Here is a 144179-nt window from a genome sequence, read left to right on the forward strand (position 1 = left end):
AATAGGTTTGTTTAGTGTTAATTTGCCAATTTTTCAAATATCAATCAAGTCTTGCCCATTAAGACAAAATGAAACATGGGATAGAGATTACAAATGGTGGGTTAAAAGGCCCAAACAACAATTAATATAGGCATTAGATGCTGAGATCACCACCTGGGAAATTTGATCAAGGACCACTCTCATCATCACATTTTCATCCTCTTTTTATTGTCTTCTCTTTTTTTTTCTTTCTTTTGATTTTTTAAGGCTTTCTTCATAGCCTATGGATGGAGATTGCTCTTTATATTCTTTATCAACATGAATCGTGCCTTCTTATTAATCAGGGAGGACTTTATTCTGTTATGAAATACGTGGGAAAGGTCAAGATCGACGAGTGGGTGTCATCATGAAAAATCCCATAGTGATAAAATCATCTTTACTACCCCAATTTCTTCTAACTATTTCTTGATTCTCCATTTGCCAAATCACTATTACATTGATCTTCATTGCCCAACCTTTCTTAATTATTTCATTCTCAATAAAGTTGTCAAAAGTCCATTCCATTTTCTTTTTTTCTCTTTTTTCTTCTATTTTTTTGCTCTTTCCTTGTTTCTCTTCCTTTCACTTTTATTTTTCTCCTTTTTCTCATTTTTTCTCCTTTTCTTTGAGCTCTTGCTTAATTACCCTAACTACATTCTGCTTGTTTTGACACCCACCACTAGGAAGTGTTTATTGTGAAGAAAATGTTGACAGAAAGGCTCAACGGGACAACTAAGGGATTTTATTTCATATTATTAAGATTAAATGCACAAGGTCAAGCAAGCAGCCATGGAAGACATCCCTTCATTTCACTATCGACTGTACATTGCATATTGAAGAAGCATACGTTGAGCATAGCCTATACCTGGTTTATTAACTCCTTACTCTAGATTCGGTTAAGATTCCTTTGGTGGATCAAGCTCACCCAGACACTCCCATTCTTCTCTCTTTTTTTCTTTTTTCTTTTTTCTTTTTTTCTTTTTTTTCCTTTTTCTCTTTTCCTTTTTTCCTTTTTTTCTTTTTTTTTCTCTTTTCTTCTTTTTTTATCTTTTCTTCTTTTTTCTTTTCTTTTTCATTTTTAGCCCTTTAATGATTCATGAGGTGCACCCCATGGATTTGGCTAATTCACCAAAAAAAATGTCTAATGCATGAGATCAACTGGCTAACAAGCGATTTTTGACAATTCATAAGGTTAGAAGGAATAAAAAATGGTCAAGGATAACCTCCAATCCTTTCCTTGATTAATCAATAAAGCACTAGGTTAGGATGGTGCCTTTGTTCAATGTCGGTTTAGGCATTATTCAAAGGGAATGTACTATGATTTGGCAACTACAATTCTACCACGGTTTGGACAAAAATGATGGATTTTTTATAGGTTGGGAGGTCAACAATAAGTTCAACTATAGAGCTATTGATCAATAATTAACTTCTCTTGGCATACTTTTGGGACTCTGAGAGGAGACAAACTCTACCTTCTTCTAGGGTAAACAACCCTGAACGGACTAATTACTCTCTTATAAGTAAGCATCTCAGGCACGGGAAAGAGAAAAGAAGGGAAAATAATATTTTATTTATGGAAGTTGTTGAACCCATGAGATGTGCTGCTCTAAGTACCCCTTTAAAAGGAATCAGGCCGAACATAGTTCAAAGTGTCTTGGAATGACAAGAAAGAAAGAAAGAAAGAGGATAACAAAAAAAACACATGCAACAGAAAGGACTCTCGATGATTGGAGTAGGGTAGAGAGCATTGACCCATTGCCTCAAGAACTACATTCAAATTTACACAGTTAGTTTGACACCATAGATGATATCCCAAAATTGACCAAGGAAGACATTTAAAATAAGTTGAAGTGATGAACGAATGGGATAGTTTAGAGATGGTTCTTGAGGCTCTGAAAATGCAAAGAGACCTTGGTCAATCAACTTCTGAACTACAATCTTAAGCTAATGAAAATTATCAGTAATATGCCCTAAGATTCTATGATAATCACAAATGTTTTGGTTTATGCATCGATAGAAGCCTCTCTTCAAGCAACTCCAGATATCCATCTTTAACCAAGGTAGGTAACAACTGAGAGTGTAGACAATGAAGTGGGGTCAACTCCTTTTCTATTTGGGGAGCTTGTTGTGCCCTTAGAGTGTGTTGCTATTGACGTGATTCTAGAGGCACTAAAGTAGGCACCCTAAAAAAGGATTAAATGGAATTGTGGTTGCAAAGCTGGATGGATGGCCAGATATAAAGTGTACTTCATTCCCTTCTTGATACTTGCTTCCAAACTTCTTTGGCTTAGAGGTGGTTGCCCCTACTCTAGTCATCAGTGGGTTAATCCGTCCATGCCTAAGAAATTCTTCAATTCTAGTAACCCCTTTCACTTCACTAATATCCTTAAGCGGTTGTGCAACCAACAAAGTATAGTAGGTATTTTTCAAAGTCTTGACAAAAAGCCTAACCATTTCTTCCTTGGGCATGGAATGACATAGTTTGGATGCCATTTCACACCAGCTATAGGCATAATCTAGGAAAGATTTACCTTTTCAAACTTCTTAAAAAAGTTATAAATTTCTCCCATGGTTTCATAAAAAAAAAAAAAAAAACTTTTCCATGGGATTCATCTTTTCAAATTTGTCAAAATAAATCACAAACCAGTTACATTTTAGTTTTCAAAGTCCCAAAATCTCATATTGTTTAAATAATCAAAAAGATTCCATCATCATAATTGGCTCATTAACAAGATCATCTAAATTTGATGAATCATCCACGTAATTAATTGTTTCATCATCATCACTTCCATTTGTTTCTTCATCCTCATATAGTTTTTGATCTTCATCAACTAACTCTATAACTTGCTTTTCTTTACCTATTATAAAAATAATAAAAAATAAAAAAATGAATACTATATTTTTTTTTTAAATAGTATATAAGAAAGTAATATTGATTATGGAGAAAGACTCACTTTTCTCTTTTGAATTTTTATTTGCATTTATCTTTCTCTTGGAGGGTGATTCATCTGCCCCCATCACCCCATCAATAAAATCTTGATCAATCCCATCATCATGAAGAAGTGATTCAAAAGCAAGAAGTTGTTCTTGGACATTTAATGCATTATTTTCAGTTATCCACTCATCATTAGATTCTATGTCATCTAGACAAAGTGAACCTCTATAGTTTTCTTCCTTACTTCTCTTTGTCTCAATTTGAGATTATACATGATATATACAAATAAGTTGAGTCTCTTTTGGTGTAGATGGGTCATTTTTTTAGTGTGGATCTTCTTTTTTTACAAGTCACAAAATAATAAATTAAAATTTATATAACTCATTAATATAGAATCAATCTTTAACATTTAAATGTTAAAAATAATTACCTAATTGAAAGAGCTCCAATTCTGCTCACAACTGGATGAACTACATGTGAGACTCAACACTCTCACAGCAAACTTTGTCAACTCTGGAGTTTCATCACCATATACTAATCACCAATCAAATGTGAAAAGAATTATTTAAGTTAGAAGATGTAATTTATATGAGAATAATGAATATAATGATTAAAACTCTTTAAACTTCAAGAATTATAACATACTAGATCCCTTTTCTTTCTTGTAGAAATTGCCATTTCCTTTCCGAAAATTCCAGATGCTATTCAGAATGCATCTAATTGAAGATTAGACTTGTCTCTTTCATTTGGATTTAGAATTAATTTCACCATGCAGCTTAACAAGCCAAGATTTATGTATGGGTGGTTCAAACAATCTAAATTATATTGGAAATGTTGATTAAGAAAATAAGCCCCAACATGTAAATGTCGACGCATTTGATAATCCCACCTCCTATCAATTATCTCCCAAATAGGATCATATTTTGTTGCTTCATTGTTCAAATTTTTAACAATTTCTTGTTTTGCCTTATCCATTGCATTATAAAGGAATCCCATGGGAGGTTTATCAGAATCAACCATCCTCAACACCAACACTAATGGTTTCATAGCCCTCAAAACAAGAGAAACAACTAACAAAAAATGCATGTCACTCAAAATGATTGATTTCACAAACCTTCAGGCTTGCATATGTTCTATGCTTCCACTTTGCCGATGTGAACATGGCTTGCAACTTGTCTTTTGCTTGCCACAAACTTTGTAATATAAAAAATGCAATTGCAAAGCATGTAACAATTGGCCGTACAAGATTATTTTTTAACATATTTCTCATCAAAGCCAACACCCAACCATGACCATAAATGAAATTCAGCACCCTTTTACCTTTCTTGAAAGCCAATGTAAGTGTAGGAAGCTCTAGGGTATCTTCCAACATAAGATCAATACAGTGTGCAGCACAAGGGGTCCAACACAAATGCTTCCTTTTTAGCATTAACATCTTACCAGCTGCAACATAGTTGGAGGCATGGTCTATAATAGCTTGCACCACATATTCTTCCCCAATTTCTTCAACAATTTCATCTAAAGCTGAAAGAGCTTGTTCTTATCCTAAACAATATGAGATACATCAACTGACTTTAGAAACCATGTCATCTTGGGACAATTGATAAGAAAATTAATCAATGAGCACCCGATGTATCCTTCCAACCATTTGACATTATAGAACATCCAATTTGTTGCCACACTGTCTTGAATTCATCCATCATACCATGAATTGTTTGAAGCTCTTCCTGCAAAATCAATGTTCTCATTTCATGCATGATTGGGATCTTTAACCCCCATCCATATGCATCAATTGTCTCTATTATTTTACGAAAAGAAGGATCATTACACACATCAAATGTTATTCCATTTTCAAAAAGAAATCTCCCAGTATTGGTACAGACCCTATTTCATTCTTCCTTCTTCCATGCAATGCTCAAAGTTGTTTGCTTTTCATATCCACTACCAGAAACCATGTATTGGTCCATTAGACCTCTAAGCCCTCTTGATTTTTCACTATTCATTTTCATGGGAGTAGGATTTGAGGCTCCTCCACTTTGGTACTTTGATGATGTACTATTATTCATTGATTTTTTAACATATGATACTATTTCACATACATCATCCACCTCTTCTTCCATCCTTCATTGTTTTTCTTTTGTCAATCTTAAATAATTCATCATTTCAACAATTATTTTTTCAGGAGCATTCCTACATAGTTCCACGTTACAATGAGTTTCAGAAAGATGATCTTTAATTCTTTTAACACCTCTAGTAATTTTTTTCCACAAAATTTGCAACTTAAAAATATATAATTTTTGCCTTACTTTTTTGGCTCTTCAATCTCAATGGCATATTTCCATGCTGGATCTTTATAATTTCCATCTGACTTTTTTCCTTCCATGCTTATAAAATTTCAATATCTAAATTCTCAAATATTCAGAGACACCAAAACAAACAATTTCATACAAGTCAAAAAACAAAAAAGAAAGAAATTAAAACAAATCATATAAAAGTATAAACAATTTAAAAACACATTACACATGACATGAATAGGCATCCAAAGTTCCAAAAACAAATAGTACACAAGAAACAAATAAAAGTAGTATCCAATATAAACATGATAAATTATTAATCTAAAGGTTTGTTTGGTTCACAATCGGAATTATCATTGGAATTAGAATGGTCTATTCCCATAGTTCGTTTGGTTCAAACTTCAAATAGGAATCGAAATGAGAATTGAAAGTAGATGGAATGGGATTTCATTCCCTCAAATGGAGGAATACCATTCCACCAGAATGGGAATAGGATTCTGATTCCAGACCACTATTCCCAACTTCCCTCAAACAAAATGGGGTTCTTCAAAAAAATACAAAATATAATCTTAGGTTTTCTTCAAGAAAAAAAGTAAAGATTCAAGAAGACAAGAATAAACTAATATAAATCAATACATTTTAAACAAATATTTATTTAATAATATATTATGAAAATGTCATTCCCATATTCCAATTCTTCAAACTTACAATTGTACAATATGTTTTCCTAAATCGTTCTTATAATACTCTTTAAAATGGAACACATAATATATATTTCTAAATCTATAAGGATTTTCTTTTGAAAAAAAAATTATAAGATTTTTTTGCATGAAATGGCACACTCTACAAAATGGCACACTAAATCTAATTTTTTTCCAAAAAATGACACACTCAATTCTATTTTCTAAGAATCAAATCAGCATATGGAATACAAAAGTACAAATTGGCACATTTCAAATAAAGAAATAAGAATAATAGATTTACAAAATAAAACTATAGAAGTTAGAAGGTTAGAAGTTAACATATTAAATATGTGCACTTGTAGATTCATTCCTCTCAAAAATGCATTAATATTTTGACATATCATACAAAGAAACATGAATCATTAAATTAGCAATATAAAATCAACGTAGATACTAAAAGAATAAAAGATAATACTATTTACATAAAACAACAAAAAACATGGTATAACTCGTTTTTAACTTGATTTCGTGGAGAAAAAATAAAATAAAAACAAAGTAATACTTGTTTTGCAAGATTTATGTTCTTCTAACACTTCAAAATATGTAGAACACCTCCAAATGTCGATTCTATGCAAAAAAAACATTAAAAATAAACAAAATCGGTTAGGGAAGTAAGAGTTGTGAAAATAGTATTTTTGTAAAATAAAAAAAGAAAAAAATATCAAACCTCAGCATATATCTTTGGTTGCCCAAGCACAAGGTATCTTTCAAAAAAAAGGCACTCAATTTGGTTTAGGATGAAGGGAGAACTAAAACTTCTTCTCAAGTATGATTTTGGTTGTTTTCCCCCTCATTTGGCATGTATTAATTACCATGTAATTACAAAAATACCCTTATAGCTTCTTTTCTCTTATTTGATCCATGTTTTAAACTTTACGTTTTAAATTTTGAAGTCCCAATTCGGACTCAGTTCACAAGGAAGTGAGGTGTATGCCTTTCTACACCTCATGCCTTGAGGCTTGAGGCGTACACCTCACTCTGACAAGGGCACAAGTGTCACTTTTTGAACCTGAGGCTTAATCCTTGAGGCATTATTTGAGCACCTTGTCTCAAGGCATACGCCTCATGCCTCAAGGCTTAAGCCTTTTAAAACCATGACAGCAAGGGAGGTTTTAAACAATTGTCAAAAAGCTTAAGGGTACTTTAAGACAATATGTAAATGGTAAGGTAGAGTTAGCCAATTTCCTAAAACATAGGAGTACTTTAAGAAATGTGCCATTGTTATTATTATTGTTATTATTGTTGTTGTTGTTATTGTTATTGTCGTTGTTGTTGTTATTGTTATTGTTGTTGTTGTTGTTATTGTTATTGTCGTTGTTGTTATTGTTGTCAACACCCAATTTTTTATTGGCCCCTTCATCCTACCTCTTCATGTCTTTCTTTTAGACCCAAAAACTTGGCATCACAACCAAATTAAATTGAAACTTTACAAAGCCAAAAATTCCTCTTTTGACACAATCCACATGACAAATAAAAACCCCAAGATCAGCATCAATGTCCAATCAAATATAGCCTACAGAACTAGGAAACTATAAATTAGTCACACATTCCCCGTTCATCACACCAACTTCCTTAATCATGGCCTTGATCCAACACATCCATCGCCTCAAGTCAATAGAATACAACCCCATTGTAAGTCTACAACAATTAATCTCAAAAGTGTCAAGATTTCATTCTGATGGTCTTACACGATTAGAATAGAAAACCTATATTAACAATTTCTTTCTCATATCAGAACCATCCACTTGACTCCTTACCTTAATCCATGCCTAACCACCAAATTTCATCACAAAATTCCCCCATTTGACCCACCATTAAACTTAGATCATATTTTAGCAAACCTTATCAATTAGAGCTTATCATCCATCATCCTAGCTTCATTTGACCGATCAAACCTCACCATTGTGTTCAAAATCCCAAGCACATCAAACTTCACGATCAAACTCCTTCATTTGACCGTAAAAAAGTGAGATTACATTCCATGTCGTCTTTTTAAATGATAAATCATTAACCTAAATTAAATTTGTCAATCTACGCCTCTAATCAAATATCCATCACTTCCATCAAATTCAAGATGTTCAAAAGTGCCTACCCACCAAATTTCATCCCAAAGTTTCCTATTTTAACCCTTCATCGAACAAATATTGTATTTTAATAAATCTCATTAATCTGAACTTGTCAACCGTATATCTCCATCATCTCAACCCTATTTGGCCAATCAAACCTCACCACTGACCCAAAAACCCCTAGCACATCAAATTTCATGACTTGATTCACCCATTTGACCATTAAACTAGGAAAATGTCATTTCAACGCGTCAGATTGAATCGCCACTTCATCTATCCCAATCTAAAACCTCAAAAGTGTAATGGCTGATGTCAAATCCATTCTTGACCTGTTCAAACACTTAGAGTAGTGAAATTGAGCCTAATAAGCCAAAATCCTAAAAAACCCAAAGATACCCCTACTTAAAACTAAGAAAAGACAAAACCACATTTACAACATCAAATTTATATTTTCTGCTACTAATAGCCCCAAATACGAGGCTGCCATGATAGGTATGCCCCAAGATCCCATTAAACTCACAAAACCTGAGAAAACCACCCCCAAGTCAAAGAAAATCAATTTGATTGTTGGGATATTATTGTCAAGGTTATGTACAAGAGGTAAGCCTCTCACCATATCTATAACTCGAGTTTGTGCTTTTTGTATTGCTTGAAGTTCTAAGACATTGGAGAATCATTGTTCTCAACTTCTTCTAGGCTGAGAAAAAAGGTAAAGAGGCGAGGTCTTAGGGAAGTTAGTACCTAAGACCCAATAACATCACCTCAAAATCAGTTTTTGAAGAAGTTGAGAGCATGTTTTTCCAGATTTCAGAAAATTCCAATAACTATTTCTATTGTTTTTCATGTGAATAGAGCCTAGACAACTCTCATATTGAGCTGCTATAGCAACTTAGAGAAAGGGGTGTCTAACACCTTCCCTCTCTCAATCCTTCCAGATTTAGAATCTCTTGGTTGTATGTCTTTTCTTGTGGAAAACAAAGTCACTATTAAAGACATAAATTGACTTTTCAAATTTAAAGGTGAGGGCTCATTTCCTCTAAAAAGTGAGTGGCAACTCCATTTCTCTAAGCTAATCATGAACTTCGTGGAACTCACAATTGTTGTTATTATTGTTGTTGTTGTTGTTGTTATTATAACATTTCTAAGTGCAACATTTCATTACACGTTCATGTTGATTAAGTCCATCTCAACTTTCATGGCATCTACCCACTTCAAGGAGTTTATGTCTAACATAGCTTTTATGTAAGTCATGGGATCTTCTTCACTATCCATGACCTCTACCAAGTAACTTTCTTGATCATAGTCGAAACGTATAAGAGGTTTAGATACTCAAATAGATCTTCTAGGTAGAGTATTAATATCTGAAACTTGTGGGTTATCTCCCACTATCCCTGAGCTCTCCTCATCAAGAATAACGTCATGATGATGATTGTTTAGGATGTAGTCCTTTCCAAAGAAGTGGGCATTATGACTAACAAATACCTTTTGGTCTCTTAGGTCATAGAAGAGATACCTAATGGAATCCTTAGGGTAGCCTAAATAGGCAGCAATTGGTTTCATATTCCAATTTGTCTGTACTTGTCTTTTTGACATATACTGGACAACTCCATACTTAAAGTGTCTGAAACTTGAATTCTTGTCAATTCAAAGCTCATATGGAGTCTTAGGAACTGACTTGGTAGGAACTCAATTTAGTATGTAAATCGCAGTCTCTAATGTGTATCTCCAAAATGATATGGATAGTTCTAAGTGGATAAAGAGTGATCAAAGTGGATCTAACAAAGTATGATTTCTTATTTTTGATACACCATTTAATTGTGGAGCAACAAGAAAAGACAGTTGTCATATAATGTCATTGTCCTTTAAATAGTCATTGAAATCATTACATAGATATTCATCTCATCGATCTGATAAAAGGATTTTGATTTATCTCCCTAACTATTTTTTTACTTCATGTCTAAATTATTGGAACTTTTCAAATGATTCAAACTTATGCCTCATTAGATATACATATCCATACCGAGAATAATCATCAATAAAAATCATAAAATATGAATGTTGGTTACGTGTCCTAACATTTAGAAGACCACATGCATCCATATGTATAAGATTAAATGTGCTTGTGCTTATTTTAGGCTTAATTGTAAATGGTCTTTTCGTCATCTTTCCTTAAAATCAACATTCACAATTTGTGACATCTTCTACTATGAAAAAATCTTGATGAGCATCATTCATCAATCTTGTGATTTGTTCTATATTTATGTGCCCAAGTCGATAATTCTATAGGCATGTGGGATAAACAATTTCTCATGTTCTTTTCATAGGGATGTATTTCAAAATTGTTTTAGTCACATTTGTTTATAAAAATGGTGGAGTATATAGAAACCATTCTCAAGTTCTCTATAAGCAAGGAACTTGTTATTCAATTTAATTATAATCTTATTTCTAAATAAAATGGAATCACCATCTTTACATAAGTTAAAAACCAAAATCAAAATTCTCCTAACTTATGAAACATGATGACAATCTTTTAGTTAATAATCCCTCTAAAAACTAAATCTAACAATGCTATAGCAATAATTGCAATAGTTGCCTATGTACACATGTAGAGCACGATTTCATCATTACTCAGCCTTTTCTTTTCCTTGAACCCCTACAAAGTGTTACATTATGAGTAAAAGCCCCATATTCAATACACCATATTGAAGCCCCAAGAGTGACCAACATATTGGTCTCTTTAACTTGATTTTCAAAAATATCTTCTTTTTTCTTCTTAAGGGAATCTAGATATCAATGACAATTCCTTTTCCAATGCCCAATCTGCTTGCAAAAACGACACTCATCTAATAACTTACCATTTTTTACTTATTCATTTTGCCAACCTTCTTCTAAAACATCTTTTTACCCTTACATTTCTTCTTGTCAAATCTGACTCTTTCAATAAGCATGGCCACTTACTTATCATTTCTGATCAGTTCCTCGTCACATTGCAACATATTACTAAGTTCTTGCAATCTAGCTTCTAGCTTGTTCATTTTCTAGTTGAGGATAAACCAATTGAAGGATGTAGGCAGGGAGTATATGATGGCATCTTTTTCTATTTCATCTTCTAATTTTAAGTCAAGAGCCTCTAGTTCATTTATGAACCTTATCATCATCATGGCATGGTAAAAAATAAGTTGTTTTTGTTACATCATCTAATTTGGAGTTAAGAGCCTCTAGTTCATTTATGAACCCTATAATCATCATGACATGGTCATAAACAAGCTAATTCTTGATCACCTTGGTGGTCATCAACATTTTGAAAACCTTTTGACAGGCATAACGATTATATTCCCCATACATGGTCTTAAGACTATCTAATATTTATATACAAAATGTTATCTTATCAAATTGTCGTTGCATAGAATTTTCCATTGAAGTGATGATATAACAGCAAGCAAGAGAGTTTTTCTCCTCTCATTCCTAATATTCATTCTTTCTAGTCTCTAAATCTTTTCTGTTGGGACATTCTAATGCTTTCTATTTGGCTATTTTGCCTCTAAAATTGTGGGAAATCACATAGGTGCATGGGACCAACTATTTCAACTACATAACCCCTTCACTTTCTGTGAAAGATCAAGAATTCACCTATATTTTATGAGCTTCCCCTTTGACCTCAAATAAACAATATTCATTTTAGGTTAAACCTTTTTAATCAATAAGTGTTGACTTGTCATATCGAAAGCCCCAAGGTACTATGAAAGAGTCTTCCATTTTATGATATGCCTCTCGCACTAGTCTATGACACCCATATCATCCAATAAAGTAATTCAACTAAATATCTTAGTGAAATAGATAACCCAATTTCATGGCACATATCTACTCACAGATTCAACTCGTTTCCATGCTAATGATGAAGGCTTTTATAGATGTCATCTTATGATTTTCCATATCATCTACCACTTATTTCATTGATGAGGGAATAATCATATCAGTCCCTAAGTCAGTTTTAGGTCATACCATAGTGGCTCCCACTGACTTTTATAAAGCCTTATTTAAATGAGCCCTAAATGGGATAGAGTTCCTATGGGATTCCCTCTTTGAAGAGGAAATAAGAGAAGGGCCCATTAGGTGGGAGGTCATTCAATGATCCATGGACATCATCGCAATGATGTGCATTCAGCTACGATGGACATAAAGCATCATATAAAGTATTCACATGGGTCACTTATGGCCCATGTACGAACCACATTCACATAGCACATCACACATAGTCAATTAAGAATTTAACTTAAATATTGTAAAACCTATATCCATTTAGATAAACACATTATTAGCCCATAAATGGACCCATTTATCCAATAAAATTTGACTTGGTATATAAACCCAACTACAAAAAGTAGTTTAGCCTATATAGCAATCCATGTTGAAATGGGCTTATCTTAATATAATATAAATCCAACTAGGTTTTACTAGTATGGCCCAAATTGGTCTATGTAATGGCCCATCAAACCCCTGGCCTAGGTCTTAGAATGAACACATAATCAGTTCTCTAAGAGGCTATTAACAATCCCCAAAATAACCTTAGGTTTGACCTATGTAAGGTGGGCCAAAGCTAGGTCAAATCATCCTAAGGTTTAGAGCCCAAAACATCCATCAATTCAAAAAAAATATGATTTGAAAATTCTCATGTATGATTCATAATCAAATCAGTAAGAAGATAATAGAATGAAATAACTACGGCTGATAGTGTGATGGTCCGAATCTGATCCAAAAAATTTGCAAGAATCCATCAAAACAAACATGTATTCCATTATCCTCTGTGATCTCCATCTTGTCTTCTACTATAAAGAAAATTAGAAAACCTTAATTTATAGTGCTTACATCAGTAATTATTAATAATAGACCGAATATGAATATAAAATTGCATGGTGTGCATTAAACTTACCACCACATGGAATTCGATCTCCATCAATGTAAAATAAAACAATTATATTTCAAATCATTAGCCCTGAATGAAGAACCAAATTCTCAATTCATATGTTAATTAGGCTAAATCAAATAGATAAGTTCATGTCGATTTGACATTTGTTTCAAATTTGATTTGGTTTAGTCTAAGAACTTAACCTAGTGATCTAATACCTCTATTAGAAGAGTTAGAAATCATGTTAAACATGGTTGAACTAGGTCTAGTGATTTTCCAAATTTTTAAAATTTTTCTAACCCGACCTAAGAATTGATTTCCTAGAGATTTAAAATTTTAAATTTTAGGATCGATCTTGCACTGAACTAGACTGGAATTAAAACCCAAGTTAAAACTAATTATATATATCTGCTACAAAAACCATGATGTGTAGCTCCTATAGCGGTAGTTCATGCCCAATATCATACTCAAAATTGGCCTTCAACTAAAGATGGCGTGGTTGTGTGTGCAAAGCCAATTCAACAACACCGTTTTAGCAAAACTTATTCCCAACTTACTTAGATCAATGTAGTTGTGTGAACATGGTATCCTCTAATGTTTTTCTTCTAAAACATATTAGGGAACTGACGGAAATCAATCCCTAACACAGGTGGGTAAACCATCACTCCCCTCTTAGTCCCTTATATAGAGCACTCTCTCGGTCCTATTAGGAGCTGATCCAAATTAGATTTTGATCAAGACTTTATCTTTAATTGATAAGCATTATTTTCTTAAGAGAATGGGTGTTGCATACCTAGATTTATACCCATTTTCAACCTAAATCACATGACAACTTAAGTTTTCATGCAATCTCTTAACTGATCATATTAGCAATGGGCCTTAGGCCCATTTTCTTTAATGGTTCACGTTCCAATGTGTTGCATAGCCACTTTGTGCCTAAACATTGTATGGAATGGGACCCATAAAGGTCTCACACAAGTCTATATGGGATCAACCTCACCTCTACAAAGGTTAGATCAAATTCACTACTCAAGGACAGTAAACCCCTGATCCAATCAGCTTGGGTTTAGATTGGGGTCCAACATTTACACATAAATGATCCTTGGATTTAGACACCCTATGAAGACCCAAGAACAATGAAATTATGTAATATAAAGTCCATCAGGTAATCAACCTTATAATAGTCTCTTACACTTAACCTTTTGGCCCATAATCATCAAAACACCGCCCACAAGGAATGACCACTTCACTGACTGCAAAATGTAATGTCACACTCTTTACTTAAATGGATCCTAGGATTAAAACATTTTGCAAACATTTTTCAGAAAATAGTAATATAACACATAAATATATTTTGTAAATTAAATTTCAAATACAATTGAAATCCACTATTGGTAGTTTAGCTTTTCATCAAAGAGAGTGTTAAGCCTAATATTCACCTTGTTTAACAAATGGGTCGATCCTATCACTATGATCACCACTCAGGTAATTTTCTAAACTACCCCAACATACCTAGATAGTTGACCCTTGATGGATCTCATTGGTGGCATATCAAAGATATTCAGTCCAAAACCTAGTGCAATATCATAATCAAGTTTGGGTTTAAGTGTAACTTTTTAGTTTTGTCCATCTATCTTTAAGGTCCAAGGCATAATTTGAAATTGGTCCGAGTTTAGTGTTTCTTCCAAACACCCATTGATTGTGCTTAAGGTCTAACCCTAGAAGTTGAAACAAGCTACTCCACCAATTCGACAACACACCAATGTCAACCTTGTTAAGATAAACTCTCCAAGTCTATCCAATGGTTAAGAGCATTCTAAACTAACATGAGTCTCATGAGTATTCAGTTTAAAGAGTAATTAACGAAAATACACCAATTTAAATATAAAACAATAATATACTTTATCCATTTACTAAAAAATGTTTATGTATATCAATCTGGTTGGAGCTAAGGGCATACACTGTCTAACATGGTTGGCTTATGTACTCTTATTTAACTTATTAGTAGCAATCTAAGTTTTACACCCATCACATGATCTAAGTAATAGTAGTAATGCTAATCTTCAAGACCATAATAATCAATTATAACTACACACGAGATCAATAGAAATAAATTTCTAAGAGTGGACTTCAAGAGGATGGGCTAAAGCATATTATTATATCTAATTAGCATGTATGACAAATTTGCATGAGTAATGGATTTACATAGTGGAAATTTAGGGGGAATACTGAATAAAGGTATCCTACTGCTAGCAAATTCTTAAAAAAGTTGACTTAAGATATATAATTAATTATATTATAGTTAATTATAACTAATAAAGATTAAGTCATTAACTACCTATTGAGGTAAAGCTCCACTCGTATTTGTAAGGTCGCCAATAATCTGATGAAGGAGACAATAGCCATCAATTAGGATGAACTCTAGCAAGAACTTTATCTTCGTACAAAGGAAGGCAATAGCAGATAAACTCTAAAAAAAAACCCATCAACATGCAAAGGACTGTTACTGAGACAAAAAGGAAGTTGGTAGTCCAATGAACGACATAATAGATAAACTCTAAAAAAAACTCCATCATCATGCAAATGGTTATGACTTAGAAGAAGAGGGAAGAGGGGGTATTGGAGTAAAACAAAACCTTTAGATTTTGGGAGAAAAGAGAACTCCTTTCTAATGACTGAGGAGAAGAGGGAAGAGTATTCAAATAGGGTTTCTAAGGGCAGTAGGGTTTGGGGGAAAATAAAACTCCCTTCCCATGACTAAGAAGAAGAGGGAAGGGAGGTACTCGAATAAAGTTTCTAAGGGTTTTGAAGGGCACCTCCTCTAGTCAGAAAAAAGAAAAGGATGGGGTGAAGATAAGAAGAGAGAGAGAGAGAGAGAGAGAGAGAGAGAGAGAGAGAGAGAGAGAGAATGAGAGTGAGTGAGAGGGAAAGAAAAAGGACCTGGTTTCTAAGGGTTTTGAAGGGGACCACTTCCAATAAAAGAAAAAAAATGGAGGGGTAAGGACAGGAACAAACAGATAGGGAAAAGGAAAAGGGTCCAGTGAGTTAGTTTTCTGCTAAGAGACAAGAAGAGGGAAGAAGGGAATGAAGAGGAAAGGTAGTGAGGAAGAGGGAAGGAGCAAGAAGACAAGAAGATGGTGAATTAGTTTCCATAGAGACAAGAAGAGGGAAGTCATGGTGAAGACTAAAGAGATAAGGGGGGGGGAGAGAGAGAGAGAGCAAAAGAAAAGGGGAGTCAGTGAAGAGGCGAGTTGGGAGTAGAAACTCAATTAACATAAAGTTAGAGGAGGTAGAAACTGCGACCACAGGTTTGGAGTACCTAATACATATAAATTGGAGCTTGGACCTTGCATACTCATTTTATCCATTCATGGGGATTCCATTTACTAGAGGTTGTGGGTGTCCATGAATCACCATTTCATATTTAATTCGTTAAAATGGGCCTTTGTGATGGAGATCTATGGTTGACAATGTTCAATAAATAAGAATTATTAAAATAGAATCTTTGTTTGATGGTGGGTTCCAAGAGGGAGTCTTGATATGAAATTTGGTGGATAAGTATTTTTCAATGCCTAGAATCTTATGGAATAGGACCAAGGAATTTATGCATGGGATTAGATGGGTAGATCATTTTTAAGGTTTCTAGACTTGGTGGAAGGGATCATAGTTTTCATGGTGTCTAAGGGATTATGGACGACATTAGGGCACCTAGTCGCCTAGGCAATAAAAATTTTGTAATATATTAAACTAACTTTTGGATAGCCCCCTAGTTGTATATCCCACTTATCATATATATTAATTGAAAACTAGCAATTCTCTTTAATAAGAGGTATAAGCCTCCTTAAAAGAAGGGGGATGAGAAGGAAGAAGAGGAAGAAAAATCTCATTTTTCTTTATTTTTAATAAAAATACTCATTTTTCTTTTTCTCTTTTTTCTTCTATTTCTTTCTTTTTCTTCCGCTTCCCTTTCTTTTATTTTCCTTTCCTTTCCTTTTTTTTCCTATCTTTTTACATGATGTGTGCATGAGGCACATGGGATGCACACCTCTAGCATGCGGCATGCCTTATGAAAAAAGCATACAAGGCGTATAACTCTTGCTCCCGAGGCATCCACCTCATAGGTGTTAGCACCTTTGGCATATGCATCAAGGCATTTTGGGGGCACCTTGCCTGGAGGCGTGCCTCCAAGAGTACACCTCCTATGCCCTTTAAAACATTGATACTTCTATAATAAGTATTTAACAGAGCAATTTCATATCAATTAGCAACTAAAGAAGGTTATTAACTTTATATGATAAATATTCAAGATGGAAAGTAAAATAGAAAAAATGAGGATGGAGTTTCTATCTTATTTAATTAGAGAGGGTGAATAGAAAAAATAACCTCTTTATGATTTTATTCTTTCTTTCCTCTGTCTTTTTTTCTTTTTCTCTCCTCAAAACCCTTTGATTTTTTCAGTAGTAAAACATTAAAGAAAAGTATAATTGATATATGTAGCATACAATAAAATCTTTTAACACATACATTAATAAGACACAACAATATAAATTATATTATAAAAGGCACCTGCCTTGTCATTTTTGTCGCCTAGGTGGGCACTTAGTTGCCTAGGCAGTGTTTAGTTGCTAAAATTCATGGTATTTGGGTGAGTCGCCTAGGCGATGCCTAAGCAACACCTTGACAACTATGGGAGAGATTTGGTTATTTAAAGCAGTGTTTTAAAAACCAAACAAGAGGTCGAAACTATTTTTTCCTCCAACTAGCAGGTCATCAGTTTGACTGATCGGGCTTAACTATGCCGCGACAGCCATATGGAAATTCAAATATATATGTGTGTAGGTAGGTATGTATAAACATGCATTTTATCCATAAATAATGTATAATTATGTATTACATGTAATATATGAAATATTTTATATTTAATTTATGTTTTTAATTCAATTTTAAAATCTTTATTTGTAAAAAAAATAAAAATTGCAATTTGAGGCCAAAAAGGGGGTTTTGGAAAAGATAACGGGGCAAAGCCCTTATGGCCCTTGGAACGCATAGATCTCAAAAAGTTACCCAAAATCAAAAACAAAATCACCTCATCGGACATTGGAGTACAAAGTTATGGCCTCCTAAAGTTTTCTTACACAGTTAGTATGCAACCTACAACCTAGTCACCGGGTCGAATGGGTCAATGGTCCAACCGTTCGATCAGACAGTTTTTTGACCAAGTCAATGGTTTTATTTACCTTCTCTAGATTTTACTCAAATTGGACCTAGAATCTTGATCGGGTGATGGTTTGAATGGTTCAACTGGCCGGGTCAACAACAGGTTGAAAGCATTGATTTAAACTACAGATTTTGATGTGATTTAAGCGTAAATGACAAATTAGAATCTTTGGTGATGAATAATATAGAAGGTTCAGATTTGGCAGAGAATTTATTGTTCTTGGTTGTTCTAGTTGTGTTCATCCAAGGTTGTTAAAATGGTTTCTTGACAACTTTTATGGTTATTTGGAGTTTTGAGACAAGATTTGGTAGATGATTGCATCTTAGGTGGTGTTTCGAATGGCTTCCGTTTATTTGATAAATGGTGTTATGTCATCGTCAAATCAGCATTTGTTCCATCATGATATTTTGTTTGCATATTTATTGATAAATTCTTGTTTTGATCTATGTACAAACCAACCGTTAGGGAAAGTTTCATTTTAACACTTCCCCCAATGCAAAAGCATTTATTTACTGTTCTACTAATGTGGCACCTAATAGTGCCTAGTGGCATCTAGTTGTTAAAAAATCCTAAAAAAATGTTTATCAACCACTTTTTCTCAGCTTTGAAGACAAATCAAGTACAGACATTTATTTTATAAATGGAAGCTACATCAAATATATACTTGGTGTTTTTGAAGTAGTGTATGTGTTGGATCTAATTTTTGTGACATCGAGGTTTGAGTATTGCATTGATTGATACCATTAACAAGAATGTTCATATGATGAGCAATAGATCTTTGGAGGTTGGTTGTGAAATTTAACATGCAACTAGGTTTTATTTTCCTAAGTCTGAGAATTGTGTCTGATTTGGATATAAATGCTCGCATAGTGTCAATTGTTGATCTCATTGTTGATATTATTATTAATTGAGACCATTGAAGCTTATTGTAGCATTCATTGGAATTGTCCATTCAAGGAAGTTACATTTTCTTGCTTTTGGTTGATTTCCTTGCACAATAAATCAATATGAATTAACTTATGTGAATATGGCTCATAACATACTTTTTTAATAGGCTCAATTACTTGCCACATTGTTGGGAAAAGCATAGAACAACTTGTGTGGGTTAGACCTAGCCTTGGAAACTTGAATAACATATTTCTTAGAACAAATACATTTTTTATAGGAAAATTCATCTTAGGACATTCTCCACTATATCTATAACTCATCTCCTTGTAGGGATGCAAATTGAAATGACCCAATCTAAGCCTGGACTAACCCAACCTATAATTTTATATGGGTTAGACTTGGATTTTTTTGTCCTTGGGTTGGGCTTGAGCCCAAAAGATCGAGCTTCTTTATTTTATGTACACATATATTTATATCTAAGATTAGCTTGAACCTAGCTTGGCCCGATAATATACATCCATAAATGCATATTTTTGGTAAACCATACATGTACACATACATCTATATCTATTTTATTGTGGGCTAACTTAAAAAAAAAAAACTTTAGGCTTAACCTTGGGCTCAGTCTGAGTACGGTCTTTAGGCCTAATTCTTAGGGTTGAGTTAAAAAGCTAGCCTAGCCCTCTTGACTTGCACCCGTATCTCCTTGTAAAACCAACAAAGATATCACCAAAATAGCATTTTTCAAATAGGGAAGAAATAATATAGGGAAAAGAAAACAATTGTTCTCTTTCTTTTTCTTGATAACAAGACTTTTCTTTTGAAAACCCTAACCATCAATTCCACAAAGACTCCTACCTTGCCTATTAAGAGTATAAACCATGACCATCGCTATAACAATTTTACGATGAGCTTTCTTAGTGTAGGTTGCAACATTGTGGATCACATTCTCAAGGAAGATTTTGGAAACTACTTTGGTCACATTGTAGATCAAACTGCTAATTTGCTATACTCCTCATTTGGTTTCCCTGACAATGCCATGAAAGAGGAGGAGGAACTTAATCCTCTTCTTTTGGATTGGAAAACTTAACCATGTTGTTTCTTCTTCTTGTTTTTTTTTTTTGTTTTAAAAATACAAAAAAAATCATTGTTAATAGGTTTCCCTCAAGTTAAAGAAGAGGGATAGGATCAATAGGTTTTCTTTATATTCATTTTCCCTCTCTTTTCTTTCATTGCTTAAACTTCTATTAGTTTTTCAATTTTATTTACCCACACCTCCACCTATGATTGAATACCTATGAATTTTGATTCATTCTAGTCGGTGTGAGCATCAAAAAATGGCTCACTTGGGCTGATTTGGAGACGCCACCAATCAGTTGTGGAAATGGAGGTAATGGGACCTTCGAGAATGGCATCAAAATCATTTATCATTTTATGGTGACTCCAAGACCCAAGGCATTGATTACACCAATTCGGGTAAGACTCGGATGGGAGAGGGAAAGGGTTAGGCACCCCCTCTTGTGTCCATTAAGTGGGGTCCACATGGAATTCCCAAACAAGCGTAAGCACAAAGAGTAACTAATAAAGCAAAAGAATAACAAAGGAAGAAAATCATAACACAATTGTCTTGTGGTGGAGGTGGTGTTGTGTAGACATGGAGAAGGGGCAGTGTTACATTGACACATGGGATGAGTTCAAGTGGGACATCAAGCATCAATTCTATCTAGAGAGTGTAGAGTACTTGGCATGACGTGACCTAAGGAAGTTTAAGCATATTGGGTTGATTATGGATTATGTGTGGGAGTTTTCCACACTCATGCTTGAGATACCCAACATGGTTGGCAAGGAGTTTTTGTTCAACTTCATGGGTGGGCTCCAATCATGGATGGAAATGGAGATACAACGCAGGGGCATGCAAGACCTAGCCACTGCCATGGCCGAGGTGGAGAAGTTGGGGGAGAGCAACATGGGTAGCTCAATGGATCCCAAGTTTATAAGGGGTGACCATGGTATAGGTGGGGGAGATCACTACAACCATAGGGACAATCAGGAAAAACAAAGTGATAACTAGGGCAAGAGGGCCTAGACCAATGCTCGGGATGGCAAGACCACTCAACTTAAGTCAAAGGACAAGGGCAAGGCAAAACTAAGTTGCTTCATTTGTAAATGGAGCCACTATGTTTGTGACTATCCACAATGAAGAACGCTTACTGCACTAGTAGTACAGATGGGGCAAAAAGAAGATGACCATAAGGAGGCCAAGATTGGGTCACTGCAATTACTTTGCAGTGTTAAGAAGCTAGAGGGGCCAGTTAAGGAGGCAACCAAGACCATGACTGGGTCAAGGCTTGATGTATGTGGAGGCATTGATCAATGGTGAGAAAACCCAAGCCATGATCGAAACAGGGGTGACTTACAACTGTCTCAAATAGGGAGGCAAAGCACTTAGGCTTAAAGATTACAAAGGACATGCCATGCTCAAGGCAGTCAATTCCCAAGCACATGAGACTGAGGGGAAGGAATCCCCCCTCCATCCCCATCCCTAATCCCCGGCGGGGAAAGGAATCCCCCCTCCATCCCTGACCCCGACATGGATGAATTCCCTGTCGGAGACCTAAATCCCTGACGAACTGGAGTGTATCAGTGTAAGCTTGGGTGAGTATGTAATAAAGGTAACAAAGAGATTGAGACAGAGAGAGAGAGAGAGGACCATTGCGAGAGTTGAGGTCGGCGACGAGAGAGAGAGTCCGACGGGCGACAGTGACGCCGGTCGGCGATGGTAGATGAAGGTTGAAGGACTGAAATTCTTCTTTGAGTATCTCTTCTCTATCACTCGAGAAGGCATGAATCTAGGGTTCTGACGATGATGGTGGTTGGCGAATCGACAATTCAGCGATGAAGACGAAGGCACGCACGAAGCTAGGGTTCAGCTGTTCTAGAGACAGAGTTGAGAGTTCTCTCTTCTCTTTGTCAAAGACTTGAAGTTGAATTGTCGAGGGTTTTGTGATTTACACTTTTACTATTTTTTAAGTTTTAATATTTTAAAAAATGAATAATATTATATATAGTTATATATATGTGTCTGTATATATATATATATATATATATATATTAATCGGGGCCAGGTTGGGGTGGGGACTACATTCCCCATCCCCGTCCCCGAACTTGATCGGGGATTCAGGGATCGCCCCATCCATGACCCCGACCCCACCAAAGTACCCCCTGACAGGGTCGGGGAGCCCGGGTACCCGTCGGGGATGGGTAAAATTGCCACCTCTAACAAGCAACGAAGGGCGGTACAACACGACAACCAGGTCCAAAGCAAGGACAAAGTCATGTATGTAGGCATAGACCAAGGCAAGGATATTGGCATTGGCTAAGCAATTAATCAAGATTGGAGCAAATTGGCGACTATAGCAACAATGCAAGCCATGGGCTAAGCAATTGATCAAGATTGAAGCAAATTGGCGACTATAGCAACAATGCAAGCCACATATCTTAAGGGTAGGGAATATGAGGAGATTAGTGCAGAAACCATGGCCACCTTTCTTGGGGCAACTCCATGGGTGGAGTACGTAGTCAAGTAGAAGGGTTTGCCTGTGTCAAAAGCATCATATGTATGAGCAAACGAGTTGATGACGACAAGCCACGAGGACTTGATCGGGCAATGGATACACATTCCAACCGAGTAGGAGTGAGCAAAAAAATCGAAAAACCAAACCGACTAAAACCGAACAAAAAAATCGATGTTTAACTGAACCAACCAGTATACACATATTTCTATATATTTATGTATATTATATATGTTTTATATATATACTAGTAAACATGTACGTGCATTTGCACGTGAGTATCTTCAAGACAAAAATATTTACAATTCATAAATAGTTTTTGAATAGTTATAAGTGGGCAGTTTTTGAAGTGAGAGTAAAGAACATATATGCCCTTTTTTATGCCAGTTGTATGTTGCTTAGATAAGGGGTAAAAATGTCTAATAAAAAGTCTAGAAAATGGGGCTATTCGCTCCTTTATTAGTAGTATAGATATATTTTATATATTATAAATTAATAAATATGCACTATATATAAATATATATTTATAATATATGATATGTTATTTATTATTTAAAATATAATATTTTATATATATATATTGTTGCCATCACCCGATTTTTTCTTAGTCTACCACATGAACACTCAATTCACCTTGAACATCCGATCAGACCCTCCTAATCTCCTTAAAACACCCAAAAACCCAGAAAACCCAACTTTTAGCCCTAAAGCCCTCAAATCCACCGTTGGACCTACCCGATACCTATTTGATAGCCCCGATCGACCCCCACTTATACCTTAACCATTAGATCATACACAACCATCAGACCCAAGACCTCCCAAAACACCTACCCGTAAAATTTTAATGCAAGATTCCCCTGTTTACCCTTTCATCAAACAAAGATTCCATTTTGACCTCTCTTGTTAGCCTAAACACTCAGAACCCAAATTCCCTTCATCTTAACACATCCTAACCATTCAAACCACACCATTAAACTATGGAGACATAACACCTGCCCATAAAGTTTTAACCCCGGATTCCCCCATTTGCCCTTTCATCAAACCAAGATTCCATTCTAAAACATCCTGTTAACTTAAATTCCTATGATCTTGACCCTCTAAGACTGATTAGACCCCATCACCAGATCCTGAACACCCCCAAATATCCACCTGTGAAATCTCAGCCCAAAATACCTCTATTTACCCTTAAACCGCACCAATATTCTATTTTAAGGCTTTAGATTTACCGAATGCCAAGTCCTTCCAATCTGAGCCCATTTGACCAAGTCTGACCTTACCAATCACCTCGGACTACCCAAAAACCCTACTTTGAGAAGTTTCATCCAAAGCAGACCCTGTTTACCCCTTGATCACACATAGATTCTGTTTTGAGGCTTCATATTAACCAAATCGAGCCTTTTCTAGATCTTCTCGATTTGAGCCTAGTTGGGCCAATTTGAACCCACCGATCGAACCCCAAAACCCACTTTACCAAAATTCAGCTAAAAATCCCCCAATTTGCTTCAGTTTTACAAAAAGATTCCATTTTGGCCAATCTCATTGGCCCATACTTGTAAACCCCCCTCTTTGTGATAAACTCCACCTTCCACTCCCAGAAATGTCCATATTAAAAACCCTCCTTGAACCCCCTGGACCGATTTTGACCCAATCCTACAAATTTCAGTTTTATCCCAATTCTTTGTAAACTCACAAAAAGTCCCCTGGTGTTCTTAACAGGAGCCGAATGTTTCATTTTCGCCCCAAGCAGAGAGGGGAGATAATCGACCGTTCATCGTCTTCCCCCATTCGAATGCAAACAGAGCGGCGGCGGCTCAGCGGCAAAAACCTCTCGATCCCGGTGGCAGCGTCTTCTTCTCTTCCCACTCTCCGGTCAGTTCCAACTTTAGCGTGACGTCCCTTCTCTGTGAAACCAGAGCCGGACTCGAAGGAAGGTCACTGTCCATCATCCCCAACCTCCGAACAGAGCAAGAGAAACGGCGAACGGAACCCCTCCCTTCACTGATTTTTATTTCTTTTTCTTTCTCTCTCTTTCTCCCTCTCTTCTCCGTTCTTTTTTTTTTTTTTTTTTTTCATTTTCACATCCCATACACCGCTGTGTGTCTTTCGTTCGTCATTCACGCCGGCTGAGAGTAGAAGAAACGCTGGTGTGTCGTGTTAGCTCCAACGTACATTCTGCTCATCAACTCTGAAAATCTGTATCTCTTATCAACTGAATTCTGTATCTCTCATCTCTGTCTCGCTACGATTGCTCTTATTCTTATTCTTATTTTTCTAGCGGCACATATGTTGGTTCAGAAGGCAAAAAATTTTAAATGATGTTTGTATACCGTGGCTTGATCCGCCTGACTGGTTAGCCCCTTCTGTGTATAATTTGTTCTGATCAATGAAAGTTTTGTTTATCCAAAAAATAATCCCAAATTTTCCAAGGATTTAAAAAAGAAACATGTTTTATGGAAAGAAGAGTAACGGAAGACGAGTAAACAAAAGGAAAAGAAGAGTAAGAAAAGCAAACCAGATTCGCACTATTGCAAGGAACCGGGCCGTCGTGGGAGATGGCACTGAGTTTTCTGATGGGTTCTCTTCCCTTGAGCCAAAACCTTGAATTCTTGACGACAAAAGAACCGAATGAGGCAATTGGCGAGGGCGTTGAAGAAATCCTGAACATAGCCTCCATTGTTGAAGGTTGATAACGTGTTCTAATTGCTCTGGATATAGTTTCTGTGAACGGCAAAACAAGGGTGAAAAATGAATTGAAAATCCATTCCGAAGAGCTTTGAATGTAATGAGAGGGTCATTCACCCTACATATACATCCAAATTGTCAAAGACATAATGTGGTTTAGTGAAAGTAGACTTGTTGTATGAGGGCAATTACCCAATGTTGGTCCTAACTATTTGGGGTTTTGGAAGGGGTGAACTGGATGTGGTCCTAACCTTTGGCATTCTTTGCACAAAGTGGATGGTTTTGTTGGCCGACTGCCCAAGATTTTATCATGGCACCTAGTGGTGCCCCTAAAGTAGCATGCGCATATGTCTATATATATTTATATACTTTAGCATGCTTGTATCTGTATGTCAAGTGGCATGTTTAGTTTCTAATCTTCTATTCATATAGGTAGTTAACAATATTGTGACTATTGTTTTGGGAGTTTAAAATAACAATGTTTTAATCAATTGTGCTAATACACTTCTTGAAACATTTCATTTCTTTTAAAATCTAGATGTGCATATTCTTATGTTTTAATATATATATATATATATATATATTAATTTGTTCAAATATTAAAATACCGCTCTCATGAATGAAATTTATTTGCACTTGTCTTATACTCTTTGTGTGCGTTTTCAGGGCTTATACTAGATGGCTTGGTTTTTGATTGCCATGTTAATGATTTTACTTTGGGTAGTTTCTCTGTGCAAAGTTCTTCATGCATCTTCTTCTGCATCCAAGGTTGCAAGCTTTTTGGATGGTAAGTTAGTGTTATATGTGATTTTGAACCATTTGATGCTTTCGGTGTCCTTGGCATTTGTTGATTAGGTGTGGTACCATGTCAAAAGCAGGTGGATTTACTCAGAAGAAAAATATCTTGCTGGTTATTGCCCACCCAGATGATGAGTCTATGTAAGTTTCTTTTCTTAAGTTTTCATGTATTACTCAACATGCAATCTTTTATTATAATAATCTTCTCGGTTCTCTTTCTTTAGTTGAGCCTATAAGGTTTGGACAATCCTCCTGAAACTACAAGTGCTTGTCAACATCAATGTTTGCCAAGTGAGTGAACTTGTGTCTCTTGGTTCATGGAATGTGAGCCAAATGCACAGTACACTTTATAAATGTAGGAATAGCTCGTTCAAGTCAAAGTCTGCTTGACCAGGTTCACATAAATTTTGTACCTGATTTTTGATAAGTAAAACTAAAATTCATTAAAAGGAAAAAAGTGATACAACCTAGCCCAGTGTAGGGCCTGTAGGCAACACCTACATTCAAGCTCAAGCATTACAATTCACCCAAAGGTAAAACAAAATAATTGTCCAAATTACAAATTAAGCCCCAGACTTCCAAAAGATGACCCCATCGATCCTCTTGATTAATTGTCAGGCTTTCCTAATCGACCAAGAAGACTTGCAACCAATTCAACCTTCTTCATCTTTCCTCCCTTCCTTCCCCTTCCTTCCATATCTCACCCCTTCCTCAACTGTTTTCTTTTTGTTATATTCTTCCTTTCCACTTCTTTCAAGTTGTTCAATTGCCTTCCTCAACCCCCTTCCCCCAGCGGCCAAGAGACTTCCCAATCACCACCTGTCTGTCAACTAGTTGATCAATACCCACCTTCCCCTTCTTAGTGTTCTCTTCCCCTGTAACCTGTATAGCTTCAGTCCCCACAGTCTCCTCACCCCTCCCTCTCTTCTTTTTCGTCCTCCTGTCTTCCTTTTGTACCGGATTAGATGTGTCAAACCGAGGTGGTATTCAGATAGTGCATGAAAAAGTGTTCTTTTTTTTGTGCAAATGGAAACAAGTTGTTCTGAACCACAAAATGCAGGAAAAAGTGTTATATGAACTTGGCTTCTCTTTGCTGAACAATGAAATGAATTTTGGAATTGCCTATTTTACTTCCAAGTCACATGGTGAAAATTGATTGTGTATGAAGTAACATGTACCAAAAGTAGTGAGATTTTGATCTAATGTTGACCCATTTGCTTACGTTCTCAGTTTGTTTACTCCAATATCATTATATGGGCTTGAGATTTTAATTTATAATCAGATAGCTGGGCTTGGGCCTTTTACCATGTAAAGAAGCATGCCTGAGATTGGGTTTGTTGTGGATGTGGTGTTTTATGTGCCCAACCTGCCACACGTTGGTTGAGCTGGTATGTGGTGTAAACCTGGGCTCCCAGCACTTTCAGTGCATGAGCTTTACACTAAATAACTCATATGTCATACAAATATTAGAAGAGTATAGATTACATTATGTAGTGTTCAAAAGGGGGGGGGGGTAACTTTGGTTCCAAAGTATCACTGTTTGTGATCCTTGAGCTGGTATGTGGATGTGGTGCTTTATGTGCCCAACCTGCCACACGTTGGTTGAGCTGGTATGTGGTGTAAACCTGGGCTCCCAGCACTTTCAGTGCATGAGCTTTACACTAAATAACTCATATGTCATACAAATATTAGAAGAGTATAGATTACATTATGTAGTGTTCAAAAGGGGGGGGGGGTAACTTTGGTTCCAAAGTATCACTGTTTGTGATCCTTGAACCACTAACAATACCATCTAAATGCAAAAAGATGGTTTTAACCCTCGACCATGCAAAACAAATACTTGTGGACATAAATATGGTTTTGACTCATCAAAAAAAAAAAAAAAGAAAAAGAAAATACATAAATATGGTTTTAATTGTTAAGAGCCTTAGACGTAGCAAGGATGAATAATGTAGGAACAACATGCAAGAGAAAAGAAAGATAGCTAGGATTGAGGAGGCTAACTTTTAGGAACTCTGCTCTGTTTTTTCGAAAGTAAATGAAGAATAAAATTTATTGAAGAAAAAGGAGAAAGAGAAATACATGTGGACATAAATATGGTTTTGACTCATCAAAAAAAAAAAAAAAAAAGAAAAAGAAAAAACATAAGTATGGTTTTAATTGTTAAGAGCCTTAGACGTAGCAAGGATGAATAATGTAGGAACAACATGCAAGAGAAATGAAAGATAGCTAGGATTGAGGAGGCTGACTTTTAGGAACTCTGCTCTGTTTTTTCGAAAGTAAATGAAGAATAAAATTTATTGAAGAAAAAGGAGAAAGAGAATACAATAAGGTGATAAGGAATACCCAAGAAAACAAAACCTCCATTCCAAACCTTTCCTCAAAATTTCTAACAAACCTTCCAGAACCCAAAAGAAACAACACAAAGAACCCCTAACCCATCATTAAAACTAGAGACCTGAACATTATTTCACAATGAAACTAACCCCCCAAATTCACAATATAGACTACCAAGCCACCCTAACCCTCCCAGATCTTGCCTCAAACCGTTGAGTATAATCCTAATTTCTACATCAATATGAAGCCCTACACCCAATAATACGACTCCATGAAGAAGTGTATATGTCTCTTCCTCTAGGTATGTATGGTAAGTAGTTAGTAGGGAAGGTTTGTTGATCTCTATGGGCTCAGGTAGTGATTTAAAAGGCGTGCCTAGGCGCACATGCGAGGCGCATTTTAGGGTATGCGCCTCACCCAGGTCCTAAGGCGCATCTGATGCACCTTGCGCCTCATCCTAGGTGTGTGCCTTTTTAAAATTCTACGCTTTTTGCTTTTCTTTTTTGAGCCTAACGGTTGGGCTGGGGCTAATGTTGTTCATTCATTCATTTCAATAAAATATCTTCTTAAAAGGCAATTAAAGTTACAAAATCATTATTTTTTATGTGAGAAATAAGAATTTAAGACCCTAACATGGACTTGTTCGGGCTTGCCTTGAGGGGCTTGGTACAAAGGCGACTCATAGAATCAAGAATACAATATGTTTTACATCAAATTAGCCACTTGAAGTAATGCAATTGAGGAAAAAAAGAGATTGTGGATTTTACATGCTTGAAAATGCTTTATATGTTTGCTTTTATTTTTAAATTTTCATTTGAATACACTTTACATGTTATGTTTATGTGTTTTAATTTTAGATAATAGGTTTTTTAAAAAAATTATTTTAAAATTTAAGTTTATATTTTTTATTACCATTATGCTTAATATTTATTTTTGAAATTTTGTTGCATTTTTTTTTAATTTTTGGCATTTTTTTGAAATTTTGACATATTTTTAGTTTTTAGCATTCTTTTTTTGGTAATATGCGCCTTGCTTCAAAAAGGCACGCACCTTGTGCCTCAGGCGCAAATTGGTCCTTGTGCTTTTTTTGCGCCTTGCGCTTTTAAAACACTGGGCTCATGTAACCTCCACGAGTTTGATTTGAAAGATTCCGTGTTGTTGTTGGTGTTGGCTATGTGCAGACTTAATTTGACCACACCCTCTTTGTAAAGAGGGGAGATGCAATAGTTACTATTCTTATTGTTTATGTTGATGATATTGTTGTTATTAGGGATGATGTGGAGGAGATTGGGAATCTTAAGCGTTTTTCTCAGTATAGAATTTGAAATTAAGGATCTTGGTGAGTTGTGATATTTTTTGGGTGTTGAAGTGGCAATTGGCAAGGCCCAAAGATGACATTTTATTTCACAGAGGAAATATGTGATTGACTTGTTAAGTGGAACTACTAAATTTGGTGCCAAACCTAACCTGTTTCTACACCTATTGATGTAAATCATAAGTTGTCTGCCACAAAAGGGGAGTTGTTGGCTGATAGGGGAGTGTTTTAGAGACTTGTTGGGAAGTTATTCTACCTATGTATGATGCAGCCTGATTATCTTTTGTGGTGAGTACGATAAGCCAGTTTATGCACGCCCTTAGAGACACTCATTTGACTTCTGCTGAAAGAACATTATGCTACTTTAAGGGATCTCCGTGAAGAGGTCTCTTGTTTGCTAACCATAGACATAGGAGGATAGAGGCGTTTGCAATTGCAGATTGGGCAGGTAGTATTGATGTCAAGAGGTCTATGTATGGATACTGTATCTTGGTTGCTAGTAGTCTTGTTTCTTGGAGAAGTAAGAGGTAGAATGTTGTGGCAAGATCTTCAATAGAAGTGGAATATAAAGCAATGGCTCATTGGTTGTTGGAATTAGTATGTTTTAGATCTCTTCTAGAGGGGTTGGGTATTAGCTATGACAAACCAGTGGTACTGTATTGTAACAATCAAGCCTCTACCAATATAGCTCATGACCTCAACCAGCATGATAGGACGAAACATATTTATGTAGATAGACATTTGATACGGTAGAGAACGGTATCTAGCGATACCTGTCTATCGTTTGTTGCTTCAAAGGGGTAGTTGTCAGATATTCTCACTAAGGGAGTTCCCAAGGCCAAGTTGCAAAATTATATAAGCAAGCTGGGCATGATTGATATCTATGCTCAGTTTGAGGGGGAGTGTTGAGGTATTGGGCCAAGCAGCTCTAGTTGTACCTTCTTTGTATTATTTTTTTTTATCAGTAACAAGAAACTTTATCAATGATATGAAACTATGTGAAACTTTAGGTACAAAGGGGGGAGGTAAATTGTCTCAACTCCCCACCAACAAAATACATTGGAAGAAAGTCAAAAGTTAGCCCAAAATATAAATTCCCTATTCACCCCTTGTTGGCTAATCCATCAGCAACTGAGTTAGCAGTCCTCTTCACCCAGCTGTAACGCAACACAATATCCCTACTCAGCCATTTGAATTTTTTCTTGTCATTGTTGCAACTCCACAAACTGCTGTCTTCTTCCTTTAGCCACCTAATCACCACCTCCGAGCCACCTTCAAGGACCAAACATCTGATGTTCAAATCTCTTGCTCTTTGGTACTTTAGAGGGCTGCAAAAATCTCAGCCCTAAGAGAGTCTCCTTCTCCAACTGGGCCTAAGAACATGGCAGTGATAACCCCATCCTCATTCCTGAAAACTCCCCCAATCCCAGAAGGCCTAGGATTCCTTAAACAACTACCATCAAAATTCAGTTTTATAAACCCAGGGGGAGGAGGGGACCAAGAAGGACTACGAGTCCTCTTACATAGGGCAGAGGAAGCTCTCTTTCCAATTTCTTACCAAATCAGCCACAGAATAACTGGAGAACAGCTCCATAGTTTTCAAGCTAGTGGACTACCCTTACAAGTATTAGATCTAACAAGTCTTCCAAGGATCTTTCCTTGTCTGAAAATATTCGTGAGTTTCATTCTTCCCATAGGGGCCAATTGCTGCCCTAATGCTTCTCCACATAATCTTCCCTCTCTTCTTCGGCCATCTGAAAAATGAAGAAGAGAACAAGCTTTGGACACTCCCAGGGGGAGTTCAAATACACCCAAAGAGGGAAAACCCCACTCCCATATTGTTTTAGCGATCGAACAAGTAACCATAAGGTGGTAACCAGTTTCCCCATAAGCTTTACAAAGAGTACACCTATTAGGAAGTAAACAAGAATTGGGTCTCTTTTTTTGAAGTAGGTCAGTTGTGTTAATTCTTTCCAAGAAAGTTTCCCAACAAAAACTACAAACCCGAGGAGGAATGGGCTTGCTCCAAATTTCTTTAACCGGGAAGGACAACCCAATAGGATCAGAAGGCTGAGTTAATGTCTCAAAAAACGAAGCACAAGAGCCAGAATCTGGTCTTTAGTTGTCATGGGCCTAAGGCCTCTTTTTATTGTTTATTCGTGCAGACTCCCTATTAGGGGCAACCTTAAAATTTTCCTGTCAATTATGCTTGGAACTAATAAAACACAATTAGTGGCCTGGGAGACAACCACATTTCTTTTTTCCAAAACTCTCTCTTCTTCTTCTCTCCTATTGTTCTAGATCCTTTTCTTTTGATTTCTTTGGTCAAATACACAACTTCATTACAGCCTTGGTCGACAACTTTGTCTAAATTTAGCAACTCCCTGAAGGGACAAGCCTATGCCTGATACTATAATCTTAAGCCAGGAATAGTTAAAACATGGGAAGAAATGGCTACATTCAGTAACTGTTTTTAAGGAGTTGAAAGAGGAGTTCACTATGTTTTTTTGAAGATTAGTAATCTTCTTTTTTCAACATGAAAAGAAAATTACAAAGAAAGGTCTTAAGATATCATCTTCAACAAAGTAAAAAAGAAGACAATTTCAGAAAGAAAAAATTAAAAACTTCCCCTCCCAAGAATCCCATTGAAATGCTCGATACATAAATACAAACCTGACCCTTTCCAAAAGCACATCCCACAGAGAGCCTTGCTGCTCAACTCTCCAACACAAAAACGCTATGGTTGACTTGGAGTGGACAGAGCAGGCCCATGGCAAAGATGTCTACACAGACATCCAACAATTCCAAAATTGTAGCCTTGACTTGTAGTGTAATTGTGAAGATGAGCCTAGTCTGGTGTAACTTTGTCTCAATGAATTGCCTTAGAGTATTGTGTTCATTTGGGAAATCTCAAACTTATCAAATTCATTGACCTCCTAAACAGTGGAAGGAGCAGTTGCAAAGAAGAGATTCCCCTAGTTATCCCCTTGACATAGAGAGAACTTGCCCCATAAGTGCAATATTGGGTAGAAGGCTTGTTGGAATGGCCTAAAGATTCTAGAATTTGGAAAGGCTCCACAGATGGCCTCTTCTCTTGTTCCTCTTTCTTTAATGTCCTTGCCTCACCTAGCAACCCGGCTGGGGACTTCCTTGTAAAAGAATTTTGGAGCAAGCCTATACCCCAAAAAATTCAACCTTCTGTTGGGAAATCTTCCGTGGTAAGGTTAATATGTGTGATATGCTGCAAAAAAGAAGGCCTTTTCTTGCCTTTCTCCTCACATGTGCTCCCTTTGAAAGGAAAGTGGTGAGACCTTTGCACACCTTTTTTTATCTTGTTCTTTTGTGCATCATGTTTGGGTTTCTTTTTGTCTTCTCTTTGGTTGCAGGTGGGTTTCCCCTCGAGATGTGGTAGGTCTTTTTAACCGTGACTTTTTAAGGCAATCAAAGAAAAGAGGGAAGGTTATGTGGAAAGCTACAAAGGCAGCTATTTGTTGGGTGATATGGGAAGAAAGGAATAACAGAATATTCTTAGAAAAAAGTAGAACCACGGAGGAGGTGATTGACACAATCAAAGTCAAAGTAGCTGTTTTGGGCCCGGACGTAGGATCTCGTCACGGGTCGGTCCACGGGGAAAACCTCTAGCTTCCCCTTGCCCCTCCCTTTGCATGTAGACCCTATCGTGGCGACCTAAGGGTGATTTGTCCAAGAGATCACCCTAACTCTCCTTAACTCTTGACTGAAATTCTTGGATGCCTTTATTCAATAATAGTGGCTCCTTAAATAGGAGATTACAAGAGTCCTGCTCCTAGGGAGACTCCTTGCTGAATAGGGAGACCTCCAACTCTATCTTGATAAGATAAGACTGATAAGATAAGATAAGTCTCTCTTAATCCTAATCTAATAAGATAAGATAATCTAATCTACTAACTTAATAAGATAAGAGTAACAAGATAGTCTAATCTAATCTGCTGAATGGATATGACTGTTGCTGCCGAATTGGATAGGATGAGAACACCGGATCATTGCTGCTGCTGCTCCCAATACGCGTCCACATCAGTAGCCCATTGGGTAAGTTCTTTGCATATATTCCAAGAGTTCTTAGTCATAGACATTATAAGATCGTGGACAGAAGTAGCACAATCTTCAAGAGTGAAAGAGAGAGTAAGGATGGAATGGAAACCTCCAAATGGTAACAGAATTAAATTGAATTTTGATGGAAGTTCATTTGGGAATCCGGGATTGTCAGGTATCGGGGGAGTAACCAGAAATTCTGAAGGGAGGATATTAACATTATTCTCTGGACCTATTAGCATGGGCAACTCTCTAAAAGCTGAGGTAATGGCATTGCTACAAGGATTGAAGATAGTCAAGCAACTAGGAATGAGGCAAGTTGAGGTTGAAGGGGATTCCAAGGTGATCATCTCTTGGGCTAATAACAATAGAACTACTCCGTGGACCTTCAAACAAGTGATAAGGGAAGTGGAAAAGGTTTCAAGGGAGATAGAAGCAGAATTCAAATGGATTAGAAGGAGTGCAAATGGGCTAGCTGATTATCTTGCTAAACAAGGGGCTTTGAGGCAACAACTGTTTTGGGCTGCATTGTAAAAGGGACTAAAATATGTATTCGTGCAAGGCTTCTTGTTCCATACACAACGTTGTAAAACTTCTTAAATCTAATTTCAAATAAAAGTTTCCTTTGATGATCAAAAAAAAAAAGGCCTAAAGGCTATAAGCTTACTAAGGAGATGCTTTCTCAAAGCATGTTATGCATCCTACCATGGAGCTTATAGTCATTGCAACTTGGAATGTTTTATACTAAGGAGATTCTTTGCTGAAAAGGCATGGAGTTGAGTAGTCAATGGCACCTAAGGAGAGGCACTTTTGTAATTTTTTGATTGTCGAGTTCATAGTGAGTGCTCCATGTTGAGGTGGTCAGTTATGTCAGTGAGGGAAGTATAATCATTGTGTTTAGTCAGCATTAAGGGGCACCTAAGGAGAGGCACTCTTGTAATTTTTTGTTTTAATATAAGTAACAATGTTTTGGGTGTGAGGAGTGAAGTTCACACCCAAAACACATTCAGACTTAATTAAGTTGGTACAGAGGTTTCTGGCTTAGATTGACCTTCCTGAGAAGCAGGTGAAATGAGCAACCATACAGATGATGTCAGCACCTGGTGTGGATTGATTTTAGGCACATTTTATGTATTTTTAGGAAGTTTTGAAGCCATTTAATTTTTTTTGGGTTTCTCCCACAAAAATTGAGAAAAAGCAGATCTGATTACAGTTAAGAATATATTCAGATGGTGTTTATTTTTCAATTGAGACCATCTGTATTTGACTTCTAGCATGGCATACTTCTGAAGACCATGGAAGTGCTCCTGTAATTTTCAGATCAAGTTTGACTATTTCGGAAAAAAAATTTTCCCCTTCCTATTATGCTGCTTAGCTCTGTTAGCATAGTATTCAAGGCACCAAGGCGAGGCTAGGCGACCATGGGGTGCCCATGAACCTAGGTGCCTAGGCGATGGAATTTAAAAATAAGAAGACGATGGATTTCTACCCCTTCTGAACTAGTTTTTTATTTTTTTATTTGGTTTTATGTATTATGCACTTACTTTTGTGCTTGTGTTTCTTGTAGTGTTGCTTGATGAGAACAATTACTAAAATAAAAGAAGAAAATGAAGAAGAAAAGTAAGGGTGGAGCCCCTGTTCTAGACCCAGAAAAGCTGGTGAAAAAATATTAAAATAAAAGAAGAAATATAAAGAAGAGAAGAAGGGGTGGAGCCCTTTTCTAGATACCAATGATGAGAACAAAAAAAAGTTGAAGAATGCAAGAAGTTAAGAACAAAAGAAGGGGGCGGAGCCCCTGTTTTAGTCCAATAATATGATTCAAACCAGGAAAGAAGAATGGGGGTGGAGCCCCTGTTATAGTCCAACAAAAAGGAAGAGGAGAAAAACGGGGCATAACCACTGTTTTAAATCAGTGGAAAAAGAGAACAAAACAAAGGAGGAAACTGATTAACTCACCTTGACTTAGAGGACTGTGTCAGAGCGATGGAGGACTGTTGTTCTCTCCTCTTCCTAAGTTCAATTCTTTTGTCAAAGTGAAACCCTCGAAGGTTATTTTGTTTTTACTTTCCTCGCAACAAAAGCATGATAACGTGCAACAAGTCCTATTATAAAAACTACAACCAACCAATAAAATATTGTATATTTTGATATATGTGTTTCAGTCCCCTAAGCATACGCCTAATATTTTTTTTCTTGGCTTTTGGGTGAGGTGCCTAATATATTAGTCGCACATCAGTGACATCACCCCCCAAAAAACTATGTTTATTCTATTTCCCGAGTCATTTCTTTATTACAATCTCCTATTAAGTCACTCAAGACTTTTGCAGGTTCTTTTGTCCAACTATTCTTTACTTCATGTCAAGAGGATATAATTTTCACATTTTATGCATGTCAACAGGTATTGTAGCATTACTTAATGATTCTATATGAGTTACCTTTATGTGCATGAGTATGTTAATATGTATTGTGCTTGGAAGGAAAAATTTGTAACATAGATGATATTTTTGTTTATTACATAGATTAAAGTAGAAATGCTCATATTTTATGCTTTACTTAGTTTGGTTAACTTGATTTAGGAAGAGTTGTTCTAGATCTGATCAAGTTGGTAGGCTGCCTGATGCTATTGTGGCTTAGGTTAGTGACCAAGGTCATGGTCGAGTTAATAGGCACCTAATTTATTTTCCTATAAATGGAAATGTAATGGTTATCTGTTTCAACAAATGCCCAAACCGATATAGTTTCTTTTTGATTGGTAACATTTAACCTTTATTAATTGTGAATTATGATAAAAGAATTTTTTACATACAATGCTAAGTGCCCCAAAACTCCCAAAAATAGGCTAGCATACCTAGCCCTTCCCTTTTTCAACTCAAGATCTTATCTTGAAATTGTGCCTAAAAATGCTGTGCCCTTTGAATCTCTTGTTTGGCGATTCTAATTTCTATCAGCCAACCCATTTGCAGATTGTTGCACTTTTTTTTTTGTTTTTTTGAAACAGGTAATGTGAGAATTTCATTAAGACAAAAAACATGTACAACAAGGAGCTGTATACAGGGATTTACAAAAACTGCACCAGCAGAGCTAGACCCCCAAACCCTGATTTACAAAAAGATTCCCAACCGCAAAAAAGGAATCAAAGTTTCTGTCCTTGAAAGCATTGTTTACTGCTAACCAGGAAAACATTTTTCCCCAATTTGTTGCACTTACCAATAATTGGTTACCATGTCCTTAGCTAGGTGTTTGATTTCTGTCAATGTATTGCTGTATTTCTATGAACCCTGGCTTCCATTACCACCACTTTAATATTACCTTCCACGGCTATATTCTCAAAGTTAAGATTCTGGCCATTCTCAACCCTTGCAATATTGCGAAGCTCCAGCTCTAGTGTTGTCCCCAGGCACTGTAGTTCTTTGTAATAATGCTAGAATAGCATCATATTTTAGTTTGACCTGATATTGGTGATTTCCATTCTTCAATTGCCAAAGAACAAGTTGTTGATGATGATGCCATGTGATGCCAGTACATAGGTATGTCATTGTAGAGAAAGGGGAAAATTCATTTAGAATATTAATTCTGTGCAACCCTAATTCATATGCTTTCTAGGATATCTTCCTTTATATGTATCTTTCCATGAAAAATTATTGCTTTCCTCTCTTCCTGTACTGTTCATAGAATTGCTACCCTTGTACATTTCCATTAGATTCTAACACTCTTTGTGGCTAAAGTGAAGAAAGATGAGCTAGTTCCTCCTTATTCTTCTTTTCTTAATTTGTTTTCAGTTTTTTTTTTTTTTTCTTTTTCTTGGACTGAATCAAGGGATCCGCTCCATTTTCTTCTTCTTTGACTGAAACATGGGTTATATCCTATTTCATAGTCTTTTTATTTTTTCTTCTTCTTTTTCTTAGACAAATACAGGGACTCCAGCCCCTTCTCATTCTTCTATTTTAACTTTCACCTTTTTTTTCTACGACTAAAACAAAAATTTTGTTGTTTAATTGATTTACTTATACTTGGTTTTAGCCTGCAATTGTGCTACCCCCTGAAATAGGTGGGACCCCAAAACACTAAGTGTAGGGGTGTATCAGAGGGGCCCCGATATGATACATATCGGCTGATATGCCTGGTATGTTGCGATATTTCAATCCTTGCCTAGGACTACTCGTATCGACTTTGTTAGCTAGTTGACTAATGATTAATTATCTTAGTTAATCACAAAGTCATTTTAAAGATTTTTTTTTGTTTGTATCTCTAATTATTTGAAATAATATAGAATATTTTCATGTTATGTTATTCAAACTGCTGCTTTAAGCATCTTCACTGGAACATGATTGGCTGATGGTATATAAAATAGTAAAAAGGCATAAAATAAAGGAAAGTTGCAGAGGAGTTCTTTCAAGTTTCCTTCAAATCAGTGGTTTTTGCAATTATAAAGTTGCCACAAAAACTGGCATATCAAATAATCTAGGTTGCACTAATTCTTTGGAAAATAAAGGTTGTAATACCCTATTGTAGCCTATCCAGCATAACTTTCTTTTGTTTGCAAAAAACAGAATGTAAGCTGAATACTCAATGTCACTCTTTGTAGTCTATATTTAACTTATTTATGATATTACATCAATATCTTAAGTTTAGAAAAAAAAAATTTATTCATTGACTAGTCAGCATCTTGTTAGCACCTCATTGCATTGATTACACTTGTTTAAGTAAACTGCACTATTGATGAAACCTTTAAACTACATCTTCACTTATCTTCAAGGGGGTACTGTACCCATTTTTGCTCCCATGCCCTTGAATTGGTGCCTTTATTCCTTGGGACTTTGTTGATGTTGAAAGTCTTTGCCTCAGTTATAGATAGCTTCCTCCTTTTAGCCAGCATAAATGGCTTCTTCGAAATTATTAGTTGTCACCCAAACTGATCATTAAAATCATATCAATCATCATCATCCAATCATTATTTGAACTATATGGGGTTGGCTTCATGAATCCTGTTTTGCATTCCATTCTGTTTAAATCCATATCCATTGTTAAGTTATTGTCACTTAAATCATTTTTTACTACTTCTGAATGTCCTTTTGGGCCTACCCCTAGCCCTTTAGCCCCCTCAACTTGCAATAAATCACTTCTTACCAGTGTTGTTGATGGGCTTCTATGCATGTGACCAAACCATCTAAATCTACTTTCTCTCATTTTATCACCTTTTGGAGCTACTCTTATGTTCCTATGAGTGGTTTCATTTCTCATCCTATCCTTTCTAGTTTTTAATACTCATCCATCTCAGCATACACTGGCACACATTTCTTCAACACCCACTTTTTTTTGGAAATGTTGTTTCTTGATTGCCCAACACTCTAATCCATACAAAATAGCTGTCTGGTATTTGCCTACCACATAAAACTCTGAATGCACCCTTCTGTTTTTCCCATCCTACTCTAACTTTACGGGCGACATTCTCCTTACTCTATCCCTGGTTATGACTCATGAGTAATTGAACCAAGGTATCAGAAAAGGTCACATTGAGTTATCTCTTGATCTCCAATCCTACTTATTTCAAAACCTCTTGTTTTAAAGGCATTTGTTCATATGCTTAATTTTGCATTTAATTCTTCATTAGTTTTAGTAATTAAGGCTATGTTTGGGTTGAAGGAAAAAGTAAGGAAAAGAAAGGAAAGAGTAGGAAACCTTTACAAATCTTATATAGATTTTCCTACCTTTCCTTTCCTTTCCCTACCTTTTATTTAATCAATGCACCTATGATTGGTACAAATAATTAAGGGCCAAGTGTTGAACCTTGGTGAAGATCCATCATAACCATGGTTTTTGAACTGCCGTTGATCCGGACGGTCGTACTGTTCGGCCCGAAAACCATCTAGGCAACCGGTTCTGTTTTACCCCAAACCCGGTCCCTGGCCAAAAACCGTTGAATCAGTCGACGACTCATTGACCCGGGCGGTCGAACCATCGACCCGTCCAACGGTTTTTGGCCATTTTTAGTTTTTAATTTATTTTGTCAGAATGGGTTGTCTATTCGAATTGGACAGTCAAACCATCGACTTGGAAACTGGTGGCTAGAACGGTTCCGGTTCTGGGTCATTTTTTAAAACGTTGATCATAACTATAAAATCTGGTCTCTTTTGCAGGTGTTCTAGCATTAACTGTTGCACCCTTATACATATCCTTAGTTAGGCCTTTATGCTTTTCTAAGAGCCTATTTGGAAATCCTTTTTTTTCTAAGAGCCACCATATTTGCTCTTTAAACTCTATAATATCCTTTTTCCATGTCAATGAACACCATATGATGATCTTTCTTTTTCTCTCTAAACATTTTTTATCAATCATCTCAAAAGAAAGACAACTTTCAATTTGATCTCCCTAGCATAAACCTGAATTGGTTATTTGATATACTTGTTACCTCTTGTAATCTTTGCTCAATTATTCTATCCCAAAGTTTCACGGTATGGCTCATAAGTTTGATTTCATGATGGTTATTACCAAGGTTTAAAATGTTAGTCTTAGTGGAAATGTCAGTCATCCAAATATAGGGAACATGTCGAAAATGTTGGAAATATTATTAAAATTATAGACATGATGGAAACATAGAAATATGCAAAAATATAGAATGATATTTTATGTAAAAAATGCTTAGGCACACCTTTTTAAATTATTATCTTGTTCTAAATCATTAAACAAAGCTAAGAAACTAAGGTGATAGGCAAAATAATACATTAAGAAGTTATCTCATAAAGCTTAAGAGTCAAAACTTTTATTTTTAATGAAATTTTTATATTGCTATAAAATCAACCTTAATTCTGTGTTTGGTTGTAGTGCAAATTTATTTGCACTGATACAAAGTTATGGTAGTGCAAATGATTTGGATGCAAATTCTGATTTATTTTTGTTTCAAACTTTACCTTATTTTGTTTGATTGCAGTACAAATGATGTAAAATAAGATCTGAAGCATAATAAAGTAAAACCCAAAGCAAAATTAAACCAGAATTTGCATTCTTTTCATTTGCTCTCCCATTCATTTGTACTAGTGCAAATTAAATCGCACTGCAACCAAACACAACGTAAGAGTAAAAAATACATGATAGAATGACTTAAAACAAAATTTAAACTCAGAAAAGGTAAATGATTTTAATAGATCAACCAAATAATCTATTACACAAACAAAAACTAATATTTGACTTCATGTTTGAAAACAATATCAATCTGGTTCATAGTGGTAATCATGTCCCTTAGACAGGCAATAGCATTGCTGCTTTATATATCTATATTATTATTATGTTATAATACTATCTCTTGTAGCCTACATAGTGTTGATTCTGGTAGTGTTCGTTAGAGAATATGTCAGTCTAGTAAAATTTCATGTTGGTACTCCTGGAAATGGAAATATTCATAGAAATATTAACCATGGTTATTACAACTTTGTATATTATTTTTGTTCTTAATATTTGAAAACATATCAATAAGAATGGTATATTGGATTAAGATGATAAAAATCTTTGAGCAATTTTCTTTGGAAAATATCTGAAAGGAGTGGAAGATTTTGGCAAACTCTTCAACTCTAGACCCCAAAGTTCTTTAACATGGGTCCATCCTGCTAAGGGAACGACTGTCAGCGGTGCAAAGATCAGAAAACAGCTTTGCTAATTCACTAGCAAAGAATGGGGCTAAGCTAACAGGGATGGTTATTTTGGGGAACAACCATTTAAATGGTTCTGTAATAGCATGGAAAGGATTTGGTGGTAGTCATCAGCCTATAATATGTGATCAACTTTTTGTGCATACATATCATTCTTTAATTCTTTAATTATAAGAGTTACAAGTTACCCAAATAAAAACTGATATCTTTTCCTTTAAGAACTTTTACTTTTGAGGTATACTGTTGGTATATGATCCCTTCTGTCTATTGGTGGGTTTTCTTAACAATGTAAGGTTCATTGGACCATTTTATGAAACTAATTATATTTTAAGCACACTTTTCTAGTATAGTGATCTACAGAATCAGATTTTGTTCTTAAAGTTTTATATTCACTATTTTCTCCAAAATAATGGTTGGATTTGCTTATTTTGTAATATATTTTATCATCCAGGTAATGCAGATGGCAAGGGAAACATTAGAAAGGAAGAGCTTTACCAGGCTTGTCTTGTCCTCAAGGTGATGAAACATTTGGACAAAAACATTCATATTTTTAGCACTCTGCCTTCGATACAATGTGGCCAGTTAAGAAGCTGAGTTGAAATGAATGAAATACCATTGATTCTATCTAGCCATGGCAATAAAAACTAGGCCTTGGAACAAAACTGAAGTAAACTCAATGAGTTTCTAGGTCTCAAGATCTTAGGAACATTTAACCCAGGATTTTCTGCTTGCCATTCTATGGAAAATTTGTAACATTTGAAATTTATATACAGATTCCACACCATCAAGTGAAGATCATAGACCATCCAGATTTACAGGTGAATCTATGTCTTTTCAGAAAAGCCTATACAAATATCAATCTCTTTTGCTTTAAATATGAAACAGCTATTTTTGATTGTATTTTTGGTTATAATTTGGAAAGAGGTCACTAATAGGATGGATTTGAGGTGATGTGGAGCCATAGCCTACTGTCAAGTATTATCCAAGATGAAATTGCAAATCAGAACATTGACCTCGTAAGTTTTTTCTTTTTTCCCTTTTCTTTACCAAATCAGTTATTCCTCTCCTTGTTGTTACTCTTTGCAGATGTTATTTTTAGCTTCTGGGGGCTTTTGGTAGCCCCTGAAAGTATAATAGGAAAAGATTCAAAGATTTAAAGTGGCATAAATCCAGGGGTGTTGTTTATATATGATAAGATTTGTAAAATAATCACCCCAATGCCTGTGCTTCATCACAGTAATTAAGTAGGTTTCAAGTTTCTGAAGTGCTGAATGGTACATTTTTAAATTTGGAATATTTTCAGCATTTTTCTTTCAACATACCACCATATCACCAATTTTTTGTCCTGTATGTATTGCCTGTTACTATTCTTTATTATTATTATTATTATTATTATTATTATTATTATTATTATTATTTTTATGTGTGTGAACTATATCATTTATATGGTATCCTTCATATTTGCCCTTTTCTTAGAGGGGACTTAGAATTTACTGGGAATCAAAATATTCTGAATTGTGAATATTTCCAAATTGTCTTGGCTTTTATTTTTCAATATTATGCATTTATATGAAAATTGATTTTTGGAAAATTTTCATTGGTATTGATACATTTGGATAGGAACCTTTCCTTTGATATAGAACTTGTTTGATCCTTTAACGGTCTTGGTGAAGATATGACCTAGGGCATTGGGAAGAATATGTTTCATGTTGTAGCAGAACCTGAAGATGAAGTGTCGTCTTGAGCCTTCAGGGAGGTTCAGATGATAGGCTACTAATAGCTATCTATCACAAGATCCCACCCGTTTGCCCTCAAGTTATGAATGTTCTGAAACAGCTATCTATCACAAAATGTCTCTTTCCATCTTCTCCAACCTGTTGGCTACCAAGTCTGGAATAGAGGAGGGAGATAGGTAATACACGGGTGGACTAGTTAATCAATCTTAACTCTAATGGAAGGGCTTTCTGCCGTAGAAAGAAGATGGAAAGTTCACGATTGAAGTGAAGAAGCTGACACTAGAAGAAGGAAGAAGTAGAAACATTTCAGTTTTGAAACTAATAGAAGTAGCTACACGTTGGCTGAAAGGGTTCATCGATGGAGCACTTTTTTCAGTGAAGAAAATCGGTTGGATGAGTTCGTTGGGACTTCAAGGGAGAAAATATCATGTGGTTTTAAAGCTTAATCAGAAGGGTTGGTTTGTGGCTGTAACTGAGGTCTGTGGCAACAACAACATTTGGTCTGTCTTCCAGAAGGAAAACAGGGATCAGGGTGGAGGTTGTTTACTCAGAAACTTCAAGAATTTCTGTCATTGAAAGCTGATAATTTGCTTGAAGGAGTAGACCCCAAGAACAATCAAGAAGTGATAGAAAATAAAGTGATTGTTGGCCGCGTCAATAAGGTCCAAAAGCTGGTTTCGGATGGAAATAGAGAAGGATGGGAGAGGAGACTGGTGTTGGAAGCACGTAGAGATGTTTCGGACTGGGGTATTATTTTGAACGTTCTGAAAAAGAAACTTCAACTGGTTACAGGTGTGTCGGTCTTCCCTTTTGATAAAAGAAAAGCATTATTGGTTGTTGGAGAAAGAATAGTAGAGTTCGATAGCTTCGAAACAGGGCTGGGAGTGATATTGGTGCAGTGTATTATGACTTCCTTTCAACCTCTCGAAGAAGACAATTCTGGAAAAGATAAGGGCGGCAATGGGAGGAGTCTTCATCTCTTGCAGCGTGATGAATCTCAGCTATGCAATGGTGGAAATCGTCGGAGTGAAGTCGGAAGTCGTCCCTCGATTAGTTGAGGTTTTCTCGAAGGGTGTGTGGACGAGGGTTTGGATCACGACGGAGCATGAAGCGTCATTGTGAGGGGAAGGTTGAGAGGTTGAAGATGATGTTGATGTGGCAGGGTGGAGGTCACGTGGCAGCAAGGGCTTGGACAGGATATTGTTGACCGACATTCTAGAGCTGGAAGAAAAACAAGCGGGGGGGAGGGGGGAAAGAGATATAAGTTTCGTTCCTCGGAAAGGTAGAAAACTTCAAATGATTTTGAAAATGGGGAAATGAGGCTTGAGAAAAGGAAGAGGATGGTCTCTTCAAATTCGGGTACCCCGTTAGACCCGAATAGGTCTTGTCACAATACAGGTAAGAAGAGTGGGTCGAGTTTCAGGAATGAGTGCCCCGAACTTGGCGGAATTCTGAGGTCTTTTAGCAACTCGCTGGTCTTCGTTTAAAACTATTGGTTACAAAGTTATTAGCTCTAGTATTTCGAGTTGAGTTTGATGCAAGGGAAGACGAGAGACGCTTAAAGATCAAGTGACCGAGCCAAAGGCTCTTATAATCCTTTGTCATTTACAAGATGAGACTCAGGGGCTCAGAGCAAGCGAACTCAGGGGGTACCCTCTCAAGAACAGAAGACGTGCTAAAGGCTAGTGGCTTTCAACTTCCATCGGCTACCTTTGAACAGGACAATCCCTTGAAGAATTTATACAGCCTAGAAGAAATCCTGAAGAAAGTTCAAGCCTGCAGCACCGAAGAGCACAAAAGCAGGGTGAAAATCGGTTCAAGAGAAGGAAGGGCGACAAGAGAAAGTCTCCAAGGCTTAGCAAACCAAACTTTAAAAGGAGTGGACTAATGGGTAGAAGATATTCGAATGTGGCCAGAAAAAAAAAAAAAAGAGAAGAATGGATTTGGGTGATAGCTAAGTATGATGAAAATGGTAGGAAGAGGATAGTAGATCGAACAGGAAAGGCTCCCGGCGACTACTTATATTTTCCAGTGACTGGTGATGTCGGGCATTTTCCTCAGGTTAGCAAGGAGCTTGATAGGATTTGTGGTTTCTCCAAGCCCGGAGATGCAGTTGAGTTGCCCCTAGAGTCTAGATGTGAATGTGAAAAATCAGACATGACGAGACCATAATTTTTTGTCTCTATGGAATCAGAGAGGTGGGAGGGGGGGACAATTTGGAAATGATATAATGATATGTTAACGCTGATTTAGATCTGGAGATTGAAGGTGAGGTTACAGGAAAGGAAGCGTCTGGTGGTGAAGAATTCCCCGAAGGACAGGGTGAAAACCTTGTAGAGGATAGACTACCCTACAAGGAGGTTAAGGTTGGAAGGGTGGGCATCAATTTGGGCAGAGGGAGCAATTTTCAGGAGGAGGAACAGATTAACGAGATGACCAAAAAGAAGCCATGTAATTTGAGAAACCATAACGTCGTACATGTGACAAATTTTTTCAAGGCTAAAATTTGGCTTGGCAGGGGCAACCTACAAAAAAATACAAATGGGTGTAGAAGAGGAAAAGAATGAGGGGTAATGGGACATCTGGTACAAATCATAGGGAGGCAACAGAGCAAATCCAGTCTTCGGTCCCCCTTCAGACGAAGGAACAACAGGAAAGTGAGATAAGTGGGGTTGAGCCTGATTTTGGTGTAAACATGTTGCTGCAAAGTAGTGATATTATTGATGGAGAGTCAGGTGATGTAGTTCTCCAGAGATTAGTGGGGAGAAAGGTTGTAATCAGGAGAACAGAAGAAGAAAAACAAGGAGAAGAAGTTTCAAAGACTGGGGACAGGAATAGAGAGAAAAAGAGTAGAACAGATTCAAAAGGACCAAGAAGTCAAGGGATTAGTACAGAATGGGAAGGTGAATATCAATAAATTGGTGGGGAGGGAGGTCGAGATAGGAAAGCCTCTTGGTTTAGTTTTTTGAGGAGGGGAAAGACTTTGCGAAAATAGCATTTGAGAAGTTAAAATAAAAAGAAATAGAAGAGAAAAAGAAAAAGGAAGAATACTTAGAAAAAATCAAGGGGTGGGACGAGAAGGGGGGAGAAGAGGAGGGACTGGATGAGATTGAGTGATATTAGGGTTGGTGGAAGATAGGGAGATGGGCAGGAAGATGAGGTTTCTTAGCTGGATTATGAGGAGTATGAGAGAAGGAAGGAGGGAGGAGAATGGGTGGAGCATTGAATATTTGATAGCAAGAATGGGCAATTTGATCAAGTCTCCAAAGCTGTTTTGATTGCAAAGTTCTGGAATTTCCTTGATTTACAGCCTTGTAAATGCAGAATCCTTTTCATTTTAAAGCTTTGAGAATGTAGTTGGTATGTCATCTAGACAATCAAGGGTGTTAGGATGTAATCTTTTTCTTTAAATGAAAATTTTCTTGATTCTTCAAAAAAAAGTTTCATGTTGTAGTCCTCACTCAAGTTGGATGGTCCAACAAAATTGATGAAATTGATGTCATCTTTTTCTTTAATCCTGAGATGAGGCTACATCTGCACCTTGACTTGTAAGTTGTAACAGTAAATTCTTTTCCCACCCCTGACAAAAAATTCATTGCAGCTAACAAAATTACCTTTTAATTTATATAGAAATTAATTGAAGTTGTATTTTTTCAAAAATGATAATTTTAAAGATATATAATGGCTACATAATTGCAATTTTCTTCTAAAGTGGTTACTGTAGTATCTTAAATGGCAAAATGTAATACACGTATAATTATATTTCTATATATTAATTGAATAATGAGAGTGGGCGCCATGATGTATAGACATCAGAGACATGATGGGTAAACTTCCAAAAATTTATATTCTATTAAACTTATTTAATGTAGTGGAAAATAATATTATTTTGCTAATTCCTTTTTCTTCAAAACACAGAAAAAATCTTTATTAAAACCAGAAGAAAAAGAAGAGTAATGATCAAGTCTCTAGACATAATGTGAGAGTGAAACAATAAAAAAAATTAATAATAATGTGAGAGTGAAACTGCCTTACAAGTGATCAACCATGAATACAATTTAATGAAGTAAAAAAAAAGCAATCTCAGTTACCTAGAAGAACTGACCCTCCAGAAGACAATAGGTTTAAAATAAACGGCAGGCTTTAATTAATTTTAACATGTGTAATTACTAGTAACTGTTTGTTTACTTAGTGTAATTATTTTTGTGAATTGTATTCTTATTTTAATTTAGAACTTTACTTTTGGTTAATTTATAATGCTATTTAATTTAGAGTTTTGAAAACACATTAAGTATTGATTATAAAAAAAACACATTAAGAATTCTTTCAAAATTCATAGGTTGTGAAGTCAAAAATTGGCCCCTAGTGTACTTAGGGCTCCCCTTGGGTGGAAATCCAAGATCTGAGAGTTTTTGGAAGCCTGTGGTAGAGAGATTTACTAAAATATTGGCACTTTGGAAGAGGAATTACATTTCTTTTGGAGGAAGCATAACCCCGATCAAAGCCACTTTGACCAATCTTCCCATTTTCTTCTTGTCCACTTTCCATATTCTTGTGAATTGCAAACAGGTTAGTAGACCTAAAGTGAAGAGTGGGCTTGGGTTAGGAAACTTAGTCCAAAAGAATTTAGCTCTCTTACGAAGTGGTTGTGGAGGCTTTCCTTAGAAAGAGATAGGCTTTGGCACAAGGTCATTTCTAGCATACATGGTCACTCAGACAACAGCTGGGACGCAAAGGTAGCCCCCATTGCAACTTCAACCTCTCCTCAGAAAGCAATTTATGTGGTATATCCATTTTTTCTTAGCCTTATTTGGTATGATGTGGGAAATGGACTAAGAGTCTTGTTCTGGGAAGACCTTTGGATAGGTAAACATCCATTAAAGGTCCAATTTCCTAGGCCTTTTCCAATTACAAATCTGAACCTATTTTTGAGCTTCTTTCCCTCAGGCTTAAATTGGGACTTTGAGTTCAAAAGGGATCTTAGGGAATTGGAGTGAGAATCTCTCATCTCTCTTTTGGCCACACATGACTTGGTTTTTTTTGGATCAAAATGTAGAGGACACCAGGGTTTGGTCAATTTCCCCTACTAGATTTTTTACTTGTGCTTCTTTAACCTCTTAACTCAGCCTTCTACCTTGGGGGTAAATTTCCTGGTGAAAGAAATTTGGAGTAAGCCAAATGTCCTAAAATTCAGGCCTATTGTTGGGAAGTCTTCCTTGCAATGACCAACACCTATGACATGCTATAGAAAAGAAGGCAAAATAAGTGCCTTTCCCTTCACTTGTGCATCTTCTGTAAATTCAATGGTGAAATATCCCATATCTTTTTATTTTGCCCTTTTGTGCTTTGTATTTGGGAGCATCTTTCTTCTCTCTTTGGTTGCAGGTGGACTCCTCCGCAGGAGGTGGTGGGCCTCTTTGATCCAAACTTCATGAGACAGCTAAAGAAAAAAGGAAGATTGTTGTGGAAAACAGTTAGAACTGCCATGTAATGGACTGTATTGGAAGAAAGAAATGGGAGGATCTTCAATGAAAAGAGGACAGAGGCAGAAATCGAATAAACGGTAGAAGTAAAGGCTGTTCATGGGCGAAAACTTTGGAAGACTTTCAAATATTTTCACTGAATAACATTCTGAGAACTTGGAAGGAAGTGGCTTTATCAACCAAGAAAAGGGACAAATTTTTATGGATTGGGTTCCCCAGAAACCAACTTTGGGCAGCTTAATTTTGATGGATGTTTCCTTGGTAACCAGGCTGTGGCTGGGTTAGGAGGTGTCTTTTGAGACTTAGAAGGAAAGGTGCTAGCTTTGTATTCAGGGCCTCTAGAAAATGGTGATGCACTGCCAGCAGAAGCTGCAGAACTATTTGGACTTCTACATGGACTAAAATTTCCCAAGCGTTTTGGGTTCGTTAATTATGAAGTGGAAGGGGAGTCTCAGGTGGTCATTTCTTGGACAAGATGTAGCACCCTAATCCCTGGTCATTTCTTGGACAAGATGTAGCCACCCTAATCCCTTGGATCTATAGTCATACAATTGGGGAGATTGAGAGCTTTGCAAGGGAATTGAATGTTACCTTTAAATGGATGAGAAGAACAGCAAGTGGATTGGCGGATACTCTAGCTAAAGAAGGGGCTGTTCCCATTAAAATGGGAATAGATTACTCAAGTATAGTACAGTGAAAGGAACAAATTCATGTTGCTGTTCCCATTTTGGATGGGGAAGTGCAAATGATGATGATAAATTGAAAAGCAAATGCAAAAAACCCACCCTCCAAATCTCTTCCTGAAAATGTGTAATAAACAAGTGAAAGTGGGAGGTAAGACTCAACTTCAATGGATTCTGAGTAGGAAATCCAGGACTATCACAGGAAGGGGCAGCTGATAAAAATGACAGGTATGGGTGAGAACTTTACAGAAGTTGGAAGATGGAGGTCGGAGGTTATGATTGAAGCTAAGAGTTTCAGGTTTGGAGAAGGTAAAGGCGTCTTGAAGATTAGAGAGAGTAACAGGGAGATAATATTGGTGATGAAGGAGGTTATAGCATGGGTGAAAGGTTTTGTTGATGGTGCTATTAACTCATGTAAGGAGGAAGGCTGGAAAAACTCTATGTCAAGTCCTGGTAAGACCTTTGCAGTTGAACAAAAAAGGAATTGCAAAGGTTGGTTCATAACTGTGATTGAGTTTTTTGGTAGAAATGGAAAACAAATGATCTGTGTACCGGAAGGGAAAAGGCAGAGTGGGTGGATGGCCTTTGTGGAGAAGTTACAAGAGTTCCTTGTTGCCTCGGCTAGAAAGAAGACAGAGGATGTGAAGATATCTGGTTTGAAGTCCAAGGTTCAGGGCAGGAAGAGACAGGAGGAGGGAGGTATGGTAGAGACTACTGGGAGTGTTAACACACAAGTCTCTGGGTCTCCTGTTGGGTGTTTGCTTGCGCCTCAAATCACCAGAGAATATGGGTAGGAGTAGGGACAGATGAATGTAAAAAAAGAATGATCTTAGTGGCTGATAAGGGAGTCAAAGATTGGAAGGAAGTATTGAATGCAGTTGCAGGGAAGTTTGGTTTGGGCAATGAAGCAATGTTAATCCCATTTACAGAAAATAAGGCCGTTCTTGATGTAGGCGGCTAGGAGTTAAGCTACAAAGCAGTGGCTGTGGACGGTGGCATTATACAAGTCCAGAACTTGAGCCCAAGCTGTAATGAAGTGGAAGTTCAAGATGGGTGCACCCGGCTGATGCTTGTTGGCCTTCCTTTCAACCTCTGGCAGGACTCTCCTCTTGAACAAATTGCTCACAGCTTCGGAGGAGTGCTGTTGCTGGCTAATAAAAACCATCTGGATGCCGTTGAGATGAAGGTTGCTGGAATCAAGCATGAAAAACTGCCTAGGGTCTTTGAGATATGCTAAGATGGGGTGTGGTATAAGGTGTGGGTGGCTTCAGAAGTTGAACATGAAGGAAGGTTAGATCCATCATATGGATGGCCGAACCATGCTAGATGGTTGGGTGAAATTACAAAAATTTTCTTGCAACCTTTCGGGAATCACATTCCTAGTTTTAGAAAAACTGCATTTTTCAAGGATCATTCTTGCATTGAAACAGGATCAATTCTGAAACCAAAAGAAAGGGAGAAGTACTTGATATGGATTCCACAAGTGTAACTACCAAAGTGGTTGTTCACGCCCAAAGTGAATCCCAAAACCAGCATCCACTGAAAATGGCACAGCTTGAGATGAAGCCGGTTCAGCAACACAGTTTTCAGCAAAACGGCAATTCAACAGATTGGATCATACAAGGGAGGTGAGCACGAAAAAATTCTTATATTTTCTTGCAAAAATCAGAAGTTGAAATTGATTAAAGATCAGTCACAAAGATGGAGAACGAATTAGGGTTTCTGGGGCGGCAAGAGCAGAGAGAAAGACTGATAGCAGAGTGTGTAACTGGAGCAGTTTGATCTCTCCTTTTATAAGCCTTAAGGAGCACCACTCCTAATCGAATTAGGAGGTTTCTAATCCAAATCTTAATTTGGATTTGGACTCTCTAAGTGGATAAGACTTATCCTCTTATCCTAATGGGTGCTCCATACCCTTATCCAAACCCATATTCGCCCAAGTCACATGAATGCTTAAACTGCCATGTGATCACTTAATTAATCCTATTAATCATGGGCTTTAGGCCCATTAAGCAAGTGGCTTACAACCCTAGGTAGTTGCTGGCCCATTTACGTTCACTTTGTATGGCGTGGGACCTCAACAATGACCTTACATAAGCCTACATGGGTTCAGCCTAAGGTTCAGCCTAACCTCTGTGAAAGGCTTGGCTGAATTCACTATCAAGTATAGTGAACCCCTAAGTCCATCAGTATGGCCTCTTAATAGGCCCAACATTTACATTAAATGATCATTGAGTCCAACCATCTTATGAAGGCCCAAGGATAATGGACTTAAGTAAGATATATCCCATCAGGTAAATAGCTCTTAATGGTCTCTTACACTTAACCTCTCAACCCATTATGATCAAACACTACCCGACAGGGAATGACCTCTCCCTTAGCTATAAGGTGCAGTGTTGCACTCTTTGCTCGGATGGGTCCCGGGAATTAAAACCTTTTGCATATATTTTGCAAAACAAATCTCAAACACTGTTGAAATCGACTGCCAACAGTTTTGGTTTCCATCAGAGAGTGTGCAGTCCCGATCATTCACTTTGTTCGACAAAGGAGATGATCCTGTCACTATGATCACCCACTCGAGTGAATTCTCATATTGCCCAAACATTCAAAGGTTTTGACCCTCAAACGATCTCATTGATTGGCCTATCAAAGACAACCCGATCCGACACCTAGTGTAGTACCATAATCGAGTCCAGGGGCTAGGTGTAACTTTCCAGTTTTGCCCATCAGTCTCCAAGGTCTAGGGCATGATTGGAAACTAGTTCGGGTTCAAACAAACACACACTACATGTGCTTCGGGTCCAACCTTAGCAGTTGAGACAAGTTGCCCAAACCTTTATGGCAGTACATTAGTGTTAGCCTTGGTAGGATAAACTCCCCAAGTCTATCCAACGGTTGAGAACTTTCTAAACTAACAAGAATCTCATAAGTGTCCAATCATGGTTTAAAATGTCGCAACATGTCGGAAATGTCGCCCGTGATATGTCGATGTCGAGACCCAACAACATAAATTTTACATGAATTAAAAAAAATACAATATGTCGGTCAATATTTCGACCATTTCGGTAAATGTTGACAATATTGTTCCAAATCACAAAAAAAAAATATAATATATCGAAATATTTCCAAGTATATGGCGACAACTCAGCATATATTTGAACTACAAACATCTCATATCAAAGAAAAAGAGACATTAAAGGGGAAAAAGAAGAGGGTTTTTTGATAAAAAAAGAAGAGGGTTTTACATTTTAGCTTGTGTACTTGGAGCTGGAGCACAACTTCAGGATCTAACCAAGCACAAGAGTGGTCATGCGCTGAAATATCTTTTTCTTGGAAGTTGGATGTTCAGCTTATGAAACTTGAAAGAAATTTCTCTCATCTTGATTCAGATATGCAACAACCCTATTTCTCTCTCATGGTGAATGACCATGAAAAACCTAGGAAAAAAGGAGAGAGAGAGAGAGAGAGGGCAGTGGAAGGTGTGAACTCAAGGTCGAGAAGGAGAATGCTCTTCGTCATCTTCTATTTTTTTTCTTGAAGGGCTTCATTGAGTGTTGGTTTGCTACTCACTGGTTGCAAACACACTCTGCGTCTCTTCGACATTTGAGGAAGCTGAAGTTCATTTGAATGAAATTGAAACCTCAGCCTTAACTTAAGTTTATTTAAACTTTAAAGACTTGCTATAGTCCATGATGGTCTATGGAAGCCTATAGACCATCACAATAGCAAGCCCTAAAATGGAATCTTTAAAACGCCTTTATATAAACATGTTACAATGCAAGAGGGTCTACTGTAATATTATAGACCTCATAAATGAAAACTTATAAATAGAATCTTTATTTCACTCTTATTACAGTACATGAAGGTCTATAACTATAATGTAGATCCTCACTACAAAAGCCACTAAAATGAATAAATAATAAGAAAATTAATGTTTGAGATAAAATTACAATATTCATTAGAAAACAAAAATAAAAATCAGAAAATGTTAACTAGTTAGTATTTTTATAAAATATTTATAAAAAATAATTAACAAAAAATAAAAACAAAAGAATAAATTAATTACTTTATAATATAAAACATAAAATATTTTTCAATTAGTAAAATATTAACTAGTTAGTATTTTTAAAATATTTATTAAAATCAGAAAATGTTTTTAAATTTATAATAAATCATATTCTACATTTAATATAAAAGATCAGAATAAATTTATTAAATTTTATACTAAATCATAATTTATTATAAATTTAGTATTAAAAGTCATAATAAATTCATTAAGTTTTATGAGAAATCAGAATTTATCATAATATTAATGCTACAGAAAGGAGAATCAGTTTATTAAATCTATAATAAAACATAATGTATTATAGCTTTACTATTTAAAAAATCAGAATAAATGTATTTCTATTTAATAGTCTGAAATAAATATATTTGAATTTATAATAAATCAGAATTAAAAATTAGAGAAGAAAATATCGGATAACCTTGTAAAAACATCAAAATGCATAATAAATGAGTAAATCGTCATTTACTAATTTGTTATTGATCTTAGTTTCTTAGCTTTATATAATGGTGGGGAATAAGATAATAGTCTAGAAATATGTATTAATGCTTTTTTTATCATTTTACAAAATATCGTTGCATATTTCCACATATTTCATAATATTTCCACAATGTCTCTAATTTTTACAATATTTCCCGTCGACATTTTCGACATTTGTCCTATATTTTGGTAAGCGACATTGCCATCGAGATCGACATTTTAAACCTTGTGTCCAGTTTAAGGGGTATTTACACAAAAACACACCAATCATAACCTGAAACAATTATGTACTTTTACTCATTTACAATAAATGTATCAGTACATCAATTTGATTAGAGCTAAGGGCATACATTGTCTAACAGCTCCCACTTGCACTTAAGTTCAATTTGGTACAAGCCTCAGTCCCATACTGTCCACGTGTTTCTCAAACACTTTCTGTGTCAATGGCTTAGTTAAGGTGTCTGCCACATTCTCCGCCGATGCTACCTTCTGAATCTGGATGCCCTCTCTACCAACAATCTCCCGTAGACCTAGTGTTGTCACACAGTGGAACGAGTGATATGGTAGGATTTCAAATCCCAGGACGAACAACTTCATCCATTAGGCAGCCTCACTTACGACATTGTGCTTGGCCTGGGTCGTGGACTATTTTTCATATTATATATGACCTCATTGTGAAGGTGTAGTTGGATGTAGACTTTCTATCATCTAGGTTTGATTGGAAGTCGGCATCAGTATACCTGATGATCTGTACTGAACTACCATCGAAGACAAGACTATTCTTTCGTCCTTCGTAGGTATTTGAGTATGTTTTTCACGACAGTCCAATGCTCCTGTCTTGGGTTTGATTGGTATCTACTTACCACACTCACAACCTTAGCAATGTTTGGCCGAGTGCACAACATGGCATACATGATGCTCCCTACGGCTGAGGCATAGGGAACCCCTCTCATGCCCTCAATCTTCTCAAGATTCTTGGGAGACATACCCTTGGAGAGAGTGACTCCGTGTTTGAAAGGGATAAATCCCTTCTTGGAGTTCTCTATGTTGTATCTATTGACAAATTGTCAATGTAAGTAGATTGGGATAATCTTATTATCTTCTTCAATCTATCTCTATAGAGTCGAAGTTCCAAGATGTAGGAGGCTTCTCCACGATCTTTCGTGGAGAATTGCTACGAAAGCCATACTTTCACCGTAGTCAACTTCCTATATCATTCCCAATGAGTAGAATGTCGTCTACATATAGAACCAGAAATGTAACATTGTCTCCCACTGATTTCCTGTAAACACAGGGTTCATCCGGATTCTGCTCAAAGTCAAACTGTTTGACTGTAGAGTCAAATTGGATGTTCCAACTTCCTGAATCTTGCTTTAGTCCATGAATGGATTTGTTCAGTTTGCACACCATATGTTCCTAACTAGATGCAATGAAACCTTGCGGTTGCTGCATATAGATATCTTCAGTAAGATCTCCTTTCAGGAATGCAGTTTTGACATCCATATGCCAAATCTCATAATCGTAGTGCACTGCTACAGTTAACAGAATCTGAATGGATTTAAGCATGGCGACATGCGAAAATGTTTTCTCATAATCGACTCTTTTCTGAGTGTACCCTTTCGCTACAAGATGAGCTTTATAGGTCTCAACCTTTCCATCAGGGTCTTTCCTCTTGTGGATCCATTTGCAACCAATTACCTTTACCCCAGAGGGTGGGTCTACGAAAGTCCAGACTCCGTTGGTTTTCATTGAGTCCATCTTGATTTCCATGGCATCTACCCACTTCAAGGAATTTATGTCCAACATAGCTTCCGCATAAGTTACGGGATCTTCCTCACTGATTGTGGCTTTCATCAACTAACTTTCTTGGTCTTAGCCATAACGAATTGGAGGTCTAGAAACCCGAGTAGATCTTCTAAGTTGGGTATTATCTAAAATTTGTGGGACATCTCTCACTACTCCCGAGCTCTCTTCATCAAGAACAATTTCTTGACGATGATCGTTCAAGATGTAATCCTCCTCCAAGAAGTAGGCATTTCGACTACAAAACACTTTTTGTTCTCTTGGGTCATAGAAAAGGTACCCTACAGAGCCCTTGGGGTAGCCTATAAATAGGCAACGACTGGTCTTGGATTGCAATTTGTCTGCACTTGTTCTTTTAACATGTGCTGGACAACCCCAAATCTTCAAGTGTCTTACACTTGGTTTTTTACCGGTCCATAGCTCATAGGGAGTCTTAGGAACGGATTTGGTTGGAACCCGATTCAGCACTTATACAATAGTTTCCAATGCGTGTTCCCAGAAGGATATAGGTAATTCTGAATGAACGAGAAGTGATCGGACCTTATCTAATAGAGTTTGATTTCTTCTCTCTGAGACACCGTTTAATTGTGGTGTAGCAGGAGACAATTGTGATATAATCCCATTGTCCTTAAGGTAGTCCCTGAATTCGTCGGAGAGATATTCACCTCCTTGATCTGATCGAAGGGTTTTGATGTCTCCTCAACTGTTTCTTGACTTCTTATCTAAATTCCTTCAACTTTTCAAAGGATTCAAACTTTTGTCTCATTAGGTACACGTAACCATACTGAGAGTAATCATCAGTGAAAGTTATGAAAATAACAGTGCTGGTTGCGTGTTCTAACATTCATGGGACCACATACATTAGTATGTATCAGGTCAAGTGTGCTCGCTGATCTTTCAGGCTTACCCATAAATGGCCATTTAGTCATCTTACCCTAAAGGCAAGGCTCACAAGTTGGTAGATCTTCTACATTTAGAAAATCCAAAGGACCATCATTTACTAATCTTGTGATACGTTCTATATGGCCAAGTCGGTAATGCCACAGGCATGTGGGATTAACCGTATCATGTGTTCTTTTCTTGGGGATAAGTTCCGACGTAGTTTTGATTATGTTCATTTCCAGAGAACGACGGAGGACATAGAGACCATTTTCAAGTTCTCCATAGGTAAGGAATTTGTTATTCAATTTAATTGTAATCTTATTACTTAATAAAAATAGAATAACCATCCTTACACAATTTAGAAACTAAAATCAGATTCCTTCTAAGTAACGGTACATAAAGACAATTTTAAGTGTTACAATTCCTTCTCTGAAAATTAAATCTATTGTTCCTATAGCAATGGATGCAATAGTTGCAGTAGTCCCCAAGTAGAGCACCACCTCGTCGTCACTCAACCTTCTGCTTTCCTTGAACCCCTGCAATGTGTTACATGCATGAGTAGAAGCCCTAGAGTCAATACACTCGGATGCAGAAGTGACCAACATATTGGTCTCTATGACAAAAGATTCAAAATTACCTTCTTTGTTCTTGCGGGATTCCATATACTGAGGACAGTTCCTCTTTCAGTGTCTGGTCTGTTTGCAGAAGTGACATTCATCCGATGACTTGTCTTTCTTCTGCCTTTTCAGTTTGATTGCTTTCTTCTGAGGCCTCACCCTTCCTCTTCCTTTTACCTGATTTGCCACCTTCAACAAGCATGGCTACTGCCTTATCCTTCTTAATCAGTTCTTCAGCCCTCTACAACATATTGCTGAATTCCTGAATGCTAACCTTTAGCTTATTCATGTTATAGTTCATGACAAATTGACTGAAGGAGGGAGGTAGGGAGTTTAGGACGGCGTCATTCTTGGTGTCATCATCTAGCTGGGATCCAAGAGCCTCTAGTTCATTTATATACCCCATCATTCGCATGACATGGTCATGGACTTATTGGCTCTCGATCATCCTTGTGGTCATCAACAGCTTGAGGACCTTCTGTCTGGTAGAACGATTATACTCTTTGTACAATCTTTAGACTATCCAGAATGTCTTTATAGATTTCGATTTTATCGAATTGTCTTTGGATAGAGTTGTCTAAAGATGCTACAACGTAACACCGGGCAAGAGTTGTTCTCCTCCCATTCCTGATATTCCCTCCTACGTGCTTCAGAATCCCTATCACCCGGACGTTCCAGAGCTGGGTACTTGGCAACCTTGTCCAATTTTTCGGACGTGAGGACTAGATTAAGGTTATGATACCAGTTAACATATTTAGGTCCCTTTAGTTTGTTGCTGTCCAACGGTTTGGCGAATTGTTCGTGTTATCTTACATAAAACGGTCTTTTATCTATGTTCCATCTCCATTTATTCATCTCCGAGATTTCCCTCCTATCTCAGTGATGAGGACACGATGCATGTCTATGGAAATGTAGGAAATCACATAAGTGCATGGAGCCAACTATTTCAACTGCAAAATCTCACCACTTTCTTTTTAGGATCAAGTATCCACCCATCCAATGAGCTTTCCCTTTGGCCTCCATCAAACAAGGTTCATTGCCATTTTAGGTTAAACCTTTCTGTTTGGTAAGTGCTGACCCATCATATCGTGGACCCCAAGGTACCGTGAAAGTCTCTTCCATTTTAGGATAGGCCTCTCCCACCTCAGTCTATGACGTCCCTATCATCTCATGAAACAATCCCACCAACTGGACCAGCAAAATGGATAACCCAATTTTATGGTGCATCTCCACCCACTGATTCGGCCCGTTTTCATGCTAATGACAAAAGGCCTTTAGAGAATTTATCATATGATATTTCCTATCTCATTGCACTTATATTAATCCGGAGGGAACGTGAAAAACAATCCCTAGGTCTGATTTAGGTCATACCAACGTGGCTCCCACTGACTTTCATAAAGTTAGATTTGAGCGGGCCCAAATCGGGCTAGGGTTCCGCAAGGTTCTTCTTGGGGAGGAAGCTGATCAGGGGCCCATTGAAAAAGGGATATCATGCAATGATATATGGGCATCATGGCAATGATGTGCATTCAGCCATGATGTTCGCAGAGAGCCACATACGTCTAAACATGGGCCAAGTACTTATGGTCCATGAACGAATCACATTCAACACAACACAAGCACAAATGCAAATTGATCCAATCAATCAAAAGGCTTGTAAAACCCTAATTAATTTAAGTTAACACACAATCAACCCATTAAAGGCCAAAAAATTATCCAATAATTTTATCTTGGTATATGGGCTAAACTGCAAAAAGCATTTCGACCCACATGGCAATTATGCTGAAATGGGCTGATGTTGCTTTAACTTAACATAAAATGGGTTTTCAAGGGAGGACCGAGTTGGTCCATGTGATGGGGCATCAAATCCTTGGCCCATAACCGATTTTGAGCCACCAAAAATGTGACCCATGGGGCTGTGATCAGACCCCATCGAACCATTGGTTCGGCCCAACTAATTTGGACCAAACTAGGTTAAATTGGCCTAGGGTTTGGTGTCCAAAACTTGCAACAATTCATATGAATCTGATGTGAAATTTTAACAACCGAAAATTGACAATCAATCACAACAAATAAACAATAATCTAGGGCTGCACGTGTGATGGTCCGAATCTGATCTGGACGAGCTGCAAACCTGCAAAAAAACTGTTAATTGCAGATTGTAGATTTTCTGCAAAATCTTCCTTCTCGTGCTCCAACAAGTCTTCCGATATAAAAAAAATAGGAAAACCCTAATTTTCTATTACTTACATCAGAAAAAAATCCTAATACATTTTTCTAAAAAGAAAAAAAATTATTATAGACCAATAATCAAATAAATAAATTCACAGGTGCGCAGATTTTGGCACCAATAAAGAACTCGATCTCCATCACACAAACAACCCAAGAACCAAAGAAATCATAGAAGAACAATTCTAAATTATATCAGAATATAATAAAAAATTCTAGATCAATTCGCCCAAAAATTGAGAACCAAAACGGGAATTGTATTCCCAGTTTTAGAAAAATTGCATTTTTCAAGGATCGTTCTTGCATCGAAATGGGACCAATTCTGAAACCAAAAGAAAGGGAGAAGTATACTTGATACGGATTCCACAAGTGTAACTCGCAAAGTGGTAGTTCGCGCCCAAAGTGAATCCCAAAACCAGCCTCCACTGAAGATGGCATAGCTTGAGACTAAGCCGGTTCAGCAATGCAGTTTTCAGCAAAACTGCAATCCAACAGATTGGATCGTACAAGGGAGGTGAGCACGAAATAATTCTGATATTTTCTTGCAAAAATCAGAAGTTGAATTGATCAAGATCAGTCACAAAGATGGAGAACGAATTAGGGTTTTTGGGGCAGAAAGAGCTGATACTAGAGTGTGTAACTGGAGTAGTTCGATCTCTCCTTTTATAAGCCTTAAGTAGCACCACTCCTAATCAAATTAAGAGGTTCCTAATCCAAATCTTTATTTGGATTTGGACTCTCTAAGTGGATAAGACTTATCCTCTTATCCTAATGGGTGCTCCATACCCTTATCCAAACCCATATTCGCCCAAGTTACATGAATGCTTAAGCTGTCATGTGACCACTTGATTAATCCAATTAATCACGGGCTTTAGGCCCATTAAGCAAGTGGCTCACGTCCCTAGGTAGTTGCTGGGCCCATTTAGGTTCATTGTGTATGGCGTGGGACCTCAACAATGACCTTACATTAGCCCACATGGGTTTGGCCCAACCTTTGTGAAAGGCCTGGCCGAATTCACTATCAAGTAGAGTGAACCCTCGAGTCCATCAATATGACCTTTTAATGGGCCCGGCATTTACATTAAATGATCCTTGAGTCTAGCCATCCTATGAAGGCCCAAGGATATTGAACTTAAGTAAAATATAGCCCATTAAGTAAAAAGCCCTTAATGGTCTCTTACACTTAATCTCTCAGCCCATAATGATCAAACACTGCCCGACAGGGAAGGACCTCTCCCCTGGCTGTAAGGTGCAATGTTGCATTGTCTGCTCAAATGGGTCCCGGTAATTAAAACCTTTTGCAAACCTTTTTCTTAAAACATATATATATATATTATCACATAAATGTATTTTGCAAAATAAATCTCAAACACGGGTTAAATTGACTGTCGACAGTTTTGGTTTCCATCTGAGAAAGTGCAGTCACGATCATTCACTTTGTCCGACAAAGGGGCTGATTCTGTCATTATGACCACCCACTCGAGTGAATTCTCAGATTGCCCCAACATACCTAGGTTTTGACTCCTAAAGGATCTCACTGATTGGCATATCAAAGACAGACCGATCCAACACCTAGTGCAGTATCATAATCGAGTTTAGGGGTTAGGTGTAACTTTCCAATTTTGCCCATCAATCTCCAAGGTTTAGGGTGAAATTGAAAATTGGTTCGGGTTTAGTGTTTCAAACAAACACACATTACATGTGCTTCAGGTCCAATCCTACCAACTGAGACAGATTGCCCCAACCTTTTTGGCAGCACATTATGTGTCAGCCTTGGTAGGATAAACTCCCCAAGTCTATCCAACAGCTGAGAACTTTCTAAACTAACACAAGTCTCATAGTTTAAAGGGTAATTACACAAAAACATACCAATCATAACATGAAACAATTATTTACTTTTACTCATTTACAATAAATGTATTAGTACATTAATTTGGTTGGAGCTAAGGGCATACACTGTCTAACATAACAGGTGTGGTGGGGAAGAACTCCCAAGGTCGAAGACGAAGGTGAGGTGGCAAGGTGGTGGACACATGGAGGAAAGAGATTCGGGTGTGAAAAGGATTTACAAGGGGAAATTAAATTGGCACGTATGTAGTCGTCTGGGGTAAACCAAACGACACACATGCCAGTAAAGGAATTTAATACAAATTTAATAGACTTGAATTCAATCAGAGCGGGCCACCTCTCTTATGTTGATGTAGCGAAGGTATTAGAAGGATGTTGCACTCAAAACGCCTAGTCCGAACTGGTGTTAGGCAGGCCGAATAATAAACTGAGTTTTAATTTTAAGCACCCACGTGATAACTTAAGGAATCATGTGGGTTGGGGCAAGGAGTTAGAAATAGTTTCGACTGCAGACTTGGGTTTGGGTCTATCTTTGTCTAAAATAACGAAATTTGCGAGTGCTCAATTACAAAGGCGGAAAGATGAACAACTCAGTGTTCTACAGTGGATGCCTAGAAGAAATTTTGAGATTCGAAGCTCGATGCCACGTTCTTCAGAAAAATTGAATCCAAGGTATGCAAGATAGAGAAATGAAGAGAGGGAAGAATTGGACGAAGGCTGGGTGCACTGTAGTGCAGACAAGGAAGATCTGGGATCTGGGATCTGGGAGAGAGTTTAGAGGGCGGAACTAGCATAGGAAGTGTGAATGACGAAGGTGGATGCGATATGGTTGAGATGGGCCTGCTGAATGCTGAAAGTCTTTTTCAAGAAGACTTGGAGGAAAAACAAATCTCTACTCCAGTCGGCCAAGGAGGTATGACAGGGAATGGAAGCAGATTTGGGACTCATGAAGTAAATGGGACTAAGGACAATAGCCGGAATAACCCACTCTCAAGACTTCAGATCGGGCAAGGCGTAAAAGAAGTTGTAAACCGGGGGAACTTGCAGTAAAGTCAAAATGTACTAATAAGGGATGAACCAAGGGCTGAGAGGAGAGATTTCCATGGTGTCCAAAGGACAAAAGGGCTTCCCAACCAACCTAAGGAGACAATATTTTACCAATCCTCTGAACATGAAAGGAGGGCTGGGAACAGTCGCACGTGTACCTCTCCCACTTGCTAGTCAAACCCAAGTAACCAAGTGAATTCAGTTTGTGCTACTAATGTCTTTTCTATGTCCTATGTTCCAGATTTAGTTCCCACTCCAAGTCCAGCAGCCCGTGTATGTGTAGCCAACCAAGATGGTGGGTCAGCTAAGCTTATGGAGAAGGGTTTGATGGACTATGGGGAGATGGTGGAAGGAAGGCATAGGAATGAGAAAATATGGGAAATTATTGAAAGTATCTTCAGTGAAGTTGAACAGAATGTGATGTGGAGGAAGGATTTAAAAGAAAGAAGAGGGGAGGATCAGTTGAGAGAGGAGAAGGAGAGGAAGGGAGAAATGGAAAGGAATTTTTAGAGAGGAAAGTGGTGGAGGGATCTAATAGAGAAGACCTGATAGCAGACTTTGTGGGGAAGCTTGGATGTAGAATGGAGGACTTGAATGATTTGAAAAATGGCCTACAGAAGAAGAAGGAAATCAAAACAAAGAAAAGGAAAATGAGTGAAATTGAGAGACTGAAAAGGGATGTGGAATTTGATAAGAGCTTTGGGGCGAAAGGAGATAGAAGAAAAGGGGAGTAGTGGTGAGTAGTAGTAGGGAGATAAGGAAAAGGTGACTATGAAGATACTTAGTTGGAATGTGAGGGGCATAGGAAGTGCAAGGAAGAGAGCTACGACCAAAGAGGTAATTAAGAAGTATGACCTAGACATTGTTTTAATACAGGAATCCAAGAGAATGGGGTTTAATGATAGATGGGAAAAGAGTATCTTGAAAGCCAGGGGGATTAGCTGGGTGGCTGCTCCTTCTTGGGGTGCTTCAGGGGGGATAGTGACAATGTGGAAGAGGGATGTAGTTCTAGGCATGGAGGAATTGATTGGAAAGTACTTAGTATCATTGAAGTTCAAGCAACAGGAGGACTGGTTTTATGTGGGTGCTCACAAATGTTTATGGACCAAATGACTAGAGAGAGAGAAAGGAATTGTGGGAGGAGCTGGCTGATATCAGAGGGCTTTGGGATGGGCCCTGGTGTGTGGGTTGGGACTTTAATGTGATAAGATTCAAGGAGGAAACCAATAATAGCAATCAAAGGGTGGCAACTAGTATGAGGAAGTTTAATCGGTTTGTGGATGCATTTGAACTTAAAGAGATTCCCTTAGCCCATAAGACATTCACCTGGTCAAATCTCCAAGCAAATCCCATCTGCTCCAAGCTAGATAGGTTCATGTTCTCTTTGGATTGGGAGGAACATTGGGGGAATTTAGATTCTAGAGTTCATCCTAGATTGACCTCTGGCCACTGGCCTATTGTGACCTGCAAGGAGCAGAGGAGGAGTGGAGGTCCTTCCCCATTTAGGTTTGAAAATATGTGGTTACTCCATTCGGGGTTCACTAAAAGAGTAAGGGAGTGGTAGAGTGAATGTAACCCAATAGTGGAATGGGAAGGAATGATATTCCCTAATAAATTACAATTTCTAAAAGCAAAGATCAAGGAATGGAATCAACTGGAGTTTGGAAGGACTGAAGATAGAAAGATAGCTTTGATGGACCAAATTGTGAGCTTAGGTGTGAAAGAAGAGAGGGGAGAGTTTGGGGAGGCAGACAAGGAGCAAAGAAGAAGTTTGAGAATATAGTTAGAGGACTGCCTACATAAGGAGGAAATAAGTTGGAGGCAAAAATCTAGATGTAAGTGGCTGCAAGAGGGGCATAGGAATACCAGGTTCTTTCCTTCTTTGTTTAATGGAAGGAGAAAGAGAAATTTTATTTCCAAACTAGAGGTGGATGGAGTTGACACAACAAGATGAGATTGTAGGGGCCTTTGTAGGACATTTTAAATCTATCTTAAGGAGGCCTGTGAGTAGGGGGTGTGGTTGGAAGGCTTGGACTGGCCAGATGTGGGGGTTGATAATAGGAGAAGATTGGAAAGAAGGTTTGAGTTGGAAGAAATTAAGGAGGTTGTCTTCTCAATGGATAGAACAAAAGCTCCAGGTCCAGATGGTTTCACAATGGCTTTTTATCAAGATTGTTGGGATACTTTGAAAGATGATCTGTTGTTGGTGTTTGAGGAATTTCATAGGAGTGGAGTGGTTAACCCAGGTGTGAATTCCACCTTTTTAGCTGTAGTTCTATAAAAGAAAGTTGCATCCCACCCAAAGGACTTTAGGTCAATTAGTTTGGTAAATAGTTTGTATAAGATTGTGGTTAAGGTGCTGTCTTTGAGATTGAAGGAAGTATTGCCGGATATCATTACACCAAATCAAGGAGCCTTTGTGAGTGGAAGACAAATTACTGACCAAATCCTAATTACTAATGAGAGTGTTGAGCATTTCAGAAAGGATGGGAAGAAGGGAGTGGTATGTAAGCTGGATCTAGAAAAGGCTAATGACTTGGCAGATTGGGACTTTTTGAGGAGTGTCATGTTCAAATTTGGATTTGGGGATAGATGGTGCAAATGGATTATAGGGTGTGTTAGGAATTGTCATTATTTTGTACTAGTGAATGGGGCAGTGGTTGATTTCTTTCTAGCTATTAGGGGTATAAGACAAGGGGAGCCCCTCTCTCCTTTCTTGTTCACATTGATTGCTGATGTTTTGGGGAGACTGATTCACAGAGCTGACTCTAGGGAGGAAACCCGCCTCACCCACCTACAGTTTGCAGATGACACGATTTTGTTTTGTGAAGGAGGAAACTTGGGGTATATTAGGAACATGAACTTGGTGGTACTACTTTTCGAACGAATGTCAAATTTGAAGGTGAACTTTGAGAAAAGTTGTGTAGTGGGTGTGAATTTGGAGGAGCAAGAAACTAGGGAGAGTGCAGAAGTGCTTGGGTGTGTGGTCTTAGGATGGCCATTGAACTACTTGGGATTGCCTTTGAGTGGCAATCCAAAGAGGGAGAGTTTCTAGAATCCGGTGGTGGAAAGATTCGAGAAGAGACTTGTAGTTTGGAAAAAGAATTATCTTTCTCTTGGAGGTAGGACAACATTGATTAAGGCTACTCTAGCAAATTTACCCATCTATTTCCTTTCAGTGTTCAAAATCCCAGTAAATGTTGCTAATAGACTGGAAAAAATGATGAGAGACTTCCTTTGGGAGTCGGGAGAGGAGAAGAGGGACCATAGGGTAAGCTGGAAGGTGGTGACCAGGAGTAAAAACAATGGTGGGTTAGGGCTTGGGAATATTAGAGAAAGGAATTTGGCATTCTTGGGGAAATGGTTGTGGAGATTCACACTAGAGAAGGATAAACTATGGGCCAAAATAGTGGTAAGCACACATGGGCTGGAGCTAAACAGATGGGATGCTGGAATTCTGGCTAGGACCACAAGTGCCTCACCTTGGAAAGCCATTCATGACTAATTGCCAGTTTTCTCCCCTCTTATCATGTATGATTTGAACCTAGGCTACTACATAAAATTCTGGGAACAAATGTGGGTGGGGAATGCACCTCTTAAGGACTAGTTTCCTTCTTTGTATGCTCTTTTTGATTTTAAAATTGAGCCAGTTTCCTCTTTTTTGACCCCATCATCTTCCATTTCTGGGTTTGGTTGGAATTTGGGTTTGAGAAGGGCTGTGAGAGACTCAGACCTAGACAATATCTCATGTCTCCTCTCTATTCTTAATAATGTTTTCTTGGACCCTTTTAAGGATGACTGCAGAATCTGGACCCCCACCCCTACTGGTTCTTTCTCTTGTGCCTCTTTCTTTAAAGTACTAAGCCAGCCCACCAATCCTGTAAACCCCCCCTCCCCCCCCCCCCCCCCCTTCTTCCCTTTCCTTGTTAATGAGGCTTGGTGCAGACGAATCCCTCCTAAGGTTGGTAGTTTTTGTTGGGAAGGCTTTTTGGAAAGAATCAACACTAGTGATTTGCTCCAAAAGAAGAGACCCAATACTTGTTTGTCCCCTCATTGGTGTGTTCTTTGTAAAGCTGATGGGGAGACTGGTTTTCATCTTCTGGTGTCTTGCCATATAGCAAAGTCTATTTGGGAGTGAGCATTCTCTCTTTTTGGGTGTACCTGGATTCCTCCTTCGAATTTGCAAGGCCTTTTTTATCCTTCTTTTTCCAGGTGGCGTATGAAAAGGGGAAGGACTATGTGGAGAGGACTGAGGGCAGCAATATTCTGGTCTTTGTGGGAAGAAAGAAATTTTAGAATCTTATCTGGTGTAGAGAGAGGTGTTGAAGAGTTGAGGGCCTTGATCCACATAAGGGTTATTCAATGGATGAAGTCCCTAGAGCTTTTCACAGAATATATAGTGGATGATATGCTGAGGAAGTGGGGTGAGATTGCTAGCTGTACCCAGACTAAAGCTGTGGTGAGTGTGTCTTGGATTCCCCCACCTACGGGCTTCATAAAACTAAACTTTGATGGAAGTAGCATAGGGAACCCGGACAATCAGGGATTGGGGGTGCCTTCAGGGATGAGAATGTGGTCGTTTCTGCCATGTTATCAGGCTCAATTGGAGTGGGTGACTCTCTTAGAGCTGAGATCCACGCAGTTATGGAAGGTGTCCAGAAAGCTAGGGAGATGAATATCAGAAAACTTATAATTGAAGGAAACTCAGAGGTGGTGGTTGGGTGGCTGAACAAAGAAGAGAGTGGTTTATGGAGTAATAGTAACTTGAAGAGGAAATTCAGATGGCTGGTTCGAGAAATGGAAGTTAAAATCAGTTGGGTAAAAAGATCAGCTAATTCTTTTGCTGATAGGTTAGCTAAACAAGGGGTGGACAGGGATGTCATGTTTTGGGCACAGGTGTAATTTAATTTTTCTCTTCATATGTTCTCTCTTTCTCTCTTGTTTCTTCTCTTGGGTTTCATAATGTAGTTGGAAAATAAGAAAGTTTGTCTTCCTCCTCTTTGTAATTATTGTATAATTAATGAATTGTGTTATTGATAAAAAAAATGAAAAGCAAATGTAGGTAATGTTTTCTTATCAATTTAAACCATAATTGGAGGCTATTTGGATATGATTTATGCTTGATCATATCTGCACCAATAATTCATAGCATAATGAGTCGAGACAATATTATTAACATGTTGAGTACTAGTTTTATGCCATCCTAAATGGACTGTAGTAGTAGTTAGTGGTGGAGAAGATGCAAGAATTTTATTTTGCTAGAATCATAGGGTGCATCTTTTTGATTTCTTATTGTCCTTTTTGGAGATGTGAATTTTTTGATAGATATGTTGATCCTAAACACTAAATATTCTTCTTTAAATATTTTCTGGAATTTCATTAAAAAAAATTGAACATTCAATCATTATTTTGAATGTTCCCAAGTTTTATAATATTGTTAGCAGTGATGGGTGATATATCCACAAAATATCTCCATTTCCCTTGAGTGATATTCTTAGTGATATAAAACATTTTCAAACTGTTTTTTTAGAACCAGTAAGGTCCTGGTTTATTTTCATTCATAATAATATGTTTGTGTTTCTTATTTCCCTTCATTTATTTGGTGGCTCTTAGTTAATTACTTTTGACAAATATGGAGTTTCGGGTCATAGGAATCACCGTGATGTGCATCATGGTGTATGGTAAGTTGATATTTTTTCTACCTTCTTTGACTTTATGAACTCATTTCTTGCTTTATGCTATAAGATGTCACTTTTTATTCCTCTTTTCTGGAAGCGCTCTTTATTTTGTTATTGTTTACACTTTTTTTCCTCAGTATGTTCTAGGTGGGGTGGGAGCAAAGTTAAGATTAAAATTTGTTTGAATTTTTTCATTTATAGGGAACATGGATTTGTTTTTTTTCAAGGTTTGTCTTGGAATCTCAGTAGGCTTCTAATAGTTATGTTTAAAATTCTAGAGTGATAAGCTGAGTAGTTAGTAAATGAATTTAGTAGGAGCATGGATGACCCTAGAGTCTATATATATTTTGAGTAAAAAATTAGGCAATTGATTTGTTCAGTGAAATTTTGCTTATTCCTGCTATGATGAATGATTCCCATAAACCCTAGAATGATTCTGAGCCCCTCTCAAGTAATTCCAGGATCATCTCTCTCTTTATTTCATGCTTTTTTATCCCTGTTTTTGATTCCAGTTGTTCAGCTGTTGAAGTAGCTCTAAATTCGTTATTTCCATTAATCCTTCAAATTTTCATCCCAAAGCTCTACCTAGAACTCCAGTTTCCCGAAGTTTTCATGTTTGAACATGTAGTTGTTTTTTCATCCCTTGTGTGAAATGATCTCTGAACCTTGCCAAATTTAGCTTCTCCCTGCATATCATCACCTTTTCTGGTAAGCAACTTTAAGCTGAGACTCTATTAATAAGAAAAACTATTGCTGTTATTTTAGAGTCAGCTGGAAGACACGGGAATTGGTACTGCTGAACTGAACCATACCTACTTTCATTTATATTTGGATTTGAATTAGATGTCATCCATCAAATTTGAATGTGAATTTAGGTTACAATTGAATATTGAATAGTATAAATAAATTAAACTAAAAATGATCAATATTATATTATTAACCAAATGAACTAAAAATGGCTTTGGTATTGTATTTAATGAACAAAATGTATTGAAAATTACTTGTATGAAACTTAAATCTATGACAATTTATTAAAAACACAACATTTAAACCTACTCTTCTAATAGATACAATATAAATTTTAAACACAACATAAAATCACCCTTAATGGGATTGAATTTGAATTTGAATTCAGACAATCAGATACTGTTTGCAGCCCTAAACCACAGATCTTGCAGGCAAGTATGCCAAACAATTTGCAGCTCTGGAAGTTCACCTGAATGAGCAATTCTTGAAAGAAGTCAACCTTGTAATTTCTAATTACTCCATTCCCTAGCATCATCTAATTTATAATATATTTATGCTCTAATATAATTAACCATATCAAGAGGTCCTAAAAAGCCGGGAAGAATGTTTTCCAGCATTTTTTTTTGGTAATAATTTTCAACATTCCTGATCACTTTCAATTCTAGAAACTCCTTGATTACCTAAACAGAAGTGGCTAAAATTTAATTTTCTTTTCCCAAGGTCTGTTGCTAACCATTCAGCACCCTTTCCCAGTTTTCTAACAGAAAATCCCATGACAATCTCCCACCTCCTCAAATAAGTCAAGGGGTGCAACTCAGGTTGGCCCGAGTTAGCATTTTGTAGTGCTTCGGGCTTGGGCCTTCAAGCCAGGTCCATTCAAATTTTGACAAAAGCCCAACCCGAGCACACCCAAGTTGCACCCCTAAATAAGTCATCCATGTTGATTTAGGAACCAAATTCTTGTATCCTCCTTAGTTGGACTAAATAAAACTGCCTTTATTTCTTCCAAAAAGTTTGTTACTCTTCAGTTTCAGAATCTCTTAGGGATCTTCTAAAACCAAGTCCTATGAAAGGTCCATGTTTGCAGAAGAAACCAATTCTAATATGTATTTTCTTTTACTGTTAGACAATGCAAAATTCTAGGAAAGAGAGATGTCCATGGTCAATCAATACTTGCACAAATTCTAGGAAAGAGAGATGACCATAAAATCTACAGTTATGTAAATATTCATACAAAACCACCCTGAATACATAAACATGAGACTATTAACAAAGTTGAGGGCTTGTGTTGGGTTTTAGATTGAAGCATTTGTGTTGATGAGCAATACGGAAAATTTACCAAAAAGATAATTTGATCAATATCAGTAAAAAAAACCTAACTTATAAACCAAGAATGAGAAAGTTGAAGACAGTGATGATTTAGAAATAAAGATCATGGAAGGTGATATGCCAAGCTTGGGCAATGTGGAATAATCCATCTGACTTGAAGATAAGATCAAGCTCAATTACTTTCCGGATATTCCTTACTTTAAAGATCTTTTCTGGGTCATATATGACAGACTTGCACTTTAGTCTATGTATGTTGAAACAGATTTAGGAGTTCTTTTTTTTTTTTTTTTTATCAACAATTTTTAGATGTTTTCTGTGAGATTCTGCTATGAATTTGATTAGTCCATTCATGGTATGTTTAAAATTTCTAGTTGTACAATGACTAGTTGGTAATTTATAATGTTCTGATGGTATTCTTTGATATTTATGTTATTCTGGAAAATTTGATGAACAGTAGGGCCTTATATGAAAGACCGCATAGAGACATTGAAGCTTGGGAACTTGTATGTTTTCTTTTACTTTCTTCTATCAGTTGAGTTTTTCATTTCTCTTTTTCCTTGGTATTCTAATGAATGCGTTTTTGTATCCAAGTAAAAAATCTTATTCATTTTTTTTTTCATCTGAGATTTATTTTGTTTCTCTAAGACTAGAGAGAATGTTATGAATGGTGGCACCCAGTCTCTTATTTATAGTAAATTAATAATGTAAATCTCAGCAAAAGGACAAGAATGTCCCTGCTGCTAGTGCATTAAGTATTACAACACTCCCCTTAAAGTGGATATATATATATATCATACATACCCAACTTTACTACACAGATCATGTCATCAGCTATTTACAATCTTTAGTGAATATTTCAGTCAACTGCTTTTGTGCTGAATGGAGTTACAGGCAACGCTAGTAGTTTTCCTATTGTCATAGTAACATGGTGCTAGAAATTGGAAAAGCCAACTCTTCTAACAGGTTTGTCAACCACCAAACTACAAGAATACCATGAAACATTACTCTATATTCCATCTTTAAATTTGACCTTGCCATAATAGTTTGTATTTTAATTCTCCATGTGCAATGTAGGTTGCCTATCAATCATTAAACTTGTCTAATCAGCACCTGCATATACTTTCACTTTGAAATGCCCATGTTTGGAGAACAAAATCCTTTTGTCCAAGATATTTTTTAAAGCATCTAAGTATGGTGGTAAGGCAAGAGTGATTGGTCTGCTTGAAAGACAGAGGATGACTAGGAACATGTGGGGAAAAGAAAAGGTCTCGGTGAGAGGGATATAAGGATGTTAGCAAGGGAAGTAGGAAGGTAATGATTTTCTCAATGCTCTCGAGACAATCTCGTGTGGAGGTTTTTGGGGCTCTCCTGTTTATAGATGAGTGGGTGAGGCTATAAAGGGAGACAAGAAAATGACGAGAGGGAACTTTCTTGTCTTAGAAAGTCGGTTCTAATTCACCACATTCATAACGGGCAAGCTCCTCTAGGGTTTTTCCACATGTATAATGAGAATCTCTTGGGATCAGGATTTTCTTGCTTCCTAAGACTCTCATGTGGGCACCCTTATAGCTATAGTGTTAGGACTCATTCAGACCACGACTACAACCACTGGTTACTCACCTATCACATGCGACTTACCCACCATTAAACAGGTCTATAGTCGTAGAGCACATGCAACACCTTCCCTGGAATGATTCCAAGCGCAAGATAATCCCATGTAACAACTGGAGTAGAGCACCTGTAGTAAATTGAGCCATATATATGAACTCTATTGATCATATAATAAAGGCATCAAAAAAACCCTTTCAATTTTCTGTCTTCTTCTTTAGAGGTCGGTTCCCCTCGAAGGAACTCTATGATAGGCAGTAACCTATCATCAAGTATTAGAGCCAGGTTTCATGGCTAACTCCCGAGCCTCAACGATGGAGACGAAGGTAAATCAAGTGGAAGATGACCTTAAAAAGGTGAACACTAACCTAAAGGACATCAAAGAAGCCTTGTCGGCGGTGCTATCTAAGGTGGATCAAATGTTTCGGGGCAGAAACAGGGAAAGTGAGCGAGAAGGGTCGAGTGCAAATGGTGACCATTAATCGAGAGCGATGATTGGTAAGCGGTGATGATCCAGTCCCCTGGATTTTTCGAGCTGAGCGATATTTTGATTACAATGAAGTACGTGGGCTGGATAGGGTGCCCTTGGCTTGACTTGACTGATCCAGTCACAACTCGATTTGGGCATCAAGGTTCATGGACTATGATGAGACATTGTCAAAACTCAGGCAATTTGGATTGGTGAGGGAGTATTAGATGGAGTTTGAACGCTTAACTACCCGCATTCAGGGTGGTCAGAGAAGGCCTTAGTTAGCTGTTTTGTTAGGGGGTTGAAGGAAGAGATTAGGTTGGAAGTGAAGGCCATGCAACCGGGTACGGTGATGGCTGCAGTCGGGTTAGCCTAGCTATAGGATGAGAAGTTGAACCGTGTAAGGAGGCTGGACCAGTTGGGTGTATCGGTTAATAGAGACCCGGTCGGAGTTGTTTAATAGGATGGGCTTCTGGGGAAATCACAACGGCAATCAAGTTGGGCCTAATATTCCCTTTAAGAGGCTGACATGGGCCAAGATGCAAGCTAGAAGGGAGAAGGGGTTATGTTACAATTGTAAAGAGAAGTTTGGGCTTGGGCATCGTTGCAAGGCCCAACAAGCATTTTTGTTACCTCTCCCCTGACTGCAAGGTGCAATGTCACTCTCTACACAGATGGGTCCCAAGAATTAAATATATATTTTGCAAAACAAATCTCAAGCACGATTGAAATCCAATGCTGGTAGCTTAGGTTTCCATCAGAGAGAGTGTAGTCCCGATCATTCACTTTGTTCGACAAAGGGGCCGATCCTATCACTATGATCATACACTTAAGTGAATTCTCAGACTGCCCCAACATACCCAGGTTTTGACCCCCAAAGGATTTCATTGATTGGCATATCAAAGACAACCCAATCCAACACCCAGTGCAGTACCATAATCAAATCTAGGGGTTATGTGTAACTTTCTAGTTTTGCACATTAGTCTCCAAGGTCCAGGGTATAATTGGAAAATGGTTCGGGTTCGGTGTTTCAGTCAAACATTCACTACATGTGCTTTGGGTCCAACTTTGGCAGCTAAGACAAGCTGCCCCAACTTCTTTGGCAGCACATAAGTATCAGCCTTGGCAGGATACTCCCCAAGTCTATCCAACGGCTGAGAACATTCTAAACTAACACGAGTCTCTTAAGTGTCCAGTTTAAGGGGTAATTTCACAGAAACATACCAATGACAACATGAAACAATAATGTACTTTTATTCATTTACAATAAATGCATCTGTACATCAAACTGATTGGAGTTAAGGGCATACACTGTGTGACAGCTAAGCTTGTGGAGCTTAGCTAGGTAGTGTTTGCAGAATGGATGAAGATGTGTCCATTGTCCAGTTTAAGGGGTAATTTCACAGAAACATACCAATGACAACATGAAACAATAATGTACTTTTATTCATTTACAATAAATGCATCTGTACATCAAACTGATTGGAGTTAAGGGCATACACTGTGTGACAGCTAAGCTTGTGGAGCTTAGCTAGGTAGTGTTTGCACAATGGATGAAGATGTGTGATGTCTACAAGATGATGGGCTTTAAGGTGTGGCTCATGCATCACAGGGTAGTGCAGTTAATGCACTTCTTTGGTTACCTCCTCGCCTATCAGTGTGGGAAGTGCTGTCGAGTTGGAGAAGCAGCTGCTGTTGGTAGAGGTGTCCATTGCTGCTGTAGGATATGCCTCGCTCATCAGTGCTAGGGACAAAACGTTTATGTGAAATTGCAGTTTTGTACTTATGGTCGTTACTTTATTTTGTAAAAAACTTTGTGGTTCCCAACTTGTAAAGACGTCATTATTAATCTCTTTCAATAATGGCAATGTGGTTTTTGTTCTTACTTAGAGATGTGTACAGAAGCTTATATTCCTTGTTCTGTTTATTACTTGTCATGGATGGGTTAAGCAATGCAATCTTATGCAAATTAACAGACGGTTGCGGCATGGGTACTTGGTGCGCTATGGACCATACTTGTCTTTGAGTGCTTCACGGGGATGTAGCGTGGCCTGGAGGACATCACACATTCATTTAATAAGGGGCGGATATATAGCTGCTCATTCATTTCATAAAGTATAAAAGAAGTGGGAGTTGTATTGAACCCCATAATCAGTTTTCTGTGAAAGCCCTAGAACTATTGCTTATCTCGGAATTGCATTTGAAGATCTAGGAATCACTCCTAGATGTAATTTCATCAAACAACTCGAGTAACCAGTGGTTTCAAAACTTCATTTATTCATTACAAACGTAAGAAAAGGAATAATATAGGTTAGGACGTTGTTCACGGAAGCCACTGCTTCATGTAATGGTAAAAGCTTGGCTGACGTAGACAAGCATGATACTGCAGGTTTGAGCTTGAGAATAACCACTTTGTGCCACCCCCACAAAAAAAGAAAAAGGAAAAAAAAAGAAAGAAAAAAGAGATTAGGTCTGTATCCAGTCCGCCCTTCTCAAGATCAAGTATACTGAAAATTTATTAGAAAAATGGAAAATTTTCAAAAAACCCTTGCACATTTAATTTTCTGTCTTCCAGTTATTGTACAAATCTTTTTATTCCTTCTACTAACAGCTTTTGCCCGGAGATATTTGATGGCTGGGTCAATATTTATTATGATGTTTAGTGTTTCTTTCTTCCAGCTTAGTACAAGCATAATTCGAAAGTACAGTGGACCAGTGGATTTGTGGTTGTCAGTCCTATATGCCCACTATTACCAAAGAGGACAAATGCATTGCTTGCTTAATGAGAACCCTTGTAAAAGCTTCCTTGTAATGTCACAGCATGAGAGTCAATGGATCTGGTATGCGTACCTTTCTTTCAACTTGTACTTTGTGAAAATGCCCTTGTCTGTTAAAGTTGGTAAAGAAATATTTCATTAGGCAAACATGAAAAAGCTAATGCAGGGGGCTAGCGAATGAACCATAGCTAAGGGTGCAACTTGGGATGGTTTGTTAGAATTTGAATGGGCCTGGACCTGTGTAAGTTCTTCAAATCAGTTACCCAACCTGCACTCCTAACCATATACATGGGTCAGCAAGTTGACATTCTGGATCATTCAGTTTCTGGGGCCTTTCCTTTGATAGGGCATAGCCCATATATCTTGTCAGAGTTGTTTCTTTGATCCTTTTAATATTCTCTTCTTTTGTGATTCTGTAGGTTTCGGAAACTGTTTGTCTCATTCTCCAGTTACACGTACGTGAATACCCTCAGAAAGATAATCATTTAACATTTTGAGGTAAGTAATACCCCCACCCCCAGCTGCACATTTGTTTATTACTGGAAAACCCAATTAATGCCTTACTGTTTGCTTTTCAGTTTATACACTTCTGTTTGTCGGAAGGCTGACAAATAGAGGTGAGGGAATTGTAAGAAGGATTGGCTTCAAAAAATCTGTAATAGTTAAGGCTAATGGTTTGAAAAGAGGTCAATGGATATAAGATTAGTGTTTTCGGTGATTGCCTTAGTGTCATCGATTACATGAAGTTTGATGATAAATTGTTTTCATGGCAAATTCAAGCAACTATTTTGGACGCAAGGGAAACTTCTTTGAATCATTCCTTTGGTGTCTTTTTCAACATGTTCGTCGTTGCAATAACACTACTGCTTATTCTCTTTGTACTTTTTTTTCGGTAAAATTCTCTTTGTACTATATATTTTAATTGTTTGTTAAATTCAATATTTTAATTGACATTTTCTCTTCTTAGTTCATGCCTATTAACAAATTTAATAATTGATTTATATATTGAATTAATTATGTTGATTTTCTGAATTAAGATATATAAGTATATCTTAGTGGTGTTTGCCAAGTCTTTCTAAAGATTTTTCAAAAGCTCAATTGATCAAAAGTCCTACTGAGCTTTTGGGGGCTGATCTTTGAAGACAAAGACCATTTGTTAACATGCGCTTCTAAGCAATGTTCAAAATATTGGTTTTGCACAATGTTGAATCGTGATGATGTGGCATATACGTATATATGTTACAAGTCACAGATACTAAATATATTACCAATGTTTAAGTTTCTTAATTTACATTTTCTTAATAAAATAACATATACAATAGTCATTAATTGACACAAATAAAGAGATGGACCAGTGGTAATTAAGTAATACTTGAAAGCAAGAACTCATGGCTTCAAATACTATTGTACACGTTTCAAATTTCAATTACTTAATAACCTGAAATGTTTCATGAAATTGGGATCGGCTCATCTGATTTTTGGTTAAACTAGTAGGTCAGTTGGTTTTCACTGGATCTAGTTATTTCAATGGTTTAATCGATTCGACTGGCTGGTTTGGTCAAATTTTCTACATACATGTATTGCATATCATATTGTAAGCTTGTTGGGCTCGATAGCGTGAGATTGTCACTCTTGTGGGGGCATCAAGGTGATTTGAACATGGGCATAGTCTTTAGGGTGCTGATGGTTCAGTTAACCGAATTATGGGCCTCTTTCTAAACCGAACCGATGGTACCATTTTTTGGAAAATTGGTGACTGAAATTGAATAAAAGCCGATCAGTTAACTGGTTAATTGGTTTGGTAAATAGTTGATTTGGTTCATCGGTATTTTGGTTTTTTATTTGTATAATATATATTAAAATAAAGATATAAATATATAATAAAGAAATTAGAATTTTAGAAATACATATAAAATTTTATATTATAAATAATATATTACATATTATATATTAAAGATATATGTGAAAATATATATAGTATATATAAACATATGTTGGTTTTATATTGGTTAACCAAAAGTGAACTGATGTCTTCAATTTTTCAAAAATATCGAACTAATTAGTTCGGTTAACTTGAATTTTCAATTCAGTCTTGTTAGTTCGGTTTGGCTTTTCAGTTTTTCTGTTTTTAATGATCAACTGTAGCAGCCTTGATAGGTAGGATCTGGTTATAGCTATTTGCTGGCTTGACCATTCCAGGTGGGGAGCTAAGGCAAGGGGCTTAAGTATGTAAGCTTGGGCTTCGTGGTTCAAAAAATAATATTGCAAGATTGGACATGGATGTGCATCACTACATGCTTTGGATATACATTGATATAATGGAAAGATATAGATACACTTGGATGCATTGGGGAAATTATTACAAATCCCACAAATACATCAATAATACTAAGTTTAAATACTGTAGAAATGCACACTTCAATAGTTTACATGAAATGATGCATTACAATCAAATCAACAATATAGATATAGGATAGTTTCATTGATAATATGCCAAACAATGTGTGATCTTCCAACCTACAAAAAATTTAGTACAAGATACATTAAATTGTTGTTAGATCTTTGAGTTTGAAAGATAATTGATGGATTCATCTTATAGTTGTTACTTGCCATTAAAATCATTTAGAATATACAAAATTAGTTGTTTTATTAATTTTGGGATTTTTCCTAAAAAATTAAGAAAAAAATCATTTCGCATAAAGTATTGTTAGATCAATGAGTTTGATTGATCATTGATATATCCATCTTATAGTTCTTTTATGCAATGAAAATCATTTAAAACATATAAAAACTACTTTTTATAATTATTAGATTTTTTTCCAGTATTGGGGGTAAAATTCATATATCTAACAAGTTTTGACTATTGGTAAAATTGGATATGTTGATAGTCCAAAATGTTAATAAACAACTTCAAAAAAGTTAGGACAAATATTCAATAGCAATTAATTGACCTATGTAATGAAGTTTAAGAAAGAGAGTAGGAGAGAGAGCGTGTGAGTCCAATGTCATGACTCACAAGAATTAATTGTATTAAATAAAAGAGAGGGATGGCTGTCCTTGATACAATAAGAAGCACAATTCAATGTCTATTAGAACTACAATTACAATAGAAAGAAGTAACGGGAAAGAAATTAAGTTTCCCAATAGGAAACTCTATTGTTGCATCTTCCATCAAGGCCTCAAGAATATTGAGCTTATTGCCCTTGATCTCTTACAATCCCCCGTAAACTCCATTGTTGCCTCTTCTATCAAACCCCATTATTGGTGCTTGAACTTCTAGCTTGAACAAATTGTTGAAGAATGTCTTGGGCTTAAAAGGGTTTGGTGAAGATATTTGCAAATTGTGAGCTAGATGGGACGTATCTTGTAATTCTTTGTTTTTTTTGAGCCCCAAAATTTACTCCCGGTGGAGGGGTGCCCACCGAAATTTTATTAATATGTAGAAAACTGTGGAGGGGGGACGTGAAACCTTACCCCTCGCTCTATATAAAAGGGAGACTAGCTCATATAAACATTAAGCATCCAGGCAACCTAAAATCAACGAATTCCCAAAAAAGGAAGACCTAAACCATCTGCTATAATCAAGTGTTGTACGTGTGAAGGAAGTGTATCTGTGCAATCATAAACAATTTTTTGAGACTCTAAGCAACCAAGTTTCGCAAGAGCATCCGCCGGTTGGTTACCCTCTCTATAAATATGGACACAAAGAAGTCTTATCTATTTCTAAGCTCCTGAACCTGAGACTGTTAGACAGTTTTGTATGCCCTTAGCTTCAATCAAAATGATGTACTTTATGAGTTTATTGTAAATGAATAAAAGTGCATATTTGATTCATGTTCCCTTGGTATGTTTCTGTGTAATACCCTTAAACTGGATACTTAATGAGACTCGTGTTAGTTTAGAATGTTCATAGCTAGTGGGTCGGTCTGGGGAGACATATCCTAACAAGGCTGACACTGTGGTGCCACCAAGTCGGTTGAGGTGGCTTGTCTCAACTACCGGGGTGAGACCCTAGGCACATATAGTGTGGGATTAATTGAATCTTTGAACTGGATCAGATTTTAAGTATTGCCCTGAACCTTGGAGATTGATGGGCAAAACTTGAAAGTTACACCCGACCCCTAGACTCGATTATGACATTGCACTAGGAGTCAGATTGGGCTATCTTTGATGTACCAATCAGTGAGATCCTTAGCGGGGGTCAAAACCTGGGTATGTTGGGACAGTCTGAGAATTCATCTGAGTTGGTGATCATAGTGACATGATCAGTCCATTTGTCGGACAAAGGTAATGATCGGGGATGCACTCTCACTGATGGAAACCAAGGTAATCATAGTGACATGATCAGTCCATCAGTCCATTCAATCGTTGAGATTTGTTCTGCAAAATATATTTTATATTAGATATAAAAGTATATAAATTATGGTTTCGAAATGATTTGTAAAAGGTTTTAATTCCCGGGATACATAGTTGAGAGAGTGTGACACTGTCCCTTGCAGCCGAGGGAGAGGTCCTCTCTTGTCGGGCAATGTATGATCATTATGGGCTGAGAGGTTAAGTGTAAGACCATTGAGAATAATACCTGATGGACTAATCTTGCATATGCCCACAGTCCCTGGGTGTTACAAGGTGGCTTGGTCCAGAGACCACTTAGGGTAAGTGTTGGGCCCATAGAGCCCATCTGATGGATTTCCGGGGGTGCATTGTCCATAACGGTGTATTCGGCCAGCCCTTGTAACAAAGGCTTGAAGGGTTGAGAGATCCATCACATGGACGCCCAAAGATTGCAGAATAAGGGGCGAATTTCAAAAATTTTTTTCTCCCTTCAACTGGGAATCACATTCCCTATTTAGAAAATCATATTTTCAAGGATAAATCTTGAACCTTAAACTGAACCAGATCTGAACCAAAAAGAATGGAAGAGAATGATACCTGATACGGAGAAGCAATATCTCCCAACGAAGGTGCTCACGCCCAAGGAAGGATCCAAAGACTACTCCCACTGAAAATGGCGCAGTGCAGGATGGAGTAGAATCAGCAGTGTTCTTCCCCAAGAACTCTGTCCTTCGCAAAAAACAGTAGGATGGAACGTGAGCACAACTCCCTTTTCAATCATTTCTCAAAGAATTGATGTCAAGATCCAATCTTGACTTCTCCCACAGCTGGAGATCGAACTGGCAAACAGGGCGGCAAGAGCAGGGAGGCGGCAAGAGAGTATTCGTAGGGTGCAGAATTCTCTCTTCTTAATTTCAGCACTAAAGAGGATCTGATGTGTTTCTTGGTCTCTCTCTCAAGGCTGCCGCCCCCTCCTTCTTTTTTTTTGTTAACTTGAAAAGATCAGCTCCTAATCCCATTAGGAGGTGCTTATCCAAATCATATTTGGATCAGCCTTCTCTTCTAGTGATAAGGATAAACCCTTATCTTATCTGCAGATTAGATTAGCTTTATCCTAATCTTATTAGGAGGTTTCTAGATCTGAATCACATTCAGATCTGGACTCTCTGAGTGGATAGGATTAAGACCCTATCCTAACTGCTAATCCATCTCAGAATTCGCCCCTTTAATTAACTAAATTAATAGCCCAGTTCGAAATGGGCTTTAGACCCATTAAGCTTATGTGCTCACTTAACCTTCCTAACTGCTGCCCAGTTGGGCTTCCTTGTATAGCGTGGGACCCAAGCATTGATCTACACATCAGCCACATGGGTTCGGCCCAGCCTTTGTTACAAAGCCTGGTCGAATACACTGTTAAAGACAGTGCACCCCCTGAAACCCATCAAATGGGCTCTATGGGCCCAACACTTACCCTAAGTGGTCCCTGGGCCAAGCCATCTTGTAACACCTAGGGACTGTGGGCAGATGCAAGATTAGCCCATCAGGTATTATCCTCAATGGTCTTACACTTAACCTCTCAGCCCATAATGAACATACACTGCCCGACAAGAGAGGACCTCTCCCTCGGCTGCAAGGAACAGTGTTGCACTCTCCACTTATATGGATCCCGGGAATTAAAACCCTTTTGCAAACATTTTAGAAACCATAATATATATACTTTTATATCTCATATAAAATATATTTTTCAAAACAAATTTCAACGGTTGAAATCGGCTGCCGGCAGTCTTGGTTTCCAACAGAGAGAGTGCATCCCCGATCATTACCTTTGTCCGACAAAGGGGCTTATCTTGTCACTATGATCACCCACTCAGATGAATTCTCGGATTGTCCCAACATACCCAGGTTTTGACCCCCGCTAAGGATCTCACTGATTGGTACATCAAAGACAGCCCGATCCGACACCTAGTGCAGTATCATAATCGAGTCTAGGGGTCGAGTGTAACTTTTCAGTTTTGCCCATCAATCTCCAAGGTCCAGGGCAATACTGGAAATCTGGTCTAGTTTAAAGATTTAGTTAATCCCACACTGTATGTTCCTAGGGTCTCACCTCGGTAGTTGAGGCAAGCCACCCCAACCGACTTGGTGGCACCACAGTGTCAGCCTTGTCAGGATAGGTCTCCCCAGATCGACCCACTTGCTGTGAACATTCAAAACTAACACGAGTCTCAATAAGTGTCCAGTTTAAGGGTAATACACAGAAACATACCAAGGGAACATGAATCAAATATGTACTTTTATTCATTTACAATAAACTCATAAAGTACATCAATTTTGATTGAAGCTAAGGGCATACAAAACTGTCTAACAGCTCCCACTTGCACTTAGGTCCAATCAGGTACTAGCCGGAGTCCCATGCTTTCCACGTGTTTCTCAAACACTTTCTGTGATAGTGGCTTTGTCAATGGGTCTGCTACATTATCCGATGACGCTACCTTCTGAATCAGGACGTCCCCTCTACCAACAATCTCCCGCAGTACGTGGTACTTCCTCTCGATGTGCTTCGACTTCGAGTGGGCTCGTGGCTCCTTAGCCTAAACAATGGCTCCATTGTTGTCACACAACAATGGGATGGGTGATGTGTTGGACGGAACTACTCCCAACTCATGAATGAACTTCTTCATCCATACGGCTTCTTTGGCAGCCTCACTTGCGGCAATGTACTCGGCCTCGGTCGTGGAGTCTGCAGTGGACCCCTGTTTGCTGCTTTTCCAGCAAACAGCACACGATCCTATCGTGAAAACATATCCAGATGTAGACTTTCTATCATTTGGGTCTGACTGGAAATCGACATCTATATACCCTTGGATCTGTAGTGAGCTACCGTCGAATACTAGACAAAACTCTTTTGTCCTTCAAAGGTACTTAAGTATGTTTTTCACAGCAGTCCAATGCTCCTGCCCTGGGTTGGCCTGAAATCTGCTTACTACACTCACTGCCTGAGCTATGTCAGGACGAGTGCACAGCATGGCATACATGATGCTCCCTACGGCAGAGGCATAGGGAACGTCTTTCATGCCATCAATCTCCTCAGAAGTCTTGGGAGACATCTTCTTGGAGAGAGTGACTCCGTGCCTGAAAGGAACATTTCCTTTCTTGGAGTTTTCCATGTTGTATCTTTTGACTATTTTGTCAATGTAGGCAGATTGGGATAATCCTATTATCCGCTTCGATCTATCTCTATAGAGTCGAAGACCCAGTATATAGGAGGCTTCTCCAAGATCTTTCATGGAGAATTGCTGTGATAACCATACTTTCACCGTAGTTAACATACCTACATCATTCCCAATGAGTAGAATGTCATCTACATACAGAACCAAGAAGGTAACCTTATCTCCACCGTACTTCCTGTAAAACACAGGGTTCATCCGGATTCTGCTCGAAGTCAAACGATTTGACGGCAGAGTCAAAACGGATGTTCCAACTTCTAGAAGCTTCCTTAAGTCCATAAATGGATCTATTAAGTTTACATACCATGTTTTCCTGACCTGCAGCAATGAAGCCTTGCGGCTGCTGCATATAGATATCTTCAGTAAGATCTCCATTCAGGAATGCAGTTTTGACATCCATTTGCCAAATCTCATAATCATGGTATGCTGCTACAGCTAGAATGATCCTAATGGATTTAAGCATGGCCACAGGCGAAAAGGTTTCCTCATAATCGATGCCCTCTTTCTGAGTGTACCCATTCTCCACCAGACGAGCCTTGAAGGTCTCAACTTTACCATCGGGGCCCTTCTTCCTCTTGTAAATCCATTTGCAACCGATTGCTTTTACCCCGGAGGACGGATCTACTAGAGTCCAGACTCCATTGGTCTCCATTGAGTCCATCTCTGCTCTCATGGCCTCCACCCACTTCTGAGAATCTATGTCCAACATAGCTTCCGTGTAAGTCACGGGATCCTCCTCACTAGTCAAGGTTTCCACCAGGTAAATATCCTGGTCATAACCATAACGGACTGGTGGCCTGGATACCCGAGTGGATCTTCTAGGTTGGTCACTACCTGGAACTTGTGGGACATCTCCCACTGCTCCTGAGCTCTCCTCATCAAGAACAACTTTCTGACGATGGGTGTCCAAGATATAGTCGGTTTCCAAGAATTGCGCATTACGACTGCAGAACACTTTCTGCTCACTTGGGTCATAGAATAGGTAACCTACAGAGCCTTTTGGGTAGCCTACAAATAGGCAACGACTGGTCTTGGATTCCAACTTGTCTACACTTGTTCTCTTAACGTGTGCTGGACAACCCCAAATCTTCAAGTGTCTGACACTTGGTTTCTTTCCAGTCCAAAGTTCATATGGAGTATTCGGAACCGATTTGGTTGGAACCCGATTCAGCACATAAATTGCAGTCTCTAATGCGTAACCCCAAAAGGATGTGGGTAACTCTGAGTGTATGAGAAGCGACCGGACCATATCCAATAAGGTCCTATTCCTCCTCTCCAAAACACCGTTAAGTTGTGGTGTAGCAAGAGGAGTTAATTGTGATACTATCCCATTGTCCTTTAAGTAGTCCCTGAATTCGTCAGAGAGATACTCGCCACCTCGATCTGATCGAAGTGCCTTAATTTCTCTCCCTAACTGTTTCTCGACCTCTTGTCTAAACTCTTTGAACTTTTCAAAGGATTCAGACTTGTGTCTCATTAGGTACACGTAACCGTATCGTGAAAAATCATCTGTGAAGGTGAAGAAATACACGTGTTGATTTCGTGTCCTAACACTCAGGGGACCACATACATCAGTATGTATTAGGTCAAGTGTGCCCGTAGATCTTTTAGGCTTACCGTTAAATGGCCGTTTCGTCATCTTGCCTTGTAGGCAAGGCTCACAAGTGGGAAGATCTACTACAGTTAGAAAATCCAAAGGAGCATCCTTTACCAACCTTATGATTCGGTCAACACCGATGTGGCCAAGTCGATAATGCCACAGACACGTGGGATTAACTGTATCACGAGCTCTCTTCTTAGGGATTTCAGCCGACGTTGTTTCGGTTATGTTAGTTTCTAGAGAAGGATGTAGAACATAGAGACCGTTCTCCAGTTCCCCGTATGCGATGAATCTGTTGTTTCTTTTAACAGTAATCGTATTACTAAAGAAGACAAAATAACCATCTGCACACAGTTTTGAGACAGAAATCAAATTTCTCCTTAAATTTTGTACATAAAGACAGTCTTTCAGTACAATTATTCCTTCTCCAAAAAATTAATTCCACAGTTCCTATGGCCGCGGCTGCAACAATTGCAGTAGTCCCTAAGAAGAGTGTGACTTCTCCTTCACTCAGCCTTCTGCTTACCTTGAACCCCTGCAGTGAGTTACAAGCATGAGTCGAAGCCCCGGAGTCAATACACCAGGAAGCAGAAGCTACCAACAAATTGGTTTCTATAACACAAGTTTCGAAATTACCTTTCTTGGATTCCAAGTAGGCAGGACAATTCTTTTTCCAGTGGTCGGTCTTCTTGCAGAAGTGACAGGCATCCGATGCTTTGTCTTTCTTCTGCTTCTTGCTCTTAGTGGCTTTCTTCTGAGGCTTCTTTGCCTTCCTCTTTCTCTTGCCTGTCTTGCCAGCTTCAACAAGCATGGCTACAGGCTCATCCTTTCTAATCAGTTTTTCAGCTCTTTGCAACATATTGCTGAGCTCTTGTAAGCTGACATTCAGCTTGTTCATGTTATAGTTCATGATGAACGGATTAAAGGAATGAGGCAAAGAGTTAAGGATAGCATCTATCTGGGTAGCAAGGTCCAGCCCGGATCCAAGAGCCTCCAGTTCGTTGATGTATCCCATCATCCGAAGACAATGGTCGTGAACTTTTTGACCCTTGGACATTTGTGCGGTCATGAATTGTTTCAAGACCTTTTGTCGAGTAGAACGATTATGCTCTTCATGCATTGTCCTGAGACTGTCCAATATGTCTTTGGCAAGTTCGATCTGATCGAACTGCCTCTGTATCGGGTTGTCTAAGGAGGCAATGATGTAACACCGGGCAAGGGAGTTTTTCTCCTCCCATTCTTGATAGTCTCTCCTTCGGGCCTCAGAAGCCCTATCACCCGGACGCTCCAGGGTAGGATTCTTTGCCACTTTGTCCAGCTTTTCAGAAGCTAGGACCAGCATAAGGTTCCTGTACCAATCAGCATAATTACCAATCAGCATAAGGTTCCATGGGTGAGATTTAGAGAAGAGGATACCTCATGAATCTATCGCATAATTACCCAAATCACCATATTAGAGCATTTGAATTTATTTTCCATTTTGTACCTGTTTCTTTCCTTCCAGATTTCCTAGACCGCAAAACAAGCAATCAGCCCTATTATAACATCCCATTAGTATTTTTCTAAGGCTGCTGAAAACCAAACAGAGAGGAGCTCCTTAATACTCTCGTTACCCCTGAAGGTAAGCCCAAACAATATGCTAAAGAAAAGCCAAACTTTTCTACCTAGATAGCCATGCACCAGCAAATGATTAACATTCTCCTCTAAGTGGTCACGACAACAGACACATCTGGATACAAAAGGGATCCCCAACTCCTTTATATCAGAGTCCACCCCTACCTTCCCCACCATAAGTTTCCAAACAAAGAAGCTTATCTTGGTGGGCACTAGAGCATTCCAAACTACCTTGTACCATTCCATCGTAGGATGAGCATCCCTGTAGAAGGACCAAGCTATTTTAATAGAGAACTCCCCTTTCGTTTCAAGAAGCCAAATTATCTTGTCTTGGCTGTTAGAGAGCTTCACACCTGACCTCTAAACATGTCCACCCTCAAGAAACCCCCTAACATGATCTAGACTCCAAACTCTTGCCTCATCAACAACATCACAAACTTTCAACTGCAAATTAAGACCATCTAGCTGAATGGCTTTCTCAATTAAAGGACCATCCATGGTCCAACTATCCAGCCAGAAGTTGATTTCTCCCCTTCCCACTAACCACCTCGAGAGGACTAAGTCACCTCTTAGTTCTATGTTCACCTTCTAGGTATGAGAAGTATAGCACGGAGGGATGGCTGTATAGAAATGATCACCCTTCAGCACCTTGGCTCTAAAACTTCAGCCCACAAAGAATTTTGAAACAGCACTCGCCACAAAGCTATCAACCTGAGTGCTTTTTGGACATCAAATAAGATTTTAATGTGCAGCCCACCTTCAGAAAAAGGTCTCACAAATTTCCTCCAAGCTATCCAATGGTGATGACTACTGTCTCCGAATTAGACCAAATGAATCATTTCGTCAACTGATCCAAGCATTTGATAATCTTCTTGGGAGTTGCAACTGGTGACATCAAGTATATCGGAATACTACTCAACACATGTCTAATTAGGACCAACATACCTCTAGCTGAAATCATTTTCCCTTTCCAGCCAAAAATTTTAGTTGCCACTTTATGCACAATCCCATCAAATGCTTCTTTGCTTTCACTCGTCCCTTACCAATGGGGATCCCAAGGAAGGTGAAGGGAAGAGACTTATGTACGTAGCCCATGATTGAAGTTATGATTTGGATTCTCCTGTGAAAGGCTTCTGTTGAAGTGAAAAAAAGCTCTTCGCCTTGTTAACCAATTAACCCGAACATTGTTCGTACCTTCGGATTATTGACATTACTTTGTCTAACATCTGCTTGGACCCTCTTGTGAAGATAATTGTGTCATCAGCATAGAGACTATGGGTGATAGGAGGGCATCCCCTATGAGTCACATAAGCATTTGCAAGATACTGTATGCCCAGCTTGGACAAGTTTCTGCTGAGTACCTCCTTTGCAATGATAAACAAATACAACGAAAGGGGGACCCCTTGCTGCAAGCCTCTGGTGGACTAAAAAAACCCTCTAACTCCTCCATTCCAAAGAACTGAAAACCAGAAATTCACAACCATTTTTCTAATTAGATCAATCCAATGTTCACTAAAATTGAACCGTCTCAGGACTTTGAAGAGGAAGTCCCAATTCAGTCAGTCGTAGGCTTCTGCCATATCCAGTTTTAGCACAACATTTCCCCCCACAACCTTTCTATCAATATCTGTTTGAAGGGATCAGCGATCCATCATATGGATGGCCGAACCCTGCAGGTAGGTTGGGTGAAATTTCAAAAATTTCTCTCTCCCCATCTGTGAATCACATTCCCTGTTTTGGAAAATCTGCATTTTCAATGATCAATCTTGAACCAAGAACCGAACCAGATCTGAAACCAAAAGGTAGGAGAGAGATATACCTGATACAGAGTAGTAGTAACTCCCAATGAAGGTGTTCACGTCCAAAGAAATCTCCAAAGACTGCTCCCACTGAAGATGACATAGTGTAGGGTGGAGCAGAATCAACAGTGTTCTTCCCAAGAACCGAATCCTTTAGCAAGAATTCGATGGAGGCTGTGAGCATGACTTTAGATCAGCCTTTCTCCAAAGACTGATATCAAGAACCTTTCTTGATCGCTCCTACAAGAATGGAGATTGAACTGGCAATGGCGACAGTAGAAGGAGGACGCAGGGAGAAGATGGTGCAATCACACTTTTGCTATCTTCTCTCTCTGTGGTGTAGGATCTGATGATTTGATTGAAATCTCTGGAGGTTCGCCCTACTCCTCCTTTTATAGCCTTAAAGAGAGCTCCTAATCTCATTAGGAGTTTCCTAATCCAAATCTGTATTTGGATCAAGAGTTTTCTTTAAGAGATAAGGATAAACCCTTATCTCATATGCAGATTAGACCAACTCTCCTAATCTCATTAGAAGCTTTCTAGATCCAAATCTCTATTTGGATCTAGACTCTCTGAGTGGATAGTGATAACTCCCTATCCTATCTACTAATCCAAATCCCAGATCCGCCCCCTTTTTTAACTAATCAAATTAGACCAGTTCGAAATGGGCTATAGGCCTAATAAGTCCATGTGCTCATTAACCTTCCAAACGACTGCCCAGTTGGGCTTCTTTGTATGGCGTGGTACCCAAACATTGATCTACACATCAGCCACATGGGTTCAGCCTAACCTCTGTTACAAGGCCTGGCCGAATTCACTATTATGGGTAGTGAACCCCTGAGCCCATCACCATGGGCTCTTAACGGGCCCAACACTTACACTAAGTGGTCCCTGAGCCAAGCCACCTTATAAAAACCTAAGGACTGTGGGCAGATGCAAGATTAGCCCATCAGGTATTGCCATCAATGAACTTACACTTAACATCTCAGCCCATAATGATCAAACACTGCCCGACAAGAGAGGACCTCTCCCTCGGCTGCAAGGAACAGTGTTTTACTCTCTACTCACATGGATCCCAGGAATTAAATCATTTTTGCAAACATTTTGAAACCATAATACATATATGTATATCCATATATAAATATATTTTGCAAAACAAATTTCAATGATTGAAATCGGCTGCCAACAGTCTTGCTTTCCATCAGAGAGAGTGCATCCCCGATCATTACCTTTGTTTGACAAAGGGGCTGATCCTGCCATTATGATCACCCACTAAGATGAATTCTCAGACTGTCCCAACATACATAGGTTTTGACCCCCTCTAAGGATCTCACTGATTGACATATCAAAGACAACACAATCCGACATTTAGTGCAGTATCATAATCGAGTCTAGGGGTCAGGTGTAACTTTCTAGTTTTGCCCAACAATATCCAAGTTCCAAGGCAATACTGGAAATCTAGTCCGGTTCAAGGTTTCAAGTAAACCTACACTGCATGTACCTCGGATCTCACCTTGGCAGTTGAGACAGGCTGCCCCAACCAGCTTGGCAACACATCAGTGTCAGCCTTGGCAGGATAAATCTCCCCAGACTTATCCAACGACTGTGAACATTCTAAACTAACACGAGTCTCATATGTGTCCAATTTAAGGGTATTACACAAAAACACACCACAATAACATGAACCAAATATGTACTTTATTCATTTACAATAAATGTCATAAGGTACATCATTCTGATTGGAGCTAAGGGCATACACTGTCTAACAGCTCCCACTTGCACTTAGGTCCAATCTGGTATAAGCCGGAGTCCCATACTTTCCACGTGTTTCTCAAACACTTTCTGTGTCAGTGGCTTAGTCAATGGGCCTGCTACATTCTCCGCTGATGCTACCTTCTGAATCAGGACGTCCCTTCTTCCAACTATCTCCCGCAGTACATGGTACTTCCTCTCGATGTGCTTCGACTTCGAGTGGGCTCGTGGCTACTTAGCCTGAGCAATAACTCCATTGTTGTCACACAACATTGGAGTGGGTGATGTGTTGGATGGAACTACTCCCAATTCATGAATGAACTTCTTCATCCACACGGCTTCTTTGGCAGCTTCACTTGCGATAATGTATTCAGCTTCGGTTATGGAATTTGTAGTGGATCCATGTTTGCTGTTTTTCCAGCAAACAACACACGATCCTATCGTGAAAACATACCTAGATGTAGACTTTCTATCATCTGGATCTGACTGAAAGTCGGCATCAGTATACCCCTAGATCTGTAGTGAGTTACCATCGAATACCAGACAAAAGTCTTTTGTTCTTCGAAGGTACTTAAGTATATTTTTCGCAACAGTCCAGTGCTCCTGCCCTGCGTTGGCTTGGAATCGGCTTACCACACTCATTGCCTGAGCAATGTTAGGACAAGTGCATAGCATGGCATACATGATGCTCCCTACGACTGAGGCATAGGGAACGTCCTTCATGCCCTCAATCTCCCCGGGAGTCTTGGGAGACATCCCCTTGGAGATAGTGACTCTGTGCCTGAAAGGAACATTTCCTTTCTTGGAGTTTTCCATGTTGTATCTCTTGACTATTTTGTCAATGTAAGCAGATTGGGATAATCATATTATCCTCTTTGATCAATCTTTATAGAGTAAAAAACCCAGTATATAGGAGGCTTCTCGTAAAAAGCAAACATTAGTCCACAACCTAATTTGATTCATGCTATCTACATAGATTTGACTTTTAATCTATATTCCATTTCCATTTGTTCATCTCTGAGTTTTTCCTCCTATCTCAGTGATGGAGACTACGATTATGTCTCTGGAAATGTGGGAAATCACATAGGGTGCATGGAGTCAACTGTTTCAGCTGCATAACCCCATCATCTTTCTGTGAATGATCATATCCATTCATCGTATGAGCTTTCCCTTTGGCCTCTGTCAGATAAGGTTCATTGCCATTTTAGGTTAAACCTTTTTGTCCAGTGAGTGCTCACCCATCATATTCGTCAACGCCAAGGTACTGTGAGAAAGTCTTCCATTTTCTAGTAAGCCCCTCCCACATCGGTCTATGTCGCCTCTATCATCTTATGAAACATTTTGACAAATCCAACAGCAAATGGATAGCTCAATTTTATGGTGCGTTTCCTCATTACTGAATGACCCATCTTCATGCTAATGATGGAAGGCCTTTAAAGAGTTCATCATATGTCTTCCTATCACATGAACTCATATTGTAGGAGGGAACAAAAGTTATGCCCTATCTTAATTTAGGTCAAACCAAAGTGGCTCCCACTAACTTTCATAAAGCCAGATTTCGGTGGGCCCTAAACGGCTAGGGTTCCGCACAAATCCTTTTCAGGGGCTCACCACTGAGGGAGGTCATTCAATGACCCATAGGGACACCATGGCAATGATGTGCATTCAGCCATGGTGTGCGCAAGAGCCACTATCGTATCTACATGGGCCAAGCACTTATGACCCATGTACATTGCACATCACACATCCATACATTACATGCAAGGATAGAATTGATCCAATCAATTAATATCTGGAAAGCCCATTATTAAAGCCCATTTTAATCCATAATATTACTGAATAATATTATCTAGGTATATGGGTTGAATAGGCTTAAGCAATTTGGCCCATATTGCTTGTATGCAATTAGTGGGCTTTAGTAGTTTTAACTCCTTAAAACTGGGCCTTATAGGTGTGGGCCGAATTAAGTCTCATAATTAGCCATCAATCCCTTGACCCAAAAGTGGGAACTTAGCGCTGACATCAGCCTCCATCGAACCACAGATTCGGTCCAACCATATTGGACCAATCTGGTTCGAATGGGTTTAGGGTTTGATTTTTAATTAAAAAATTAATTCAAGAAAATGATCTAAAATTAAATTTACTAATTAAAGAATAAACAAGAATTAGTAACAAGGTTGTTCGCACATTTCAAACCTGCAAAACAGATGTTAGATTACAGTTTGCGGTTTCATAAACTGTAAATCGCAGATAGCGATTTCTCCATCAGCGAAATCTCTTGCTCCAGCGCATCCAACTTCGATCTTGGAATAAAATAAATAGAAAACCCTAATTTTTCTATTAATACTACATCGGATCGAATACCCATACATTCAGTCTAAAATAAAAAAAAATAATTACAGACCAAAATGAATAGAACTGCGAAATCGCAGATTTCCTACGCCATTAAAGATTTCGATCTCCTTTGTATGAACAACCCATAAATCGAGAAAATCATAAAGACAATTCTAAATAAAATCCAGATTTATAAAAATTAATTTCAGATCATTCGCCCTTTAACTGGGAACCGGTTTCCCAGAAAAACACTAATATGAACAAATCGGGTAGAATGACTTCAGATCAGCCTTTCTCCAAAGATTGATATCAATAACTTTTCTTGATCGCTCCTACAAGAATGGAGATCGAACTGGCAATGGCGGCAGTAGGAGGAGGATGCTGGGAGAAGATGGCGCATTCACACTGTTGTTGTCTTCTCTCTCTGTGATCTAGGATCTGATGATTTGATTGATGTCTCTAGAGGTTCGCCCTCCTCCTCCTTTTATAGCCTTAAAGAGAGCTCATAATCTCATTAGGAGTTTCATAATCCAAATCTGTATTTGGATCAGGAGATCTCTTTAAGAGATAAGGATAAGGCCTTATTTTATCTGCAGATTAGATAAGCTCTCCTAATCTCATTAGGAGCTTTCCAGATCCAAATCTCTATTTGGATCTAGACTCTTTGAGTGGAGGAATAATTCCCTATCCTATCTACTGATCCAAACCCCAGATCCACCCCCTTCTTTAACTAATCAAATTAGACCAATTTGAAATGGGCTTTAGGCCCAATAAGTCCATGTGATTATTAACCTTCCAAACTGCTGCCCAGTTGGGCTTCTTTGTATGGCATGGGACCCAAACATTGATCTACACATCAGCCACATGGGTTCAGCCTAACCTCCGTTACAAGGCCTAGCCAAATTCATTGTTATGGGCAGTGAACCCCTGAGCCCATCACCATGAACTCTTAACGGGCCCAACACTTACACTAAGTGGTCCCTGAGCCAAGCCACCTTATAAAAACCCAGGGACTGTGGGCAGATGCAAGATTAGCCCATTAGGTATTACCCTCAATGAACTTACACTTAACCTCTCAGCCCATAATGATCAAACACTACCCGACAAGAGAGGATCTCCCCCTCGGCTGCAAGGAACAGTGTTGCACTCTCTACTCACATGGATTTCGGGAATTAAAACCTTTTTGCAAACATTTTGAAACCGTAATACATATATGTATATCCGCATATAAATATATTTTGCAAAAAAAATTTCAACGATTGAAATCGGCTGCCGGTAGTCTTGGTTTCCATAAGAGAAAGTGCATCTCTAATCATTACCTTTGTACGATAAAGGGGTTGATCCTGTTAATATGATCACTCACTCAGATGATTTCTAAGACTCTCCCAACATACCTAGGTTTTGACCCCCTCTAAGGATCTCACCGATTGGCATATCAAAGACAACCCAATCCAACACCTAGTGCAGTATCATAATCGAGTTTATGGGTTAGGTGTAACTTTCCAGTTTTGCCCATCAATCTCCATGGTCCAGGGCAATATTGGAAATCTGGTCCGGTTCAGGGTTTCAAGTAAACCTACACTGCATGTACCTCGGGTCTCACCCTGGCAGCTGAGACAGGCTACCCCAACTAGTTTGGCGGCACATCAGTGTCAACCTTGGCAGGATAAATCTTCCCAGACTTTTCCAATGGCTGTGAACATTCTAAACTAACACGAGTCTCATATGTGTCCAGTTTAAGGCTATTACACAGAAACACACCACAATAACATGAATCAAATATGTACTTTATTCGTTTACAATAAATGTCATAAGGTACATCATTCTGATTGGAGCTAATGGCATATACTGTCTAACACTGTTACCATTTCCTGTACCAAAGCTACATTATCCATGATGTTTCGCCCCTGAATAAAAGCACCATGTTCTAGTGAAATTAACTTAGGTAAAATATTAGCTAGTCTTTTAGTAAAGATCATTGCAATAAGTTTGTAGCAGAAATTACCTAAGCTGATGGGACAGAAATCTTTGAAACTCTCAGGGACCTTGCATTTTGGTATCAAAGAAATAAAGGAGGAAGTAACTCATCGGAAGCTGGCCACCATTTAAAAAGAACTTGACAGCCCCTACCACATCTGTTCCAACAATGTCCTAGCACGAGACAAAAAAATGTCCTATAAAACCATTCGGACCTGGTGCACTATCTTTGTCCATGGCATGGACCACCTCTTGAACTTTTGTCTCAAAAGGTACGACCAAAAGATTGGCATTATCTCCCTGATTAACCACACATGGATTGATATCCAGCAATTCCTCATCACCAACTGCTTCTTCCTCTAAGAGAACACTACAAAAATTGTTTATAGCACCTTGTTTCAACTCCTCTGGGTTAGAAATCCAATCACCTGTGGAATTTTTAATCTTGCTAATTCTGCTCCGCATTCGGTTCAGCTTAACAGACATGAAAAAAAATTTGAGTTTCTATCCCCCTCTTTCAACCATTTAATTCTTGATTTCTGCCTCTAGAAAATTTCCTCCTGTTTGTGAACTTCATAAAGTTTCTTCCTCTCCTCCCTTAACTCCGTGAAGCTAGCGGCAGAGTTCATCTATAAATGATTCAATTCAGCCTGTTGGACCCTGTCTTCGGCCTCCTTGACAGCCTGATGAACATTCCCAAAGACCTCCTAGTTACATTGCTTGAGTTTACTCCTTAATTTATGTAGTTTGAGAAATAAACTCATCAATGGATTGACGTGAACCTCCTTAGTCCAACAATCCCTGACCATCGTGTGAAAAGAGTGATGAGAGAGCCACATCTGCTGAAACCTAAAAGGTTTAGGACCTGTCTGCTTTTTCTTCTTCACAGAAAATACTAGAGGGAAGTGGTCTAAATAGGTGCGCACAATCCAAGCTAGACGAGCCCAAACATAGTCCAAGCCCTCTCTGTTATTTCACTAAGTAAATCGGCTTCCAAAGAAACCCAAATCAACCAGTCCTGTAGCATTTATTGGATCCACAAAATCCTCCATTGTAGACACATCAGGATTTCTTCCCCCCACTTTCTCCTCTCTACTAGTGATCACATTGAAATCTCCATCTAACAACTAGGGTTTAGAAATATCAGAGGCTAAGTTTCGAATTCTGTCCCAAAGAGACATTCTTTCTAGCCGATCACATTTGGCATAAACCACAGAGAGAACGAAACTCTCATTGGCAGTGGTGGTGACTTTCACCGATAGGATTTGATCACAGTCATCAATCAACTGTACAGAGAAAAGGCTATTCCAAAAAATAACAATTTTACGACTGATGTTCACCATAAAACTAGGCATATTGAGTCTCCTAGAAACCTGGTAAAGTCTATCATCCCCAATCATGGGTTCAGAAACTAGTACTACCCCTAACTTATGTAGTTTACAAAGTTATTTCAGATGAGTGATAGAGGAATCATTTGCAATCCCTCTAATATTCCAGAAAAGACCACTCATTGAGAACATCTAGAAGTAGTCATACCTTGGCCAGTCTGCGATCTGGTAACTGGTTTGTTCTCACTCTGTACATATTCTTTTCGAGGCCATTTCTTGTGAACCACCTATGTCCAGTTCGCTTCCACTTCTAGCCTGACTTCGTCCTCAGATAAGGTGTAGGAAGAATTTTGAGCTCTCTTAGTAATTTTATCGAGTAGCTCGGCATCAGAACTGAGGCCAGTGTTGTACCCCCTACAAAAAAGCCTCTCGTCTAATTCCAACTTGGATTGTTGCAGCTCCTCTACACTCCAGATCCTATCAAGTTTCCTAGGCGAAAAAGAGATCTTCTCCAGACTGATTGGCCGAACGAGCATCAAACTGATATCATCTTTAGAAGCAATAGACGTATGCACCCCCTCTACAAGTAATATCATCTCTTATAGGATTTCAGGTTGCTGATCCTGGATCTCTTCTATGTCTGTGTTTTCTATCACTACAGCTTCTAGAACCGGTGCTAGGGTTCTTTGAACCTCCTGGTAAACCTGCTTCATAGTTTGTTTTTTCCTAGGTGTTTTAGGATTATCAGGCATTTTAGCTGAAGTGGGTTTAGACTTGGTGACTTCTCCCTCAGATTTTGAATTTCTCTTTAGTTTTAGTTTGCATTCCCCCTCACCATGACCATGTTTGAAGCAGAAAGTGCAATATTTGGGGAGATTATCATAAACAATTTTCTGCCAGAAACCTTCCTTGTCGAGCCCAACCCAAACACAACTAGGGCTTTCTTTCAGCAGATCCACCTCCATGCAAACCCTAGCCACGGTTGTTCATCAAACGAGCAGTAGCCAGATCAACTTTTAGCACTCTTCCTACTACCTGCACAATTGATTGCAGGTACTTGTCATTGTACAAATTGATCGGCAACATTGGTAGAGAAATCCAAAGAGTAACCACTAACGGTTCCCAACCTAACTCCAACCCAGGCGTCCATTTCAAAAATCTTAGCAGAAAGTCTTTGATAATAATAGCCTTTCTTAGCCAAACCCTAAGGTATTCCTCCTCACTTTCAAAACCGAGAAGCACATGTCTCAGATTTAATGCAGTGATCATAATGGCTTTTTGGAGTCTAAAAGTACCTACTAGAAATTCCCTGATCTCCGCTAGGGAAGGACGACCATACGAGCATTTTCCAACCAAAGCAAATTGGAGAGGGGAGAGAGATTTCTCAATATCTTCTTCTGGGAACAGCACCACCGGTTCTCCCCATTTGATCGAAGGTACCTTCAAAGGAATATCCACTGCCGGTGGATCAAGAACAGCAGGAAAAGGATTCGTGATAGCAGCAACCCCCGAAGCAAAGGAAGGAGCACCTCGAGAATCCCTAGGCGGCTCCCCCATTTCGTTCCAGTTTCCCCCCTACGTATCTTGTAATTCAATATGTTTAGTTTTGACATGTAAAACAGGGTTAATGGACGTGTGGAATATACTAAGATTATCATGAAATAGTTGCAGAGGTGTTAGATCTTAGAAATATGAAGCCAATATGGAGAAAAGCAGGCCATATAATTTCAATGCTAAGAAAGTGGTAAAGCTTGATGCCAATGAAGGAGAGATTCCCCATATCTTTAGGAGTACACTCCTAACTTGTAAATGATTTGTTATAATAACTCCTCATTATCACTGGTGTAAAGGGGATACACTTATATAATTCTGAAGTATCACCATGGACTAACTGCAACAGCAGAACTACAGGCTCCGTGATTGTCTGGTTAGTAGGATTTGTCCAAAGAGGACACTCTTTACACTCAGACCTGAACTATGGATACCCTTCAATTGGACGTAAGGCAAAGTAACTAAAGCAGGTTGTAGTCTAGGAAGCAAATAACTAAAAAAATTGTTTGTATGATAGATCGTCTCCTTTGAGACGAACACATGGTAGGAGCTTGCGGGGTGTGGGAATTAGAGAGAATATGTTCCCTGCATAGTAGCCCGATATGTGTCCTCAACAGAGCAACCTAAGGACTAGTACCTTTAACTGCCTAAGGACTATTTTGTAAATCATGTTCCTTGCCCATGCATGAAGCGAGACATCTATACCCATGATCGCCGAGCTAAGTGAACTACAAGTCGCTCTCTGAGCCCAAGGGCCAAAATGCCGAGCTAATGATGACCTCGGCACTATAAGACCCAATCGCCTCTTCGGCATGGGCAAACTCCAGGAGGGAGTGGCTAAAGTCACTCCCCCCCAGCCAAAGGGCTAAAACACCGAGCTGACCAACGGCCTCGGCACTACAGTGCATAGTATGTCAGGGACGCAAGCAGCTCGGTTATGGACCCTACGGTGCTTAGCCCACCTCAATGTACAACAGGTTGGGCCCGCTAGGGATAACCAGCAAGTACTGAAAGACAGTTCGGGCATACACCTTACTATGTCGCTCACCTCAGTGTACGTTATGAAAACCACCCCTACAAGGTATTGGGAGACAGTTCGAGGTGGCGACGGTTGAGAAACTCTACTTTGTGCACTTAATTATGATAGCTTGGATAAAACAATCACTTCGGCAAGTAACAACACTTGGCAAAAAACTAATTTCATTAATGGAGAGTTCTATACAATAAGCTCGACAAAAAAGAAGAGAAAAGAAAGAAGAAACTAAAACTGAGCTTACAAGCTCATAGTACAAGGACAACTATTTCAGGGGCTCGTCATTTCTACTCGGGAACTCCTCGGGAGCTTCAGTTAGGTCAGTGACATCTACCTCTTCGTCGCCATCCTCCTCTTTAGAATCCAGATACTCTGTAGCTTGACAGGATATGTCATTCATGATTCGTGAAGTGGTGATGGTACTTGTGTCGAGCTCGGGGTACCCATGCCTTATCAACCACCTACTAAGTTTGAAGCCCTTACGATAGGCCTCCCCTAGCACGACATCTAACTTGTCTGATTTAACATAGTCTGTAATGGCCTTGACCTTCGTCTCCTCTATGGCTTGGGTGAAGATCTCGGTTTTCTCCTCGATATCAGCCTTGAGGAACTCCACCTCGTGCTTCAGGGCTTTCTTATCCTCCTTGAGGCCTTCCGCCTCTGCCTTGAGGGCGTTCACCTCGCTCCTCAGCATGTCCCTCTCACGTGCCAACTCTTCTTTCTCTACCATCAGTGCTTCGATGACGTTCTTCTGAGCTGTAGCATCACTCTCTAGCCGATGGATTTGGCCGCAAGCTGCCCTTAGATCGGTATGGGCTGTGCAAGCCGAGTCCTCAGCAGCCAAAGCCCGCTTCAGGTGCCTCTCAGACTAAAGGGTTAAGGCGTGCACAATGGAGTTTGTCTGACAAGAGAAAGTCAGTTAGCACCGAAGAGGTAATGAAAAAACTCACCACCATTGTGTGGGTGGCAGTTCGGGCTCCAAGCTGAGCAAGAGTGAGGTCGGCCCAAATGGAGACGTCTTCGGCGTAGACAGCCACCCCCTTGCTCTTTCGAAGGCTGCATTGAGGGATTAGGATGCTCTGGGCTCCCTCTTGACTCCCCAAGCTGGAAATTGTCATCTCGACTGTACAAATGGGCTCAGCGGAAGCTTCAGCTGCTACATCAGCGGCCCCGATGGCGACCTCAGGCTCCGCAGTTGCCTTTGAAGCAGGCTCTGCAGATGTCTCGGGCTCCCGAGGTGGTAGGATCTCCTCCAAATCGATGATCGGAGGTACATCAAGGAGCTTAGGCTCAGAAGTAGGAGCCTACGAAAGCTTGGGCTCGAAGGTGGGAGCTTGCGGTGACTCGACGTGAGCTCTCTTGGTAACTCGCTCCTTCCTCCCCTTCATATGGCTAAAGAGCCTCTCTTCCTTGAACTTCTCTTCTTCCATGGGTCCTGCAATAAAGCCCGACATCAGCAACTCAAAGGTGCAAACTACAGGTAAAGTGCTTCAACTCTAGGTAAGACGACCTACCCAGGCTCAAGCCGGCCTGTATGAGCTTTCTCTCGACGATATAATCCTTGTAATTAAACCCAAGCTCAGCCCATGACTAGAGCATCTCCCTTGTCTTCTTGTCCAAGATAACGTCAGGGTCTTGAACAACTACCCTCCAATGAGCAAGGAAGGGCCACCCCGCGATGTTCCGGACTACAAAGTAGTTCTACTTCCAAGCTGGGATTTTGCTAGGAAGCTTGTGCAGTAACTTGAAACCCGGGCAAGGGGACAAGTAGTAGGCCCGCCTGTGCTCGGGGAGAATGCTTGAAGCGCTCTTCTTTATTGAGAGGATCGAGCAAAAAATGTCTAAGTTCGAAGGGAGGATGTACTCGAAGCAAAGAGAAATGGTCCCGACTATGAGCTGCTCCCAGAAGATCACGACCTCATCAGGACCGTGTTCCCATGGGAAGTTACCCACAAGTAGACTGTAGGTGTACTCCCTAGGTAGATTGTATTGTCGAATGAGGTATCGGAGCCTCTCCATGGTCATAGTGGAAGGACCGAACCTATCCGACATCCGACCTTAGTGAGAGGTGGATGCCAGATTACCCGAGGCCTTCCATGCCTCGTGAGACTGGACTCCGGTGGGGTCACCCTGAGCTGAGGTACCCACCTCGGGCTCATCCAACTGACTATCGAAACTAGACATGAAATGAAAAATGAAAACAAGCTGGAAGGAATAAGAAAGCTAAGGTGACTCACCAAGGAAAAACAACCGAACTGGAGAGAATTAACCCGAGCTGGAGGCTTTAGAAGCGAGCTCAAGATGAGTGCTGAGAACTTATGGTGAAGGAAAAATGACCAGGACCCCCGCTATTTATAGCCACTGTACGCAGGCATCAAAAGTCAAGATCGAGACGATCTGACGGCTCTCAAGAACACCGCATACGTGACCCCCGAGGCGAAATCGGTTTAGTGCATTTTTTGACGTCCACAGAGTCCATAGATCGCGTGACGTCCGTGCATAGACTGTACGCGACCTGGGTTGCTCTTGATTGAGCCGAGTAGTGAACTAGTTCGACCAATGAGGTGTCTGACAAGAAGAACTAAGCTCCGAGCAAAATCCACACAGCACACCGCGGACTCCCCGCGCTGGGTCAAAACTCCCAGCACGGGGAGTGGGGGGCAATTGATGGGTGGTGATTTGGCCCGACCTCATAGCATGGGGACACATGGACATGACCTAGCATAGGGGATAACTCAGCGTGACAGTCTGGCCATAACTCGACGTAATGAACTCGTCGGAGCCCGGTCGGACAACTCAGTGGATGTGGCAACTCGCCAGGAAGCAAGACCCAGCTTACCCCGAATTCTCTCCAAGGGTGGAGCACCCCGAGCTCCCTCCATGCGAGGAGTCTCAAGCTCCTCTTGAGACCCGAGCTCTTCCTTCCTGAGAAGGGAACACCCCGACCTTCGGCTAAGTATCCCGAGGTAGAAACACTTCAGGTTAGCACCGTTAACACTCCTTTCCGTACTTGCCTAAGGCCTGCCCCAAGTGTAAGCACCTCGGCGTACCTGGCACCTCAGTGTAAGGTAGTTCGGCCCAAGGTAGTTTGGTGCAAAGAAGCTCGGCAACCTGCAGGAAAGATCCGCCTGATAGCCATACTTGCCGAATTTGGAGGCTGCGCCAACATCCCTCGTCAGGTGGCATTGTGCTTGTCATTTTTGAAAGGTGTGGCATGCCTCACAAGTCCGTAACCTACAACAGCTGCCTGCACCCGCCACCTCAGCTCTGGCGGTAACAGCTACAGCAGAGGCGGTTATGCCTAATTTGATAGAGCTCTGATATAAAAGAACTCCGATCCCCAAGGAACAAAAGTACTGAACTTGCGCCATCTACACTCTTAGCTCTCTCTCTCTCTACATTCTCTTTAATCCTCTCAGAGTTCTAACTTAAGCATTAGAGTGTTCCAGCCGGGCGAGCTCCCCGGGAATTCTTCACCTTCCTCTTCATCTCAGGTACCGCCTATCACAGATAGGAGACAAGTTTCTGCTAGATAGGAATGCCTGGATCGCGCTGCATCAGGAACCTATCAACAACAAACGAGTAATGAAAATTTACTTCACAAATAAATTTTTAATAAATATTCTAATATGAAGTGATGTAAATAATACAATGTTACCTATGGAAAAGTAGACATGAACTTGTTCAAAGCATCTTTCAATTCTAAAATTGTGGACTCCAAACCTTCCACCTTCTTTGACATAAGTTGCATCTCTTCATTAGATTTCTTTGTAGCGTGAGATGCTACCTCTAGAGCTTCAATTTGTCCAGGAGTTGTGCCCCATATGTCAGAAGGAGATGGTCCTAATCCAAATGTACGAACGCGTCCATGTCTTTCTTATCTCATAACTTGGGAGAAAATGTCATTCTTCGTACTACCACTATATGAACCCTCTCTTTGTTGAGTTGTACATTCATTAAGTTGCAACTATAACAAAGGAAAATATTAGTTTCATTAATATGATAATGAATTATCTAATATTCTTGGCAATAAATAAAAGTAAAAAAGTTAAACCCAAAATTATTTGTGCCGAATTCTCATCAGTCGGGGTCCCATCCTTCCTTGTGTGGGTTAAAACAAACAATTCTACTCGAGTTGGTTCCTTCCTATCAGGCCTCTTGACTCGCTAACCTCATTCCAAAACTTAACCAATTGCCTCCATTGATCTGGAAGAATCCTATCATCACAGATAAAAAGTTGTGATTGTTGTTCATCCCCATTGCTTGAGTAGTACTTCATTTTCAATCTGTTCTTCCAATCCTTCCATTTTTTTGAAAGAGACTTCAAGACCCAACCTTTGTTACTTTCCTCCAAATCAAATTTTCTCTATACATCGAAAAGAAATCAATCACATATTGAAACCAATATTAACATTAAAAACAAAAGCCAAGTATTTTTAGATACCGTTATTTCTTCCCACATGTTCTCTTTAAGTTCCTGTGGCATTGTCTTCCAGCTATCATAAGTGATGGGGCCCTATTCCCCATTCGTGCAAGTGTGCCCAAAAAAATTGTCAATATAGATGAATTCTTGCTAATAGGCTGCCCATATTTGTTTGTAGTGATATCTATTTTCTGATTTTCTAGCATAGTCCATGTGGCGAGACATTGTGTGGGGCCTCGCTTTCTTTTCTGTGTGCTATCTGAATTTATAAAAGTAAAAGAATCATATAAATAGTCACATTCCATTTGAAATTTATTATACTCATGTTACAAAATAAATATATAAAAAATAAATTATAAATAAAGCACAAGCGCTCCAGAAGCTTCGCCTGACATTTGACTGGATTGTGGGTTATCTAAGCTTGGCTGACCATGAATTGATTGTTAAGGCTCATTAGATATTGGATTGTCTTCTAACACTTGTTGGCTATGTGCTGACTCAATGACATCCATGTGTAACTGTGGTCGGCTATCAATACCATTTTTGGTGCCTGCTCAACAACGAAGTGTTCTACAACCGTGTTTCATATTTATCAAAAATTAATTGTAAATCTCTTGTAAAAATAAAAGAACAAATAATAAGTGATTATTAAAGCTGGTTTTTTTCCAAATTTTTATTAAACATGATTGAATGCAATTAAGAAGGAAAGGAGAGATCCATTGTTGTCAAGGTTTCATGTAAATGCTTCTTTTTGGTTGATGTAGAATGGAAAGGAGAGATGCCCCTACTAGGCTGTATGTGGTAGGTAAAGAAAGAATTCAGATCTGATATAGAGGAACGAAAGGAAAAATACAAGAGTTACAAATCTGAAATGTAGAATCAAAAACAAATGAAAGGGAAAATAAAACAACTCTGGTTGGATGCTGCCCCTCTATGGTTAGAAGTTAATAGAAAAACAAAAGTAGCATACTTCCAAACAAAAGTAATATACAAAAAAAAAAGCATATATCATGGTGATGTTCATTACTAAATCATTAACATACTTCCAAACAAATGAAAAAAAACTAAAAAAACAAATATATAAAGCACACTGATGCTGCACAATTTGGGCACTCTTAGCTAGCTGCTGGCTGGCTCCTAGCTGGCAATGGACAGCACCTGAGAAGAAGACGGTGAAGAATTCCCGGAGGACTTGCCCGGTGGGAATACTCTGATGCTTAATTTAGAACGCTGGAGAAAATAGTGAAGAGTGTGAAAAAGGCTAAGAGTGTAGGTCGCGCTAGATCACTGAGTTAACTCGAGAGCAAGATCAAGATAAGATCTCAGATGTTCGAGAGAGAGCCCTTCCCTTCAACTAGGGGGCTCTTATATAGGCGTTCTTGTCAAATCGGGCATAACCGCCATTGGGCTTCTATCACAGTCGTTATCTGCCAAGGCTGCGTAGGTAACAGTTGCAGGGTACTACCCAATCGAATGAGTGACACGTCCCGGGAGGACAGGCACGCCACCAGCTGTCGAGAGACGTGGATGCAGTCTGTTGAATCGGCAGGGACTGTGTCGTCGGTCAGAAGACGTGGTGCAGTCTGACGGGTACGGTCTTGTCAGATAGAAGCTTCCTGAAAGCATCGCGTCGCTTAGCCGCAAGCTACCTTGTAGCAAGCTATTCCGTCGTGTGGCGAGCTATCCTGTCGCGAGCTCCTTGGGGTACTTTGAGTGACCCCTCTCAAGGTTGCCTTTGGGGTAGTTTTTCTGCCTAAGTGTTGTCGCGAGCTGGTTATCCTAGCTCGCGAGCTGGGATAGACTTGTCTCGGAGTATTCCCACCCAGTAGCTCGGGGGACCTCGAGCTCACGTTGTAGCAAGCTAAGGGGTAGCAAGCTGCCCTGTGGGCTGGTCACTTAGTTGCGGTCAAGTTGCGGTGTTGAGTTGTTGCTCGTGCTAAGTCATGTCCACGTGTCATTGTCTCAAGGGGTCGGGTCAAATCATCCTCCATCAATTGCCCCCCACTCCTTAGGCTAAGTATACCACCTTAGCGTGAGGAGTTCATGAAGTGTGATGGGTGGATTTGACCAAAGTTCAAATTTGATTGACTGCTCACATTAAATGCGTGCACAAAAGTCAGGGGATTTTTGACATTTTGAATGCCAATAAACGTGCCGAAGTGGCTCTTAACTCTGGATGTCGTGCAGATGTCATTACCTCAATCATGGGATACGTGCAGCCAGTCACATTTCGGTTTCAGAAGATGTGCGGTCAGTTTGACTACGAACTATCAAATCTGTCTCAATCTGGGTCGTTGATCTATGGGCACAGTGGCTATAAATAGGATGCCCCCCAGGCCTCATTTTCTTTCACGCTAACTTGTTGTCTTCGGATTTTGAGGTCGCGCATTCATCTAGTATGCCTGAGCTCTTCTCCTGTTAATGCATTAGTAATGAAATTTTTCTTTTTCTGCTAAGTATGGTGTGCTCTTTTATTTTTTGCCAAAGCGATCTCATCACTCGAGCTATTAGAGCTAATACCCGAAATAGGATTTTTCGGTAATTATTACCCCGAGCTATCCCTTAGTGTTTTGAGGCATTTTTATAGTATACCACGAAGTAGTTACCGTGTATGCCCGAATTGTATGTTCGTAGGTTGTACCTTATCCGATCCAACCGATGTATTGAGACTAGCTATGCTTCGTAGGGTTCAAACCCGAGCTGCTTACGCCTTTGATACTTCATACTTTGCCTTCGTTGGCGAAGCAATTAAGTCTTTAATCGTGTCGAGGTCTTGGTTAGCTCGATGTTTTAGCCCTTAGGCTGAGGGGGTGACTTATAGTTTGCCCTTGGAGTTTGCCCATGCCATGGAGGCGACTGGGTCTCATTGCGTCAAGGTCGTGTTAGCTCAGCATTTTGGCTCTTAGGCTCTGAGAGTGATGCATGGTCTACTCAGTAGTTCGCCCATGCCATAGAGGCGACTGGGTCTTATTGCGTCGAGGTCATGTTAGCTTCGCATTTCGGCCCTTAGGCTCTGGGAGTGACTCGTGGTCTACTCAATAGTTACAGGTAATACTGCCTTAAGTTGACAATATTCCATGCCCGAGCACCCGTTTCACTCAATAGGGACCTTCCCAATTCGGTCCAAGCTTGCCAACGCCGGGCTCAGGTACCATAACTTTACGAAGGACCAGGTCACTGACGCGGAGGTTCTACTTCTTGACCCTGGTGTTATAGTACCGAGCTACTCTTTGCTGGTAAGCTGCGGTCCTAATATATGCGAGGTGCCTTACTTCGTCAAGTAGGTCGAGGTTGGTATGTAGCTCGTCTTCATTTACCTTGTCGTCATATGCCTCCAGTCATAGCGAGGGAACCTCAATCTCAGCTAGGATGACGGCTTCAGTGTCGTAGGTGAGGTTAAAGGGAGTCTCTCCTGTGGCGGTCTTCTCTGTGGTTCGGTAAGCAGATTGGCTCTTCTGTCTTTAGCCGCTTTGGATGATTCTGTTCTTCCCGAGCAGCTTCACGAACTGACGTCCAAGCTGCCGCTGAAGTACAACCTGCGTCAATCGAGCCTCCCACTATCACGTGGATGGTGCCCCAAACTAGCCTCTCTTCCGAAAGCTGCTTCTGCAACTGTTCGGTCGGCCTACTGCTGGACTTGGGAGCGTCCTTACCGTGCCCCCCTCGCTGACCTGTTTTACTACTATCATTGATATTATTTTGTACAAAGTTCCTTAGATATCTACGACGGATGAGCTCCTCTATTTCGTTGCGGAGGTTCTTACAATTTTTGGTACTGTGACCGTGATCCCTGTGAAAACTACAGTACAAGTTCTTATTTCTCTCATTGGGATTCCCCCTCAAACGGGGTGGCCACTTCACATACGGGGCGTCCTTGATCGCCATCAGGATTTCGGCCCGCTTCGCGTTCAGTGGGGTGTAATCAGTTCGGTCCGCTACAGGAGCTCGGAACAACTGACCCGGCTTTGCCCTCCGAGCTGCATCTTTTTTCTTTCGGTTGTCCCCTTAACTGGGAGGCTCTCCTTCTCTTTTTCTCTTCTCGGGCGCACCTTCGCCCTTCTAGTTGATCTCTTCCTCTATGGCTATAAACCTGTCCGCGAGCTTCAGGAATTCGGTTATGGGCACCAGTTGGTTGACAACCATGTGCCATTTGAACTCTTTATGCGTCACGCCTTTCTTGGCCGCTGCGAGGCGCACGGCGGTGTCCAGGCATGGTATCTGCAGGCACGCATCATTAAACTGCTTGATATAGCCTCGGATGGATTCTCCCTCTCTCTGCACTATGTTGAAGAGGCTTTCTTCAGTTCACGGGCACCACTTGCTTGTGACGAAGTGGGACGTGAAGGCTTGCGCGAGCTGCGCCCAACTTCTTATTGATCCAGGTACCAGGTTCCAGTACCATGTGCGGGCTACTCCTCTAAAAGTGGTGGAGAAGGCCACACACATGCACGACTCACTAGCTCTCGCCAGGTGCATCTGCGACTGGAAGACATCTACGTGGTCATTTGGGTCAAACAACCCGTCATACTTGTCAAGAGGGGGAGCTTGAAGTATTTAGGCATTGAGACTACCAGGAGTCCGGAAGATAGGGGGGATGGAACTGAAAGGAGGGGAGCCTTAGCTTCACCTGAGCTTACCTCTTCTCTGCCTCCGAGCTCAAGCAGGTTATGGGTGGCAGATTGGCGAGCTCGACGGCGGCGTCTCTGCCTCTTGGTGGGCTCGGCGTTCATGCTGCTCACCTCTGTGCTGTCAGGAATGGTGTGTGTAGGAAGTAGCTTAGGCCGCTGGTGATGGCTGCAGACAGAGGGATCCTACTTGGAGCCTGCGGCCAGGATCTCCTCCCGACCTGACTGCCCGCGGTGAGACCGGAGTGGCCAGCCTTTCTTGTCTGCCACGGGAGGAGGCATGGCTCTTAGGAGGGTTCTGGAGGGCCTCCCCTTGGCAAGAAAAGTGCTCTTCTTGGCGACGAAACCTAGCCCACAGTGAGACTGGGTGCTGAGGTGGGAGTTGTGGCTGCTGAAGTTGAGGTTGAGGTTGAGGCAACTGAGGGAATTGATGCTGATACTGGTACTGGGAGACATGGTGCATCACTTGATGCTGATAAAGTTGGTGTCGTTGGAGCTGCTGCACTTGGGCTTGCATGGCCCGCATGCACTGCATCGGATCTTCGAGATGGCTCTGGCTGGTCGCCAGAGGGATGACAGTTCGTTCAGCAAAAGTCGTTTCGACCGAGGAAGGCAAGGGAACACCCACAGGCGTCGTTGCTGGCGGCGTGTTCAGGCTGGGGACAACGTCCACCGAGAGGGGAATGGTGAACTACCCAATGCAGACCGTGGGGACCTGGGGTTGTTCCCTAGAGTTACCCATCTCCATGCTTCATCCAACGTTGCTTGAGAAAGCCATGAGTGCCGAGTTTTCAGAGAATGAAGAATGGTGAAGGTTTAGAGGAAGGCTTTTAGAAGCATTTCCCACAGACGGCGCCAAATGATGGTGCGCAATCCAGTCACTCCTAGCTGGCACTTATGTGGCTCCTAAAAGGTACCTGAGATGGAGAAGAAGAAGAATCCCTGGGGGCTTGCCCCGCGGGAGCACTCCGATGCTTAAAGTTAGTATTTAGTAGGAGAAGCAAGGAGAAGATGAAGGCTAGGAGTGCAGATAGCGCGAGGGTAGAAGATGATACCTCCGTTCCTTGATACTAGCTCCTTATAATATAAATCCATTGTATCAAGCCCACTGGCCTCTGACAGGGCGGGTATAATTGCCACTGTCAGCCTGCCGCAGCCGTTACTGGCGGGGTTGAGGTGGCACGCATACGCCCATCGCCGTAGTGTACGTGCCTGTCAGGTGTAAGGCACCCTCTGAAGGGTGCCGGACTACCCTCCCACGAGCTACCCTGTGCTGGGCTATCTCGTAAGCGGCAAGCAGCCTGTGGCAAGCTAAGTCGAGGTGTCTGGCCCGAGGTGTCTTTACTTCGGGGTATCTATAGGCGGATCGGTGTGTTCTTGCCTAGGAGTGGTCCGAGATCCACTAGGAGGAGCTCTGGTATTAGGAAAGGTCCAGGGGGCCCCTAGCTCGGAGGTAGCTCGGGGTGCCTTAGCCCCTGGGGTGGCAATGCAGGCTAGGCGGCTCCCGATGAGTAGTCTATCCCGCCGACTTGTCGGACTGAATTCAGTGTGACTTTCCCACCAAGTTGCGGCTGTGCCTGCTGTGCTGTCACGCTGAGTCATCGCTTGAGCAAGGTCACGCCAACGTGTTCCCATGCTACGAGGTTGGGCCAAATCGTCCTCCATCAAGATATATATAATTATCTCATTATATAAATACATAAAAGTTATTATAAATATTGTTAATAACTAGATATTGAATTGTTCGAGCCGGTAACTAGACCCTAGACTGAGTTGGTTTTAAAAACCATGATGTTATGTCATTCGAGCGTATTGTTATTATAATTATTTAATTATATAAATATTGTTTATATAATTATCTATTTATATAAATATTGTTTATATAATTATCTATTTATATAAATATTGTTAATAATTACATATCGAACCGTTTGAACAGTTTTGACCATTTTTTATATATTTTTAGTTTTTTGTTAGAACGAGCCAACCGTTCGACCCGGTAACTGGACCCCTCACCGGTTCGGTTTTAAAAACCATGATGTTACAACTCGAAAATGGAACCGTTCTAGCCACCGATTTTCGGGTCAACGGTTCCACTGTCTGGTTCGAACGGGTGGCTCGTTTTGACAGCAAAAATTAAAAAAATGAAAAAATGGCCAAAAACCATTGAATGGGTCAACAGATTGACGGTTCGACCACTTGGGTCAATGGGTTGTTGACTGATTCAACGGTTTTTGGCCAGGGACTGGGATTGGGGTAAAATGGAACTGGTTGCTTGGATGCTTCCCAATTAAAAAATAAAAAAATGGACGGCCCGTTCTGACAACAAAAATTACAGGAAAAAAATTGAGTGTGTGACTTTTACAACTTGAAAACGGAATCGTTCTGGCCATCGGTTTTTGGTTCGACAGTTCAACTGTTCGGTTTGAATGGATGGCCCGTTATGACAAAAAAAAAAAAAAGACCAAAAACCATTGAATGGGTCAATGGTTTAACCGCCTAGGTCAATGGGTCGTTGACCGATTCAACGATTTTTTGCCAGGGACCGAGATTAAGACAAAATGGAACCGGTTGCCTGGATGGTTCCCAATCAAAAGAATAAAAAACGGCCAAAAACCATTTTACGGGTCAATAGGTCGATGGTTTGACCGCTTGAGTCAATCGATCATTGACCGATTCAACGTTTTTTGGCCAGGGAACGAATCAACGGGTCGACGATTCCATTCCAACCCCTGCAAAATAGGGCCCCTCCATTATGTTGACATCTGATAAAAATATTTTATATTTACTCAGCCCAAAACGTGGCCTTCGAGCTATAGCTCCTATTTTAGGTCCTATTTTTATTTTTTTGTTAGAACGGGCCAACCATTCGACTTGATAACTGGACCCTCACCGGTTCGGTCTATGGGTTGGTTTTAAAAACCATGATGTTACAACCTGAAAATGGAACCGTTCTAACCACCGATTTTTGGGTCAACGATTCCATCGTCCGGTTCGAACGGATGGTCCGTTCTGACAACAAAAATTAAAAAAATAAAAAAATGGTTAAAAACCATTCAACAGGTCAACTGGTTGATGGTTCGACCACTTGGGTCAATGGATTGTTGACTGATTCAACGGTTTTTGGCCAGAGACTGGGATTGAGGTAAAACGGAACTGGTTGCCCGTTCTGAGGCTTGGCCCATCATAACTCTTAGCTTGAAATGGGTCAGATTGGGCCTGAACTCAAGTTTGGTTCGGACTTAGGCCCAAGTCTTATGGGCCAAGGTTGATCTTAAACCCGGCCGAGTCCACACAAGTTTCACCAGGCTTGGCCCATCATGACTCTTAGCTTGAAATGGGTCAGATTGGGCCTGAACTCAGGTTTGGTTCGGACTTAGGCCCAAGTCTTATGGGCCAAGGTTGATCTTAAACCCGGCCGAGTCCACCCAAGTTTCACCCCTACTTCTCGCCATATAAAAGCTCAACCGCCCTCTAGTGACGCTTCTTTTCCCTGTCTTTACTGCTCGTCTCCCTCTCGGCGACTGCTAGGTTTTTTCATCCGCAAAGAGTTCTGAATTTAGGGTTTTTGTAGGGTTTCGCGCGAACTGCTGGATATCTGAGAATATGAGGCCAATTCTGATGAAAGGCCATGAGAGGCCATTAACTTTTCTTAAATACAACAGAGAAGGTGATCTTCTCTTCTCCTGTGCGAAAGACCACACGCCGACAGTTTGGTTTGCCGATAATGGCGAGCGGTTGGGGACTTACAGAGGCCACAACGGTGCTGTTTGGTGTTGTGACGTATCAAGTAAGCTCGTTTAGATTTTATCTTTATAGATAAGAATTTAATCTCGATCTTGGCCTTTTGTTATTTCAGTGGAGTCTGTCTGGTATTTTTATAGCGAGATTGATGCATTGATGTTCAGGGGATTCTACGCGACTTATAACTGGAAGCGCGGATCAGACGGCGAAGCTATGGAATGTTCAGACTGGGACTCAACTTTACACATTCAATTTTGATTCTCCAACTAGATCTGTGGATTTTTCTATTGGTGATAAGCTTGCGGTTATCACTACCGATCCGTTCATGGAACTTACTTCGGCCATTCATGTGAAGCGTATCGCGCGAGACCCTAGTGACCGTATGTTCCTTCTTCTATATTCCATTAGGTCTTTTATTTGTGAGTTTTGACTAGGTTATCTTGTTTCTTTTTTGGCTTTTGATTTAGTTAGTTGTATTACATTATTCACATGTATGCATTTATGAGGTGTTTGGGAAACACCTAGGGTGAAGTGGTTACATTGTCGATTTCAGATGCTTTTGTAAATGCTTGTGGATTATGTCATTCACAGACTGCATGAGCATTCTGTAGGCTCACAGTTGAAGTCCTAATGAATTTGTCATGAACATTATAGACCTTCAACTCAAAAATTCATGAGCTAGCTCATAAGATTTCCAATGATTTATTCTGTAATATTCCTCCAAGAGTAAATCATAATTGTCTAAATTAATTTAGTTTTTACCTTCTAAGGTTTGCACAGAACAGCCCCTTTTTTAAATATAAGCATTTTCTTGTTATTATTATTTTTTTTTGTAGATTCTTATATGTATCTTGCCTTTGTATGCTGGATCAACTTCTAATTTTCTAAACTGCTTTTTATTGTTGTTTGTACACAAATAATTGATGCAGCACCACCCGTTAGATGAAAATAGGAAGAATGGAAGAAGAAGAGAAGTGAGAAAAGGCAAGTTGAAGAAGAAGAATCTGTATTTATCCAAAACATGACATAATACAACCCAAAGTATAATGTGAATTTATAAGAAGCCTAGAAACTGAAAGGAAGTCTCCTTGGGAGAGTTAAGGGAATGATATTGCTCTATTAGATCTGAGTCTAGGCGGCAACATTCCTCTTTTGAAATCCAAGTAGCATTGGTGTCAGGATGACATTTCCATTTCACAAGGTAACGTTGACAACCACCTATTTTAGAAGTGATAATTTCATCTTGGAGAATATTCTTGACCTGGTTGGCATAAACGTGGGTAGAACAGGTATGGGTACTAAAGGTGAAGTAGTTTTGGTTATAGGCAGACCTGTAGGTAGAGTAAGAGGCTCAAAGGTGCCTTGATAAGGGAGCAAATCCTCCAAATTGAAAGTTGAGCTAATTCCCATGTCTGAAGGTAAGTTCATATGCATTAGGTCCTATCTTTCAAATGATGCAAAATGGGCTATTGGCTCGAGTATATAACTTTTTAAAGGAGTGATTTGGGTAATACTCATGACACACAGGAATATTGCCATTGAATTCTTGATTTCTATGATGTGCATTTGCAACAAGTCTATAATTCTCATTACTTAAGCAAATTTTCATCTTATACTAGCATGCGAATCATGGATATGTAGGACAAAAGAATCAGTAGAAGCAGAAGTATGAGCATCAAGAGGTAAGGGAACAAGGTCAACAAGTGTACGAAGGGTAAAGCCATGGACAACCTCAAAAGGTGTTTTGCCGGTTGATTGATTGATTGAATTGTTATAAGCAAATTATTTGATGGGAAACATTGAGTCCCAACTACGTACATGTTAACATCCTCAGTTTGACCATTAGTCTATGGGTGAAAAGCAGTTGAAAATTTTAACTTAGTAGTAGTACCTGAGAGTTTCCATAATGTTTTCCAAAAATAACTGACAAGCCTAACATCTTGATCTAACACAATTGAAATAGGCAAACCAAGGAGCCTATTAATTTCCTTGAAAAATAGTTTGGTCACATTAGAGGTATCATCAATTTTATGGCAAGGGAGGAGTTTAGAAAACTTGACCTTCTTTGTAATTTCACCATCCTTGGGGAAATCTCTTTTTTTGATGAATGAAGAAGTTTATTAATTTAGAAAAAACACCACTGAAGAGGCACGAGCTGTTACCTCTTCAGAAAAGTATTACATCCTTGGGGAAATCTCTTCTGTCATCTTGGATCCTACCTTGACTATGTGGAGGGAATTTTTCTTGATGCCTACCAAGATATTAGCCTATGCCTAGGATGATCCTTAGAGTTACTTTCCTGAAAATCATCCTCATCATCTAATTGTTGCGGATTGTCAATATAGTATCCACTACCTAACACTCGATTAGATTGCATTTTTGGACTGTGAGTATGTCCTAAATTTGGAACTTGGTTCTCCTTACCCATATTCATCGTAGTTCATGGATCATAGTACTTGGGGTTGGGAGAACTCCCGGTTGTTGAGCATTAGAACCTGTGGGACCTTGGGTTTGACTACATTGATAATAGTGCCCTACGATAGACTCTTGGGGATCATTCCTTGAGTCTTCAACAGGGAACTTAACCATGGCTATAGATATCTGTTTCATTAATTAGGCATAGACTCTTTAAGGGCATTTATAACTGAAATAAGGGTTTGTATCTTCTTTTCAAAAAGTGCTTTTATTTTTTTCTTGGGATTTGGTCAAGGCTTCTTGGCTCTTGGACAAAGCTTCTACCCTAATAGAAAATTCAACATTGATAACCATGATGATAGGGTATTAAGGGAAGGATAATAGGATAAAAGTATAATGCAAACAAAATATCACAAGTAATTAAAACTCCAAATTTATGAGAGAGAGAGAGAGAGAGAGAGAGAGAGAGAGAGAGAGAGAGAGAGAGAGAGAGAGAGAGCAATGACCAGCCTGCTAACATTGAATTTCCCTGAAATACCTTCTTATTTAACTGAGATGTGTTTTCTGGCCAGTACTGATTACTCAAGCCTTTGGATTGGTGACCTCTAGCTTTTCTGGATTTGGCTACGACAAATAATTTCCCTGTCTTGATAATTTGTGTGCTGTTGGTGAGTAGCAGTTTCCATGATGAAGGCCTTTTGATGTTGCTTAATTTAGTTGCAGGAAATGAAGACAGCAACTTCCCAATGTTGTTTGCAGTTGTGTTCCTAACCCAAGAAGTGGTTGGTTCATTTGCCTCTATATTATTATTATTATTATTTTTTAATTTGAATTAGTGGCTGGTTCGGGTTATATGGTTGGGTGACTGACATGGAACCAAACAATAGGGACGAGACTAAGAGAATGAAGGAGAGGGTTTGAGGAGAAAGAGAGGTTAAGGAGTTGAGAAGAGAAGGGAATGAAGGAGAAAAACAATGATGGGGAGAAGGGAGAAAGAAGGAAAAGAGAAGCAAAGAAAAAAAGGGAGAGAGAGAGAGAGAGGCAGTTCCTGTTGTAAGGTTTGACTGCAGATTGGAGAGAATAGAGAAAGGAGGAGGAGGAGAAGAAGAAGGAGAAAGAGGAGACAACAGCTGACCTTTGTTAAGTCAGTGGATAGAGACAACGATTGGAGTTGGTTGAGATTCATCTGCTTTGGCTCAATGGTTGAATTAGGCAGATGCATGGGATTGAGCCTTGGCTCTAATACCAAAATGGCGCAGCCCCACCTGTTAGAAGAAAAGAGGAAGGAACAAGAGGAAGAAGGGAATAAGCACAGGAGAGGAGAGAGAAGACAAGTTGAAGAAGAAGAATTTGTTCTCCAAAACATATCATAATACACCCCTAACATATGATGTAAATTTATAAGAGAGCTAAAAATTGAAAATTATAATTAAATCCCTATCAAATATGAAAATTGCAAATAACTCTAACTAAAATGAAATTTTACAATTAAACTCAAAATTTGCATTAATCAAAGTAAACTCTAAACTAATGTTGTCTATGCTAAAAATAAGTATGAATTCTGTGTGGCGATTTGGTCTCAAAGTGATCTCCATCAATAATGGTCTATTAACTTTTAAATTAAACAAAAATAAAGACCTTTTAAATACTTGAAGCCTTGGTTCTTGCAAATAGGATTTCAAATAGCAAAGTTTCCACTAAAGGAGCCACAACGATACAATTCATATATGATACTTTTTTTTGATTAGCAATTCATATATGATACTTAACCCTAAAATACAATGAACTGTGGTAAAAATCGCAAGATCACCCTTTTTATATCATCATCATGATCATCATTATCCATGCCTTATCCTGACTATATTGGGTTGGCTATACAAATCCTGTTTCACCAATCCATGCTCTTTAAAACCATGTCCACTGTTAAATTATTAGTGTTTATCACTGTTTTTATACATATCAGCTAAAAAGATTAGGTCAAGGAATGCTGCCCCAAACTCCTGTTTGGGCTTGTCTCAAGGGGCCTTTTTTGGAGGTGGTAGACTGATTCCTTAGGATTAGGAACACAAGATGTTTAACATCATACTAGCTTAACTTGTTGAGTGCTTGAAGCAATTTATAAAATCCACATATTTTCTTTGACTTCCATAATTTCAATTTATATACATTTTTTATGCTTGTGTTAAATGCAAAATTAAGTTTATGGAAAAATACCTTAGAAACAAGAGGTTGTAAAATAAGTATGACAAAACAGAATATATTCCATGTTTTTTTTAATTATAATAGGAGTTTAAATCAGGGTACACTTGGGATCAGAGACCAAAAGTTAACTCAACTTGGTTCAATTGTTCATAACAAAATAACTCAAGTTGGAGTGCATATTGACAAGGGCAATTCTTTGGGTGAAAGCTTAAGATCTTTTTGCGAATTATTCTTTTGATGATTTTTGGAAAAGTTGGGCAGAAGTAGCCTGAACAACCTCTAAAAAGAATATATTACAAGTAGAATGGAGACCTCCTCCGGAGGGAGTGGTAAAGATGCTTTTTGATAGGAGAAGTCAAGGTAATCTAGGGCCCTTGGGTATATGAGGGATTTTGAGAGATAAGGATGACAACATCTATCCTTTTTTTTAGGACCGGTGGGAGTTGGTGACTCTACAAGGATTGATATACTGCCTGCGGTACATGGAACACAGGTTGCAAACTGACTTGGAGTGGAGCACTTGATATTTGAGGGGGACTCCATGGTGGTAGTGGGTTGGTTGTCAGATCCATAAACAGTTTTTTGGGGCTACAAGGTTCTTATCAAGAAATTTAATTGGCTTACAAGGAACATGCCGGTTAGATTCCAGTGGGTTAGTAGATCAGCAAATGGTATGACTGATTCTTTGTCTAAACAAGGGGAAATCGTTCTGGGCTACTTTATTTGTGATAATATTTTCATTTCTAAAGGGAGGTAACATCTCGTGCATCCTTTTTGGTTAATTGTATACTTTCTTCTCTTCTTTATAAAGTTACTGTTCATTTATCAAGAGAAAAAAAACGAGGGAGATGTTGAGGATGATGTTGACTATAGAATTAGAGTAGGATGGGCTAAATGGAAGGGCAGTTCTGGAGACAGTTGTAAGGCCTGCAATGCTGTATGGAGTGAAGTGTTGTGGAATCAAGAGACATTTCCTTATTTTTTTGATTAGCAGAAAATTAATTTAATTTTATTGGATTATAAATAAGATTAGTACAACTTGATGACAAGAAAGTCATCCCCCAGCTATCATAATCACAGTTACTGGATGCCCGAAACAGTTGTTGCCTGAATCAAGAGACATTTCCAAAAAATGAGTGTGGCAGAAATGTGTATGCTGTCATTTATTTATCAAAAAAAAAATGTGTATGCTGAGATGGATGAGTGGAAAAACTATAAATGGTGGGTTGAGAAATGAAGTCTCGCTTTTTAGGGGCCTAGGTGTAGCTAAAATAGGTCACATGTGACCTTTGAACACCTCCAGTTGTATGCCTCTCATGCCTTTTAAAACACTGATCACTGCTTGGCATGGGTACATTTTCTACTTTCCTTTCTTCTTACGGTCTAGAAAGAGAGAAGTAGGGCAATTCTTGATGACTGAAGCTCTTCATTGGATAAAATGGTTAACAGGGTTACAAGTTTGCTTATTTGGTCCTCATTACAGAAGGGATTAAATGAATTTGGTTCACTTTTTCTTGGGGTTGTGCAGATAGAGTTTTTTATGCATAATTCAATGTCTAGTTACTGTACAGTTGATTGCCTTTATAGAGTGACCAGCATATTTATACATGTGGATGATCTTTTTTTTTGATTAATGATTTATCATTAATAAACATAAGAGGGCACAGGTTGGGAAAACTCCCATGGTGTCATTGGATGGATATGGTACCTTTGTAGAGGAGAGCTGGTCAGGAGTTGTATTGGGTTACTTCCTTCTTAGGCTGTTATTTTCATTCTGTTATAGTTTGTGGACCTTTATTGACTCTTGGCCTTTGTATACTTTTACAATGAAGACCTGTTCTTTGTATAATCTCAGTAACAGTTCCTTTAGTTTTTTGGGATATTTGGTAGGTGTATTTCATATTCTAGTGCCTGAGTTTTATACCAATGGTGATATTTTCATCAAGATGTGAGATATTATTGGAGGTGCCACCTTTTCTGGTTGTAATGCTTATTTAAGATGTAAACAGCTTTGATATAACCAATACCATTATGGTGCAGAAACTGGTGAATCTGTGCTTACAATCAGGGGGCCTCAAGGCAGAATAAATAGAGCTATCTGGGGGCCCTTGAACAGGACTATCATAAGCGCTGGTGAAGATGCAGTAATCCGTGTTTGGGATACTGAGGTCAGTAGCTCATCTATATGTCTATAATTTTCCTGTTATGTCAAGGTGTTGTGTATATATTTGATTAGCTCATCTATGACAATGATGGTGATTAAGCCTTGTCCACATGGGGTTAGCTACAAGAATCCTGTTTATTCCATTCTGTTTTTTTTTTTCTTTCTTTTTGATGAGTATTAGTATGATTTTATTAACTCAGAAACTGATTTAGAATTGTGATTTCATACAACATCCCATGGAGAGATGTGTGCTGCAGCTCCTCCTAGAAACTTACTAGTAAACTAGGAATAAATTACAGAAGTCACAACTGATCCCAAAATAGTTCTTCCCTATTTACCCCTTGCTTTGCTAACACTTCAGCCAAAGTATTTGCTGATCTCCCCACCCACTGTACAGAAACCAACATATTCCTTGTCAACCAACTAAGTTTCTTCATTTCAGTCTTTGTTATTCCATTCTGTTCCTTGCCATATCCATCACCAAATCAATTTATAGGTGGTGCTTAACTCATTTCTTATTGCTTCCACCCAAGCCTTATTTGGTTTGCCCCTAGCCCTTCTAGTTCACTCAACTTATAATGATCACCTCTCCTAACGAAATAAGTGCTATAGATGGTCTTCTATCTAAATAACCAAACAACCTTAGTTTACTTTCTCTCATTTTATCACTTATTGGAGCAACTCCTAGTTTCTTTCATATGATTTTATTTCTCACCCTATCCTTTCTAGTTTTACTACTCATCTAAGCATATTTGTTTCTGCCACACATTTGTTTTTAGAAATGCTGTTTCCTAACTGCTCAACGCTCTGTTCCATACTGCATAGGTGGCCTTACACACTGTTTTCTAGAATTTTCCTTTTATCTGAGGTGGTATTCACTTATCACATAAGACTTTGGATGCACCCTTCTGTTTTGTCCATCCTGCTCTAAATCTATGAGTGACATCCTTCTCAATCTCCCATTTGTTATGAATTAATATTTGTATCAAGGCAGCGGAAGAGCAGAAGAGGTGAGAGTTCACATTGAGTTATCGTTTGGTCTCCAATCCTAAATGTATTCTGATTTGCACTCCCATTGTTCTTCAGTTCAGGTTAATGCTACTAAGTTGTTATGATTTGCATGTCACTTTATTATCGTTAGCATTTGTGTATTGTTTGGAAAATATATTACTTTTTGGTTTCACCCTTGTTTTCATTTAGCTTTATTTATTTTCATTTGCTTGAAGTCTCAAATTTTAGGGTATTTTTGAACTTGCAGACAGGAAAGTTGATTAATGAATCAGACAAAGAAAGTGGCCATCAGAAGACAGTTACATCCTTGGCAAAATCTGCAGACTGGTCAAACTTCCTCACTGGTTCTTTGGATAAATCTGCCAAGGTGCTTTATTGCTTAAATCATCTGTTTCTGTGATTTTTCTTCTTATTCTTTACATATTGTGATAATGATTTGTTATGTCCCTTTTTTATTGGATTCTTTTCATGGTCATGACAGCTCTGGGATGCCAGAACATTGACGTTGATCAAGGCATATGTGACAGAGCGGCCAGTAAATGCTGTTGCAATGTCTCCACTTCTTGATCATGTATGTACTCATGCAGCTTCTGTGAATAGATATTTACGAGCATTTATGTTTGATAACGATCTGTACAATTTTTATGGTGTGGCTATAACAAATTTCCACTTGTTTTAGAAAAGGTGGAAAAAGAGTTATCCTTTCCACATTCTTATCAGCTGAACTGTGTGTATATATTCATGGTATATATTTAATAATATTATATGTATATATTGTGCATACATGTTTATATTTGTTTACATATGATCTATCTATTTACCTGAATAGTTTGACAGGTAGGTGCAAATACATGTTTAAGATTTATATGATCTTTTCTTTCATGTACAATAAAAATGAAAGGAAAATGCTGCCAGTTGATATCATTTTTCCTTCTTTGGGGGGTGAATTTGGTCAAAGCTTTTCTGATACAGGGCAGATGTCTTATTAGTAATTTAGTAGTCAAAGTTCACATGTTTTTTAGACACAATTACTATGTTTCAATTTTTTTTTCATTGTCAGTGGGAGTTTCTTTTATTTCTTTCACTGGGAATGTGCCCAAAAGTGGGATGTAGTCAAATCACTCCCACTTTCTATTGCTATTTTTTTTTTATCTTACCTATCTTCAAATGAGATAAGGGGAGGAAAAAGTACTTTCTAGTTTCGACCTTGCGATTCTAAGAAAAAAGGAAAAAAAGGAGAGTGATGTAGGAAATGGTTATGTCCTTTTAGATGTAAAGAGTTCTAGAGGAGAAATGGTATAAGATTTGAAAGAGATCAAGAAATAAGTTTTCTTGGTTACTTCATAGAGAGTCAAGGAAATCTGAATTTTACATTTTTATTTAATCCAGGAAGTCAAAATCCATTATCTTTCAATTCAGTGATTAGGCTTTTACCTATTTTTTGTTTTTAGATAAGAGGATAGTTCTTATTTTTTATTTTTTATTTATCTTTTACTTTTTTGCAAGGGAGAAAGGTTTTGGGAGAAAAGAATTTTGATTGATACTATATGTTTATACATTATATGGAATCTAAATAATATTCTCTTTCTGTTTGTTTGAGGGGTGGTTGGTTGGGGAAGGGAAGTTTTGGCAAAATGTAGCATTCTTAGTAAGATTGGGTATTTAATGTAACACTCAAAATAAGTCTGAGGCCTCATAAGCAATATTTTTATGGATAACCCTTTTCTGTCCCAATGTTGTCTGATGTTGTTTGTGATGCCTCTTCTGTTGTTTTTGGTGGTGGTTGTGTTTATCATGGGTTGGTTAGTTTTCACATGAGGAGCCATTTGGCAAGGTATCTTGGTAATGTAGATCTGGCTTCTCTAATACCAATGCTATGATATAAGGATGGGATTGGGGGGTAAAAATGGGGGTAGAAGAGTTTAGGGATCATTTTAGGACAAAAGGGAAGGGTTAGTGGTTAGAAAGGTTTTAGGTCAATTGTTGAGAACTAAAGGATCTGCCATTTTTTAATTGGTAAAGGAGTCTTCTTTATTTATGTTTTGATAAATGAGTATGGAGTCCTCTTTATTAAATTATATGAAGGAATGTGTGATATATACAATGATCAAAGAAATTTGGTGGGTCAGATTTTGAACATCTTAGAGAGTCTGAACTTCTTGCAGTATCTGAGTTGTTAGGATTGCTGAATTCAGTTTTCTTGGGGTAAGGTGGGTCAAATTCTAAAATTTGGGGTCCTAATTCTGATGATTTTTTTCTTGTAAATCCTTTCTACATTCGATGGTTGCCACACAATATTCTCTTCATTTTCTAGTCAAAGAAATTTGATGCCCTCCTATTCCCCCTAAAATCAGTGCTTTTTGTTGGGAAGTTTTTCATGGTTGTATTAATACCTTTGATGTATTTCAAAGGAAAAGACCAAATTGGTGCTTGTCCCCTAATTGGTGTGTCCTATGTAAGTTGAGTGGTGAGACTGCTTTTCACCTTTTTATATCTTGCCCTTTTGTCAATTTTATTTGGAATTGGTTTACTTCCCTTTTTGGGTGCAGGTGGTCCTCTCTCTTCAGGGTGGAAGGTTTATTCAACCCTAATGGTATCAGTGGTAAGACAAGGAGGGGAAGGATTCTTTGGATGTGCACCAGAGCAGCAATACTTTGGACCATTTGGGAGGAAAGAAATGATGGAATATATTTGGAAGTAAAGAAAAATGGAAGGAAGCTTTAGTTGAAACATTAACATTGAGGGTGGCACATTGGGTAAAAAGCTCGAAGCTGTTTTCAGATTTTAAGGTCGAAGACTTCTTCAGGGTTTGGGGACTTATTGCTGCTTCATTAGTTACGAGATGACTGTTTTTTGAGACTTGGTCTCCTCCAACAGATGGTTGGAAGAAGCTGAACTTTGATGGGAGTTGTGTAGGTAACCCAAGCCCTTCAGGTATTGGGGGGGTCATTAGAGAAAACTATGATAAAACTATGATAAAATGGTTGAGAAGGCTAAAGAGTTGGGGATTAATAGACTGATCATCGAGGGAGACTCAAAAACTATGATAAAATGGTTACAGAAAGGGGAAGGGGTGACATGGCAGTTGAAGAATGATTTAGAAGATTTAAATGGATGTCAAGGAATATGTTAATTTAGGTGGGATGGGTTAGGATATCGGCCAACAGTTTGGCAGATAGCTTAGCAAAGCAAGGGGTTCAAAGAACATAGATGTTTTGGGCACATTTGTAATTTTGTCCTGGGTTAGCTTCTAAGCTGACTTCTTTTCCAACTTGTTGTATCCTAAAGCATCTTAATTAATGAAAAAATTTCAGAGTTATTGATCAACAAAAAAGATACATACAATGATCAATGAATATGCCACACATCCCAATTATATGGGCTAGTTCTGCCACTGACCCCATATTGTGTTTTTGTTTTTGAAGTTAGACCATTATTATTTCCATTAGGAATCATCCCTCTGTATAGGTGTCTTCTGTTGACCCCTTTTCTAAGCAAAACATCTACCATGCTATTACATTTTTAAGTGAATCTGATTTCCAAATTTCTAGCTAGATGTCTGATCTCTGAGGATATGTCTATATTGGCATCAATGATTTAAAAGTTGTGCCTAGACACACAGGTGAGGCGCATTTTAGGGGTAGGCGCCTCGCCCAAGTCTTAGGTGCAACCCTTTCAAAAGGCGCATGCTCGGTGCACCTAGTTGTGCGCTTGATGCGCCTTGGGCCAGGCGTGGCACAAAGGGGATTCGTAGAATCAGGAATGTAATATGTTTTGCATCACATTAGCTACTTGAAGTAATGCAATTAAGATGAATGTAATATGTTCTACATCACATTATATGCTTGATTTTATTTTTAAATGTTCATTTGAATATGCTTTACATATTATGTTTATGTATTTATATTTTAGATAATAGGTTTTTTATACCATTAATTTTAAAATTTAAGTTTATGTTTCTTATTAATATTATGTTTAATATTTTTTTGCATTTTTGGCTTTTTTTTTGAATTTTCTGACATATTTTGATTTTTTAGCAATTTTTTGTATTTTTCTGCCTTGCTTCAGAAAGGCGTGCACCTTGCCTTGCGCCTCTCACCTTGGGTGTAAATTGGCCCTTGTGCCTTGTGCTTTTAAAACACTGATTGGCATGACCCCTGGCTATTGCTATTGCTTCTGAACCATCCCACTGTAACATCTTAGTTCTACTCCACTTGCAGCCAGTTATAGTTGAAATCTTTATCTATTAGACCTTGGAGTACAGCTAGTAGTTCTGCTCTTCTTGAGTTACCTTACCCAATAGGTCTTGAATTTGAAGGTGCTAATTTTGGTGTCCATACACATCTAATACTTGATCACCCTGGATTTCCCATGCTGCACCCATTAAAGTTAAATTTGAGACTGTTTTCTGGTACTTGCAGAGTCAATCTGTTGACTACAGATGAAGGTGAAGCTATATGTTGGCAACCTCTAATAATTCTATCTACTGAGAAGGGTTTGAAAATGGATAGAGTTTTTAGCTCAAGAAACCACTGTTATTATGATGCTTTCAATCAATGCTTCTGCCATATGAATCTTCTCCTTTAAAATTCTTGCATTTCTCTCCCCTTAAACTGACCATAGGATGACTGCTTCAGTGATTTCCATTGTAGTTTCCCCCTTTGGTGAAATTGCAGATCCTTCATTACAATGTGGAAGGATGGAAAATAAAAAAAAAATACAAATGAAGTATTCACTACAAGAAAAACGAGCTAAGCTGGCACTCACTAAATCGCTGGCTTAGCCATTTCAATCACCGGCATAGACATGAGCCGGCGGTTCAGTGGCTGCCATCTATAGTTGTGTCACCCTAGGTCATGGACGCCAGGTTAGAAGGCAAAGACCGCCGTCCTAGGGACCCGGTCCAACCATTCTTTTGTTGACAGTGTTTAGAGAACTGCTGACTTTTATAGTGCACGGCAGCAATTCAAACCACTTTTGCCTTGACCACTGGTTTAGTTATTTAGCTGGCGCCCTTGACGGTCGGTTTAGTTATTGAGCTGGCGCTCTTGACCGCCGGTTTAGTTATTGAGCTGGTGCCCTTGACCGCCGGCCTATATCCAGCTTTTTTAACCGCCGGCTTAGACTTAATTGTCATCTAAATAAACTGCCGCCATAAATGTTGTATTTCATCGAAGGTGGCGGTTTGATGAAACTAGTATTGGTTATGAAATTCTTGTGGACCCCTCATTGTTGTTGCTTGGAGAACCCACTTCAGGCCTTGATTCCACCTCTGCAAATAAGCTTCTTCATATTCTTCAAGGAATTGCTAAGGTAACATTTTCTCTTTTATACTTCCTAGCACTGAAGCTTGCTAGAGAGGAGGATGACTACTCTAATGGTTGCACTCAATGGGCCCATAGGCAGGAAGGACAATTATCATTACAATTCATCAACCTTCAAGAATAATGTTCCACATGTTCAACAAGATTTTGCTCATATCAGAGGGATGTCCTGTGTATTATGGGAAGGCTAGAGAATCCATGGAGTACTTCTCATCATTGGGGTTTGCACCTCAGATAGCCATGAACCTTGCAGAGTTCTTGCTAGACTTGGCAACTGGGCAAGTTAACGACATAAGTGTCCCAGAGGACTTGGTGACAGTTTCTATAATATTTAGTTCTTCATTTCCATTTTATGAGTTACAACAGCAGTGACTAAAGGACATTAATGTTGCTTATCTTGTGATGAAATATCAATATATCAGTATGTACAATTGAAGTACAAAGTCTGGGTGGAACCTAAAGAAAAAGCAGAGAACCATGGCATGGCAAAGATGCCACAACACTTCAGTTAGCTGTTCAAGTTAAGAAGGATTGGACCATGAGTTGGTGGGAGCAGTTTATGATATTATCAAGGAGAACATTTAGAGAGAGATACAGAGATTACTTTGACAAGCTAAGATTTGTGCAGTCCCTTGGAGTTGCAGTCTTATTAAGCCTTCTGTGGTGGAAATCCAAAACTGGAACTGAAGCACAACTAAGAGATCAGGTATTGTTGTTCCAGGACTTCTTAGTCATCTGGTTTTGATTCTTTGGGGTCAAGCCTACTGGCTGAAATTTGGACTTGTTTCTAACCACTACCATTTTAGTTTAACCGTACTTATCTGAGAAGTTTATGCCTTCATCTCAGGTTGGTCTGATGTTATACGTCTGCATTTTCTGGACATTGTCGTCAATATTTGGAGCAGTGTATGTCTTCCCATTTGAGAAGATATACTTGGTAAAAGAAAGGAAAGCAGACATGTATAGACTAAGTGTGTATGTACTATTCATGTAGCACGCTGTGCGACATGGTGGTTTATATCTTGTATCCTACATTCTTTGTGCTCATTTTATATTTCATGGCTGACTTCAAGAGAACAGTCCCTTGCTTCTTCATGACATTATTCTCAGTACTATTGATTGTAATAACAAGCCAAGTAAGTAGAGAACTTACAAATAATTTAACTGGGTCGTCTGTCAAGTTAACAACTAATCTGATATAATTCTGTACTTAGGGAGCAGGGGAACTCTTTGGTGCTGCTATTTTAAGCATCAAAAGAGCTGGGATGATTGCCTCTTTGGTCCTAATGTTGTTTATCCTCACTGGAGGTTACTATGTCCAGGTATTCAATCATACTTATATCAGCAACAGTAAATGAAAATTTCCTTAACAAAGAAATATAGAAAAACAGTGTTCCAAATAAGGGAATAAATACCTGGGGTTGACATTTTAGATTTTCACCAGCATTTCATTCAGACATTTTTTTTTCTTTCTATTATTTATTTCATTTCTTTCTTTTGTGTTTTTTGATGTTTTTTACTTTGGTGAATAGTCACTCAAGCCTATCATGTTTTTGGAAATATATGGACTAGGGAGAGGCTAGAAAAAAAAATTTAAACCTGAATGAACTGTATTCAATTACAACCCTGAATAAGAAAGAAGTTAGAAAGGAAATAAATCTCTCTTAATAGGTAAAGCGCCACCTCAGAAAGGCAAAAGTTAGGTACAGCGGAATGGAAGAATAAAATTCATGCTGCTGAATCCCGCTGATATAATGAACCCAGACAACAATTAGATTATGCCTTATAGGAGCTATAAATCTAGATCAAATGCTTATTGAGAGGGTGTTCAGCATCTAGGTCAGCTTTCAGTATTTTAGTTCTAATAAAACAGGCCCACACAATCTTCATAAACAGTTCTTTTTAAGGAAAGAAACATTTGGGAGAAACTAGGGCCATTTGGTTACTTGAATATTTTGCATTATACTAGCTTTTGTGAGGGAAAACTCTTTTCATTTTTTTAAAGATGTCTTTATCATCTATGAGAAACTTCTCCTATGTGATCTTGTTTAACACTGTTTGTCCCAAGCCCATATAAAGGAAGGGGGTTGTGTCAGCCTGTCAGGTTGACAGCTGGCATTTAAAACTTTTGTCAAACTCTAATGATCATGGATCATGAATTGTATTTTTGTGCTCATGATGATGATCTTTATCATCTCTTAGAAACCGGGGGTGGGAGTTTCTATTCCTTCCTAAATGTCAGTTGGTGGATTTCTATATTTTATTGATTTTTTCTTTTGCTACAATATTTTTGTTGGTTTGGTGTGAATGAAAAACAAGGAAAATGAAATCAAACTAGTTTTCAAACACCTCATAAATATAGGTGATATCTTTTCCAAAAGGCCAGCATTATGTGTCAGCTGTTGCCTAAGGTAACTGTAAAGCCTGAATTGGATCTTCTATGCACAGTTTTACCTAGAAATCCTATTGCCAAGGTGCCTAAAAATTCATTTTTGTCATACTAATATTAGAAAGTGGAGAGAACTGGTCCTAAATTTATGCTTTTCTTTTGCTGGAGCTTAATTCACGTCTACTGGAAGAAGTATTTGGTCTAGGCTGGCACCTCTGATATTGAAGGCTCGAAACCTTGAAACTTTGTTTAAGGTGCTCCATATTCTTCTAGATCCAATTTCAGAGTCTCTAACATTGTTGTGATAGGATATTTCAAGACAATCATCTTATTCTTGACTGTTTCAAGCTCACCCGATTTGAAGTTGATCATACAAAGATCTTATTCAAAAAGATACTCGGATCAGCACCCAAGTTCATCGATGATGAAGATGCAATGAAACTGGAACGGTTGAAGGAATCATCATACAACTCAGCTTTTACGAATCACCATACAACTCAAAAGAAAAAATAAAGTTCCCTTAACTCTTTTACCCATCCCCAGAATTATTAGCTAGTAAAATGCCATCAAAATAAAAATAATGAATGCACAATACCTTGCTGTGCCGTTGAAGTGGAATGAATGGAGCAGTTTTTTCCTTCAATAAACTTATCTTCCAATCGGTTGAAGCATATCAATCGGTTGCTCCAACTCAGGATACTCCTCTTTCTTCGATCAGAACTCTATTTATTATAAAAGAATTCAAAACCCTAAAGCTTTGGGATTAAGGGGAACTCAAAGTTTGTGTTTATTAATAAACTAGAAGAGGAAGGGTAGAGTCAAAGGGGAAGAGGAAGGGTAGAGACAAACTCGGAATGTGTAGTCCAAATTGATTAGGAAATTAACTCTAAGAATAGGAAGAGGATACTAAGCTCGAAGGGGAAACTCCAAATCTAAGGAAGGAGGTACTGCACGCAGACTCCACGTTGAAGAAGGAAATGCGGGAAGCGTCTAAGCAAGTCACAAAACCATATTAGTGGCCCCGTTTTCATTTTTTTTTTGCAATTTTGAACCAGTTCCGTATTGGGTTGTGACCGGTTTAATTTATAAAACTGTCGGCCCAATTTGGCTTTTTGCTTTTTTTAACTAATAGACAGCAATTTTGATTAAAACGCCGGCCTAAACACATCTAACCTGGTGCTTTTTAAATCGCCGGCTTAGCCGGTTTTTCTTGTAGTGATTTAGTCAAACATTGTAGAGATTGTGAAACAGATTGGTGGAGGGAAATCCTACTTAGTGTCCATTTGGGAGGACTGAAGCCAACAGCTTTTGGCTTGTGGGGGTGGGCTCCACATGGACAGGGTATAAGCTATGTTTATTGAATAATCTGGAGAGCAGCCTGAATCAGCTGTCAGTCAGTTCATTTGAAGGGCCGTCCACTTCAGCTCCTTTGAATTACTTATCTAGAGTGCTTCAAAGCAACCAGCTTAGCTGAATCTTCAGCGCAGCCCTTCTAGACAGGTCCTTATCTTCTTGGGGCTAGTATAGTGTTGTAATTCTCTAAGGGATGAACTGTTGGCAAGGTTTAAATTGTTGGTGTTGGTGGCAAGGTTAAAAGTATCGATACGGTACAAGTTTCGGTCGTATTGTATCGGTACTTAGAAATGGCCGAAACTCTATTTTTTTTTAGTTTTTTTTTCAAATTTTGGTTTTTTGGGAAGCTTTTAGCATGCTTTTTATTATTAAAAAAAATTGGGGGTCCGAAACACTTGGAAATAGGCGTTTCGGACTGTATCTTTTTCAAAAGATACGATACGATACACCCCGTATTGGGTGTATCGTATCGATACTTTGAACCATGGTTGGTGGAAATGTCAATCATCCAAATAGAGGAAACTTATTGAAAGTGTTATATGGAAATATTGTATAAAATATGTGATCTTGTCAAATATGTGGTATATATGTTGATATTTTGAGAAGAAAAGTCAAGAAATTAAGGTTTGTGGAAATTTACATTGATATTTTGCCTTGGTTGCTCCTTCAGATTATCATTTTGTTCCAAATCATTGACAAAGCGAAGAAACTAAGGTTAAATGACCAAAACAATATGCTGCAAAGTTGTCCTATGGACTTTTTAAGTGTTAAATTATATAATAGAGTAAGTTTAATTAACTTTTAAACACAAAAAAATGCAGATGATTTTAATAGATCAACCAACTAATCCATCACACAAATAAAACCTAAGGGGCAGGTCTGAACTGCTTGTTCTGGTGGACTTTTAGGACTGACAAAGGACTGGTTGATTGTGTAGCAAAAACCAGGGTTATGGTTCAATGTCTGCTTTGTAGAAATGTGAATGTTGGGGCCTGGGTTTAAATTTTATCTTTACAGGAGAAACATATATGTCTTGCCAGCTGCGAGCTGTTCCTATTTGTTTTTTCTATCTTATCTTTTGGATAGCAAGGTTGCTATTGCCATTGAATACAAATATTCTGTTGGCAATCAAAAAATTGTTAAGTAATGGAGTGTATGTTGAGAAGATCAATATAAATGAGAAGGAATCAAAGGGAAAAACCTCACTTAAGTAGGATGCAATCATCAGTTTGAGTGGACGTATTAAAGCACAGAAAACTCAAAAGATCAATTCATATTTCTAAAGTTTTTTTTTTCTCCATCTTAGAGGTGGATTGTTTGAGGTTGTCCCTTGCAAGAAAAAAGTTTAAAAAGGCAGTCCAATGAAGGACATTTGTCATCAGGCAAATTTGTTGGACCAGAGGGTTTGTAAATGTGATTTTTCTGAAGCTGCTGTTGGATAAGTTAGTATCTGCTTGGTAAAGGAGAATGTTGAGAAAGGAGACTGAATGTCCTGGTGGTTATGAATGAAGTGTGTTTGATTGAGAAGAAAATAGATATTAGTACTGTTGTTCACAATGAAGCTGAGGTTGGCAAGAAATTACAAGTTCTCTTTTTGGGAGGTGAGACATTTGCAAGAAAAGTTTTCCTTACATTAGAGTAGAAAGAGAGAAGGAATGAATGCCCATCTTCATTGGAGTGTATGTAATGGCCTAATGGGTAGTTTCTTTCTTGAGGTTATGTAGGAGTCAGGTCATAGATGTCAGGGTGCTTATGTAATTTAGGTCAAGTTAATGGGTCTTAGTCTCTAATAAGTTTATCTTTCGAAGCCAGAGGATATAAGGGGTTGTGTTAGGGGATGGGTGCTGAGGGATCTATCTTCCTTTCTCTTAGGTTGGCTGGTGATGGTTGTTCCTTTGCGGTCTGTGTTGTTATGGCCTGGTGCAGGGTTGTTTGTTTTTTCTCTGTCCTGGTTTTCTAAGGGCCGTGTGTGGTTTGGGGAATTTGAATGTTGGCCAGTGGTGAGGTTCTGCTTATAGTGATATCTTGTAACCTATATATACCTTCTTATTTTTCAATAAAATTTTATAGTCACTATAAAATTTGTATGTAGAGATTTTTTATGAAGGCAAAATTTTATCTTTCAAAAAATCTTGGGCAAAATTTCCATGAATGGGAAAAAAACTTCGCAAAAGAAACTGCCAATTAAAAAAAATGAGTTTTAGGTGGAGCTTACTGATAAGAGATGGATTTTGTTAGAATTAAGGTGACAAATATCTATTGGGAGAGAGTTCAAGCATGAAATTTAACAGGGATGGTAGAATTAAGGTGATAACTATCGAAATGGGAAGTTTTGTGGAAACTAGAGAAAAAACATACTTGGATTAGTTTCAGTCCTTTATGCATGTTGAGCGAACTACTTGATGGAGAATTTGAGGGATGTTGATGGTTGTAATGATTTCTTGTAGAATTGGATAGAGGACAAAAGATTTCTATAAGCATAAAACTTCATCCCAATATCATTCACATTTTCATAGCCATGTTCTTACACAGTACATGTATATACTCTTTAGGGTCTACCAAGCTCCTTCCTAAATTAAAAAACTTAAATTTATGGTTCTGCCATCTACCTCCAATAACCCAAAAAATAAAAAAAGAAATAACTTTAAGCTGTGACTGAAATTTTAAAAACAAAAAAAACAAACTAGGCCAGACCCACAGACAGACAGCATGCAGTATTAACCAAAATACTTGTTCCAAGTATTGAAAAAAAAAACAAAATATGCATCGACCCTTAGACAATACTTTGAAATCAATTTTGAAACTTGAACAAGAAAAAGTAGGGTTAACCAGCTAAAATGATATAACGAGAACATCTTTAGGCATGTTAGGTATTGCAGTAAAAAATTGCCACCATATGAAGTATTTGAAACCCTTGACATTCTACAATGACCATAACAAGATACCACTTCATCTCCTCACCCTAAACCTATTTTAAGGTGAGTCCCAAAATATGCATTGACACTTGAGCAATGCTTTGAAATTTGAACAAGAAATAGTAAAGGTCAACTAGGTAAAGTGATCTGAGGAAAATATTGGGCATGTAAGGTACCACTGTAAAAGTAAGGTCAGCTAGCTTAAAGGACATATTGAGGAAAAAGTTGGGTATCAAGGTAAACAAATGCTATCTTTTACTATGGTAGTGGTACTGTAAGCTATTGATATACACATTCTCTCTCTCTCTCTCATTGCCAGTTTGAGTTTGCAATTTGACCGCTGCATAATTTATCTCGAGCTAAGAATGATGTATCTTTTTCTTGTTCTGACCTTTTTGGGCTACTTGCTCTTCTACATTGGTGTATATATACCTACATCATATGGGGAGCTTGCAGAGCATCTATGGTTAATGTCTTTGCAGAATATTGGATGATGCTTTTGTATTTGGATGTTGCTTTTGTCCCTTAATCTACTTAAAGACAACACATAATACATTTTCCAGGTGGTACTTGGAGGTGGTCAGGAAGCATCACATGTCACAACTACTGATCGTCGTGCTGGGAAATTTGAGGCCAAATTCTTTCACAAGGTGAGCTCTCTTTTCTTTATGTCTATTTTTTGTAGAAAAGTTTTGATCCATGATGTTTGGGGACTTACATTTGTCTCTGGATAGATCCTTCAAGAAGAAATTGGGGGCGTGAAAGGGCATTTTGGACCAATAAATGCTTTGGCATTCAATCCTGATGGAAGAAGGTCTTTCTCATCTCTCATCTTTACATTTTATTTTCCAATTTGCTTCTTACTGAAGATGAGTTCGGCTCTTAACCTGTGAACAAGTCTCCTTATTATCTGATCATGAGGCTGGGGATCTGTTGATTCTGAGACCCTACTAGGGAAATCCTGCCCCTTAAGGTTGGCCTTGGTAAAAAGGATTTCCCATGCTTTCTTTAGATCTTTTTCTTTTTTACTTCCATCAAATCATTCCTTCATTGGTATAGTCATTGATCATCTAGTATCGAAATCCCTTTTCTTTTACTAGGGAAGTTGGAGTGATTTCAAATAAATTTCTTGCATGGTGACACTGACCCAAAGAATAATAATTTAATTAATTAAAAGCATGCTTAGAAGAGGGAGAAATTAATACCAATATTGTTAACTTAATACAATGAAATGGTGGGGTATCCTAATTTAGGAGGATTCTAAATGGTTTGGTGGTTTTGCAAGAGCCTTATACATTTGTTGATAAGTAATAGCCAAAAAATACATTAGTTAATAAGTTATTGTGATCTTGTAGCAAATGAGGTTGGCTCTAAGGAAGTTCTATTTATTGCTTCCCTGAAAGATTTTTTGAATTCTTGATTTCCTTTAACTAATGCTTTTCTTTATGTTAAACATCATGGGGCTTTTATTAACAACATTTTAGACATCTGGAGGGAAGTCAATGGTCTCCAAAGTTCTGTTTGTTATCATCTTCCTGCAAACCAAATGGAGCCAAATGGTTAGAGGTTGGAAGTTGGAACAGATCCAGATGGTTACTTTCTTCGGAATGTAAGGGCTGACAGCTGTGTAACTTTTTCTTGGTAAAATGCGAGTTGGTTAACTGTCCCCTGTTCTTGGGAGGATTGGATTTGGGAAAGATGGTTCTAGTGAATAAATCACCTTTTAAGAATGGCTTTGGAGATGTCATGGGAAGAATATGCTGGAAAGATGATTCTAGTGAATAAATCACCTTTTAAGAAATGTAGCCTAATGGTTAGAGGTTGGAAGTTGGAACAGATCCAGATGGTCACTTTCTTTGGAGTGTAAGTGCTGACAGCTGTGTAAATTTTTCTTGGTAAAATGGAAGTTGGTTAGCCATCCCCTGTTCTTGGGAGGATTGGCTTTTGGAAAGATGGTTCTGGTGAATAAATCACCTTTTAAGAAATGACTTTGAAATGTCATGTGAAGAATATGTTGGAAAGATGATTCTAGTGAATAAAGCACACCTGTTAAGAAATGGCTTTGGAGATGTCATGGGAAGATTATGCTCTTTCTGAGAGAACAGTGATTGCCAAATATGGAGATTCAAAATGGTTTAGTTTCTACATCAATATCGGATTCACATGGCCCAGACTAGCTTGGGCCGGGCATTAGTCCTATATCAAAGAAGTCATCTATACTATTTGTAATAATGTATTATTGCGGGCTGGGCTAGAATGGGTTAGAAATGATCACTCCTAGGTTAAGGTAAACTCAAGATTTTGGGAAGACAATTGGAGTGATACCATAATTCTTAACTCCCTTTGTGCTTAGACTAGATCAAGTTTCTTCATGTTGGAATGTTACTTGTGATTTTTTAAGGGTAAATTACTAAAGCCTCCCCTTAAGTTTCTTGCTTTCTGAAACCTCCCGTGATGTTTGATAATTGCAATTAACCTCCCGTGATGCTTGGTATTGTGTTTCTTTTTCCAGAGATTTATGTGAATCAGCTTAGTCTTGGTGAACGTCTGTAGGGTTGATGTCGGGGGGGAGTATTTAGGAGTTTCAAGTTGGTCCATTTGAGGGGCTGAACAGGTGTCTGGATTTTGGACTCGTGATACTATATCTAAATTAAAACAAATATAATGAATGCACTTGCCACTATTGCAACAGGTTTCCACTATTCATTTGAAATGATCATGAAATTAGAACTTTTTAGGTGTTCCATGCGACTACCTTATGATGCGTTTTACTCTGTATTATGCTCAAATGCATTCAAAATGTGCTTCTGAATATATATGTGTTTTGGTACATGGTAGTATACAGTGTTTTGGGTCTTAGTGCAATGTTATAGTCCTTTTCTGCCCCCCTTTTGATGCTTGTGTAGTCATGGTTTCATGTATTATTATAATTCTTTGTACAAAACATAATTTGTGTACACTCGAAAGTAGCATATATATATATATATATATATATATATAAATGTGTGTGTGTGTGTGTGCGTGCACGATCCTTGTCTGCTTCAGTGTCTAGTTTTACATTTTTCATTTCCTGATTTATTTTCTACTGTGTAGTTTCTCAAGTGGAGGTGAAGATGGTTATGTCAGATTACATCACTTTGATCCAGATTACTTCAATATCAAGATGTAACTCCCAAACATGCTGACAAGGAGAAATTTTTGTCTGTTTTATTATTTTGTTAAACGCTTTAATTCATTAGATATAATTTTATGCCATTTTAGTCAGGACATGTCAAGTTTTGTTTGATGAGAACCTTCCGAATGGTAGAAACTGGGAACTGCAAGAATTTTGTGCTGACGTCAAACTTGAAATCTTAATTGCTATTGCCAGGCTCGTCCGAAGGTTAAACCATTACTGTTTTTTTTTCTTGGTGATACAGATCGAAAGTCCATTTTTTGTATGGAAGGTTCTTTGTGTGCCATGCTGGCTAGAGCATTTTAGCTTTTATGATATCTAAGTAACTTCGATTTTTAGATACATGAATAAAAAGGTTTGAACACTTGATGCTTTTCTTAAATACTGAACTCCCCTCCCCCCTTTTCAAATTGGATTAAGAACTTTTCTGGTGATGTCATTTGACAGACCTCTCCTTTGTTAGCAATCCATCAAGATCCGTTTGCATGTGATTTCACATATGGTTGAGTTTTTTTTTTTTGTTTTTTAAATCTCAAATTTGTCCCTTTATGAACATTTGTCACTTGGAAAATGACAATCCTGGTAATTGAGAATTTATAATATAATTTTGCAATGTTTAGAGAATTGGATTGGGCATAGAATTGGGAGAGGTTTATGAATTAGAGGTTGAACGGGCTTAAATTAGAGGTCGAACTGTGATGATGTGGTATATAGAGACACTCATTTCTCTATAAATAATAGAGTCCCAAAACCCTCCACATGAGATCATCTTGAATTCTTGAGAGTACCGAGAAAGTCTTAAACATGTCAACCTTCTACTTGCCCAAAGTTCCCCATTACTCGGCCTTTGTTAGACACGAGTATGTAGCTCAAGGTTTCATCACATGTCTATGAGAATCTCGTAGGACTAGAATTTATCGTCTTTAGAGATTTTACCCAAGGTTTAAAATATCGACGTCAGTAGAGGTGTATCGGGCACTATCGATATATTTTTTAGTTTTTTTATTCAAATCCGGTGTAGAGGGGCCGGTTTAAGTTTTGCCCACCCCCTGAATTGGTTAAAATCCCCACCATTTGTAGGGTCATATCTCCCAATATGATACTTATCGACTGATATAGGCCGATACGTATCGATACTTTGAACCTTGATTTCATGTAGGCACGCTTATAGCTATAGCCAAGGTTCAAAATATTGATATGCCTGATACACCGGTAGAGGCTTATTGGGTTGTATCCGTAGTTTTTTTTTTTTTTCAAATCCAATTTAGAGGGGTTGGTTTAAGGTCCTTCCACCCTTGAACCGGTCAAAACTCTGATACACCCTCTATGGGGGCATATTGGAAAGCTCCTGATACAATATATATCGATCGATATGGGCTGATATGTATCGATACTTTGAACCTCGGCTATAATCCTTTTGAGAGCTTATTCGGAGTCACGTGGAGCATTGCTCCCTTTGAACAAGCGCCTAAGGATTAACATGTGACATTGCAAATGGATTGACAACGCTACTGCCTTGGCGTGGATGACGCCAGAGATAATTTGATGTGTTTTACTTAGTTTGCTAGGTGTCTTGTCGTGAGTGACTTTGGCTTGTTGCAATCGTGCGATGGTCCTTTAGTCCATTGCAGGTTTGTGATGGCTTCAAGTTCATCACAAACTTAGGATGGGTTGTGGGCTTATCGCAAACCCTCGGTGGCTTCTGTGTCATTATAGGCATTTCCGTCATTCTGGTTTGATGCCTTTATCGCAATTACGGATATAGAGAACCACATGTACTTACAATTAACCCCCTACTTATTGGTAAGGGTATTTTTATCAATAAGCATTCTTGTGGTTTGTGTGCTTTCTTTGCTTCCTTTATCGCATGTTCTGCCATTAGAAGGGGTGTTATGGCTAAGGGGGGGGGGGGGAGGAGGTGATTATGAGTTTTGTTTTGTCCGGTTATCTCTTGAGGTTGAGCATCGCGTGTAAGTTTCTAGTGATTGTACCCGTTGGGGGTCAGGTTGGGCCGCTAGATTTTGTGCTTTCGTTTGATAGTATATTGGCTGGGTATCAGGGGTATATGCTAATTCTTTGCTATTATTCATCTGCTGTGGAGGCTATGAAATTTTGAGATAAAGGAGAAAAAAACTCCTGCTAGTGGTGTATCTATTTTGGGGTGCATTGTTTGTTAGAAGTAGTCAGTTCTTGTATGATTGTTAGCCCCCTTGTTTTTTGATAGGAATCATTTTGTTAAGAGACAAATTTATTGTCTAATCTAAAATTTTAGCCCCTTATGTCTTCGCAGAGTGCTTTCTATCGAAAAACACTTACAAGTTGCCATGCGGTTACCTTGTGTAATTGGCATTTGTTAGGTAATGATTCCAGCCCCCCCATGTCTTGGCGGGGGTCTCCGAAGGGTGGTTCTCTCTCACTCGTGTGGTATTTTCTATGAGAAATTATTGAATCCATCTCTACGGACGCTGTCGTTTGTTATGTTAATCGTATCTTGTGCAATCCTGTTCCAATTATTATTTTTACCAAGTAATGGCGACCCTCCACTAGACTTCTGGATGTTGATTCGTCTTCTTGATAGTGGGTTGTTGTGCGTTGGCGGGTATATCGGACTTCGTGCTCTTTGACTGAGTTGGTCATTATGGACATGGTGACATGGCGATTGATTTGAATTTGGTGTGCGGGTGTCTCGCCCTTTCCCTAGGGGTAGTAATGTAATTATGTGATTTTGTGTTTCGGCTATGCATTGATAGATGACCGAGCAATCATTCGTTTTATCTTCTACGGCACCGTTTCGGTTGTCAGTGCGCATGGGATCTCTGTAAAGGTTGTTGCATGGTTAGTCTGTTACCTCTACGCTTGCTTTGTTGCAAAGGTATCCCCTATTTGGTGTTAGGGTATTGCTCTCTTTGCTCGTCTTCTTCCTTCTGTTAGAGTTACCTTGTCTGGTGTGAATGGTTTCGTGCAAGCGGAAGAAGAGTTCCCGCTAGTGGAGGAAAGCGGTGAGGGAAGAGTGTCATTTCGTTGAATTCGTGCGGGAAGTGGATACAACTGAGCTACTGTTTGAGTTCGACACTGCAAAAGGAATGGATCTTGGGTAAGAGTTTCTAGCCTCTCGTGCTGGTAACGAAAGGTAAGGATGACACCTTTGATGTTATTGAGGGTCGGGAGCTTCTGTGTTTGTATGGGCGGTAGTAATGTAAGATGGTCTATCAGTGTACGGAGCCCAAGATGGTGGCATCCGAGGGTTTGACATACATCCTGGGCATCGTTCGTGTTGGAGAATCTATTGTTGGAGAAAATGGGGTCACTATAACTTTGGAGGAGAAGCTCTGAGGTGCGTCTGAAGACACTGTCTTTAAAACGTTATTTTCCCCCACTTAGTTTTACTGAGTCTGTTACAGACAATTCGTTCTCACGATACAATAGATCCTTGGACGAGAATCTGCAACCAATAAAGTTGAAGAATCTCTAAAAAAACCTTTTGTGAGACTATAGCAGACCGGACTGAAAGAGAGAGAGAGCGAATTTCAAAATTATGTATTTTGAAGTCAGATTCATGGTCTTTAAATAATTTGTGAAGAGGTATGAAGAAAAATTAGGTACTGGTTTAGAGAAGAAACCTTGAACAGTCACAATTTCAAACATTGTGACTGTTTAAAAAGTAGTTAACAGTTAGTGACTGTTAACTTTGAATTGTGCCTCTTGATCACACCCTATTGAATCTTGACCGTTGATCTCATCAACGATCAACAACGCACAAAAACCAAAGCCGCCCATCGCGAGCCACGCGGGTGCGAGCAAAGTGCACCTCTTAAGCGCCTCATTGCATCGCACACACGCGTGTGCGCGCATTGCACGGTATCAAATCCCCATACTCTCCTCTATTAATTCTAAGGAGTGTAAATCAGCTCATTGAAATACTGAAAACAAAACTTATAATTTTTCAATGTGGGACAAGTTCAAAACTGGGTTTTACAAGAAAAAAAACTGATTTTTCAATCAAGTGTGTAAGTGCAATTTCTCATGTAATTGACCAATCAAACCCATTGGATTTAATCTCTTATGAGATTGAAATCCAACACAATGTACTGCATGCTTCTCTAGGATGCTAGCTTGATGAGACTAGTGGATTATTTCATGAATCTCCCCGGGGGTGATGGGGTTGATTTCATGGAGCTGCTGTTGATGCATTGGTGCTGTTGCACACATACACTTGTTGGCGCTTTTGGTCAATTCGGCATGACCGTAGAGGATGTTGTGGCACTATTGGCTCTGCCTTTGGTCGGGATTGTGCCCGTGCACCATCTCCAGTATGCGGAAAGTATTCCTAATATGCTGATATCGGTGCACGATGAATTGGTGGTGGAGTTAGAAAAGTTCAAGGCGAAGGAAGACATTACTTCTGCTCGTGGGAAAATGCCCCTTGATTGTTGGGTGAGGTATTGGTTTGAGACTTGGGGTGGTGGTGACTTCATGGTTCGGATGATGGATAGCCAATGTCATTTGTCTATGTTCATCCTCTACTTGGCCTCTCGGTGTTCTTGTTCCGCAATATCCCTGATTATGGGCTATGGAGCAAATTGGTGCCGCTTGCATCATGGCTGCTGGCGGGCATTAGCTGCCTCTTGCATCCATGTTTCTTGGTTACTTGTGCGAGCATACGGATGACACCGTTCATCAAGTTATGGACCCGAATTGCAAACGACAGTCATCGTATGTAGTCATGTCGTTTCTTTTTATGTTCCTCTACGCGCAATTTGACATTGATGTTGTTCCCCTCAAGCTTTCTCCTCTTTGTGTGCATCTTGCTACCCTAGATGCGTCTGGGTCGCGTGAAGTTTCTTTTGATGTTTGTCGAGGGAAGCGGTGGTTGAATGTGGAGATGGGCAAGGGTTTTGGCATAAACGAGATAGAATTGCAGTTTTTTAAGGTTGATGGTTGTTGGAGAAAATGGGGTCACTATAACTTTGGAGGAAAAGCTCTGTGACGCATCTGAAGACACTGTCTTTAGAACGTTATTTTCCCTCACTCAGTTTCACTGAGTTTGCTGTTGGGTTACAGGCAAATTCATTCTCAGGATACAACAGAGCCTTGGGCAAGAATCTGTAACTAGCAAAGTTGAAGAGTCTCCAAAGAAACCTTTTGTGAGACTGTAGCAGACCGGACTGAGAGATAGAGATATAGTGAATTTCGAAATTGTGTATTTTGGAGTCTGATTAATGCTTCTTAAATAATTTGTGAAGAGGTATGAAGAAAAGGTAGGTGTTGGTTTAGAAAAGGCACCTTGAACAGTCACAATTTCAAACATTGTGACTATTAACTTTGAATTGCGTCTCTTGATCACACCCGATCGAATTGTGACCGTTGATTCACCAACGGTGATCAACGGTTAGCAACGCACCAAAACCAAAGCCGCCCATCACGAGTCACGCGGGTGCGAGCAAAGTGTGCCTCTAAAGCACCTTATTGCGCCACACACACGTGTGCGCGCACGTTGCATGGTATCGAATCCCCATACTCTTCTCTACTAAATTTAAGGAGTGTAAATCAGCTCCTATTGAAATACTGAAAACAGGACTTACAATTTTCCAATGTGTAACAAGTTCAAAACTGGGTTTTGTAAGAGAAAAACTGATTTTTCAATCAAGTGTGCGGGTGCAATTTCTCATGTAATTGACCAATCAAATCCATTGGATTTAATCTCTTATGAGATTAAAATCCAACAATGGCTTCTTCCTTCTCCCCTACGTAGAATATGTTTCTCATTCTATGCCATTCTGTGTTGGTGTGAATGCGGCAGAGGGGGGGGTAACTAGTAGTGTGCTGTTGGGGTTGACAACTCCATAGTGGGTGCCGCCCATTTGGTGATATGGCATGGGGTTATTTTCTATTTGGACAAGTTAGGTGAGGCTCAAGCTACCGCATACTGGCCGGATCGTCTTCTCCACTAGTTTGGCCATGATAACTTCGGCTTGAAGTTTAGTTTCTTCGTTATGAGGGTGAGGATGTGTTCTGGCAACATCATAGCGACTTTTCCTTCATTGGTGTCTCCCGTTTCCCACTGGCGGGTTATAAGTGCCTGGAGGTGTGCACTTCACTCCGCCGTGGGTATTTGTGCGTGTTGTTTGGTGGACTCTAGATGTTCATGATAGTGGAGCCGCAATCGAGGCATGTGATGGCCCCCCCAAGGTCATGCAGCGAAACAAGTTGAGGGGGCCCTTTCTGGTGGTTGTGTGAGCATGTCCATGCTGGTGGCCCCAATTACTTTAGAGGGGTAGGGGAGCGCCGGTGGTGCTGCCAAGGGTAAGCGACCCACTATTGAAGTGGGTGAAAGTAGTATGCGTCCTATGAACAAGAAGTAAAGAACAACGAGGCATGCTCATACTAATTTACCTTCTAGGGTAGTCAACAGCAACAAGAAGTAGAGAACAACCTCAGCTCTTGGGTAGTGCCAAACGTGGAGGTGTCCTGGATTGAGGTGCGGGATCCCAATGGTCAAGCTATTACAAGGAGGATCTCAACTGAGGGCTCCCATGAGGAGGTTATGCTTGGAGCTATTGAGCGCAAGGGAGCCCTAATTCGAGGGTCGTGCATGTTGATTTGTGTTCTGATGAAGGTTTGGTGGGGGTGTCCCACAGAGTTTTGTAGGGAGTTAGAATGGAGTCTACACAGTTGATGGGGGGTGTTGTGTCGCCATCTGTAGTTGACACTGTTCTCATCACGGGTGGTTGGGTGAAGAAGATAGCACCTCGCATCAGGAGGAGGGATACTAAAGGCTCTGAATTGGTAAATATCTATTGTCATTTTATTTCTATTAATCGGTTTACTGAGTTTGTAGTTATGTTGATTTTTATGAGTGCTTTATTGCAGTCCTTTATTTTGAAGAGGGTGGAGACTGTGGATGAATCCTCCATTTTATAGGCTCGCGATTCGTTGATGGTTGCATTAGTTGCGATGAGGTATGTCTGTTTTTATGGATAATGCTGTTTTTGTGTATTGTTGGTAATTCTAACCTTTCTTGTTGCTGTAGGTTTCTTTTGCTTTGGCCCCCACTAGCGCCGCTATGTCGCCTATCATTAAGCGGCTGGTAGCAGAGCTGATGCCTTGAGACCGTGGAAAGAGGTGCGCCGGGTAATGATATTGGTGCGGCTCCATCTCCAGTGGAGGCCTCTGGCGATGATCATGTTCAAGAAGGCAACGAGTCTATCAACGACCTTGTCGCAAAGCTCGTGCAGCCTCTTAATGAATCGAAGAGGACTGCCGTCATTCGTAATCCAGCAAAAGTAGTTGCTCCGTCTGATTTGGCGCAAGAGCAGGTGCAGCCTTCTTGTGAGTCTCCGGTGGTTGTGGGTGATGACAGTGTTTCAAAAGAGCTTGCGGCAGATGTTCAGCCAGTGGAGGCTGATGTATTGGGCCTGCATTATGATGATTTGGGGATATCCGCAGAGCTCAAGATAGTCTGCCAGGAGTTACAAGATTTCCATGAAAAGGAGTAAATGGTGCCTATGGGGTTTGCAATGTTTGATCCCGTTGTTGTTCAAGGAGTTCGAAGACAAGAGCAGTTTGTCGTGTCCCGCAACATCGTAGATATGGTATCGTTGGAGGGGTGGTTACCTACTTCCGAATTTCCACTTGTGGTTATGACTGCCTCCTTGAATATAGTTGTTGAGTTGATGAACTCCATTATTGAAGGGATGGGAGATCCATCATATGGATGGCCGAATCCTACAGGAAGGTTGGGCAAAATTTTAAAAATTTATTTACTCCAATTTGGTAATCGTATTCATAATTTAGAAAACTCCATTTTCAACGTTCATTCTTGTAATCAAATCAGACTAAATTTGAAACCAAGATTAGGGAGGGATATACCTGATACGGAATCCACAAAAAAAAAGAGCTCCTCCCAACACAGGTGTTCACGCCAAAAAAGTGTACCAAATCCTCCCTCTATTGAAGATGACACAGCTTAGGATGAGACAGGATCAACAGGTAGTTCTCCACCAAGAACATTTGATTATTCAACAAGAATCGAATGGGGTAGTGAGCACAACTTCAGAATTGTTTCTTCTAGCAAGAAACAATATCAACATCAAATCTTGACCAATTTCAAGAATTGGAGATCGATCAGGGTAGGGTGGCAAGAGCAGGGAGAAAAAGAACTGAAGGTAGAAATAGTCAAATTGAATTATCTTCTGTGTTGTTTGTGTGTCTTTTTCAATCCGCCCTGCACTCTATTTATAGCTTTAAAGAGACAACCTCCTAATCTGATTAGGAGTCTCTTGATCCAAATCTTTATTTGGATCTGAACTCTTTAAGTGATAAGGATAATCCCTTATCTTATTTGCAATGGCTATAAAGAGACAACCTCCTAATCTGATTAGGAGTCCCTTGATCCAAATCTTTATTTGGACCTGAATTCTTTAAGTGATAAGGATAATCCCTTATCTTATCTGCAGTTCAAGATCAATTTATTCCTAATCAAATTAGGAGTTTCCTGATCGAAACACTACCCAATAAGAGATGACCTCTCCCTCGCTTGCAAGGTACAATGCTGGACTCTCTACTCCCATGCATCCCGAGAATTAAAACTTTTTGCAAACAATTTGAAACCATAATATATATAAGTATATCTCTATATAAATATATTTTGCAAAACCAAATTTCAAAAACATTTGAAATCTATTACCAACGGTTTAGGTTTCCATTAGAGAGAGTGCATTTTCCCGATCATTCACTTTGTCCGACAAAGGGGATGATATTGTCACTATGATCACCCACTTAGATGGATTCTCGGACTGTCCCAACATTTGCAGGTTTTGACCCCTTCTAAGGATCTCACTGATTGGCACACCAAAGATAACCCAATCTGACACCTAGCATAGTATCATAATTGAGTCTAGGGGTCAGGTGTAAAATTCCAGTTTTTCTCATTTATCTCTAAGGTCTAGGGCAATTTTGGAATTTTGGCCTGGTTCAGAGTTTCAAGAAAACCTACACTGCATGTACCTCAGGTCTCACATTGGCAGTTGAGACAAGCCACCCCAACCAACTTGGCGGTACATCAGTGTCAGTCTTGGTAGGATAAATCTCCCCAGATCCATTCAAGGGCTGTGAAGATTATGAACTAACACGAGTCTCATATGTGTCCAGTTTAAGGGTATTACACAAAAACATACCACAATAACATGAATCAAATATGTACTTTATTCATTTACAATAAGTGTCATAATGTACATCATGCTAATTAGAGCTAAGGGCATACACTATCTGACATCTCCCATTTGCGCTTAGGTCCAATCGAGTACAAGCCAAAGTCCCATACTTTCCACGTGTTTCTCAAACACTTTCTGTGTTAGTGGCTTAGTCAATGTATTTGCTACATATTTCGCTGATGCTATCTTTTGAATCAGGATGTTTCATCTTCCAACTATCTCCCATAGTACATGATACTTTCTCTTGATGTGCTTTGATTTCGAGTGGGCTCATGGCTCTTTAGCCTGAGCAATGGCTCTAGTACTGCCACACAACAATGGAATGGGTGATGTGTTGGATGAAACTACTCCTAATTTCTGAATGAATTTCTTCATTCATACGACTTCCTTGGCAGCTTCATTTGCAGCAATGTACTCGGCCTCGATCATGGAATTTGTTGTGGACCATTGTTTGTTGCTTTTCCAGCTAACTACACAGGACCCTATCATAAAGATGTATCCGAATGTAGACTTTCTATTCATCTGGGTCTGACTGGAAATCGACATCGATATACCCAAGGATCTATAGTGAACTACCATCGAATACCAAACAAAATTTTTTTGTCCTTCGAAGGTACTTTAGTATAATTTTCACAGTAGTCCAATGCTCTTGCCCTGGGTTAGACTGGTATCTACTTACCACACTCACGGCCTGAGTAATGTCTGGCCGAGTACACAGCATGGCATATATGATGCTCCCTATGACAGAGGCATAGGGAACTTCCTTCATGCCCTCAATCTCCTCAGGTGTCTTGGGAGACATACCGTTGAAGAGAGTGATTCCATGCTTGAAAGGAACATTTCCTTTCTTGGAGTTCTCCATACTGTATCTCTTGACTATCTTGCCAATGTATGTAGACTGGGATAATCCTTTTATCCTTTTCGATTTATATCTCTATAGAGTCGAAGTCCCAAGATATAAGGGGCTTCTCCATGATCTTTCACGGATAATTGTTGTGAAAACCATACTTTCATTGTTGTCAACATTCCTACATCATTTCCAATGAGTAGAATGTCGTCTACATACAGAACCAAGAACGTAATGTTATCCCCACTGTTTTTTTTGTAAAACACAGGGTTCATCCGATTTTTGCTCAAAGTCAAACTATAGAGTCAAACCGGATGTTCCAACTCCTAGAAGTTTGCTTAAATCCATATATGGATTGATTAAGTTTACATACCATGTGTTCCTGACTTGTAGCTATGAAACCTCGCGGTTGTTGCTTGTAGTTATCTTCAGTAAGATCTCCATTCAGGAACGTGGTTCTGACATCCATTAGCCAAATCTCGTAGTCATGGTATGCTATTACAAATAGCAGGATCCTAATGGATTTAAGCATGGCCACGAGCGAAAATGTTTCCTCATAATCGATTCTCTCTTTTTGAGTGTACCATTTCACCACAAGACGAGCCTTGTAGGTCTCAATCTTACCATTGGGGCCCTTTTTCCTCTTAAAGATCCATTTGCAACTAATTTCTTTTACCCCATTGATCTCTATTTACTAGAGTCCAAACTCCACTGATCTCCATTGAGTCAATCTCAACTTTCATGGCATTCCACCAAGTAACTTTCTTGGTCATAGCTATAACGAAATGAAGGCCTGGATGCCTGGGTAGATTTCTTAGATTGGTTATTAACTAGAGTTTGTGGGATATCTCCCACTACCCCTGAG

The 144179-nt window shown here is 39.0% G+C and overlaps 2 protein-coding genes, 1 long non-coding RNA gene and 1 pseudogene across 14 annotated transcripts; all 4 read left to right on the forward strand.

Moving 5' to 3' along the window:
- Positions 1-24275: 24275 nt before the first annotated feature.
- Positions 24276-75931, forward strand: LOC148852885 (uncharacterized). Of its 11 annotated transcripts, none has more exons than XM_088946680.1 (12): positions 24276-24805; positions 25989-26109; positions 26201-26261; positions 36171-36241; positions 41938-42002; positions 42260-42304; positions 42422-42502; positions 67971-68038; positions 70566-70614; positions 74868-75028; positions 75385-75463; positions 75544-75931. In XM_088946680.1, exons 2-11 carry the CDS (start codon positions 26001-26003, stop codon positions 75452-75454), a joined length of 780 nt encoding a protein of 259 aa, XP_088802806.1. In that variant the 5' UTR covers positions 24276-24805; positions 25989-26000; the 3' UTR covers positions 75455-75463; positions 75544-75931. The 11 variants fall into 11 exon arrangements, with proteins under 11 accessions (XP_088802806.1, XP_088802811.1, XP_088802802.1 ...); XM_088946685.1 differs by having other exon boundaries at positions 24356-24805; positions 70569-70614; XM_088946676.1 differs by having other exon boundaries at positions 24359-24805; positions 26198-26261.
- Positions 75932-109979: 34048 nt separating this feature from the next.
- Positions 109980-133619, forward strand: LOC148852886 (eukaryotic translation initiation factor 3 subunit I-like). Its single transcript, XM_088947411.1, has 8 exons — positions 109980-110353; positions 110472-110687; positions 116965-117092; positions 118347-118466; positions 118581-118670; positions 130644-130730; positions 130815-130894; positions 133174-133619. Exons 1-8 carry the CDS (start codon positions 110170-110172, stop codon positions 133247-133249), a joined length of 981 nt encoding a protein of 326 aa, XP_088803537.1. The 5' UTR covers positions 109980-110169; the 3' UTR covers positions 133250-133619.
- On the forward strand, positions 123547-124875 carry LOC148852887 (ABC transporter G family member 26-like; annotated as a pseudogene). Its single transcript, XR_016099082.1, has 4 exons — positions 123547-123735; positions 123810-124129; positions 124271-124559; positions 124638-124875. The product of XR_016099082.1 is annotated as an ABC transporter G family member 26-like (transcript).
- A 5483-nt stretch (positions 133620-139102) lies between the features above and the next one.
- Positions 139103-141032, forward strand: LOC148852888 (uncharacterized). The gene is made up of 3 exons (XR_016099023.1): positions 139103-140041; positions 140126-140214; positions 140286-141032. It is a non-coding gene; the product is annotated as an uncharacterized LOC148852888 (long non-coding RNA).
- Positions 141033-144179: the final 3147 nt, after the last annotated feature.

This window comes from Nelumbo lutea, chromosome 5 (assembly GCF_056320005.1).
Source record: "Nelumbo lutea isolate HS-2025 chromosome 5, American lotus-T2T, whole genome shotgun sequence".
Lineage (NCBI taxonomy): Eukaryota > Viridiplantae > Streptophyta > Magnoliopsida > Proteales > Nelumbonaceae > Nelumbo > Nelumbo lutea.

Bases quoted from the DNA above. Each gene is read 5' to 3' on its own strand.
- LOC148852885 (XM_088946676.1), top strand. From the start codon at position 26,001: ATGGCTTGGTTTTTGATTGCCATGTTAATGATTTTACTTTGGGTAGTT. The intron at 68,039-70,565 runs GTAAGTTGATAT...TTTGATGAACAG, and splicing joins GATGTGCATCATGGTGTATG to TAGGGCCTTATATGAAAGAC. The intron at 70,615-74,867 runs GTATGTTTTCTT...TCTTTCTTCCAG, and splicing joins ACATTGAAGCTTGGGAACTT to CTTAGTACAAGCATAATTCG.
- LOC148852886 (XM_088947411.1), top strand. From the start codon at position 110,170: ATGAGGCCAATTCTGATGAAAGGCCATGAGAGGCCATTAACTTTTCTT. The intron at 118,467-118,580 runs GTGCTTTATTGC...TGGTCATGACAG, and splicing joins CTTTGGATAAATCTGCCAAG to CTCTGGGATGCCAGAACATT. The intron at 130,731-130,814 runs GTGAGCTCTCTT...GTCTCTGGATAG, and splicing joins AGGCCAAATTCTTTCACAAG to ATCCTTCAAGAAGAAATTGG.